This window comes from Perna viridis, chromosome 3 (assembly GCF_037379345.1).
Source record: "Perna viridis isolate PV_CMFRI_1.1 ecotype Kerala chromosome 3, ASM3737934v1, whole genome shotgun sequence".
Taxonomy (NCBI): Eukaryota; Metazoa; Mollusca; class Bivalvia; order Mytilida; family Mytilidae; genus Perna; species Perna viridis.
The window spans coordinates 51885246-52029424 of NC_142447.1; the positions used below are offsets into that span (position 1 = coordinate 51885246).

Below are 144179 nucleotides of genomic sequence, written 5' to 3' on the forward strand. Positions count from 1 at the left end.
ATAATGTGATTCATAATAGGTAAATTTCTAACCTTAAATAGTACTACACTTATTGCAAAGTACGAACAAAATAGGATTGACAATAGCTAATACTTGATATTACTCCCGGAAGTTAATATGCCACTGAATTCTTATCTTAGTTATGGAGGTAAACAGGCTCATTTCCGATGAGTCCAAGTTAAAATTGTGAAGTCTTATCTACGTTTAAGGTGTTTATATTAAAAATAGATTTCGGATGAATTTAAAATATATTTTGTGCTATTACTCATACCTATGAAATTACTCTACTTGTCAATATCAGATGTCAATGCAGAATAATGGAAATTAACTGCACACAAAATCATCACCATACGATTTCCTGGGAGATGTCACCTTGCCTATTGAAAAAGAGTCATTACTGTTTCGAAATGTGTAAAACAATGCATCAAAAACACTTCCTGGTTTGTATTTTATACCTTTTGATGCTAAAAGATCTACATTGTAATTTTTATCTTGATGAAAGACTCCTTCATTTGAACCAGCATGTCCACTTTTAGTCACCTGATGAATTGCTATTGATGAATTCGTTATGTCAATCAAATGCCCAAAATTCAATGCATGAGCTATTGCATAGGAATCGACGTATGGACGTCCAATAACAACATCGGGAAAGTCATAAAGTGGGTAACCCTTTTTGACTATAAAATAATCAATTTTGTACGGTGAGCGTATTGTTCCTCTGGTTTTTGCTGCCATTCGGAGAAGATTCTGATTTTTTCCTTCATTTCTTGTAACGAAACATACATCAGTGCGTTGTCCCATAATGAATATGTCATTGTACTGACTAATAGTAGTTTTTAATATCGCTTGCAATGTTTTGATGATATCATCCGTGAATAAAATATCCCCGTTGGCATACCCGTAGAAATAGGACTCTTCAACACGCATGACATCTTCATACATCGTTCGCAAGACAGGGACACCAGTAGTTCCTGTTTTTCTGATTGGTAGGCTCTTCCATCCTAACATTTCAATTTGTTTAGATAAAAAAGAATCATTTGTAAATAAAACACGTACTACATCCGGTCCAAGTGAATTCCAATTTCTGATCGTATTATTTCTGCAGAGGTACTTATCACTTTCTGGATTCCATGTTGTGAAAATTGTAAATAAATTCACGTGTTTGTTTTTGGAATTTTCTTTGACAAAATAATTCTGAATCAATCCGCTCTTGAAGTATTTATTTTCATACTCTTTAAACATAAATTTGTCATTGAATAGATTTTTAAACAGATAAACGAAAATAAAAATAAGAATGACTACAGAAGTTTTCAACAGACATCGATTTCGATGCATCTTTTAAATTTCTTTCCTCACTTTAGCTGAAAATGAAGTAACGAAATCGTTTGTATTGATAGGATAGTGCAGATTGACCCGTGCACATGATTTAAAAATAACTTGAAAATGTGTGTTTTTTTTAATATTAATTAATGACTTAACACATTGTAGTTACAATGATTTCTTGCAATCCTCGAAACAGTGATACATTATATGTCAATCACACAGGAGTGAAAACGCCACAAGATCTCTGCTTCAAATAAAAAACAATGGTTTCGAAAATTGTGTAAATTGTCTGTTTTATAAGAGAAGACTTACTACTTAAAAGATAATCTTCTCCAAGCTTATTTTATGCTGCTGTCGCAACCTTTTTCGCTTAGCTGAATGACGGCCATGTTCATGAATAAATGGCTAAAACATACAACATACTTACTGATGTGGACTGTACATCTAGCATATTATTAGACTAAATTGTACATTGATATTTATTTTTGTAGTCTCAAATGCGAATTAATATATAAACCGTACCCATCTGTTGCCTCCAAATCACTTGTACCGTGAAAAATAGTTATCATCCCATAAACAGTTTACATTTTAGTATTGTAATATTCAGTATCTTTCACCAAAGTTCTAGTACTTCAAAACATGTGTCCTCCTTAATCAATATGAACATGATAATCAATATTCACAGAAAATAATTATTAAAATACTTATCAAACTTTATTTCAACCTTGGCCTATAGGTGTACCAAAATCTATGAAAAAAAAAGAAATTGTTTCATTTATCATACAAAACAGGCTCAGTATGTATTGGGACTGAATTGTTCATTTATAAAACTTATTTTTCAGGATTTATATATCATTAGTTGTCAGTTTTTATTATTTTCCATGAAGTCTAAATATGTTCTTACATTTTTGAATACTAGAAGTTACAATACAATATCAATATCTCCTTCAATATCAGTAGATTTTCTGAGATATTTTCCTAAGAAGCACAATACAAAGCTGTCAAGATATGAAACCTACGAGAGTTCATTGCTGCGATGTGAAAACATATGTCACAATTCCCGTCCAAAAAATCAATTTTTTTTTGTCATCTGTTACATGAAAAAAAAACACAATTGAAATAGTAATTACTTGAGTGTTGTTTTTTTTCTTTACAAGAAACAAAATGTAAGTCTAACAAAGGTTATTGTTGAGTGAAAATACATACCAATCTTTGGTTTGTTAGGATTTTCTCCATTTCTATTAGAAGCTTAGGCGAAACAGAAGCGATTGAAAAGAAAGAAAAAAGAATAAAAAAGAAAAATGGATCATGTGTATACATTTTCCGTTCGCAAGTTTTTTTTTTTTCTAAGAAAGCATAAACATGTATGAACACGCCCATTAAAGTTTGTGGGATGGGGAGAAATATTAAATCATTATTTAAGTTGGGCTTCTGGAACAGTTATGTTGCCACAAGATTGAAGTCATCACTACAGAAGTTTTATGGTCGTCATCATGATCATGTGGATCGTCACGGTGCATCCATCTGCACAATGAGAACCGATTGTTCAGAGTGTCAGTTTTCCTTTCCCCTTTCATCTACCCCGGACTTGACTTTTTCTGAGCACCTCGGTGGGCGTTTCTAGAAAAGCAGAGGACGCTCACCCTATCGATACACTTGGTCCACGCTCCCAGTTATTAGTGGAGTACGAATTGCGCATTTACTTATGTTGCTTTGTACGTATCATTTTTGTTATTGTGTGTGTCTATTTTCGCTGTCTGGTCTTTGTCCCTGGATTGCTTTCTTTTGATTCCTGCTAGAATCTTGGTACCCAGAATGCAACTACAGAATGACGAAGTTGCAGTGATTCAATACGCATTGCTTCATATGTGTTACATAAGACAGGTCATACATAATTTGTGATATTGGTAATTTTTTTAACAAAATAATTTACTGTTTGTGACTTAACAAGTGCTATAAATGTGATATTGACATTATGAATTAACAAAAGTTAAATGCTGATAATGTTGTATCAGTTGGTCATTACTATTAATCAGGGACTATGTAATACTAACGTATATTAGTAGTATAAACTATCCGTAATCAACAATTAAATAGACAATAATAGTGTCTTGATTTCAAATAAGAAATAAAAAATGAGAAGAAGACACCGGGTAACTGGGAGACTCCCCAGTGGAGTCTTGTAAAGTCAAGTCATCATTATTGTGTTTATACTGCAATAAAAAAAAATATTTTCATGAACGCGGAATGTTATTCCAATACTAATTCTATAATGTCTTCCCTGTGTTGCGCCCATCATATGGGCGGAATAATATAGATGACATAGACAAGTGTAAATTTGTTAATCTGCAGACCCTTTTGTGGTAAGTTGGTGAACATGCATGCTCAATATACAATTCCGCGAGGTAGGGCTTGGGTAGAACAAAATAATTTTCCACGCGGAAGTGTATATTGAGCAGCTCATCAACTACCCCTACGTTAGCACAAAAGGGTGTATTCGCGATCGATTGGAGTGCGACGTATTGTACTACTTATCTACAAATAACTGACTCATTTTGCAACAGAGATATGTATTGTGGTTAACAAATAATAACAAATAACATTATTTTGCTTTAGACTCAAAGCATTGTCCCTTTGTGTCATCGCTTTAACGCTTGGCTGGGTTTATTAAGTGTGTCACATCGAGAATTCAATCACAATCAATGGCGGTCAGACAAGAAAACATTCAAGTAGTGTGCTTAAAGTGATAATATGACATTGGCATATTAAAGCATTGTGAATAAACAGTCGATATGTTTTACTTGCGTAGATAGGAGATTGCATTATAATAAACATAATTATGTTTAGACAACAAAATTAGTCAAAACCATTCATGATTATCCCACTTTCTTCTTGTCTACCTGTAATTTTCAAATGTGAGACAATCAGGAAGACGCCAATTGTCTGTACATAATACAGGGGATATACATGTACCCCTCAGGGCAAGTTCTAAAAGCCGAAAAAAGAAATGATTCCAGTACAAAGGATAGTTTCTACGCTATGATCCCACACGGGTCAAATTCCTGACCACAGCACCAACTACATGACTATATATTTCTATGACAAGCCGCCGTGGACAGAAAGCCGTAGAAGACAATAGACGACGACGAAGATGACGACAGCACGGTCGTAAAAAGTGAGGCAAATGTTTTCAACATAATATTTAATAAGAAATATTAGACGAAAGCAGCAGAAATCAAAAGCACACAATAACAGTAAATATATATATATATATGGAAGGGTCTAAAAATTCCCAACGATGTTAGAACTGTCAAATTTGCGGAGCAAATTTTTTTATCGTTCCCTCCGCGGGACTCGAACTCGTACTGCTGTGACATCTATGGCAACACCAGCGCCCTAGACCACTCGGCCAGCTAGGCTGTATAAAAATACAGCTTTCGCTGTACAATAATAATAATAATAATCTTTTATTCGTAAGCAATACAACTTACAGAATATAAATATTACAAATATTCAATTACATCAGTGAAATATATATAATACATTTAAATAATCAGTCAAATAAGCATATAAGTAATTACACTCATATAACAGTAACAGTACAGCAGAGTATAATAAAATAAAACTCATATTAAGCATTTATAAATGAATTTAATTACCTGCCTTCTCGGCCAGGAATAAATACTTCCTTAAATTGTTAAGTTCATTTACATTATTAACAGATAGCAGTTGTACGAGTTTAAAATTCGAAGGTTTTCTCCAATAATATGGTTTGGTAAATTTCTTTCGAAGCTTATTATACTTTTCACATACTAAAATAAAATGATATATGGCCGTTCAGATGATTCAAATCAGAATTCAATAAACTACACTATCATATGTGTCTGACAGACCGGGTATAGTTCGAAAAAAACCACCTACTTGTCTGTCTTTAAAACCTTAATTGAAATAAAAGCATCAATAAATTTACAACAAAAACACTATCTCTTGAAGTGAAATACATATTTAAAAGTTTTTTAAAAATTTTTATCTATATCCGTTTGTCCATTTTTTCAATCAATAAGTTTTCTTTACTAGCTCTAACAAAATTCCCACTTTATAATCGGTGCCATATTAAGTATCAGTTACATCTGGTTAAGTGCGATTATTTTAGCACGATTAAAAAAATAAAAATCAATTAAAATTTTATCTGATGCAAATAAATTTTATTGTGTTATACCATCAAGTTTGCCCTACTACTATCAAAGCATATGAATTATGACAATTATCCTGAATTTCTGGAGAATGGGGTTAAGTAGGGAATTGCAAACACATTCGAGCTAAGATGAAAACTAAAAACTTCGAAAATTATAAAGACATTACGGTTCTGTTTTTCCACTAGGCGACGAAAGTAAAACTTTAAAAAGAATACTCTTAACAACAGCTCTTTAAACTGCCTATTTCGAAGTTACAAGTTCGTTTTCCTTACAAGAATGGCAACGCCAGAAGATTTTGTCTATTTTAAGCAGATGACAGTTGGGTCAATATTCCCTCGTTTTCTGCTGATGACATACATTTTAGAAGAAAAAAAACATGGAAAATTATATCAATTTTTTTTTTGAAAAACTCGATACAATTTTTGTAAAGTAGAATCATGTTCTAGCCAGATATTAGTAAAATATTTCAGCTTCAGGACAATTTGATCAATCACAATATCCCAAAGCCTTACTTCATATACTTGAATAATATCACCGGGAACCTCGCAAAATGTATACGACAAAAATCAAAACTTTGTAGAAACATGTCATGATGACAAGAATATAGTTTTATAAACAGAATAAGGATTTCGAATAATACTTACCCGTACAGTTGCATATATACATATAACAGACTGATTTAAGACTTAATATAACAGTTATGACTTATTTAAACTATAAATGGATTCACAAGATTATCCCTGAGCGAAGAATACATACCTATATGTTGGAAAAGATTGGGTTGGATCATTACTGCACCCAATTTTGACTTTTTTATGAACTGGTCTATAGCGGTGTCTTTACCGAACTTCGAGTAGCATCTTACTCCTTTTAGATAATTGATTGTCTGTTTCATGCCATGTCGGGTGTAAAGGTTGGCTGGAGTACAACATGAAGGGGCAGGGGTTATCTGATAAAAATATTTTGATATTCGCCTAATTTCATTGATATGCTGCCTTCCTATTGCAGTAAAGACAAGCAAAAAGTAAGTGATAGAGGCTATCCACAACACTAAGTAATTGATTTTGTGGGTTGGTAGGAATTTCTGGTACACTGATACTAGGAGAGCTGCCATCGTAATACTAAGACCAATTAGCTCTGGAATACGCTCTAACTCAAAGCTGATGAAACCAAGAAGTCTGTCGGGATGGTAAAACTTTACATATGTAACATTCAGTTTATCTTTATGGACTGTCAATAAATAATCTAATACTGTGAACAGATCTTTATGTGGAAGAGCGTCGTCCTCTACAAGGAAAACGTACGATACATTTTGGAGTAAAGTTTGTTCACCACAAAATATGTAATCCTCCTTCTCCTTTTCTAACCTTGAACTGATAGTTCTCCTGTGAGAAAAAGAGTAGTTTGGAAAACGGTTAAACGTAGGCACGATGTGAGAGATGTTCAAAGCTTCCTCAAAAGTAGATGGTTCATCATCAACATTACATACAAAAATCTGGTAGTTCAGTTTCAATGAACTTGATTTCTCAAGATAATACATGAAGTGGGCTATTACTTGGGACAAATACTTAGGTTCGTAATTATCAATGCCATGTCGGTTCCGAGAAACCGATATAATAGAAATGCCAACATCAATCGTTTCACCTACTTGAGACATCTGGTAACTTCGGTTCTTCAGAAATCTGTTTGTAAATTTGATACGTTTATCGTTTTCTCTGTTTAAAAGCATCTGTCCTTCAGTTCTGTTATCTTTAAACATTTTAGAATACACGGAAAACCTAAGGTGAAAACAAAGTGTTGGTAGAACAACCAAGAAAGTGAACAAACACAAACAAACCCAGTGTTTAAAAAACTTTGAGTCAACTCTGGTACCAAAGTAGTTGCTGTTCATTCGTCTACCTACAAAAAATACAAAATTTTACTAATTTTGAATCTTTTGTTTTTGTTTGTTTTTATCAGTAGTATCAGATAAAATGTAACACTTAAGCACGATTATTTTTTTTCAACGCAATATCATTTCTTAAAAAATTCCCCGAATGTAAAGGACCATGTACGATAATGACCATATTTGATCCCACAATTTACGAAAACAATGTTGACGTAAATGACAAGAAGAGGCTCCCAAGAGCCTAAATCGCTCAACTGGTTAAATTTTGCCTTTCAATGCAAATAAATTAAACAAGAAGTTGTCTAACAATTTTGAAATTCAAGAAGACATTTGTAGCACTTATCATAAGGATCATCTCAGCAATTGAAAGTTTCTTTCTATTTACTTTCTATCCGTTATGCCCCGTGCAGGTAAGGGTGTTAAAAGAATAGGCCTGCAGCAGCGCTAAGCTTGTCGTATAAGGCGACTAAATAGTGCTCAGAAACCTAGCCGGGGGCTAGGCGCTCTGCCCACAGAGCAACTGGGATGTGTACCCCTGGCATGTTACATGCTGGGGTTGTCAGGCTATAATACGGAAAACCTGACCGCAAACCATAGTGGTGCCCCGTGTTGGGAAAGATGCCACGTTCCTCGCACGTTAAAGAACCCTGCTGTGGTATTCGATAGGAGTAGGAACCTTTGCGCTCCGCCAAAGGAGGCTAAATTGCCCGACCTTACCCATCCCCCCTTTTTCCAGTGGCAATCAAAATTTGTCGACCCTATTATCCTTGTGACCCATCCTTTTTTTTCATTTCATGTTCATTTTATCATCCATTTCATGTTCATTGTCGGAATATAGCTGAAATATTGCTGCTCGGACGTTAAACCCCAACAACAAACAAACATCTATCTGTTATAGTTTTCAAGATATTGGCTGAAAACTGTAATAAAATTAATTAATTATTATTATTTAATTAGTTTAAACATATTTTTTTATTTCAAATAATACATCAATATATGAAATGACGATATTATAATACAACAAAGGGTTCGGAAAAAAGCTGAAGCTTATGCTAATCAAAGACAATAATAGAATGCTCTTGTATAATTATGTATCTTTGATGCAAGTATCTATTGGAGAAGTAAAAGTTGCATAAAGAATATGTATCTAAATTGAAGAGTGATATATAGGAAAGTATACAAAAATGGTATTGAGGAGTTGAAATGCACAGGAAATAACACACAATACAAACAGATATATGTATATACACAATTAAGCACTGACAAATCGTTCAATTTTTAAAATGTAAGTTTGCACATTTAACAATAAATCTGTATTTTGTTCTATAGTTAGAGCATCAGACCCTTTGAGGAGAATGTCAATATCGATATGGAAATTCAAAGTATGTATGGTGTTACGTCAAATCTCAGAGTAATTGTTACATTCAAGTTGAAAGTGGCTGTTTGTTTCTCTTTGAGAGCTGCTGCCCATGCACAATCTGGCGTGCAAGACCTGACCGGATCTACTACCAATATTATAGTACATAGGTTTTTTTACGATCGTTCGAAATATCAATACGCGTTTTGAATATATTCAAGGACCTAGAATCCCGAGGGGTGACTGAAAGGTCGTTCCTCATTTTGACAGTGGACGGCAGAAAATAATTGGAGTATAATGACGTCCTAGTACGTAACTCGGTTAAGTTATGAGATTGGCGGGTAAAGTGGTCATGGATGTTAGCCCGCGCATTTGGCACCAGGATACTCAAATACTCGGGCGTATCACCATTCACCATCCTATACATCATCACAAATTTATGTTTTTTCCTCTTATCGGAGAGTTTTTCCCAACCGGTTTCGCGATATAGCTCGTCCAGCGATGTTAATTGGGTACCACCTGTAACAATTCGCATGGCTTCTATTTGGACTACCCCGATCTTGTTAATTAAAATTTGTAAATCGTTATCCCACACAATGTCTCCGTATTCTAAGATCGGTCTGATAAACGACATATACATTTTTTCTAATGTAAAACTACCAAGAACCAATCGCATAGGTCGTAGAATTTTAATCTTATTCTATGCCTTCTTAATGATATAATCAACATGATCATGCCTGGAACCGTTGTCGGAGATATAGATACCAAGATGCTTGTGACTGATGACTTCTTGAAGAACAGAATTATTCATCTGTAATAGAGGGTGGTTTTGTCGTGCATTTTTACGTGATATCAGCATCGTTTCCGTTTTATGAGAATTAAATGGCATCAACCATCGCGTAGCCCATTTGTGGATTTTTTTCCATATCACTATTCAATGTTTAAGCTGTAATATCTGGCATCTCTACTACGACATAAAGACTAGTGTCGTCGGCGAATAATTTAATACAAGCATCAATGTCGTTGACGATGTCGTTAATAAAAACAAGAAATAATATAGGGCCAAGTTTAAATCCTTGCGGAACTCCAGCTTTCACTGGTTTCCAATTAAAAAAGCAACCGTTTAAAACAACTCGCTGTGTCGGTCCGACATATAACTACTAAACCATCGCAAAAGACGTCCTGTAATACCGTACTGTTGTAACTTGTATAGTAAGCCTTAATGCAAAACACGGTCAAAGGCTTTGGAGATATCGCAAAAAAAACCACGCGAATTTCCTTACCGTTATCCAAAGCATGGCCGAATGAATTTGAAATATCTAGTAGTTGGTTGATAGCTGAGTCACCATGAGTAAACCCAGATTGGTGTTGAGTAATAACCCGATTTTCTGTCGGAAAATTATGTACGTGCTTATAAACGCAATGTTCAATAAATTTCGAAATAATACTCAGTAGCGAAATGGGCCGATAATTTTTCACTTCTCGCGCATTTCCGCTCTTAAAAACTGGCGTCACATTCGCTCTTTTCCACAGATGGAAACAAAGACCTCGAGAGAAAGAGAGATTGAAAAGTCTACATAAGGGACTCTTCAGTTCCGAGTATGCAGCCTTCAGAAGTCTAGGGCTAATAAGGTGGGCCGGAAGCCTTACCCGTGTTAAGGTTTTTCAACACATCTTCGACCTCGGATTCACTGATTACGCAATCGTTAACCTCATTTTCACCTATGATAGGGAGAGGGAGATGAGTGTTAGAGTCGTCTAATTCAGTTTGTAAGACAAAAAATATAGTTAAGTTCACCCGCTTTGACAGTATCATCGGTGATAACATTACCATTTATTTGCAGCGGAGGTATACCAACTTTGCGTTGTTTCATTCCTGAAATTTGGTTACATATCTGCCACCAAGACTTTGTAGACGGGTGGTTATGTTTTCGCTTTTCCGCTAGCTGGGTTTGGTAGCTCTGTTGAGCTATCCGTACATGTAAAGTAACAACGTTTCTTACACGTCTAAACTTGGCCCAGTCACCTTGACTATTCGTACGTCGCGCTTTGGAGTGCATACGCCTCTTTTTACGGATCAGTCTCCGTAGATCATTCGTCAACCATCTGGGGTCCGCCCTCCAAACCGTTACCAATTTATTTGGGATCGATTCGCCGGCCGAATCCAAGATGACTTCAGAAAAATTCGATACAATTCGGTCAATATCACCTGACAAGAATACTCGATGCCAATTGGTATTTGACAATAATTGACGCTAATTATCATAATCGCCTCTGTTGTACAGTATTATTTAATTATGATTATGATTTACAATATTATAAAATAATCAAATTTACTATGTACATCATTAAAATACGCTAATCTCATTGGATAATCAAACTTTAAAAGGTTAGAAATAATCTCAATAACGTGGTGCACACTAAATAACCTGCGTAGCTGTGAACCACTGGCATTGAGGCTGTTTCAAATAGACCAACAAAAAAAAACAGCCATTCCTCATAATTCATTTTAAGTACTAAAATTCAACCAGTAAATCATTTTAAAAAAGTTTGATGACATCACAGTCATTACAAAATTTTTTATCCAATCAGAAACCGTGTTACTTTTTGAAATTAAATTAAGGAATGACTTTTTTTGTCGGTCTATGAGGAAATAACCTCAATCACATGGTGCACACTAATAATCTGCACAACAGGTTATTTTCAAGTGTGCACCACAGGCATTGTAATTATTTCAAACAGACTGAAACTTCTGTCTGACCCCTATGTTCCATTTTTAATTACGGCGACCGTGTTTTTCAACGGATCAAAAATCCCCACTTCAGTTCTGTGCAGAATACCCTAAGGAACAATCATACCAAGTTTAGTTCTGATTGGTCAATTAGTTTCAGAAGAGAAGATTTTTGAATGAAATAACATTAAAAATAGGGAAAAATGTCGAAAAAGGGCAATAACACCAACATGGCTTGACAGATTAAAAAAAAATACCAGAGATTGATCTTATTATGCTGAACATTTTACCTCATGTAGGAATTTGGCTAAACCTAAGAGTATTGGAGATATATGCGAAAAAAAGAACTTCTGTCTGACCCCTATGTTCCATTATTAGTAACGGCGGCCATGTTTTTCCATGGATCAAAAATCCGCAAATCAGTTCTGTGCAGAACACACTAAGGAACATTCATTTGGTTCCAATTGGTTAAGTAGTGTCAGAGAAGAACAGTTTTGAAAACTTGTAAACAACGAAGACAGACGCCAAGTGATGTCAAACGCTCACATGGACTTCGGTCAGGTAAGCTAATAAATTGTTAAAAATATTATAGCATTACAAAATTCTAATTTTTACCACTTTGGCTTGTCGTAGCGTACATTTTATTTAGTGTAACAGGTTGGAATTCCGTTTCTTCGATGGCACCAAGTCAGAAAATTGGAAGTAACGGTAACCCTTAAACAACTTGTGTGGATATACTGATCTTACTCAGACTACAACGTAAGAGATGGGAATTCCGTTCCTCCTAACTCAAAAAAAGCATTGTTAACTGTGTCTCAAAATATTTATAGCTCTGTAATTTCAAATATCTCTTGTGTGTCTGAAATGTTACACAGCCGTTCTCCTGTATGTGCTTACTTCGCCAGTTAAAATATAGTTATACTGTTTTCTTTTCACTTATTGACTTCATTATATGTGAATTATTTAATTGATTTAGCTTCGTTGAAAAATAAAGCACAAATTTTTCGGTTTGTTAAAAGGTCATGGATACAAAAACTGTGTTTGAAATGTTCAAAAATTGAGAAAATCATATGTCGCCAGCAGTAATTCATATAATTTTAGTGTCATATATTCAATTTCCTTCTCTGCCAGAGGAAAAAAAAACTGCTGGATTCCGAAGGAATGGTATTAGTGCTCGGATACTTTAGGTCTAAACTACAGATTTTAGTAAGATAATTCCATACTATCATTCAAAAAGCTCTGATGCATAAACATACTATGTCTCCGTAACCAATTTGATATCAGTACAAAACCCTAGTGTTTCCGTCGCTAAATAAGATCATTTAATGAGTTGTACATCAAATTACTATTTTATATGATTAAGTCGAATGTTGACTCTTCCTCAAGATTTTCCGTTCAGAATAATACTATAACTGTTAAATTTCTGAATGTCATGTTAAAGAACCTATTTCCGTAACGCATAATTAAGTGAAATATAGGTATAACTATATCGTCTGATATATGTTGTCAGTTGCAAGTGATGATTTTGTCCACGCTGAAAAAGATAATTCATCAGGTGCATGTGAAAATGCTTAAAAAAATATGCGTCTAGGTAATTTCTATGCTTCCGTAATTTTCATAATCCGTAACGTAAATATAGATTTAGTGTATGCATTCGATACAACCAAGAAGTTAAAGGTAGTACTATACAGTTAGATCAATTCTAAAAATTTTGTCTCATTTTGTTAAAATAAAGCTGTCAGCTGTGCAGCCCGCACAGAAATTTCAAGTGTTTTGTCATAAAAAGTACACATTTTTCTAATCCTTGGTAAGTGGAGGTTCAAGTAATTAATAATTAATTCAGTTATTATTGTTATAAAATCCAGTAGCCATAGTAACATAATGAAAAAATATTACTGAGTTTTAATATAAATAAGGGGTGCCTTTCCAAAACTAACGGACAAATACTGTTTTATAAAATATCAGGCACTCAGACACTAGCAGTGGATGCTGAGGAGTGTACCAAATACGGCTGGGAACTGAAACGTATATATTTAAAGTTTCATGTTAATAATTTTTTCACGAATGTAATGTATAATGTTTCATTTATGTAATTTATTGAAGTGTGGTAATGGTCTTATAAATGTCCTTTTTATAATATTTGACACTTTACTTGGCTAATAAATTTCGTTACGAAATATAAATTTGTATTTCGTCACGGAACATAGATGTCATATTGTACATTAAACTGTTACAATTAAATGAGAAAACCAAAGTGTATTTATAAACATGGTTGAAACAGCTCCTTCTGCCCGTCCGTACTGCTGCTTATATCGTGTATATGTGTATTGCAAACACACAAAATCAATACTCACAAATACAATAACAGTTTTCCAGGATGGCTTTAACCAATGCAGAGAGATAGAGAAGATGGAGAGAAAAACAAAAAAGAGAAGAATAAGAAATAAGATGAAAAACATGAAAAAAAAACATGCATATTTGTAAAGTCCATCCTTCAATCAAGATAAAATATGGCGACAAGTTCGATCATTTCTTGAACGTGAAGACAATAGCACAATGTTACCAGGGAAACAAGATGTAAAAATCCACAAGAAAATATATGGGGGTGTACAATTTTCATTGACAATTTCATCTGAATACACATTTTTGTATTGATCCTTAAAGGCTAGAGAACTTAAAGAAAAACATATTCGAACCACCTATGGATTGAGCAGTGATCATTTTGTCCAAAATTGTAAATATCAAAATTCCAAGAGCTGAAAAGAACTCAGCGTATTTTTTTCGAATTATATTTTAATACTATTTTACAATCAGAACCCTTATTTGAACCCCATGAAATTGCTAACCCTACCTTTCAAGTATCCCATTGCTCCTGTCTAAAAGGGTCGCTAATAATATTCACAAAAACATGAATATCAAAGTATACGTTGCAGTCTTGAAGGATGTGGACGCTTTCTGTTGTTTTCTAGCTTTACAATATAGACAGAAGTGTTTATGATACGAAGCTGATAGCGGAAATGTAGCAGAAGCATCTTTCGAGTCTGCGCATTTACTTCTATTTGAGGTTCACTTGGGTGAATCAATTAATCACGCCAAATATTTTATGGATCGCCTCGGTATGTTTATTGTGTTTATGACTGATGTACGAATTATGTGCTTGTACTTGAATGCCTTTTGATTTTTTTTACACTACTAACAATAAAAGATATTTTTGTTAACCAAGACTACTTTTTTACGGGAGGTCCGTTTGGGCAAATTTTGCATTCTATTGCGACACAACTTATTTGCACCACCCGCTTTTACATATCAATATGAACTCATTTGCTGCACTTATATAATGAAATATGGTGCATTGTAACATTTCGAACATTTTGAAGAAAAAATTAGTACTTACAAATAACCGGAACTGAAAAATGCACGCGGCATATAAACTAGCTTTATACAGCGGAGTAGGCCATTTTAATGAATAATTTGGGCTACAAATAAATATACAAATCATTTTTCATCTATTTTTTTTTTTAAAAAAGTCAATACCATAGCAAGTAAAACTATAAAACTATATAAGGACAAACCGATACGATACAGTCAAACACCTGAATTGTTCAAGTAAGGGACTGGACCTTTTAATTCATTATAAGCACTTTTTTTCGGCGACTTATTTCACCGTACACGTATACTTGTAACAATTACCAATTGAACATTTTCGTTCATGGAATTATATCTGCTCCCGACTGAAACGGTGTTGGACTTTCGCTTAATAAATATTATATATGTTCACACAGTACATAGTAAGATGTATTCATCTGAACATGTAAAATGGAGCAATTCAAACAATTAGGGGAAAATAAAAAAAATAAAAAATAATAAAAAAAAATAAAAAAGCATGAAATTGACGCAAGAAGCCACTGAACAGGGTATATTTTACAGTGATCTTTATATAAGCGGCGGGTCCAGAAATGTTCAAAAAGGGCGGCGAATTTTTGTCTCCGAAAAAGCATAAGCAAAAAAAAAAAAAAGAATGATAAATAAACTGAACGTTCGTTGTAGCTTTTAAGAGTCTATCCATTTAGAAACCAGACAATTCCTCTGATATTGATGTAACATGGCAAACTTTATCCGACTGTACTTTTTGTTCTAATGTAATGTTTATAACATATATATAATTATACATGTATATGCCCAATAATACAAAGATTTTTTTATCGACAATGGATGGCTCAGAATATTAATTTAGAGTTCCCGATGAAGGCAAGCAAATTTTGCGTGAATGAGTTATCTCCCTTTTCAAGTATGGTCACAGGTGCTTGTAGGTATGGTGTATATGTCAAAGAGACAACAGCCCCATCGGGATAAAAATGTCATCCCAAGGCCGTGTACCCATTAGTCTTCAATGAGCGACGAGGAAATCCACATACCGCTGGGCATGCAAGCTGTAGCTGACCACAAAACATCCTTATACATAGGAACAGCGAAAGGGCAGCCCTCATATACTCAAGTAACATAAGAAAATAAACTATAGGTGAAAACAAAACAAGGCATGCAAAGGCCAGAAATTTCTGACTTGGACAGGCGCAAAAAATACGGCGGGTTAAAGTACTTTGGCGTATAATTTATTTCTCTTTTACTGTTGTAGTTAATCAAAAACCACAATCAACTTTGAGAAAGGATGCATTTGCGATATGAAATAGAAGGAAATTTTTTTAAAACAAAATATGTCATGTGCCACCCACTACCTGTTTTTTTTGTTTCTTTTTTTGCGTGGACGCCCTCTTAATATTTCTCATTTCAATAAGGAACTCAAAGTGGTGTAGAAATGACTCAAAATATGTTTTCTTTTTTTTTTTTTAAATAAACCTACTGCATATATTAGCTGCAGTTTTCAGTTTTCAATATAGATGACATTATTTACTGCAAAACTCCGTACAGTATTCAATAATACGAATTTAAAACTTGATAGCGAAGATAAATTATCTTTCTTATAGTGATTTATGGAAATATATTTTGTGCCTGTCAGAACGAAAAAATTTGCAATCTGGGTAGACCTAGAACCTCTCCGCAGATATATACGTATATATATATTCACCACGTATAACACCTCTCGAGCTTCATATTCAAGTGATATATTACTGCATCAAATTTCAAACTGTCCAGTCTTAAAATACAATCGACAATTAATGAACGGAAAACTGTATTGTCTTCTGGGACACGACATCTACAGTTAACTTTTCAAATAGGACAATATAACACAATGCAACATTCTTTTAGGAGAAAGTTGGACTCACGCTGACCCAGACATTATCTTATCCGCAACTGGTCCATTTCTTGTGAACTGTACTCTCTAAAGGCGTGCCTGTATATACATTTCTATTTTGATTAACATTAATTTTTCCATTTGCATTATGTAATTGTATTTATATGTCATATCTCCTTTTGGAGGAATTAAAGTTACGTATGTAAATTTATGTATGTATGTATGCTCAAAGAAAAATGCACGAAAGCGAATATACCTACTGCGCAGGATATTGGTTGAATGTCAGGTTAGAGCATTAGCTAATCGCAGTATAGGTAATGATTGTTTACATTTTTTCGCAATATTATCGAAGAATTTTTTTATCTGTTTTACCCCTGGCAACCCATGTTTTGCACATTTTAGGGGTGGGGGCCCGTCACGCCCCCGCCTGAATCCGCCCCTGCTTTCTGTGTAAAAATACAGATAAAAATACATGTACCAAATACATATTTCTACATGGAAAGCAATAAATACAAGATTTGCATTGCAATGCAACGTATATATCTGAAAAATTCCCAACCATGTTAGAACCGCCATTGTTGCAAAGCAAATATTCGGTCGTTCCCGCCGCAGGACTCAAACTTGTACCGCTGTGACATCTATGGCAACACAGCCTGCACACGTCCAGCGCCCTAGACCACTCAGTCAGCTAGGCTATATAGAATAGTTTTCGCTGGCTGGGTCATCCCTCCTCAAAATTGCAAAAAAGCCATTTATATGAATTTCGAGTGGAGAGGGGAGGGTCAAAATTGGGAAAGATGGCCAAATTTTCGTCAGAACTTGCTAAATTGGTTAAAAACGATGAATTTCCAATTTTTGGGGGGGAAAATAAAAAATTAAAAAATCCTATCCCTGTGCTTAAAACAAAGTAATTAAAATATATAGGTTAAATAATTACGTTCCAGCAAAACTAATTTCAACTTCTCCGATAGTTTTCGAGTCTTTTCTAATTCTTTTTATTTATTAGAAATAGTACTAGTGCACATGATGTGTTTTTAAAAAGTTCGGGAAAACATGCATGTACGAATGTGTATCGCCGCACTTCAACTGTTTACTGTTGTCAAGAACCTAACCTGCTGGGATCTAAAAAATATATACAAAACTAATGTTCAAAATTGGGAAAAACATTTTTTTAACTCATTCCTTGAATGTTCTTCAACAATGCATATTTTCAAATGAATTCATTGATTTCGCATGCTGTTGAAATATAAATAAAATATTGCGCTTGCGAAAAAAAAAAAATCATCTGACACTAACCACACCCCCCTTTAATTTGTGTCTAAGGGGTTTTAATGTCCTTGTCAACTCTTACGAATCTCGCACAGACGGTACAAGTATGGTAAAGCTCATGGTGCTCGCTGATATAGGCAGTACATACTTACTACAAATTAATATTTATTTTTATAATACCTGTACATTATAATGGTCCAGACACTTTGAAAAGGAGGGGTGCCAGTCCTCGTTCCTCAGAAAAAAAGGGTACTAGCGGTGATATTAAACAAGAGTCCACATACTAGATAGAAATAAGTGCTAAGACATTGTTTGGCATTTTTGTCGATTTTAAACACGAAAATGACGAAATTTCCAGTATAAAGGAGGGTGTGCCAACCCCCTGCACCCCCTTGTTTTTGAACAGGGACTAGATTACACATTCGCCATTTCCCTAACGTCTACTCTGATGGAAACTGGTTTTCGGTTTTATACTAGGCAAAGAATGGATATCGGATTCGAAGGCTACAAGATTGATTGATTGATTGTTGGGGTTTAACGTCCGAAAAGCAATATTTCAGCTATATTCAGACAATGAACATGAAGTGGATGATAAAATGAACATGAAATGATGATGATGAAACGAAAAAGGGATGGGACACAAGGATAATGGGGTCGACAAATTTTGATTGCCAATGGAAATAGGGAGATGGGTAGGTTCGGGCAATTTAGCCTCCTGTGGCGGAGTCCTATGGTTCCTACTCCGGGAGAATACCACAGTAGGGTTGTTAAACGTGCGAGGAACGTGGCATCTTTCCCAACACGGTGCACCACTATGGTTTGCGGTCCGGTTTTCCGTATTATAGCCTGACAACCCCAGCATGTAACACGCCAGGGGTAGCCCATTCCACCACCCGGGGCACACAACCCAGTTGCTCTGTGGGCAGAGCGCCCTAGCCCCCGGCTAGGTTTCTGAGCACTATTTAGTCGCCTTTTACGACAAGCTTAGCGCTGCTGCAGGCCTATTCTTTTGACACCCGGACCTGCACGAAGGCTATAAGAACAGTAATAGTAATGTGGAAATACGTCTCCGAACATTAAAATATCAGAAATGCCTCTGCTATATATGTATGATTTAAAAATTTCTGACAGTAATCGAATTTAGTTTTTGTACCCTTAACTCCCATTGCAATGTCACCCGATCGTACGTCGTCTGCTGCCCCCAGTTGACCTCGATGACAGACAGACTGAAACTTATTTAAACACAAGTTATGTTAGCTTTTTTCCCATAATATGTAATGTAATAAACTCTTTTGTGGTAAGTTAATGAGCATGCTCAATATACACTTCCGCGAGGTAGGGCTTGGGTAGAACTGTGGCATGACGGCCTACGTGTGTTGTAGTAGGTATTGAAATTTTAATGGCCAGTTAATTGACTTGGCTAAAGGATTAATTCTTTAGCCGAGTCGGTTTGTCACTGGCTTGTCACCGAGCGGTCTAGGGTTCGATCCTCGGTGGTGGAGTATACTTTTGGAAGTCAAATCGTGCTCTCCCGTTACAGGACAAAAGAATTTTCGTCGCGGGAATGTGTATTGAGCATGCTCATCGAGTCGTCTACAGTTAGCACAAAATAGTCTATTAAAAAACTTTTCCTATATGAAAGTGAACTTTGAAGTCACCAGACCATGTACTGCAGGTGATAAAAATTGTCTTCTTTCCAGTCACCACAGGTACTTGGGGTCGGGATTTTTATATTTATACAAGAAATATTGCAAAAAGGAAAAAAATCCCCACCCAAAGTGCTAATTCAAATTAGATATTCTTAACAATCAAGTTTGGGATCAATTGATGTATGATTCAAATGTAATTTATGCTATTCAAGTGCAATTAAATTTTCTGATATGGAGCATTGGACGGGCGAGCATCAGGAATTGGTGTCGGAAATTTGTTCAGGGTTCTTGTTTTACCCCGAAACTGGTTGTCGAAAAATATTAAATACACTGTATCTTAAAAGTTCCAGTCGACGTATAGTAAGAACCATATCTATATCTATGAACTCCCCTGCATATACAGCCTACAGGTCCTGTTACTTTAATATTTAATTCAGAATTGATAAAATTAACCCTGCAAAAGTCGGGTCGTTTTGGATATGATTTTAAAATAATAAATTTATATATGCACTGGTTTGTCTTCATGCACTGGGGCAGAGGGACTTCGTGGTCATATTGAGGCCATATTTATCGAAAGGTACAATGTCTTTGCTGTCAAAATTCCAGTCCATCCCCTACCCTTATTCTGAAAAGAATTTTATATAGGATACTTTGTCTTGGAAGCAAAATTTCTGCAAGTCTGCCGCTATTTTTACTACCATTGGCTGGTCAGCTGGTCCCAATTCCAAAGACTGATTAGGTGCATGTAGTGATAAACCTTTATAATATCTAATATAAGGCTATCAGACTATTAGGACAAAAGGACTTTTAGATACTTGGGTAAACAGACCTGATATCCATAGACCTGGACAATATTTTTAAACAAGTGTGATGAATTTTTTTTTGTGCAATAAGGCAGCCAACTCATCATGCAGGGGACACCTCACATAGGGGACACTTCATGCATAGGACATTACTGATTTTTTTTCATAATCCTTTGTTGGTTGCCTCCTTGTTTTCTTTATGAAAATTGAAAGCCTTTAGTGAGAAAATGAGACATGATATTTAAAAAAAAACAAAAAAAAAATACCAAAGCAGTGTTATAAAAAAAGGATTTGTTTGGGAGTTATATAAATACAGTACAACCTTGGCTGTCTCAACCAAAACCTGAAAAGACACAAATCCTGTCTAATCCAATCTTTCATGTAATTATATATGCAATATAACCCTGTGTATTGAAACCTAACACTTGTCTAAACAGAACAATTTCTTCAGTCCCATAGAAATTTGGTTCAGACAGTTTTCACTGTATTGTGTTAGAGAGTGTCCCAATACATGTGCCCAACCAATGCACTCAGGTAAATGTTTATGAATTTAAGGTATCTACAAGGATTTGTGAATTGTTTTTGAAATTTAGGCTGAAAAAATGATGTTGGCTTTTGTCAAATCATTTACAAATGTAACAAAAAATAGATAAGACCTTAACAAAACTACAGAATAATAATGTATATATGATTAACTGGACAAATAAAATCATTGGATTCAAACACTTCAGGTTCCTCAAGCACAAATTGAATGAGTGAAAACTTTTTAAAATCTTTGAACTATACATCACCACTAACAATGTAGATATTGTTAGGAGAAATGTTGATATTTTGTTGTTGACATTTTTTATTTCAGATTTAAAATGTTCAAGATTGGTTCCCGCAACTTGTGTAAAAACTGTCTTAATGCCTTATATCAACAACAAAGAGGTGTGAACTGGACATCAACTGTCGTCAGACAGTCATTTATTGAGTTCTTCTGTCAGAAATATGACCACAGATTTATACCATCATCACCTGTTATTCCAAAAAAGAACCAGGGAACTTATTTCACCAATGCAGGAATGAATCAGGTACTTTTTTGTAAAATATACACGTAGTTTTCATTAAGATTGCTGATGTTTTACTGTCTTGTTGTAGATCATACATGTAGCTATACTGGTATTTCTTCCCAAATATTGAAATTTTCCTAATATTCCTGATAACTGAATAATGTACGAAAATAAGCATGTGCATGCACTATACAGACATAGTTTCTTCCTATTTAAATAGGAATTTCTGAATTTTATTTAAACTTAGTATCAAAAGTTACAGATTTTTGTTGGAACAAGCATACAACATTGTTTGTTTTAGAACTACCTATTAATTTTTAACTTCCTAAATCTTAACAATAAGCAAAATCATGTATGACTACAATATGATCTTCGGCTTTACCCATGAGGGACGGAGCTATTTGTACTCAAATTGTATTTAACTTTATTGATAATACACTGTTGTGTTGTGATATGGCTGATGTTTCAACCAACGGGAATATGTGAAATTTCCTAAAACATGTTGTGTGTTTGTATTAAAAGATCAGACAATCACATCCTAACTGCATCTGTTACTTCCAAAATACATCACTTCTGACAAAGATTGTGAGCCATGATTGATGTTTTGACTGAGGAACTACATACAGTATGTAGGATGTTGCTGATGTTCCATCCCTATGAAGAATATTTGCATAATTGATTTTACTTTTACATATACAATTTCCAATGTATTTTAGTTTAAACCAATATTTTTGGACATGGTAGACGGAAACCATCCTATGACTGAGTATAAGAGAGTTGTCAATAGTCAGAAATGTGTTAGAGTAGGAGGAAAACACAATGACCTGGATGATGTTGGGAAAGACTTGTGCCATCACACTTTCTTTGAGATGTTAGGAAGCTGGTCATTTGGTGATTACTTTAAGGTTGGATTTGTTTTTAATGACTTTATTGGTTCTGTTTTGTGTCGGAAAAAAACAAAATTTACACTCTTGGCTTAAATGTTTGTGTATATTGACAAAATGTGTAAAATTGTTTATAGAACATTTGTAATGATTGAGACAAGGATTTGGTGTTTACAATAAACAGTACATTATTATTATATAATAGACATTAAATTATTGTTATTAACAAGGAAGACCTGTTAAATAGTTATAGATAAGTTTTAATAGTTTTCATATCTGAACAGGAAGAAGCATGTAGAATGGCACTAGAACTGCTGACTAATGTGTATAATATACCAGTCAGCAGGCTGTACTTTACTTATTTTGGAGGAGATATGACTCTTGGACTTAAGCCCGACTTAGAAACCAAAGATATTTGGCAAAACTTAAGGTAAAATTTTATTCTGAAACTTTTAAGGAACTTTTAAGCTTTTTAATCAGTGTACACCAATTTGCTGTCTAAACTAATGTTGTGACATTTAGGTTGTGCCCATATGTAGTGAAAGTTACTGAAAAAATTGGGGGGGGGGGCGGAATTTGAAGATACATTTTAGGTTTTTAATAGTTCAAGAAAAAAATGAGTATGGATTTACAGATGTCTATGCTGGAAAATGCATTTTTTCTATTGGGGTTGGTGCAGATATTTGGATCTATGAAAAAATGGCATAATTAGTGATGTTACTGTTTTTGAGAAAATTATAACGTGTTGTCTTGAAGTAAAAAAAAATGGCCTGCTTGTATCTGAAGAAGCTCTTTAACATAATTGAGATTGTAAACAGAATACATCAATATTATTAAATTACATACACATAAATTTCATAGAAAGCCTTAAAGTGTAAGTTCCCTATTTTTTTTTACAAAATTTGAGTGTGTGTAGATCTCACATTAGTTTTAAAGGAAGACTTATTCATTTATACTAAAAATGCTTAGTTTTGACAAAAAATGCATTTTAATTATGAATGTCTTCGATCTTGAGAAGTCAAATACATTGTACATGCAGTACAGCTCGCAGCATTGCCTGATAAATACCTGGAGTACCTCTAATAACTGGTATGCCAGGTATGAATCCTTTGAAATTGATTCTGTTATTTGTAATATACAACTCATTAATTGATAAATAAATTCTGGTGTTTGAGGAAAAATTTACCTGTCCATCAGGACAGGTGAGAGTAGAAAAAGTAATTTTGCCTGTAATTAAAAAACTGACTTTTAATTAGTGCTTAAAACACATAATTGTGTGTATAAAAATTAATATGATATGTTATTGATATGAAATTAGCAATTAGGCTCTTGAATATTTAATTGAAATACATGGGTTCACGTATTTTCTATTTCAACTTTAAAAGGACTTTATAAATGATAAATTTATTCCTAGTTAAAAGAATACATAAAATGCACTATGTTCTATCCAAACATGCCAATGGAGTGAAAATGGTATTAATTCTAAAATAGGAATCAGATTAAAATTTAGTTTTAAAAGGGAATTTCAGTTAAGCTATGTTGAAATTATATTAAAAAATAAAAAATAAAAATTATTATTTATTTCATAAGGATTACATGTAGGTGTGTTAATAAAAATCAAATGTAGGGAAAAAGTCACAGGAAATATTATGAAGTAACATGTACAGTTTATACATGTACATCATAAATGGGAATGATTTTTGATAAAATTTAATTTTATTAGGTGAACGAAACAAAAAAGAATTAATCAATTATATATGACATCTAAATTTTATATGATTGAAAATGAATGACTTAAATCTCTCACAAACAATAAACATTATTTTGTCTCATTATATTCATATCCTGGAATTTCTAAATTAAACTATTTGCGTATTTAAGCAATTTTTGCTTACTATAATTTGTTACACATTGCTTTGGTCTATCTGGTTTAATTCTTGTATAAAGTCTTAATTAACCTTTAAATATTTGTTGCCTGAAAACTTATCATATGACTTTTTCTGATTTATGCATCATGTGTTACACTAAACTTGTGTATACAGTTATATGATTTACATTACACAGACATGTAAGCTACTTCTTATATACTGTGCTATATACACAGGTAGACCAGCATGCTAACCACATCCTGAAAATTTCGATTAACTACATGTAGATACTCAACGGATGGATATGACTTAATTAAATAATCAAATTGATGACTAAGCTAATACACAAATAAGCTAGTACAATGTTTTAAAAAGTTATTCAAATGATACAGTTTCGAGAATTTAATCAGGAAATCATAGTTTCAAAAAGATGAAAAAAAAGATTGTTATTTTCTCACAATTTCTTTTTATATCCTTTAAGTAGTTTTAATATATTAATTACATGCATATATCTCCAAGTGGTGTTATGCCTCAGACTTGGACTTTAATTTACTAACGGTAGACTGCCTGGGGCTGCGGAGCTCAATATGCAATATGATTTACTATATCATTGTGTAGGTGTCACCAGGTAAATAAATTTCACGATGACTCGATTGACAAACTAAATTCGTGGTCATACTAAGAAATGCCCGTTTGTAAGTCTTCAGTGCTATTGAGATAATATTTTTGTAACAGTGACAAATTTCATTGTCATAAAAAGTAGTTTTATTCTTAAATAGTAAAATAAATTTGTACGATACTGTTAGTTTATGAATGAATCAATAGAACCCCACTTGTAAAAATTGTGAACTTACACTTTAAGTTATTAGAGATGATCATATAACATGTTAACGCTTGAGTAAAGTTTTTTTTCCATTGCTTTAAAAAATATGGCAAGACTGTTATTTAGAGGTGAATATAAGTGCTGACACCACTAACTCTTTTTTGAATCAGTTGATTTTGTAATGCAATAGCAGGATCCATTATTTATCTAAACTTGCAATTATGAATTATCCATGCATTATACCATTTTGAATTGTTGGAAAAGTGAATAATAGCAGAGTATATTATTTATTACAATTTTTGCTCATTGTTTTGGAAATTAAACAATTTTAATTTCAGTATCCCACCAGATAGAATTTTGCCATTTGGAATGAATGATAATTTTTGGGATATGGGTGAGACTGGTCCTTGTGGCCCTTGTACGGAGATACATTATGACCACTTAGAAACTTGTAACAACAGTAGTTTAGTGAACAGGGGATCAGAGAATGTCATAGAGATTTGGAATCTTGTCTTTATGCAATATAATAGGTAAGATACTTGGAAGTTGTATTTGATTTCAAAGAAGAGAAGATCCTTTGTCTGACTGACATTCTCTTAGTTGCTATGGAGATAAAAAACAGTGTTTTGTAATTGTAATAACAGACTTTTGGTTTTTTTGTGTTGTTTAAAAATGTTATCTCATATTCATTTTGTTACTAGAAGGGGTGTCTTTTTCAACCAAAAAGGAATAAAAACAATTTGTTGTCTTAAAGAAATGATAATGTCATGGACAAGCTGTTCAAGAATATTTGTCTACAGGACAAGTCTAGTTTAGTCAACACTAGTTATCCACAGAATTAGTCTAGCACAATTTACACTAGTTAACCACAGAATTAGTCTAGTATTATCTACACTAGATATCCACAAGATTAGTCTAGTACAATCTACACTAGTTAACCACAGGATTAGTCTGGTATTATCTACACTAGATATCCACAAGATTAGTCTTGTACAATCTACACTAGTTAACCACCGGATTAGTCTGGTATTATCTACACTAGATATCCACAAGATTAGTCTAGTACAATCTACACTAGATGTCCACAGGATTAGTCTAGTACAAGAGTAATCAAGTTAAGTGAACCAAGTATTTGCAGAAATCAAAAGCATGTAATCCAGGGAAAAAGACCAGACAAGGAAAACAGACACACACAACAAAGAACATAAAAAAATACGTACAAAGAGACAAAAGTAAATGAGCAACTTAGACTCCAGTAAAAACTGGCAGCATGGACCAGGTGCACTGGTAGGCTAAGCATCCTCTGCTTTTCTAGAATCACCTGTCGAGTTGCTCATAAAAAGTAAATTACTTGTAAGCAAAAGAGGAAGGGAAAACTGGCACATTGATCAATTAAGTTCTCATGGTGCAGATAGATACATGATAACAATCCACAATTTCATTATGACCATAAACTTTCTGTAGTGATGACTTCAATCTTGTAGCCACCTAATTCTGTTCCAAAAGCCTAATTGTAAGAAGTTTAGCATGATCCAAAAAGTCTCTGTAGGTTTTGCAAGCTCTGAGCTGAAAGGATTTTACTCAGATGAAAGGAAAGTTGACATAATTTGGTCAATAGTTTTCCATTTCCATCAATTTCTAAGATACAGGTCAAGATATGAGGCTAACTTCAAAATGTCTTAAGTATCCTTTTTCTTAAGTCAACGAGTAGAGGACTTTTATTTGTTCCAATTGGAATACAGAGCGTGTGTTGAAAAACATGTCTACCACACTGGACAAATATGTTGGTGTTGTCGATAAAAAAAATTCCATCATTTTGGAAATGTATTCAGTATATTAGGAAGATGATTTGGAACAGTTTTTTTTACAAATTATGAGTACTACATATCTGAATCGAGGTGTACCATCTTTTTTGGTGTTACTAACAAAGATGTACATTATATAATGTTTTTGAGCCAGGATTTTAATTGAGTATTGGGAATAGACGTATAAAGGGATGAAAAATCATAGGTTTTAATGCTATTATATTCTGATAATAATCTTGAAAATCTACACTAGATGCCCATAGGGTTATTCAAGCACAATCTTCACTAGTTATCCACAGGATTAGTCAAGTACAATCAACATTATTTATGTACAGGATTATCTAGTCCAATCTACACTTGTTTACCATGGGATTTGTGTAACACAATCTATACTAGATGTCTATAGGATTATCTAGTACCATCTACACTTGTTTACCACAGGATTAGTCTAGACTTGTTTACCACAGGATTAGTCTAGCTCAATCCACATTAGTTATCTGTAGGATTATCTAGTACCATCTACACTTGTTTACCACAGGATTAGTCTAGCACAATCCACACTAGTTATCTGTAGGATTATCTAGTACCATCTACACTTGTTTACCACAGGATTAGTCTAGACTTGTTTACCACAGATTTAGTCTAGCACAATCTTCTCTAGATGTCTAAAGGATTAGTCTAACATAATTTACACAAGTTAACCACTGGATAAGTCTAGCTCAATCTATTGCAGTTGTCCACAGGATGTCTAGTACAATCTATACTTTCAAACATATATATACCAGTGCAACCTACATCAGTTCTCCATTGGGACAGTCACATTAATCAGCAGACTAAGGTTCTAAAATTTTGTAATTGCCAGTGTGTGTAAGAATCAGCCAGAAGAAAAAAAACACTTGTTTTAGCATATAATTCTACATTTAACAATCACCAGTTGATCTTACCATCTGATGCCTGTGAAAATAGGGACAATTTTCAATAAGATATATGCCTTATGGTGGAGTTTTCTGTCTTTGAATTGCTCATGTGCTTTGTTTTTCAATAAAATTTTACCTCATTTTACAAAACCAATGAGGCACAATATGAAACTGTGATGGTGCAAGTAGTTAAATGTGATGGTTTCTTCTTATTGTCTCATCTGATTCTTACAGAGAATGACAATAACAATAGGCTGTTGTCAAGAACCATATTGGTCTAGATTAATCAAACATAATAACATTTATAAGGAGGAGACCCTATAAATGATGACCATTGTCGCCTTTGAATTATAATATTCAGATAGCTCTGTTCAAAGAGATGAGAAAAATAATAATAAAGCTCTTGCAAATTTTGAACAGTTTTTCCAGTCAAACCTTAATTGAAAGAAGAATTTTGTTGTTTTACAGAATGTCAGATGGTAGTCTAGAGCCATTACATAAAGTACATGTAGATACAGGAATGGGGTTAGAGAGAATATTAGCAGTATTGAACCAATCATCATCTACATACAATACTGATCTCTTTCTTCCTTTATTTCACGCCATTCAAAAGGTACGAGAATTTCTGTAGTATTCAAGGACTAAAACATTCCGTTATCAGCACATCAATTGATGATGATATTTGATAAAAATTAAAGGGCAATATGTCTAATTAAGGGCAAATCTGCCCATACATTGTATAATTTGTTGAAAAGTAGTTTACAAGTACAGGCTACAGTGAATAAGATAAGGCAATTCTAAAACTAAGTAATGATTTTTTAAGAGACACAAGTTTTCTCTTAAAATTTCAATTTTTTAAAGAATTCAGAGTAAGGACTGAATTCTTTCGAAACTAATGTTGAAGTCCATGAAATTTTAATTCCAATTTTTAATTGTGCTGATAACAGAATGCTGACCTGTTCCTTCACTCTTATGAGGCTGACTTTATAGCTGATCTGATCCAAAACAAGGAACATCGTTTATCTAGATCCTTTTATCTCAGTTTCCACTGTATAGATGATATATTATCGTTAACCAATCCTAATTTCGGGCATTTGATACATTACATCTACCCAGAAGAACTTGAGATAAAGGATACTACAGATACAGTGAAGTCAGCCTCATATCTTGACCTACACTTATAAAGCATTAAAGGAAAAGGAAACGTATTGGCCAAACTATATGACAAACACAATGTCTTTTCATCCGATATATTCAACTTTCCTTTCATCTGGCAACATCCCTTCAGCACCTGCATATTGAGTTTTCATATTATAACTCAAATGTTATGCCAGAGCTTGCTGTAACTATGCAGGCTTTTTGTATTGCTCTGGACGTCTTACAATTAGGCTTCTGCAACAGGTTTATGTTGCTACAAGATTGAAGTCATCACTACAGAAGTTTTAAGTTTTATGATCGTCATCATGAACTTTTGGATCGTCGGTGTATCCATCTGCACCGTGAAAACTTATTTGTTCAACTTGTCATAGTTTTCCTTTCCTCTTTCATCTACTTTTGGTCTAAGGAGAGGACACTGTTGGTACACATGGTCCATGCTTCCAGTTTTTAGTTGAGTCCGAGTTGCTCATTTACTTTTATTACTTTGTATGGTATGTATGATTTTAGTTACTTTGTGTTCTTTGTTGTGTTTGTCTGTTTGCCATGTCTGGTCTTTGTCCCTGGATAACATTCTTTTGATTTCCGCTACAATCTTGTTTCCCTTGATTACTCTTTAAAATTTCATTGTTTAATCAAAAGTTATGCAGCTTCTTTATTACAAAGCAGTTATATGAAAAACTTCATAACTTTTGCTTCATTGCTTAATAAACACATATGCTTCCTTTGCATGAAGGCTTATCCATTTCCTCATAGCAATCATTACTACCTGGTATGTGATTGAAGTGAATGTCTTCCATCTTTACAGTGCAGTAATACAAGGGCCTACTTAGGTACTACAACTGATGACATTGATATAGCCTATAGAATTGTAGCTGACCATGTAAGAATGGCATCTGTATGTATTGCTGATGGATTGTTACCTGGGAGTAAAAGCCAAGGGTTAGTATGTTTTAATTGAGAACAGACTTGGAGTGGAAGCCAAGGGTTAGTATGTTTTAATTGAGGACAGACTAGGAGTATAATCCAAGGGTTGGTATGATTTAATTGAGAGCAGACTGGGAGTAAAAACCAAGAGTAAGTATGTTTTAATTGAGGTCAGACTATGAGTAAAAGCCAAGGATAGATATGTTTCAATCTAATTTGTATCTCAATAGTTGTTTTCAATTTTCATGTTGTGAAGAGAAGATACTTCTTTGTATTCTAACACATTTTGATAACTAATGTTTACAGTTACTTTTTACAAATATATGTGATATACACATTTATCTTCATGTTATCCAACTTATTTTATAAAAAGTGAAGGATGAAGACAATATATGAAGATATTTGATAAATATCATACACTTTGTATATTCATTGGTGATAACTATACAGCTGATTTTTAAAGTGACAGACTGTTGCATTTACTTTAATTTCTATACATGGTTAGGCACAAGTTACAGTCAGTGATATTTAGATGTCTCCACCAATCAAAGAAGGTGTTACAAATGCCTAATGGATCAGTGCCAAAGCTTGTTGATGTTGTATCACAGACCCTGGTAAATTGTATAAATATAGAGGTCAATTGTCGTTGTTTTATTAATGATTATCTATAAATTATGTCTGTGTCCTTAACTTTTAGGCTAAAAAATCAGCCTTGTATCATTTAGAAAATTTACTTTTAATGTGATGTTATACTTAAAAGAGGTCTTCAGTTGTACATTCATATGGTTGATATTCATACACATCGATACTTCAGAGTTTTGCTTTGTTATAAAAAAGCGAATTTGGTCTTAATTTATAAACCTTTTTCAGAGTGATGCATTCCCTGAGATAGAGAATAATAGAACAAAGGTATTATTGCTACATTAACTTGCTTGTATTATATGAATTAATTTCTTATATGAACATGTTGTATGAATTTATTTTCTTTGGATATATTGACATGGTGATTCCTATATACCCCTCATATTTATTTTTTGAAATTCAATATTGCATTTTAAATTTAAACATTCTCCTATTGCTTACATATTCTGGCTCTGGTCAGAATCTTATGCTATTGGAAACATTTAATCACAATTCAATTAAGAGCTTTATCAACTCTTGAATGTTGTATTCATACTTGCATCAACTGTGAAGGGTTCAATTTCTTTGGTCATTTTCTTTAATAGATTTTAATTGAATATATACAATGAATTTATCAGCTTAATCATGATTCAGATTGGTCCACTATATTTAATTGAAACTGTAGTTCACCCTAGGAATTGAAACAGTCCTTCTATGTTTATATGTTATTATTTACAGATAAAAGATGTATTATTGGAGAGTGAAGATCATTACATCAAGGCTGTAGAATATGGACAGAAAGCTTTTAACAGATATCTAAAGAAAAACCCTAGCATTACTCATCTGACAGGTAAGAAAGTGGGGGTCCACCTGAAATCATATTTGGTGGATAATGATATTAGCATTTTGTCAAGAATTTCTTGTTTGTATTCCTTCTTTGATGGATGAATACTATTGTCTGGTTGACTTTAGGTCCATCTACTTGTTATACAATAACAGTATAATATATACTCTTCTGGCATATAGGTACATAAGGCTGTAATTAGGAATCTCCAAGCATCTCAACCTCTGACGATTTTCAGCATTTCACCCCAGGTCTTTCCCATACTGCACTTATAAGTCAATGTTCTTCATCAGTTTTTTTGGGGTCTTGGCATCAGCCAGTGCCCATTTTGTAGTAACTTGCTTTATGTTTTTTTGGGTCTCTTGTAGTAACATGTCCAAACCATCTTAATCTCTTCTGTTGAATTTGGTTCATGATGCTAGTCTGTGTTGTTTTTTGTAGGCAAATAGACTTAACTTATTATACCCATTGCAAACAAAGTTTCACCTTGTCTGTTCATCAGTCTGTCTGTCTGTCTGTCTACATTTCATGTAAGCTCAACTCCTCCTTAACCACTCAAGGGATTTTGATGAAATTGTATAGAAAGGTTTGCTATCATATGTTGATATGCATAAAGGAATAATATTACCCGCAGAGTACTTAAGGGAGATAATTTAAATTAAGGGTTTTACAGCTTGTAAGCACAACTCTCATAAACTGCTCAAAACATTTGCTGGGAATGGCAAGAAGTGATATACTGTGCTAGTTAGAACAGTCCATTTTATTACTCTAGTCTCTACTTTGGTAGATGAACAATAAGTCCTTAACACCATTCATTTGGTAGTAGTTATAATTCCTGGAAAACAGAATGTGTAGCTTATCTGTAGGTGTCTTTATTTCTTTCTTAAATAATTCACTGTTTAAGTTGACCATGTCGGGAGCTTTATTATTTTCAGGTCATTGATAGCTTTCTTTATCTCTTCTTTTGTTGGTGGTTCAAAGATGTTCATTCTTGGTTCCCCATACTGGTCATCAATATTTGGAATTTCTGGTAGGTCAGGATGATTTAGTACTCACCCATCTTTTGAGTCTTTGGCCCAGATGTCAACATTGATCTAGTTTTTATCTTGCTATTTTAAGTGTGGTGTACTCCTAGATGTTGTTCAGCTCTTTCGGCTATATCTCCCTGAACTTGGAATTAGTTGTTCAGTAAGATAATGAATTTCTTGTTAGAAGTTTAAGTATAGTAAGATACATTGTGTGTTCATGGAAGGATGCTGTCTTCAGATATGATTACCATTATGTTTCTCTTTTTACTATATGTTTACTTTTGATTTCCTCAATCTGCTTTTTTTTGTTGGCTTCTTAAAATTACATCTGTCTTAAGATTTTTTTAGTTGTTTATCAGATTTTTTGTTTGCAAATTCTATTACTGAAGGCACCAAAAACTGTGTATTTGTGTGTGTGTGTAAGGTGGGGTGGGGTAGGGGATAGGTTATGTGTGTCATGTTCTTAAGCTCAGGTGTTTATTCATTTATTTCTTTACTGAATTAGCTCACCTTGCCAAAGGCCTTGTGAGCTATTGCCATTGCTTGGTATCCATCGTCTTCGTCGTCATCATTAACAATTTTTTAAAACTCTACTCCTCTGACACTACTTGACCAATTGGAACCAAACTTGGTATGAATATTCTTTTGGTATCCTGCGTAGAACTGATGTAGGAATTACTAATAATAGAATATAGGGTCAGACAGTAGTTTTTTGAATATATCACCAAAACCGTTAGGTTTAGCCAAATTCTGACAGGATAAAAGTGTTCAGCAGGATGAGATCTATCATTTGTCAAATTCTTGTTTTAATATGTTAAGCCATGTTGGAGTTCTTGCCCTTTTTCGACTTTTTTTGCTATTTTTAGTGTTATTTCTTTCAGAAATTTTCTCCTCTGACACTACTTGACCAATGGAAACTAAACTTGGTATGAATGTTCCTTGGTGTATCTTGCATAGAACTGTTGTTGGGATTCTTGGTCCCATTGAAAAACATTGCCACTATTATTAATAATAGAACTTAGGGGTCAGACAGTAGTTTTTTGCATATATCTTCCAAAGTGTCAGGTTTAGCCTATTCTGACGTAGGTGAAAGTGTTCAGCATGATGAGATCTATCTGAAGTTAAATTTTCGTTTTAATCCGATAAGCCATGTCAGAGTTTTTGCCCTTTTTCTACGTTTTTTTTCTTTTTAATGTTATTTTTTTCAGAAATATTCTCCTCTGACACTATTTGACCAATTGGAACCAAAGTTGGTATGAATGTTCCTTGGGGTATCCTGTATAGAACTGCTGTGGGAATTTCAGTTGGTCAAAAACATGGCCACCATTACTTAAAATAGAACTTACGGGTCAGACAGTAGTTTTTATATGCCCATCAAAGACAGGACGTATGGTATACCGTTGTCCGTCAAAATAACTCAAAAAACACTTTCATCAACTTTAATGAAACTTTGGTGAATTGTTCATATCTATTGATGTAAGCTCCCTTTCCATTTTTTGTTAATTTCAGATTTTTTGTTTTCATGTTATGAATTTTTTTCCTTAAAAAAAAGGGTGATTTTCAAGTTTCAGTGTTATGAATTTTTATACTTAAAAAAAGGGAGATTTTCTAGTTTTTGCACAATCACTCAAAACACTTTCACTAACTCTTATTAAACTTTGATGAATTATTGATATCTATTGAAGTAAGCTTCCTTCCAATTTGTATAAATGTTAAATTTTACGTTTCCATGTTATGAAGTTTTACTCTTTAAAAAAGGCCATAAACCCCCAAGGAAAAATTTTATTCGTTGAAAAATCGTTTAAAACAGACCATTTATTATGATGATCGAGTAATAAATATGAAAGGTACTTGAATACCTTGTCAGAAAGGTGTGTTTTAAACAAGATAGAAATGTATGGTTGAAAAATCAAGACAATGTCAAAATTGAGGTAACCTTGATAGTGCCAATTTTTTTGTGCATTTTTTATTTCCTTGTTTTTTTGAGGGAGGAGGGTATTTCTAGTTGATCACATAAATTCTTTAAAAGCATAAGGACAAGTTAAAAGGGCAATGGGCGTACATCATGCGCTTAAGTTTTAGCATGATGAGATCTATCTGTGGTCAATTTTTTGTTTTAATCTGTTAAGCCATGTTGAGTTTTTGCCCTTTTTCCAAGTGTTTTTTTGCTATTTTTAATGTTATTTCCATCAAAAATCTCTGACACGAACAGATCAATAAGAACCAAACTTGGTATAAATGTTCCTTTGGTTAACCTGCATAGAACTAATGCGGGGATATATGATCCATGGAAAAAGGCTGCCGTTTCTAAAAATAGACCATAGAGGTCAGAATGTATTTTTTCGCATTTTATATCTCTAAAATCAGGTTAGCCAAGTTCTTTCAATTTCTGAAATGATCTTTATTATAAAGCCTACAAAAGTCTCCAGGGATAAAAGTTGTCAGACGACTCCTTGTAAGTGTAATTGTCCTTGAAAGGTGAAAAATGACTTTTTTTTTATTTTTGTTTTTTTTTTACAGTTTTCAGCCAATATCATGAAAACCATGATAGATAGAAAGAAACTTTCAAATGCTGAAATGATTCCTATAATAAGTTCTACCAAAGACTTCTTGAGGCAAAATTGTTGGATAACATTCTGTTAAATTTATTGCTCTTGAAAGACAAAATTTAACAAGGTGAGCTAGTCAGGCTCCTGGGAGCCTCTTGTATTAAAGTCTTTAGATTATTTCTACCAGCTGTCAATTTTTACTTTTAGATAAGGTGTTATTGAACATCATTGATGGTGTTTATAGTGAAGGATACAGTGTACCAGTACAAATGATACCAGACTTAAGTCATATGTATAATGTGAACTCAGATATGGACGGATTAATGAGTTTACTGGAGAAAAGACATAATGATATCAAGCAGGTACAGCCATGTTACTGAATATTGTTTTATCCTTAATTTATTTGGTTAAAAATTGTCTTCAGTTAAGAAGATATGAGTGTCTATAGTTGTCATTATCTATTTTATATTGATTTTTTCCCAAATCTTCTGAATTTGTTTATATTTCATATTGGTTCCTTTCTGTAATAAAGTTCTCATGTTTATTATACTCCCTGCCTTTTTATATTAAATTTTATATTTTACCACTTTTTTTTCTTCTATCACTAACAATGTTTGGGAACATGAAGGTTTCAGTTTATCAGTTTGTGCATCTATCTGTCTTTTCAAATTTTACACTTATCAGCAAATCTTCCTATATTATGGTTGGGCTCTCATGGAACCTTATGTGATGTTAAATCTCTGTTTAGAGATGTGCACATTTTCAGGAATAAAGGTTGAAACAAATGTTTTAAAAGATATGGATATATTTTCAGTTTTCTGCATGACATAATGTTCAAGCTCCTATATTACTTGCTCAATCAGTGTAAGATCATTATATAAAGATTTGGATATTGTTAGGATTTGTTGTGACAGAATTTGGTTAAGGACTTGGGCTTCAGCTGACTGTCTGTTGATTAAAGACTTGGGCTTCAGCTGACTGTCTGTTGGTTATATACTTGGGCTTCAGCTGACAGTCTGAGTTAAAGTATCAGCAACTACTCCTTGATTCCCTTAAAACTTTTTCCGCATGCTTAAAACCTGTGCTGAAGTTGAGTTACATGTAAAACTTCCTTCAAAGTCTGCTGTATTTTTTATTTAACCAATCACTAAAGGTTGTTATATTTTCTAGACAACTACCACTGATGTAATGTCCATTTCACCAGAGACATTAAAAGAAATCATTCATAGAGGAATAAAAACAACAGATGATAGTATGAAGTACCAGTACAATAGAAGTATTACAGGCAGATACAGTAAGTAGTTAGTTATGCTTTAATAACTTGATGGTTCTAAAACTAATTAAACTCATTTAATATTTTAAATGTACATAATTTTATATTGTAATGTCAGTGTGTGTGTGTGTCTTTCTGAAAAAAATTCTCAAAACTTTATTTTTATGTGTATAAAAATGAATTACTTATATACCTTGATTTTTCATTGGACAATTTACCTTGTAAATCTTGCAGCATTTGCTCAGGGAACTGTGTCAACTGTAGCTTGTATCGTAAAGGATGATAACTTGTTTAGTGAAGCCACTGAAGAGGATGAGTTTAGTTTGCTTTTAGACAGAACCATATTCTACAGTGAAGGGGGTGGTCAAATGGCTGATGTAGGGTTGATAAAATCTGAGGTAACTGTACGATCAATTGCTAATAGTGAAACTATGACAGGCCTTAGCAGTTTTTCTGTATTTGACAATATACTCATACTGGTTCATTTTTAGTTTAAGGAGCTCATAATGTATTTTGTTCTTGAGCAAAAACATAGTTTTAATATTTGCAACAAAGAAATAAAATTTTGTGTTGGTGTAATAGTGCCCATAAAATTCTTTGCTTAATCTTAAGAGAATCAAAGCTTACTATTTTAAATGTGAGAAACAATAATTATGTAGATGTAACAATTTTTGTAGTGTATTACTTTTCACAATTTTCCTGTTGACTGAAAAAGATGAAAAATAGTACCGGTTTCTGGGAAATTTATTTTGAGCACTTAAGGATAATCATTTTTTGAAACAATGAAAATTAATACTAACAAATATGTTCACATGATAGAATCTACATTATTTACCACGAAAAACTAACTTCTATCACTAATGATGTAATGTATAAATATATTCAATACATATATTTTACTATTGAGGATTATATGAGTTCAATGTTCTCATTATTACAAATCATTAATTCATGACTTTATTTGGTAAAATTACATTCAAAGTTACCTTTGTAGAAAGGAGTATTTAAAGTAAGAGATGTACAGTTATGCAAGAATTATGTGTTACACATTGGAGAGATGGTTTCAGGCAAGATATCTGTTGGAGATACAGTTACACTCGTCATTGATGAGGTAATGAGTTATAACAAATATAAAACTTACCTATTTACATGTATGTTTGGCTGATGCATGGATATTTATATATTCGTCTTATCTCAGGATAAAGATTCAATCCTTATATTGTTATGAAAATAATCAAATTTTAATTATTTAATACCCAGGGCAATAAGAAGTTAATTCCTTTGTCCATCTCAGCTACAAGTCTGAGCAATCTAAAACAAATCTAAGAGGAACAAATAAGAGACTTTTATGGTACACAGATCAGAAATCATTGATACTTTTTATATTTGTCTTTGTTCACCTACTATCAATGTATGTTCACTGTTCTTATTCGATATAATGGTGCATTAATTTCGTTACTTCTTGTTAAGGCTGAAGGTATAGATGCAATAACCACCATCTCCATTTATTGAATTCCATTATATCAGTATTGCTCCCTATGAGCACATGAATTAAGCTACACTAGTGTACTGCCATTTAAAAGGTTCACTGTAGTATACTGTTTTTAAAAAAAGAAGAACACAAATATGATATTTGAGTTATCAATAATTAATTAAGAAAACTACTATGTCTATTAAACCTGATGTATAAGGATGGTGTTTTATATTTGTAGGACCATCGACTTGGTTGTATGTCAAACCATACAGCCACACATGTACTGAATGGATGTCTTAGAAAAATGTACAGTAATGTCAGACAAGAGGGATCCAGAGTAAAACCTCATAAACTGACCTTTGATTTCTCCACTACGGTACGTACACACATGGTGTCATGCTATAATACAACTACTGTGTAGTATTTATGTTCAATAAGTCATTTATTTTTCCAGTTTTAATGTTACATGAAAAGTCAAAATTAAAAAGTATGAATATTTAGTGGGAATATTAAATTGATTTGAATGTTTCTACATCTGACTTAATTATTGTCTGCATATTTTGTATTAATTTACAGTCCCAAGTAAAACCTGATGATTTAAGTGAACTACAGAACAGAGTACAACAGACTATAGATAAACATTTACCTGTACACAGAGAGTTAATATCTCTGGAAGAAGCCATGGCAATCCCTAACATTGTATCTTTGGTGGATGAGGTGAGAGAGATATGGTGATAAAATCCTAGAAAATCTTTTGTTTTTATTTGTCAGAGTTTAGTCTAGGTCTGTCATTTCATGTTTTAGCATTGCTTTCTGTTTTTACATGCATGAGAGCTAATTCTCTTGGAATAAGTTGGAAACTCTGGATATTTTGCACAACATCCGGGTCTGACTGATTGTCCAACTGAAAGCCAATTTTACTGAGAATTTTTCGTAGTCATCATTTATTACAGTAACTAAGTTATACTAATGATAGTATCTGTTTGGGGTAGTTGATTTTTTTTCTTCACACTGACTTATTAGCTCACTGATACTAAAGATTCAAGTGAGCTTATGCCATGACTTTGCATCTATTGTCTGTCAACTTAAAAAAATTAGCTCAAAATTCCATGAAAATCCATTACTGTAAATGCTTCCATTGGCTGTCTAAAAAAGTAGATCCTCCATAGTATTTGATTCATGGGTATTGCAAACCAATCATAAAATTTTCTTAAACTGGTCAGTTTGCTAACCTCTATATTATCAAAGAATTTTCTGCTGTATCATTGGTCAATAATTCTTAATGAGTTGATAAAAAAAGAAGAATCAACCTCCTAAAAAACTAATTGTTTGGTGTAAAAATTAATGCTTAGTAGGCCATTGTGTAGAAAATGTTTGTGAAATGATTTCATAGAATTTAATTGTCAAAAAATGGCTGTAAATATTCAATGAGATTTGCCATTATAATTTTATATTGTTTTGCACCAGTTTTGTACAAAATATTTTTTCTATTTCTGAAAAATGCTTATTTCTCTACTACAGTACCATTGAAAAAACTGACATAAGTTTTTCTTTAAATTATACGGTTAACAATTCCTTCTATGATTTTTTACAACAGGAATATCCAAGTGAAGTGTACACAGTGGCAATAGGAGAGGATAATCATTTGTTTTCTACTGAGCTGTGTGGAGGCACGTACGTATGTGTTACTATTATTATTCATACTTCCTGTAAACAATAATTTTATCACCCTTTCCGATTTATTATCCATATGTGGACCATCAAGTTGTGAGTTGTACATGATTTTAAGATATATTTCTAGGCAGAAAAAAATTATTTATTATCTGTATAAACAGCACATGTTTCTCATATGTATTGGTAAATAAGTAACCTGTGAAGTTGGGAAGTGGTAAACTGCTTTACCTTCAGAGGAAGAACAGTCATTTTTTTTGTAAAAATGGTTAAAACAAAATTAAATTTGGAAAAGTTTTCATTTTTATTTAACTTTGAATTTCAAGAAAAAATATGTAGTTTTAAAAAACTATTAATATGAAAGTCAATCTTCCTAGTTAGCATTTACATAAATTAGGTTCTGCAATCTTGGTTATATTGTAAACCTCACAAGTTGGGTTATGACTTACATATACTGACTATATTTTTCAGACATGTTAAAGACACACATGACATAGAATGTTTCTGTATAGTATCTGCATCCCTACAATCCCAGGCATCTAAAAGTATCACATGTGTAACTGGTACAGCTGCTGAACAGGTAGTATTAAGTAGCTGTCTTGGTAAGAATCATGCAAAATCTGAAAAATATGATACATACCAAAGAGGCTACATATTTTTATTTTTGTAATTAAGTTGTTTTATGCGTCTTTAATATGAAATGTGTCATAATTCATTCAAATCTGCCTGCTCTTAGGAGATAATCAACAGAGAAAACTCAATAGATTCTTTTGTATTTGAGTATCATTTACAGATTTATCTCCCTTAATTTTGAAATCTACAGTGTATTCTGTATGATTTTTATCTCTTTAGAACATGGGTTATATAAAAACCAAATGTTGATTTCTGTTAACTATAGCAATTTAAACAAAATATCAAAAATATGTTGGCTTTTCAGCCATGAATCACATTTTGTATGATACTTAGCTGGAATACTACTAAGTACAAGTGTCTTGTGTTTAACTTATAGAGCTGCTAAACAGGTAGTATTAAGCGAAAGTGTTACATGTTTAAATAGTAAATCTGGTAAATCTGCCTGATAGCAGGTAGTTTTACTTCTCTGATTTTCTGAAATTTGTATAACAAAAACAGTAGTTAGGCTAAGAAAAAATATGCTAGGTTCTCAGGCCCCGCCGCATCCCTAAAACCTGCATCTACGATTTTTATTATGGTAAAATCCGGAATTATTTTATCCATACCGGAAATTTTCATATCCATTCTGGAATTGACTTTTAATTAGTTAACGGAATCATCTGCAAGCTTGACAGAAAGGTAAAAAGTATGATGCGAATGAGGCTGTTATTTAACATTGATCACTAAAAACTGAAATTTGTCTTGTGGCAGAGAGATGGCTCTTATTTTTTCTCACATCACATATTCCAATAAAGTTTTAATGCCAGTGAGTATTTAATTAAACTTCTCAACATCCTGTATGTTTACAGAATTGTTCAATTCAATGAATTTTCCTTAAAAAAAAAAAAAAAAAAGAAAAAGAAAAGAAAAAGTCTCCCTCCCACATCTATTTTTTTTAAAATGGCCTGAGAATCTAGGAAATTTTTTGTATGGTTTTACCATAACTTAAAAACTTTCTTTGTCACTTAGGATGATGGTAATTTTCTAAGTTCTAGCCTTAGACTGTATTCTCTATTTAGAACTTTGAAATTAAGTAAAATAAAAATCATATAAGAAGAAAGAAAAAGATAGTCCAGAAGGACTACTTCCTCATCATGTAAATCTACTGAATGGCCCCTATGTGTCTCTAAGATTTAGTTGAATTTATATGATATATATATAAAGTATATTTCAAAAATTGTTTTTCTATTTAAGCCTTGTCGTGCTGAGTATTTCTGAAAAAGTCTAGATTTTGTTATTTTGCAAACTTATGCAAATTATATATATAAGGATGGATGATCATTGGTGGGGTTGATGGGGTGAGGAGGTGGTCGGACGGTGGGTTGGTCAATGTGGTAAAATGGGTTTGTCACTCGAAATGGTCATTTTTGTCCATTTATGGCCATTTTTTGCTACATGTGGGGTTCAACAGGAGCAAAACAGGAACCAAAGCACATTCATCCCACCACCTGTACCCTGTGAAGGCAACTAAAGCCAAATAAAGTTCGTTACAGTCATGAATGGGGGTCAGGAGTCCTTCCAAAGGGTCACTTGTGTGAAAAAATGAGGATTTTTTTCCAATTTTTTGCCTCTGTTCGACCTAAAAGTAGTCAATACAAGGGGTGGACATAGAAATGGTGGTGACAGACATCATTCTTATTTAGATTCCATGGGAAATAGAGCACTATAGATTAATTCTGCTCTGGCGAGGGGCCAAGAAATGAATCGTACTCCCTAAAAAAATCACACTTTTTTGGGCAGCGGAAACTCATGACCTCTTCTTTCAGCTCTCAAGTCCTTATTTTTTTAACAAACTCTATATCAGATAGTTTCATTTTAAAGCACAGTAACACTGCTTGCAGATGGAAACAAATTGTGCTTTGCTTAACTAAGATTAACACTGCCAAAACCAATAAAGCAGAACCAGGGCCAATTCTGAACAAGTCCGGGTGCAGCATGTTAAGGGTTAAGATAAAATGAATCTCTTCCATTTATAAAAAATGATGTTAAATTTAAATCCATTATGTTTTAGTTGTTGTATCAATTGATATTTGGTAGGCAATTGAGAAAGGACACAAACTTGAAGAGGATATTACAGAGTTGGAAAATCTAGTAAAATCTAAAACTGAACATGAGACTTGGCTGCCTAAAAGTAAACACATTAATAAGGTTAGTACAAGTTACACATATAGCAGTACCAACACTTTGGTGGTCTGAGGGTCTCACATTGATTGTGGGAGGTCTTCGGCTCGATTCCTGACCCAGTCACACCAAAAACTTTAAAATTGGTATTCAGTGTGTTTCCACCAATCACATGGTATTTAGGGAATTGAATGATTATTGGTTGGCTCAAAGTCAGAATAATATGTCCAAGTGTAGTGACATCCATAACTGCTGTTGCTTCTGTGAACGAGCTCAATAAGGATTCAAGTCTATGTGTCTGACTGGTACAAAGCAGGGTTTACTCAGTTCTCTTCCTGAAATGCACTTTTAACCACAATCAGTAAAATCAATTTCACATGAATGCCTGATGAATATTTACACTACTTAATCAAATATGTACAGAATATAGTTCTTTGTTCCTATCACATCTTGACTTTATATACAGTAGTTTAACACAATTGTGATTTTTGACCAGTTGTCATTTGTAAAAGTAGCTGAAAATCATCATATGAAGTTGAAGAAATGAATCATGGATACTCAACTTTATCATTGTTTTACTATGGGCTGGCCATTTATGTTGTGTTGTTTTACCCCAAGCAATAGCAAGGAGTTAAATTAAGACATAAATGACCAGCTCGTGGTAAAACAATGATAAAATAGAGTTTTCCTGATTTCTTTTGATTCTAACATGACTTCATATTAGAATATAAAAAACAGGTTATGCCTTTTTAGCTCACCTGGCTGAAGGCTATTGACATCACTTGGCATCCGTTGTCGTTAATAATTTTTCAAAACTCTTCTCCTCTGACACTGCTTGAACAGTTGGAACCAAACTTGGTGTGAATGTTCCTTGGGATTTCCTGCATAGAATTTGTTTGGGGATATTTGATCCGTCTAAAAACATGGCCACCATTACTAAAAATAGAACATAGGGGTCAGACAGTAGTTTTACGCATATATCTCCAAAACCATAAGGTTTAGCCAAATTCTGACATAGGTATAAGTGTTCAGCATGATGAGATCTATCTCTGGTCAAATTTTCATTTTAATCTGTTAAGCCATGTTGGAGTTATTACCCTTTTTCGGTGTTTTTTTTTGGCTATTTTTAATATTATTTCTTACAGAAATCTTTTCCTGTTACACTACTTGACCAATTTGAACCAAACTTGGTATGAATGTTCCTTGGGGTATCCTACATAGAACTGATGTGGAGATTTATGATTCATTGAAGAACATGGCCACCATTACTAAAAATAGAACATAGGGATCAGACAGTAGTTTTTTGCTTATATCTCCGAAACCGTTAGGTTTAGCAAAATTATTTCAGTTGTTGAAATGACCCTTATTATAAGGCATTCAAAAATCTTCACGGATCAAAGTTGTCCGACTCCTTGTAAGAGTTATTGCCCTTGAAAGATTGAATAGGACTTTTTTTACAGTTTTTAGCCAATATATTGAAAACTATAATTGATAGAAAGAAACTTTCAATTGCTGAAATGATTCTTATGATAGTCCTACCAAAGTCTTCTTGAGTCAAAATTGTGGGACAAATCTTTGTTAAATTTATTGCCCTTGAAATACAAACTTTAACAAGGTGAGTGATTCAGGCTCCTGGGAGTCTCTTGTTATATATTGATATTTTCTGCCTCACTACTGTTAGTTGTATAAGAATATAAATAAGCCCTACTTAATTTTTGTAGTTAAAGTGATTACTTAATGAACTTGATTATTTGCATGTATTTTTTTCATGCAGGTTCTTGGTAATGAAGTTCTTCCTAAAGCTATGCATGACAATATCAAACTTAGAATAGATATGCTTGGTGATCCTATGAAAAGAGTTCTTAATTCAGTGAAAAAAGAACTATTGAAGCAGGTAAGAATACTATGTTTTTACCTTCCTTCTTAAAACCCTTTTTCCATTTTTAGCTCACCTGGCTGTGAACTTTTTCAAACATCTCCTCTGAAACTACTCAATAGAGGAACCGAAAACAAAAAAGAATTTTCTTATGGTGCATTCCTTTCCTTACAGATATATCTATTACTATGTAATATCCTATTATTTTGGTTTCCTACTGATGTATTGTTTACAAAATCTTAACAGATGATTTATTATAAATACATGTACTAGTGACAATCATGTTTCAAGATATTTTCTTGAACTCTGAGGTACACAAACATCTGGTAGCGAAAATAACTTTCTACAGGTCCTGTGTCTCAAACTTTTCAATTTTAATGAAAAAGTATGATTTTAGTAGAAACATTTGTAACTGAAGATCTCACAAAAAAAACAGAAATAATGGCTGATTTGACAATGTAAATATTATGATTGAACCATTCACATTCTAGGAAGACACTATTTTGTGACTTGATTGAGCAGGGCAAAGTACATACTGTGAAAGTACTTATATTTGTGGGGTACCAGTTTTCATAGAATTCGTGTTTGACTCAAACCATGAAATCGATTTCCTAACTAAATACATATCTGTTTATTTGTACTGTGGAAAATGTCAAACCACAAATTTAAGAATCTACGAACCAACGACTGGTCTTCAATCCATGAAAATTAATATCTAAGAACACACGTGATTTCACGGTTCTACAAAGACCAGTGGATAGCAATAAAAACTTGCAGATTTTTTTGAAAATCTAAGTGTTTTAATATATTAGGCTGGAAATAATTCTATGTACTTTGCAGGAAGTATTCAGGACATTGAAGAATTGTTCATCAAATTTATGTACAGTTAACTCACAGATTAATTTGAGTCATCAAGTAGTAAGTGATTAGATTTAGCGGTGCTTTTCTCCAGTGTTGTACTTTTTAGCTCACCTGGTCGAAGGCCATGTGAGCTATTGCCATCAATTGGTGTCCGTCATCGTCGTCGTTAACAATTATACAAAACTCTTCTCCTCTGATTCTACTGGACAAATTAGAACCAAACTTGGTATGAATGTTCCTTGGAGTATCCTGCATTGAACTGAAGTGGGGATTTTTGATTTGTCGAAAAACAAGGCCACCGTTACTAAAAGTAGAACATGGTTTGGGGGGGGGGGGGGTCAGACAGTAGTTTTTCACATGTCTCCTAAACCATTAGGTTTAGCTAAATTCTGACAGGGGAAAAGTGTTTAGCATGATGAGATATATCTGTGGTCAAATTTTGGTTTTAATCTGTTAATCTATGTTGGAGTTATTGTCCTTTTGCTATTTTTAATGTTATTTCTTTAAAAAATCTTCTCCTCTGACACTACTTGACCAATTGAAACCAAACTTGGTTTGAATGTTCCTTGGGGTATCCTGCATAGAACTGTTGTTGGGATTTTTGATTCATTGGAAATCATCGCCGCCGTTACTAAAAATAGAACATAGGGTCAGACAGTAGTTTTTCGCATATTTTATCTCCAAAACCTTCAGGTTTAGCCAAGTTAGTTCAATTGCTGAAATGATCCTTATTGTAAGGCCTAAAAAAGTCTCAGGGGAAAAGTTGTCTGATGACTCCTTGTAAGAGTTATTGCCCTTGAATGGTGAAAAATTACGAGGTGAGCGGTTCAGGCTCCTGGGGGCCTCTTGTTTACTATTTGAATGATTTAGAAAATCTTGATTCTTGATGAATGTATTGATTTCAAACTTGGTGTGTGGCTTTATATAGGTGGGGCATGTGTTGTATGCAGTATTTAGTGCAATATCAATTTTTTGTACAAGTGGGGATTATACCTAGCATGACAGAGTGCTAACACTTTTTTCGTAGATCCAGTAATCCAGGAAATCTGCTTCATCGACTCATGAAACATCATTAATTAAACCAGTTATCCAATGAAAATAGTATATGTTAATGGTATGCTCAGTACATATACCTATTTATAATTAAAATATATGTGGTCAAAAAAACAAAATGCGAAAGTTTTTAGTAGATCTAAGCATTATAGTTCAGAATACATGACAGATGTTTTGTTATTTTTAGATTAAACAAGTATTGTTAGAAATCAAGTCCAGTAAACCTGTAGCAGTTATATCATCTAATGATTCCACACCTATAGTTATATGTGCTCACCAGGTAAATTCTTGGTCATCTAATGGTCACACACAAATATCAATCCACTTTTCACAAAATTTATATTTTGTGTTGAAAATAGCAATGAATAATGGAGGAAATCTATATAATAAATAGGATAACTATTTAGTTATTGTAAATAAGCAAAATATGATCACATGTGCCAACAACTCATTAAGATTTAAGTCATGCACAGGAAAAGTTCCGCACACTCATTACATCTAGGCATTCTTCGGCACTTGTGATCATATTTTGGTTATTCACTCTTTCCAATTAATTATCCTATTATTACTTATGTTGCTTGTTGACATTATTTTGACTGGATAGTTACTGATAAATATATGGGGGCACAGGACATTTAAGAAGATTCTATATAAGTGTGAATGGACATTTTATCTAAATAAAAATATTTCCCATTTATTTAGAAATCCTCTAGACATTTTTAACATGTTCTTTTTCTCCTGTAACTTCAATTTAAAAAAAACCATAATAATATTTAGTAAAACATATGTAAATGCCAAGATTCCAACTTAAGAGTCAATAAATTTATAGTATGAATATCTAGATTTGCTTTGTTTACATGACAGATGAAGGAGTAATGATAGAGACACCCTATGATTTATAATTTGAATGATGCAGAAAATATTTTAATGTTTCTATGTGGTAGTACACCAAAATTACCATGGATTATATCAGATATTAGGAAGAATTGATTTTTTTGTTTTTTAGGCATATGTCTATTACAAAAAAAATTATGGTGAATTTTCTTGATTTTAAGTTTGGTAGTCATCTTCATCATGATCACATCAAATTGCTTACAAATCATGAACTCTTCATGAGAATGAGTTGATATTGTGTATTAACTTCAGTTTTGGCCATGCATCAACCTCTATTTCACTGAAATCTTTGTGTTATTGGGCTGATGCCTCAAGTGAAATATTCAATGTCAATGTTGATATGTAATAAGCATATAGTAATTTATATTATACTTCTTTTGATTTTAGGGTTGTAATTTAGAAGACAAGATGGAAGAAATAGTGAAGAAATTAGACAACAAAATAAAAGTGAAGGTTGCTCAGAAACAAGGCTATACATTACTTACAATCTCAATGAAACAGATATCACATGGTGACAGTTTAACTTTCTGTGATCAAATACAAAGTGTTTTAAGTTGATAACTTTTTTCTATTGTCCTTTAATTTTGAATGAGTACTTTTTAGATCACCTGGCCAGGAGGCCATATGAGCTATTGTCATCACTTTGTGTCCATTGTTCTTTGTCGTCTGTCATTGTTAGCTTTTTAGCTCACCTGACCAAAGGCCAGTGAGCTTATGTCATCACTTGGGGTCCCTTGTTGTCATTGTGGACAAATTTTTTCGAAAATCTTCTCCTCTTCAACTACTTGATTGACAGGATGTAAACTTGGCATGATTGTTTTTTTAGAGTATTGTGTACAAAATTATAGTTGGGATTTATGATCTGTGAAAAAACATGGCCACTGTTACTAAAATTAGAACATTGGAGTCTGAAGGCATTTTTTGCAAATAACTCAAAAACGGTTGCCTTTAACAAAATTCTGTTGAATTAAGCAAATTTCTGACAGAAAGTAAAATTGTTCACCATCAGAAGACATACCTATGCCAGTATTTTCAAAATGATTTGTCGCCTGATGTAGGAGTTATGGCACTCAAAGCAGATGTTTTTGTTGTTTTTCACTTGTACAATTTTGACAATCTTCTTCTCTGAAACTATTTTGGCAAAACTTAATAAAAGTTGGCATAATTATTCCTTTTGGTATCCTACAAAAAGTGATCATTTAAAAGTTTTCATTGATTGAAAAACATGGCTGTTGTTTCTAAAAGTAGAACATAGGGGTAAAAATCCTTTTTTGCCATTTTTTCCTAAATTATTATAGAAGAATGATGAAGATGAAAGCTACTCAAAAGAAAACATGATATTCTGAGATGATTGGCAGTACATCCTTCCAAGTCAGGATTTTGAGTCCTCCTTTGCTCCATCAAATCCGCTGGACTCAAAACCATGACTTTGGAGGATGCTGGCAGTATTGAAATTTTTTTTAGGCGGCCCTTTTCACCAGTTGCTTGGATTCCAATGATTTTTTGTTTCTGTAGGAATCATGGCAGTCTTATTTGAAGAATGGTGATGATGAAAACTTGTTCTGGAAGGTCATTTTCAAAATGGCTGTCATTATCCTGCTAATTTTAATACTTGCTTTGATTTCAATGATATTTGGTTTATATAGTTAGTATGGTTTTCTGAGTTGAAAGGTGATGATGAAAATGTTGTATAGCCATGATTTAACTTCATTTTATGTTCTTTCACAGCAAATGCATAGTGGTCTTATCCTCCTACTTGACTCAATATGATAACACGGCATAGGGGACCCCTGCCTATATTTTTTTCAGAGATTCTAAAATTTCCAACATTTTACCGTGCTTTAGGTACTTGGTTGAACTTATAGCATTCATCAAAATATGCTCTTTTTCTGCAATTTTTTGGTCTGACATGGTCACAATGCATAATATTTTTCGTTAATAAGGCATAGAAGGACATATTTATTGTGTAATTTAATGCCCTTGCAAGCTCTGGGTTTAATGCTTTACCTCTTCCTTGCAACCTTTTTTTCTGTCCCAGTTTAGGGTATATAGTGTTTTCAGATAATTCTGTCTACAGTTTTTTTATGCTAGATAATTTTTAAATTTTCTGGTTTTAAGTACCTTGACTCAAGATATACATATTAGCAGAGTTTGATTTAATCAATATTTGCTGTTTTGGGGGATGGTTAAACCTAGTCATGATGTGGATATATTGTTGTTCAAGAGGTGAATTTCTTTTCTTGGGAAACCCCTTTTTATTTTCCAATGAGATTTTGAGATACCGGGATACAGATATCGTCTTGACTGTCTATTCATCTGCCCACATTACTTTTAAGTGCAACTCTAGGAATTTTGATTAAAAATTTCATAGGAAAGTTGGGCATCATATAAAGATGTGTATGAAGGGGTGTAATTAGTGTTGGAGAACACCAAAGGGAGATAATCCTATTAAGAGTAGGGGTATTTTCCTGTTTTTAGACTTAGTTTTTCATGAAACTTAAATAATTTTTTTTGTAAGCTTGCTTTTGATTTTTTTATTAATCTCAAATTCTACATTTTCAATATATACAACTTCTTTTTCAGTAGAAATAGGGTGATTTCCTTATTGGTCTTTCTTTTTATGTGTTTTGATAGTTGCATATTGTTGATGCAGGTTTTTTGTGGGGGGATGGTGATGGGTACATCTAATCAAGCAGTGCTGTCAATCAACATTAAATAATGTTACATATTGATATAAGTGTAAAGGCGACCTAAAAGTGGACTGACTTATGATGTGCTGATGGCACAGCTATTTATTGGTTTTAATGGTACTTTTAAATGTTGGGTGCTTGGGATTGAAGATGTGCATACTATCTGGGTTTTGATTTTTCAGTATTGTCTACTTTGTGGACAAGTCCTTATTAAGGTTGTGAAGAAAAAAATAAATTTGCTAATGTTGGCTACAATGCTTTATGAAAATTTCATGCCATTTTTATTCACACTTAATCACCAACAAAAACAATTTCTCTGGTCCTCTTTAGAGTATTTTCCTGGCATGTGAATGTATTTCAGCAACAAACAGAAATATTTTCAGTGTACTATCTCCTGCTTAATTTGTACATAAACCTTTAAAACAACTGTTATGTTTAATTTGCAGAGGCATGATTTGTGTCTCACAGAAACTATGCCATTACAATGATTACTGAAGCAGTCCTTTATCAATGTTCTAATTTAAATTTTGCTTCAGTACTAGATTTCATTATAATTATACTCCATGCACCAAATTCAAGGTTATATTTTTTTTACCTGTTTGACCAACAGTATTCACACAAGTCAGTCAAGTGGGATCACTTTTTTGGGAGTGTGGACTAAGTTAGAAATCATTGACATAGAAGTGTCACCTGGATAGCACTTCCAATTTAGGTAGGGGATTTTGTTTGAACTATGGTGAATGATTAGAGCTCCCCCCAAAGAAAACCTAACACTAAAGAATTATAATAAATATGTTAATGTTTTATTGTTCAGGTGAGGTCAGAAAAGTACTAACTATACTGAGTGTTAAGGCTGATTATTTCCATAGTACATGTATTAATTCATGAAAAGATAGGCATTTTTTTTTCTCTGATGACAAAGTTTTAATTTTTGCTTTTTAAGACAGATTGTATATCTATATAAAACATAGCTGTCAATTATGTTCATATAGTAAAACAAAAGACTTATCACCTTAAGACATAATGAAGTTAAGTGTGCAAAAATTTGACAGTTTTTGGCATGCAGTTTTTTGCCTATATTTTAACAATTACATGTGGCAAAATACAGCCCTTATAAATAGATGACAGCAACAAAGTCAGAATCAATGCTCATTAAAATTTAATATTTTCCCAAGTTTCCTGTAACTTTGTTTAAATAAACATTGATCTAGTGAAACAGACCACTAGATACATCAACTATTCAAGTATGAAATAAGACAACAGTCCCTATCCCTGAAGACCAATTTAATTAATATGTTTTTTTTAAGTGTCAATCCAAACAACTAAAAGTAACATAGAAAATTAATACATGTATATTCTATTGTTGGACTGGTAAGTAATTTTGGATCAAAATGTAATAATTGCCCATACTGTAAAACTGGACCTGATAATTTGCTAGATAAGTCTATTTGATGATTTGGGAAAAAAAAATGTTTTGCCAATTTTGAACATTACTTCGTAATTACTTCATATTTATATAAAACCAATTTTTCATGATTTGACATGATTCCATTACAGGTTTGTTTTTTTTCTTATCAGATCAGTCAGCAAAGCAATTATAATCATTATTTCATTTTGAAAAAAGTGTCGAAGTTAAACAAAAGATGTGCATTATGATCATCATTTTCACTATTAGAACATTGACTGTTACTAGAAATACTACATATACCACTGAAAAGATACTACATGGGCAACATGTAAATATTGTATACACTTTATATATTAAATGTATCATAAAATGACATAAATAATTAAACTTTTTTGGGCTAAACAACACTTATTCAAAACTTGAACTTTCAAGATGTATCAAACTATATGGCAATGGACTACAAATTGTCAATATACAATGATAAGAAGACAATCCCACAATTAAAAAAACCAAAATAACCAGGCAAAAACACCTGTTTTCACAATAAGACAAAAATAATTTTATGTTCTCATTGCTCAGATATGACACCATTTTCTAGATAGTCCACACAACATTTAGAATTGTAGTATAAGTTCAACAGCTTGTGCTAAGTTATCCACATATCCATCAGGTTTGACTGTAGGGTGATTCTCATCTGATGGTCTAAATTATAAAATAATATCAAATTATACACAAAGAAAAAAGCACATACAGCACTTATGAAGTATGGGGTCAAGGGATCTCTTCAACTTTAAAATTGAAGCCTTACAAACCTTAGAGAAATGGGCTCTAGGCTATAACTTGGTCTGACAGGATTTACTGTTTCCTTTAAAAAGTAAGAAATACATGTAAATCTAAAAATTTGATTCCTTGCCCCAGATATATTAAGAAACTGACTTGAAAGGAGTTTTTTTAAGGTTCTTCCAAAGTCAAAATCCAGGACTAGCACAAAATACACATAATACTTCTAAATACATGTATATATTTCTTTTTCATGTGAAATAATTTAATGTTTTGTTTTAGTTGATTTTGGAATGTATTGGGAAGGCAAATACCTTATTCATGTTGAGGTCCTCCAAATGTTAGATTGATGAATAAAAAACATCTTGTTTGTTATACTGGTGTATATTTCTGGCTCTGTGAAATGCACTCACTATACAATAAATCTCCTATTTCACTTTAAATGTATTCCCCCATTAAACCAAGATTTGGAGGATCTTTGTGAGTTGTCAATCAGCATTTAATATTTTTGGACTGACATATTTCCATTGCCTGTGTATTTCTCTTTAAATTCTAAAATTACCAAAAATGTGTGTGTGTGAAAAATTATATTTTCATATATATATTTTTTTTAAAATAAAGAAATGCATTATGAAGTATGATCATATGAAAACTTTCAAGAAAATTTTAGTTCATCATGTAAAGAAATTATGAATGTATTGACACTCTTATTTGTGTTTGTTTGGTGTGTGCATCCTAGGTCCTGACTTGGGGAGAACCTGAACTCCAAAATTTGTAACCAATGTTTTACTGACTTTGTTTTCAGCGTGATATTTTGAGATGGTCCACTGAAATGAACTTTTTCACTATGTGGAACAAAATAACTAAACATTGCTATTTGTCCCCTGCCACTGATTAGAATTGGGTTGATCAGGTCAAAAAACAAGTTGCATCAAAATGGTGGACTGGTATACACATCCACACTTCATTCAACAAAATATGGATGGAAATCACATGACAATTTTTAATGAGATGCATCTGAAAGGCTATTGTTGTGAAATCTTCAGCAAAGTTACAAAAATTTTCAAATGAAAGTGGTGATACATCTACACATGATACAAAACAAATCCTATTCAGAGAAATGTACCAATCTCATCTCCAGAGGTCATAACTTCTAAAGCAGGGTAATGAACTCTGCCTCCTTATGCAATAATCTCAGCACACCATATACAGGTTCACAGGACTATAATGAGTAGTGCTTTTGCCTTGTTAAGTTTTTCAAATCAAGTAAATCAGAGTATATACACTAACTTTGCTAGCAGAGTGTATCAGGAAGCAGTTAAAGGTCTGAAAATTGAGTAAATGTGTCATTTGTGGTGAGAAATATTCAAAAATACTAACAGACCTTGTATAATCACAATAGTGGTAAAATATGCAAATCTACACTTTATAACACCACATACTACCAAATATGGTAGAAAAAGGCCAAGTAGTTTCAAAAGAGTTGTGGTATTCAATGGAGATAATTCAATGAATCATTGAGTAAATTTAATTGTGAGGTTGTTGGGTATGTTCATTTTTTTACCTTACATTAAAGGGGGATGGTTTTGTTGCATTTAACCATATTGGTTTTTTCCCATTATTTCCACAAGGTCTATTATAGAGATCTTTGAAATAGCCAATGTAAACAGGGTCCAATGACTCCTACAAAACTCGGGAAGTTTAAGGAGGTAAAATATGCATATCTTAAGTTCATAATAGGGTCATCTATGACTGAGTAATGGTGGAAATGGTGTAAGTCTCCTGCAAAATCCACATGTTCTAAGTTTTAGCAATCAGTACCTATATTTTCCTGTGCGAACTTGAACCCCTCTCATACCACAGGCCTGAGCACCACCTACATCATTGACAATGTCATCTCCAAACATAACTACCTAAAATGTATATGAAATGAAAAATGTATTAATGTGTACTATTAATTCTAATGACTATACCCCAGTGGTTCTATTCTGCAGGAATCATATGTATGTGTATGTATAATGTGAATATATTAATGCTAGAAAAATGACCATTCTGAACAAACACAGAAACTAATTCAGAAAATCTTATAAAAATTGGGCATTAATGGAACATTAAGTGATAGCCCACTATGTAATGTTGATGGCAAAACGTTCAAAATGGCCTCACTTGAAAACTACATTTTGGATTTTGCAGAAAATTAAACATTATCTGTATTTTATGGTACTTAACAATTGTGCATAGTTTTTTAAAAAAATATTCATCTGTTCTCAAGTTATCATCTGGAAACTGTCCAGGGATGGACAAAGAAATTTACGAAGGGTATCTCATAAAACCTAGCCTCTTTAGACATGGTATAAAAGTCAACACTTTCTTTTTTTAAGTTAAAAAAATAACTAGCAACAAGAAACTGAAGAAAAGTGTATGTACATGTTCTACTGATTGCCCTAAATCCTGTAGAGCTGCATTGAAGAATGTTTTGGAAGGTTTACCTACAATTTCTGCTTCAACATCACAAGCATACTGAAAAATAAGAAAATATATCACTAGTCAAAACATCCAGGCAGAAGGTGAATAGAAAATTGGATCACTATTAACATCCATGCAGAAGATGAATAAGAAAATAGATCGCTAGTCATAACATCTAGGCAGAAGATGAATAAGAAAATAGATCACTAGTCATATCATCCAGGCAGAAGGTGACTAAGAAAATACATCACTAGTCATATAACATCCAGGCAGAAGGTGAATAAGAAAATAGATCACTAGTCATAACATCTAGGCAGAAGGTGACTAAGAAAATAGATCACTAGTCATAACATTCAGGCAGAAGGTGAATAAGAAAATAGATCACTAGTCATAACATCCAGGCAGAAGGTAAATAAGAATCATTTCAATTAATAGATTGGAATAACAATTTAAATGCATTTAGTTATTAGTGATCAATCCAGTGGTATATTCCTTGGTAGAGAATGTTCTATAGGAATATGCTTGTTTCACATTTATAATTATTTTAGCTAGATTTTTATCGTCATGCTTACCAGTAAATTATAGAAATTGATGTAGCCATGATATCACAGTTATTCTTATTCATTTCTATCAATTGAAGATTTAATGCAAGAAATCTGTACAAGGAGAAATACTGTAATGGCATATACACTATGAACATATGAACAGACATTTCAACATATGAGTAACTACCTCTAGTGCCTTTGTAAATGGAGCTACATCCAGTATAAGATTGGTACCTTCTCTGTAATATTTCCTGAAATCAATATCAAATAAAAAGCATAAAGTTTGATTGAAACAGTGGTACTGCATTATCTATTAGCATTATACATCATTTACAAATTCGAGTTGTTTCTTGATGAATGATAGTGTGGACAGCTAAATTTGTTTCTTAGTAAAGAAAAGTAACTTCTTACACAAAAAAATCTTATGACCAAAACTTCATTCTTCCTTCACTTTCCTATAAATATAAGTCACTTATCATTTTATTAGAGAGGGGCAATTAAAAAAAAAAAAAAAATCATATTCCAAATTTTTGCAATACGTGGACAGAAAAAAAATTACGATTCAATATACCCATCCCCACCCCAATTACTTTTAATGTACATTTTCAAATAAACATTTGAAATCTGGTTGCTACTGCAAAGAAAAAGATCACGCAAGTTTTACTCAAGTTATCATAAATAAACTATAAATTAACACACACCAATAATGATGACAACAGGGTGATATACCATTAAACAATTGAAAATATTTTTTGCGGTCATAAAGATAAATTATTTTTGCCCTTGCGCAAAAAAAATTTCCTAACTCACCTAAAAATCAGATTAATCCCAGGCCATACCCTCCCTCTGCATTCTGAATGAATGGAGGCAGAGGAATGGAAAAGATGTTCAATACAAATTTAGTGTAGAAGGACCGCATCACAGTAGACAGTAAATATAATATATCTTTATTGAATACACGTAAATGCTATTTAAGTCGCTACTTCTTTATGAATTCGATAGAAATTACTACATATATTTAGACCCGTGATCATCTTAGAAATGAGCAATTATAGTATACAATCGGTTCGCTTTTTATTAATGAATTAGATGAATGTTATAGTCTTGTCTTGTATTTTAACATTCATAGGTTTATGTAAAGAAATTATCTATATCACAGAGTTGATTATGATATCAAACAAACTATTTAGATTTACAGTACATGTTTTAATCGATGGGATTGTGTATGATGAAGGTTCTGGTACCAAACGAAAAGATGCCGAAAAAACCGCGGTGGAGTCGGCATTAAAAAGAATGAAGATCAATATGGGAGTATATATATATATATCTGTCAGTAAAAATCCAACACGATCAGATTTTCATGATATATTTATGTATTCACATCACTATAGCGCTTTCATGGCTGCTGCCAATCTTCAGGTGACATTACATAAGTCATGTTAGAGATCGGTCAACCAGAACATTTTGTGAAATGGAAAATTTATATTTTTGTCCGAGCAGCTTTTGCATGAGCCAGTGTGCCGTGTAATGATCGTAATTTCTACTTATGAGTTAAAAGACAAAGGCTTCAACAAAGGAGCAGCTGGAATGTTACTTAGAATTGAATAGTTGAGAGTAGGATTAACAAAGTGAAATCATTTATCATACAGTTTTACAAATGCGTCGAAATTCAAGGTCAAGAAAAAGAGGTAGACTTCTGTGTGAAATTAAAGACGGTGTAAACTTGCTTTTTTTTTTTTTGTGAGTAAGTTTTGGATGGATTTTTCCGCGTTTGTCTACGCCGGACTTGACTTTTTATGAGCAACTCGGTGGGTGTTTGTAGAAAAGCAGAGGACGCTTACCCTACCGGTGCACCTGGTCCATGCTCCCGGTTTTTAGTGGAGTCCGAGTTGCTCATTTGCTTTTGTTACTTTATATGTATGATTTTAGTTACTGTATGTTCTTTGTTCTGTATGTCTGTTTTCCATGTCAGGTCTTTGTCCCTGGATTACATTCTTTTGATTACCGCTATAACCTTGGTTCCCTTGATTACTCTTAAACTATTTTGAGTGGGGGATTTTGTGTGATGAACTTTTTTGCACTAAAATTATAATTTATTTAAAAAAAATATGTAACAAAAGAGTGGAAACTGTAAAAATAATTTTATACATTTTTTATGAAAGGATGTTCAGTTTAGGAAGTGTATGTGCGCTTGTTTATATTCAAATAGCTATTTGATGGTGATTTTTTTTTCAAAGCCAGCTATGCAATAAGTGATAAATCTTTCAAAGTGGCAGTTTGTAGGAGAAACACTTTTTGTGGGAGACAGGGCTCAAATGTGGGAGGGTGAACAGTTATGATTAAGAAATTATTAAAAAACTGTGTTTCAGCTGACATATTCCGAAGTTTTGTTGACTGAACAAAAGAAGAAAAAGGGACAATTTTTCCAAAAATGCTATGTTCCTTGATTAATCAATTTAAAATATATTTACATTTAAAAGAAAACAATCAGAAAATATCTACATGTGTATTTTCATTGCAATATGTTTTTGATCTTAACTACTGAAATACTGTTTTAACATGTACAATTTATCAACTTAAAAAGGGTTTTATTCAACTGCTTTTCATTTTAAGCAAGTAAGATATCAGTCAATTTTTGTGCACTGTTTCATGCTTAAGATACAAGAAAAAATACAGACAAAATATTACTTTACTCAACTCATCTTACATAACTTTGCCCAGTGAAATGCAAATTTGACAGAACATTTCGAGATAGATTCAGTCGTAAACATTTTATTGTTTGTTAGATTCTACATTTATGTGGAGACAGAGTCAGGCTAAAGTACTTACCCACCACCTAAAGCAAACAGAATTGGTTTTTCCAGGGACATCAAGGTCTGAAAAGCTTTGTTGAGATTCTGATATGAGAAGTTTTCTGTAGCATCTCCTAAAACCACACAGTTTGGATTCTCTTGGTTTACTTCACTGAAGTCTGGTAATGCATCTGTTCTCAAGAGAAGGAAAATAATAGTACTAAGTTGAAAGTAATAATGTGCTGCCTTGAGGGTAAGATCCAATATTAATTAAAAAATAAAGGCACTGTTAATGTAGAGAAAGACTAGTAATATTTACTGTATTATTCTATACAAAGCATGGAAAGCTTGATACTCACCAAAAAGTTAACTATACCATCAAATAGGCTCATTCCTAAGGGATATAGTTATGATATTGTTGTCAAATTGTTATGGATAGCATTTTTTGGGTAATAACATGGATTCACTGATAGGGTCTTTAAATAGTCATAGAAATTGAAACACTATCATATTTTAAAGCTGTTTTTTTTTGGTGTGACATAGGTTGTTTCTTTATTGAATGACTTATGATGTTCCATGATTCTCAACCCTGCATGGGAAGAAATGGGATTGATTTTAAATATGATGAGGATATAACTTTTTGTAGGTTTAAACTAGACTGGAGCTGGCATGTCAGTTAACTGCCAGTAGTCCTTAGTTTGTACATTTGTGTAATTTTTATTCAGTTTTTTATTTCTGATGTAACAAGGGACCTTTTTGAACTGATTTTTTTTGGTGGGTTTAACTGTGTAATATTTTTTCCACAATGGCCAGATTTTAAAGTGGGGAGTTGTGATCATGCCAAAGTACTTTAACCCTGCTGCAATTTTGCACCTGTACCAAGTCAGGAATTTCTGTATGTTTTGTTTCTTTTTTAACTCCATTTTATTTATCATGTTACCTTAGTATATCGGGGCAACTCTTTCACTGTACCTGTGTATTATGATGTTTTGGGGCCAGCTGCAGCCTAACCTGTGGTATGAGGATTCCAGTCATTCACTGAAGACCAATGGGTGGCCTTGGGCTGACATTTTCATCCAAATGGAGTTGTTGTCTCTGACATGTACACAATACCTATTCTCAACTATTCTAGTACTGAACTTGAGAACTTTTGGAAGAAAAAAATGTTTAGTATATATTTTAATCTATGGCACTATAAATGGGATTACCAGTGAGTACAAATTGATGGTTTAGGGAAAACAAACCTGGGTTTACTATTAAGTGAGGTCTAAGACTTCTTGCCTTGAGAATCTGGCAAACAGCTGGTATTGGTGGGAAAACATCACTTTCTGCCATAGAAAACCCAAAACTATGCAACTTCTCCACAAGATTCTTTCTGGTCTTTGTGGTTTCATTGGTACAAAATCTCACAGGAATACCCTTTTCTTTCAATCTGTTGAAATGAAAATAGGAACATTATTATTAGCCTGTAAAGGTCATTCTTGAGCATACCGGTATATACAATTATGACTGACATAAATTAATACATTGTATATACAAATCATGACAATTTAACTAGGTTTAAATGACTTAAAAGAGAAAGATATTTTGAGTTATCTCCCTTTCATTGCTTTGTGAATGTTTTGATGTGGTACTGCCCATTTATTTGGAAAAATAAAATATTTTTTATCCTGTTCTGTTCTATTTGAAATATATTCTTTATTCAGGTTAAACAATAAGAAATTTAATCAACACTGAACTGAAATACATTGTCACCTAATCATTTTAAATTCCTTTGGGAAGAAATCATATTCCAAACTTGATTGACTGACTGTTGGGGTTTAATGCCGAAGCAGCAATATTTCAGCTATATTCAGGCGATGAACATGAAATGGGTGTTAAATGAACATGAAATGATGATGAAATAATAAATGGGATGGGACACAAGGATAATGGGGTCAACAAATTTTTATTGCAACTGGAAATAGGGAGAGGTGGGAATGGTCAGCCAATTTAGCCTCCTGTGGCAGATCCCATTAGTTCCTACTCAGGGAGAATACCACAGAAGGGTTCTTTTACCTGCAAGGAACGTGGCATCTTTCCCAACATGTTACACCACTATGGTTTGCGGTCAGGTTGGTCAGGTTTGTTGTATTATTGCCTGATGATCTCAGCATGAAGCATGCCAAGGGTACCCATTCCATCACCTGGGGCACACAACCCAGTTGTTCTGTGGGCAGAGCACCATAGCCCCTGGCCAGGGTTCTGAGCTCTACTTAGTCTCCTTTAATGACAAGCATAGCTGTGATGCGGGACTATTCTTTTGACACCCGGACCCGCACGGGGCAATTCCAAACTTGGTAAATCCACTTTTTCTCTATGACAAATTGAAGCTGAGCAAAAACAGTTTTGATCCTAAAAATTTGGTTTTCTATCCAAGATAGAAGTAATGCAATCCCCAAAATAATGTTAAATAAATTATATACACATGATACATGTACTGTGACTTTATTACTTTTTCGTGGGATATCAGTTTTTCTTTTTTGGTTGTGGCACCACAAAATTAGGAATCCACTTACAATCACTATGGATGAACAGTAACTAAGATTTCAGTATTTCTTGGTAGCCATATCAAGGACATTCTATCACACCTTAATTATTTATTTCTACAGCAAATCAATTGTTTATTAGCCCTGAATAGTTTTGAGGGTACCTTAGTTACTTGAAGTCAGTGTCAACCATGAGTAAATTGTAATACATTGGGTGCATTCACAGTATCGCCATTGGTATTTATAGCTTACCATTGGTAATTAATTTTACTATTTGCAAGACATTGGCACCAACGTTGACCATTGAAAACTGCCATTGGTCAACATTTTTGCAGGCAGACTAGAGTCGAGTAAGCATTGGCAGGTCACGTGGTTTCATTTTTTAAGATGGCGTCCACTTTCCCTACACCAACTATGCAAGATTTAAGCATCCATCTTTTCCCAATACAACTACCAATTAATGGAGAAAACTTTAAATTTTTAGTCAAAAGTGAAACAATAAAGGCTATTGCAGATAGTATGTATAGATATATCAACGTAATAAAAATATATTAGTATGCCAGGAATAAACTTACAATTACAGAAATTTATTAAATGTTCACATTAACTGACTTTAATGAATTCGAGAATGCGATATTCTAGAGTTTCATAATAATCCAAAATGTTTTTCAATAAATGTGTGTATTCGATTACATATTTTGCTGATGTTTGACATCAAGTCCCATTGCACATTCATTGCCCTCTTTATAAACGCCTAACAGGAATAATTGGTATTAAATATTCAATAAATTTTCTAAAAGTAGGCATGGTTTGGGGTATTTTTCACACTGTGTATTCATAAAAATTAAGATATTTCTCACGTATTTATATATATTAATTGTGAGTTACAGACCACTAAATGTGAAATTCTACTCTTGTTAAGGCTTGTAGAAACCATTTACATTACTGTTTATGCATGCCCGAATTGCACTGAAGTCAGGCTTCTTCATATGTATCTGTATTTTTTTCTATTCTGTATGTTAGATAAATGAGTCATGATGTGGTTTTATTAGTTTAATTTTTTTCTGCAGATCTACAACATGTCAAAGATGAACTTGCCAAAAAACTGCCCCCAACGCCACCAAATAATCCGATTTTCTTTGAATTGGATAATGGAAATGTGCTATTGCCAGAAGTGATATTTAGAAACGAAGAGTCGGAGCCAGAAGATAACCTAAGCAATGATTTAAATCATATCGATGAAGATGAAGAAGATTTGAATATTTCTAAAACACGGTATGACTGGAGAGCCACCACCACTAGGTCTCTTCTAAATATCCTCTCTGACAAGAAGGCTGCCATAAATGATTTTGTCATCAGTAGAAAACTGTGGAGTGAAGTAAGCAGAGAAATTGCCAAAACATCAAATAACACACCAACTTCAGTCCAGTGCAGGGAAAAATTTTATTCCTTGAAGAGAGGGTACAGAAAATACCTGTGATAAAATAGGAAATAAACGCCCAAAACCATTTTACTTTGAAACAGAAATGGAATACATTCTGAGGGATGACCCTTCTTTCAAACCCAGTGTTCTACGAAGTTCCTTCGGCACAAAAGAAATAAATAACAATGCTGAAAGTGTTTCCGATCATGATGTAGATGAAGATGACGACAATGAAACAGATCATGGAAGTTTAGAAAGCTTTGCCTCAACTTCTGGTTCATCGAAAAAATCATTGAAGATTAAGAAACGTAAAACTTCCACAGACGAACTTAAAGACTATTTAGCAGAGAGGGATGAAAAATTTATGGCAGCCATGAAAGAGATGACGGAAAAGCAAAACAAATTTTGGAAAAATTGATTGAGAAACTTTGAAGACTTTGACCAAAACAGAGAATTGTTGACTTTTATGCCATATAATGTTGTTATTTCTTTTATGATATGTTTTTTCTCAATTTTTACATACAGTGTTTGCTTTTTCACTATGTTACGTTTTAATAATCATGAAAGAGTTGTTAGTGATACATTCAATTTCAGAATTTTATTTGATACACAATATAACAAGATGTGATCATGTGAATTTAATTTTTTGTTTGTTTTCATTAACGTTATAATTTCATAGAAACATCTTTATTAATACAATCAGTCAATAAAGTATCAAAATTACAGAATTTGGTTCATTAATTGCTGTCTGAGGTGAATTCCTTGCAGCGGGTGTCCTTCTCTTGCATATCCATTGTCAACATTGGACATATAATTGTCTTCAGTATCTGGTAAGTCAAATACATCATTCTCATAAAGACATAAATTGTGCAAAACACATGCAGCCATTACAGAGTCAACCAGTAATGTAATGTCTGATATGTCAAACCTCGGCAATCTCTTAAATCTACATTTCAGCACTCCAAATGCTCTCTCAATTACTTGCCGAGATTGGCTGTGTATTTTATTAAAACGTTTCTGCTGTTGTGTAAGGTTACCCAAATTAAGGAATGGAGTTATCAGCCATTCCAAAATTGGAAAGGCAGAATCACCAAGTAGATAGTATCCAGGTAGAATTTTGTCATGACTGTTTTGGAACAAATCTGAACTCCTCAATACTGTAGCGTCATGAGTACTGCCTGGATTACCTGTCCAGACATAATTGAATTCCATTTTGGCATTGCAACATCCAAGCAGAACAATAGAATAAAAATGTTTGTATATGACAACCATCAATTGTACCAATAACGTTCTGTAGCTGTGATTTTTCACTGAATTGTCTGCTAGTTTCAACGAATTCCGCTTGGGTATTGGGTAGTCGTATTACCTCGGGCATTACTCCTGCCAATGCAGATGTCATTCACTTGATGACTGCGTGATAACTACCTTTAGATGTTCCAAATCTATCTGCCATTGATCTGAAACATTCTACGTTTCCAATGTACCATAGAAACATCAACAGATCTTTCTCCACATCTGGAGCAGGCCCTTTTGGTTTATTATATTCCTCGGTGCGAGATAAACGCATGCATGTTCTGTGAAATGTCTCTCTTGTAAGATGGAAATGTGACTTAAAATAATCTGGCGAGTAACTTGGAATAGTTAGTTCATAGTAATTCTCTATCCTTGAAATTTTTTGTCGCTGTTTGAATACAAACGGTAGTAAACTGTCAGCAGCTGTTTGGTGGTGAAAAGCCTAATGCATAAGTGATGTTTTCTCCTGTTGTTGGAGAAATAAAGCTGTTAAAATTCTAGTGACCATTTTCACTCTTAACCTTATTGTTTACATTAAGTAGACAAAAGATACCTAATATTACCGTTGATAAGCTACTTGTGACAATGAAACACCACTGGTACATCTGGTAAGTAATTGGTACAATATGTAAACCATTGTTACAGTTGGAAAGAAATTGGTACAAAAATCACACCATAGGTACATTTGGTATGTCATTGGTAGTCAGCGTACCATTGGTATTATTGGAAATAGGACAGCCTTTGGTACCAATGGTGCCCATTGGCGCAATTATTACCACTGGCATAATTGGTATCATTGGTAATATGATAGCCTACGGTACCGATGCTGCACAATGGTGCAAGAGGTACCACTGGTACAATTGGTTCCTGATGTTATCATTGGTAATTAATTTGAGTTCAGAGTTTAATGTTCAACTTTGGTACCTATGCTAGACAATGGTACCAGTGGCACAAGCAGAAAATTACCAACAGCAATACTCTGAACGCACCCAATGTAGTGACTTTTGGTGTTCTCAGATTTTGAGCATCTTTCCACTGCTAATTATTGTTGTAAAAGTGATTAAAAAAATCTTGTTTTATACCTAGATTAAACAATGGAACATGTATTTTCATTTACAATAAATCACATTGTAGGCTTGTAACGGCAACTTTAATCCTTTCAAAACAAGTTAACATCTGGTCTGTTTAATTAAAAAAAATGACACAGAAATATTCATCAGACATGTAGTCCAGAAGATACAAAATCTATACCGAATAGACTCAATTTTTTATGGGCGTCCAGTGGTCAAACAGACCTTAGGGATGACGGAGTTACTGATCATTCAGTATTTTTCATCCTAAAATTTTTAAGATACACTTGTAACAGGTTTCGCTCCAAGATTTTTTTGTTGTATACCAGTATACAGCTTTTTCAGTTTAATTTCCTATTTTGTCTTTGATGTCATTAACTGTTTTGCTTAGTATTTGCTTCAGAAATGTAGAAATGTCCCGGAAGAAGTATGGTAAACAAAACAGGTACTTATATTGTGTAAAATAACTGAAACTTCAATAAACAAGAGGCTCTCAAAGAGCCTGAATTGCTCACCTGGCAAACTATGCCCTATTAACTAAGTAAAGGTATCCTGCTTTGTTACCATGTTTGACAAAAAAATGCTGAAAAAGAGCATATGCTGCAAGTTAAAATGAGTACATAAGGCACTGTAAAATATTGGAAATGCCTTCAAAGTGTTTTTCGAACCTGTGGGAAAAAAATTGGGCAGAAGTCCCCAATGCCTTTTTGACCCATCGGGTGTGAGGGGGCATTAGCTCACTATACATTTGCTGAAAATAAACATAAAATGAAATTAAATTATGGCTATACAATATTTTCATCATCACTTCAACTCAGAAGACCATTACTATAAAAAGGAAATATCATTGAAACTAAAGCAAGTGTACAAATTAGCAAGAAAATAGCAGCCATTTTGAAAATTGGCAATTTCTATACTGACAGTCCACTCAGAAAATCATGTTTATCTTATCAGCTTTCATTCTTCTATAGTTGAAGAAAAAAATAGTAAAAAAAAAACATTTTGACCCATATGTCCTATTTTTAGTAATGATAGCCATGTTTTTCAACCAATGAAAAATTTTAAACAATCAGTTTGTGCAGGATACCCTAAGGAATATTTTTGCCGACTTTAATTATATTTTGCAATATGGTTTCAGAGAAAAAGATGTTCAAAGTTGTACATGTGAAAAACAACCAAAAAATCTGTTTCAGGGGCCAAAACTTCATATTGGGTGACAAATCATTTAAAAAATTTTGGCATAGGTCTGTCTAGTGGTGGTGAACATTATCAACCTATGTCAGAACTTAATTTAATTCAACTGTTTTTGAGTTATTTCCAAAAACTGTATTTTAACCCCCATGTTCTATTTTCAATAACAGCAGCCATGTTTTTAAACATTTCAAAAATTTTGAACAATCAGTTTGTGAAGGATACCCTAAGGAACAATTACGCCAACTTCAATTATATTTTGTTGTATGGTTTCAGAGAAAAAGACGTTCAAAGTTGTACATGAGAAAAACAACAACAAAAATATGTTTCAGAGGCAATTGGTGTGACGAATCATTTTGAAAATAACAGAATAGGTCTGTCTTCTGATGATGAAAAATATTACCCAATGTCAAATTTTGCTAAATTCAAGTTTTTGATTATTTACAAAAAACTGTATTTTGACCCCTACTTTCTATTTTTAGTAACAGTGGCCATTTTTTTAACATTTCAAAAATGTTAAACAATTGCTTTGTACAGGATACCCTTGGGAACAACCATGCCAAGTTTCATTCCAATAGTCAAGCAGTTTCAGTGGACAAGATGTTTGAAAAAAGCTAATGACGATAGATGACGACGGATGACCCACACAAAGTGATGACAATAGCTTGTTTGTTTGTTGGGGTTTAACACCCAAGCAGCAATATTTCAGATATATTCAGGCGATGAACATGAAGTGGATGATAAAATGAACATGAAATGATGATGAAATGGAAAATGGGATGGGACACAAGAACAATGAGGTAGAGAAATTTTGATTGCCACTGGAAATAGGGAGAGGTGGGTAGGGTCGGGCAATTTAGCCTCCTGTGACGGAGCCCTATGGTTCCTACACTGGGAGAATATCACAGTACGGTTTTATAAGGTGCGGGGAACACGGCATCTTTCCCAACATGGTGCACCACTATGGTTTGTGGTCAGCTTTTCTGTATTATAGCCTGACAACCCAAGCATGTAACACGCCAGGGGTACCTCAATCCACCACCTGGGGCACACAACCCAGTTGCTGTGTGGGCAGATCGCCCTAGCCCCCTGCTAGGGTTCTGAGCACTATTTAGTCACCTTTTACGACAAGCTTAGCACTGCTGCAGGCCAATTCTTTTGACCCCCAGACCTGCATGGGTCGACAATAGCTCATATGGTCTTTAGGCCGGGTGAGCTAAAACTGAAATCTTTGCAAAAAATTTTGTATCGGCATACATGACACTGAACCCAAAATATAACTACATGTAGGTAGGTACACTAACACTGAAACACTATGTACAACCGTATATGAAGTGGTCCTCCGGGACCTGGAGGAGTTACTATATAACTGGAAGGTAGTGTGGAATGCAGGACCTGGCTGAAAAGTCGTAAGTGGTAAGCCTTGAACCACATAACATTAAACTTTTTGTATGACTTATTTTTCTGACTGTGTCAATCCAAATGAACAAGAGGAGGGTTGCATGGTTGGAGAAAATTCAGACTTGAATTGCAATGAATACAGTATGGTATATTTTTTTCTCTGCTAGTGAAGTTTTATCGAGTGACTTAAACATTAAAGCTGTGGACATTTTTTATCTGCCAAAGTTTTTATATTAATATGTACAACGAAATTTTAGAAGTTTATGTAACTGCTCAATCCAAAATTATACTTTTTACTTTTTAAATTTTCGAATATTTTTTGTTTGAAGAAAACAATGTGCATAGGCATTGAATTACTTTTCAACAGCATCGACTGAGCCTTTGATAGCTTCACAAGCTCCACTTTCGTATAAAACGCCTGTTATATCTAGTAATACACCTTTTATGTTGTGTGACCAACTCATTTCTTCGTACGAGTTTCACTTTCACTTTCTATTGTGAAGTGGAGATTTTAATTTTATCGATTCAGATAAAGTGTTCATATCATCTATACCACAGTTGACGCAGAGATAGTCCGATATTGCTCTGACGTCCAACCGTTGAGCTTGTCCGTTGACGCAATAGCTTGTCCCCTATCAAATAAATTATAATAGTGACCTATGGTGTTCTCAGATTTTTTAGCATCTTTCTACTGCTAATTGTACCACATAGGATTTTTCGTACCAATTTTTATGAGATTAATTGATGGATTGTTGGGGTATAACGCCCGAGCAGGTTTTTGAGCACTATTTAGTCGCCTTTTACGACAAGCTTAGCGCTGCTGCAGGCCTATTCTTTTGACACCCGGACCTGCACGGGTCGATTGTTTGTTGGGGTTTAACGCCCGAGCAGCAATATTTCAGTTATATTCTGGCGATGAACATGAAGTGGATGATAAAATAAACATGAAATGATGATGAAATGAAAAATGGGATGGAGCACAAGGGTAATGGGAACGACAAATTTTGATTGCCACTGGTAATAGGGAGAGGTGGGTAGGGTCGGGCAATTTAGCCTCCCGTGGCGGAGCCCATGGTTCCTACTCCAGGAGAATACCACAGTAGGTTCTTTAACGTACGAGGAACATGGCATCTTTCCAACACGATGCAACACTATGGTTTGCGGTCAGCTTTTCCGTATCATAGCCGTATAACCCCAGCATGTAACATGCCAGGGGTACCCCATTCCACCACCTGGGGCACACAAGCCAGTTGCTCTGTTTTTTGTTTGTTTTTGGGGTTTAACGTCCGAGCAGCAATATTTCAGCTATATTCAGACGATGAACATGAAATTGATGATAAAATGAACATGAAATGATGATGAAATGAAAAAGGGATGGGACACAAGGACAATGGGGTCGACAAATTTTGATTGCCACTGGAAATAGGGAAAGGTGGGTAGGATCGGGCAATTTAGCCTCCTGTGGCGGAGCCCTATGGTTCCTACTCCGGGAGAATACCACAGTAGGGTTCTTTAACGTGCGTGGAACGTGGCATCTTTCCCTACACGGTGCACCACTATGGTTTGCGGTCAGCTTTTCCGTATTATAGCCTGACAACCCCAGCATGTAACACGCCAGGGGTACCCCATTCCACCACATGGGGCACACATCCCAGTTGCTCTGTGAGCAGAGCGCCCTAGCCCTCGACAGGGGTTCTTAGCACTATTTAGTCGCCTCTTATGACAAGCTTAGCGCTGCTGCAGGCCTATTCTTTTGACACCCGGACCTGCACGGCGCCATACAGGATGAAAAGTCAAAGATGGAAAAAGTCAAAAGATCATTAACAAGACATGAAATAAAATACACGAAAATCCTTTCCCAACCCATCTATGTGAAATGCAGATCTGGCGTTCATTTCTTTTGAAGTGTCAGTTATTCTAGGTATAAATTATAAGAAATGCAATTCCATCATCAAAGGGAGATAACTCACGTACCCTTACCCATTCTCGCTTTTCTGCATCTTCTGGCGCTTCATAGACGAGAAAACTACTGTCAATTCTTTAACAGACCATAAATGTGACCACATTGTCAAATTCTTTTTTTTCTCAGCATGCACAATTCATTGTTTTTACAATATTCCATGATTCTAAACAGTTTCCAATACTTAATATAAGAGAAACAGTTTGATTAAATCATCAATTATACACGCAAATATAAATCCTTGAAAACAACTCCCCTTTTTCTCTTGACTTTAATCAAGTATGCCATCAAATAACTCCAATCCACAATTCAATTCTTTTAGATTGCAATCCAAACTCGGATCACAAATTTGAGAAAACACTTAAAATGTACATGAATACCATGTAATATTTTTCGCGGAAAATGCAAGGAACAAGTTGGATATACACAAAAAACGCCCCGTACATTTGTAAATAAGTGAAAGCAAAAAAAAACAAAAAAACAAAAAAACAAAAAAAAACAAAAAAATAAAAACAAAAAAAAAAAACCAAAAAAAAAACACAAAAAAACACAAACTTAAAAAAAAACCAAAAACAAACAAACAAACAAAAAATCACTTTGTACGAAAATCTAGTTGACAAGTTCAAATAAACTGAGAAAAATTGAAAGAACTAATTTCTCATACACTGTATACATTATATACATTTTTATTTTGCATCGAACAGTTGACCGAGGAAACAGAAATAAGGTTTGACATACATCGATATGTAAGTTAATGTTGCGTGATGTTATTTCTCTGTTAGTTTTTGAATAAATTGTACAACTTCTTCCTACTCCAAAAGTGGTATTATTGGCGTCGTTTAACTTGATTTTAATAATCATTCATGGCATTTCGAAAATATATGATTACTTAAAATCTGAAAATACACGGAAGCGTCTTATTAAATACGGACGGAAATCACTTAAGAAAATGAATAAATCAAAACAATAACAATGCTTCCAAAAAACTACAACAAATGAATGAGATACAGAACAATTATCATGTACTACAATGTTGTGAATACTGTTCTCTCATCTTCTTGTCAGATTCCTCTCCACTAAGACATTTCACTTTTTATCTCTGATTATGACAACCGAGGTAAAAATTAGAAACAAATTTTATATGCTTTCAAAATAAATCGGAAGCTGTATGATTAAAATAAAAATTTTAAATAATATAATGTTGTAATGTCACTTATGCTTTATCACAAATATTTCGTATCCATGATTGTCTTCTCACATCATTTTTCCACCACCTTCAGTGTTTTGACATTTAAAATTGTCGTTTTGTCTGTATATTGAGAAGCAACTAAAAAAACAAGAGGCTACTAGGAGCCTGAATCGCTCACCTTGTTGAATTTTGCCTTGCAAAGGCAATAAATTAAACAAGAAGTTGTCCAACAATTTTGACTCAAGAAGTCTTTGGTAGGACTTATCACAAGATCTTTTCAACAATTGAAAGTTTCTTTTAATCTATCATAGTTTTCAAGATATTGACGGAAAATAATTTTAAAAGTCATTTTTTCCCTTTCAAGAGCAATAACTCTTACAAGGAGTCTGAAGACTTTTGTAGTCCTAATAATATGGATCATTTTAACTATTGAAAGACTTTGGATAAATCTAACGGTTTAGGAGATATATGTGAAAAACTACTGTCTGCCTCTATGTTCTATTTTTAGTAACAGCGGCCATGTTTTTTGAAAAATCAAAAATCCTCACATCAGTTCTATGCAGGATACCCCAAGGAACATTCATACCAAGTTTGGTTCTAATTAGTCAAGTAGTTTCAGAGAAGAGTTTTGTATAATTGTTAAGACGACGACGAACGCCAAATGACGGCAATAGCTCACATGGCCTTTGGACAGGTGAGCTAAAAATACAAGTGGTGCCTATTTCTTCTTTCATAGTTTCCTTTCCCATTTATCTATTGACAGAAAACCTTATCTATATCATTGAATGAATCAGCTGTTTTTTAAACGGATAGTGAATGCCAGTTTTCCTTACAGTGCAATAGTGGCTTCAAAATACCACCGTTTCAAATCTAGAAAATAATAATCATTAGATATTAGTTCTTACATAAATAAGTAGATTTAAGATTGAAAATATTCGTAACTGTATTTACTGTTGATTTTTTCAGTAAATTATAGCGCCATGTAGATGCATAGGATTCGACATGGAACATAAAACAATTAAACAGCCTACTATCCTGCTGTTAGATAATTTTAAACTAAACAATTAGCTTGAAATATCAAATTTTGTAAAAAAAAATCGTTCCAGAAAGAAAATGCAGAGTAGCCTGACAAAATTATTGTTAATTCATTCCATTTGCCAACTATTTCTGAAAATGATTATTAGATTATCTACAGATTAAATCCAAATAAAATGAAATATCTAACGCAAAGTACATTTTGATTGTATATAAGCATATAAAACATATTATTTCATTTAGTAAACAACAGAACTTAAGAGAGTTGTGGCGGTACAGAATCAAAAGATAGACGTTTGTTTGTTTGTTGGGGTTTAACGTCCGAGCAGCAATATTTCAGCTATATTCAGACAATGAACATGAAATGGATGATAAAATGAACATGAAATGAAAAAAAAGGATGGGTCACAAGGATAATAGGGTCGACAAATTTTGATTGCCACTGGAAAAAGGGGGGATGGGTAAGGTCGGGCAATTTAGCCTCCTGTGGCGGAGCCCTATGGTTCCTACTCCGGAGGAATACCACAGTTGGGTTCTTTAACGTGCGAGGAACGTGGCATCTTCCCCAACACGGTGCACCACTATGGTTTGCGGTCAGGTTTTCCGTATTATAGCCTGACAACCCCAGCATGTAACACGCCAGGGGAACCCCATTCCACCACCTGGGGCACACATCCCAGTTGCTCTGTGGGCAGAGCGCCTAGCCCCTGGCTAGGGTTCTGAGCACTATTTTATCGCCTTTTACGACAAGCTTAGCGCTGCTGCAGATCTATTCTTTTAACACCCGGACATGCACGGGGAGGTTCCTATTCCGGGAGAATACCACAGTAAGGTTCTTTAACGTGCGAGGAACGTGGCATCTTTCCCAACACGGTGCACAACTATGGTTTGCGGTCAGGTTTTCCGTATTATAGCCTGACAACCCCAGCATGTAACACGCCAGGGGTACCCCATTCAACCACATGGGGCACACATTCCAGTTGCTCTGTAGGCAAAGCGCCCTAGTCCCCGGCTAGGGTTCTGAGCACTATTTAGTCGCCTTTTACGACAAGCTTAGCACTGCTGCAGGCCTATTCTTTTAACACCCGGACCTGCACGGGACTGAAACGATAATGAAATGAAAAATGGGATGGGACACAAAAATACGAATTTCCTGTACAATCTATATAATTTTTCTCTCTAAAGTGCAACAAACAAATGAAAAACTAAGAATGGTTACGTGATCAGTAACTGTTTTTGAACAAAAAATAAGACTGAATTCGGTGGGTTTTTGACATGAATGAATCACCTTCTGTCTGATTTACATTTAAAAATTTAAAAAAGACTGATACTTAAGACAATAGTACCCAACATGTTCGCCCCGTGCAGGTTCGGGTGTTAAAAGAATAGCCCTGCAGTAGCGCTAAGCTTGTCGTATAAGGCGACTTAATAGTGCTCAGGAACATAGCCGGGGGCTAGGCGCTCTGCCCACAGAGCAACTGGGATGTATGCCCCAGGTGGTGGAATGGGGTACCCCTGGCGTGTTGCATGCTGGGGTTGTCATGCTATAATACGGAAAACCTGACTGCAAACCATAGTGGTGCACCGTGTTGGGAAAGATGCCACGTCCCTCGCACGTCAAGGAACCCTGCTGTGGTATTCGATAGGAGTAGGAACCTTTGCGCTCCGCCACAGGAGGCTAAATTGCCCGACCTTACCCACCCCCTTTTTTCCAGTGGCAATCAAAATGTTTCGACCCTATTATCCTTGTGTCCCGTCCCTTTTTCATTTGATCATTTCATGTTCATTTTATCATCCATTTCATGTTCATCGTCTGAATATAGCTGAAATATTGCTGCTCGGACGTTAAACCCCAAAAAACAAACAAACAAACCCAACATGTTCATTGTACACCGTATATATGCTTAATATTAACATTTTAGTTCATGTTGAGGTATTTTTTTTCATGGGCAAGAGGGGCAAATTTTCACCTGACTTGACTTGGAAAAGTTTTGTTTTTTGTTTGTTTGTTGGGGTTTAACGTCCGAGCAGCAATATTTCAGCTATATTCAGACAATGAACATGAAATGGATGATAAAATGAACATGAAATGGAAAAAAAGGATAGGACACAAGGATAATAGGGTCGACAAATTTTGATTGCCACTGGAAAAAGGGGGGATGGGTAAGGTCGGGCAATTTAGCCTCCTGTGGCGGAGCGCAAAGGTTCCTACTCCTATCGAATACCACAGCAGGGTTCTTTAACGTGCGAGGAACGTGGCATCTTTCCCAACACGGTGCACCACTATGGTTTGCGGTCAGGTTTTCCGTATTATAGCCTGACAACCCCAGCATGTAACACGCCAGGGGTACCCCATTCCACCACCTGGGGCACACATCCCAGTTGCTCTGTGGGCAGAGCGCCTAGCCCCCGGCTAGGTTTCTGAGCACTATTTAGTCGCCTTATACGACAAGCTTAGCGCTGCTGCAGGCCTATTCTTTTAACACCCGGACCTGCACGGGGCACTTGGAAAAGTTAAAATATTTATTACTTGGGCTCATTTGGAAGTTAAGGCACAATTTTAATGTACTGTATCACACAAAATCTTGTTTCAGCTACGGTGTTCTGGAAAAAAATGATGGTAACGGGTGATATAGAAGAAATTCTGAAATTTCCTAGTTTTTCGATTTTATAGTAATTGTTATCCTAAAAATAAAATGTTAGCGCCTGAATTGATCAAATATGTTGTGTACATTATTATCTTAAGAATGAATGCCTAAAATATAAAATTTACAGTGTCAGTATGCTGCGAATATGGGAGTTCTATTTAATACCGAGACCAATTTTCTAGGGGTTGTGGGAAGTTCCTTCTTGAAAATTAGTTTTTCGTAGTAAATTGAATTATCTATCTAATGATACCAAATTTGAGACGTTTAGATGGGTAATAACTTGTCGAGTCGAATTTATGTGACTTTATACGGCAAAATAAAAAATGCATGTTTTGATAAATTCTGACTACGAAAATCGCCAAAAATCATCAAAAGATTCCCAGAAGTATTAATTATGCTAAACTAAACAGAAAGTAACAAAATAAGTCATTTTTTACTGAAGCATAAACACTCGGTTTATTTAAACATGGGGTCATAGGAAGACTTAGACGTTCAAACAATTCAGTCACAAAAATCTTGGCTTTTTGACCAAGTGTGGTACAAATATAGGCTTATACGGATCAAGAATCCCAGAATATTCTTTGCGGGACTTGATTGATTGATTGATTGTTGGGGTTTAACGCCCGAGCAGCAATATTTCACCTATATTCAGGCGATGAACATGAAATGGATGATATAATGAACATGATGAAATGAACAAATTGATTCAGTCATGGGAGGTATAAAGGTAGTTGATGAGTGGGGATGGGGTTCCCGGTGAACTATTGGGATTTCGAGAGGTGGACTGAACTTTTCCTTTCGGGTTCTGTGACAGCTGTAGACATATACCTCTTTAAGCCATTAAGTCTTGTAACAAAACGGTTTAATTTAATTTTTTCACCAATAATAAATCTTTTCAACTATTTTTAAAATCAATTCAAAATGATCAATCCTAAGTAGGTTAATGCACGTAAACCTTATCAAATCATGAAGAATCTGGTCCCAAAAAATAGACAGATAATTGATTGACATATTTAGCCAGTCGAAATTCCCACAGATAACTACGATAACTAACTTCCTTTTATTAAAAGAAAGAAACTGTTTAAGGGCTTCGGGCTTAAACTGACACTAATACATTTTTATTACATTTAGAAATATTGCTGCTCGGGCGTTAAATCCCAACAAACAAAAGCTATATTCAGGCGATGAACATGAAATGGATGATAGAATGAACATGAAATGATGATGAAATGAAAAATGTTTGTTTGTTTGTTTGGGACACAAGGATAATAGGGTCGATAAATTTTGAATGCCACTGGAAAAAGGGGAGATGGGTACGATCGGGCAATTTAGCCTCCTGTGGCGGAGCGCAAAGGTATTTGATAAAAGTAGAAACCTTTGAGCTCCGCCACAGGTTCATTGATTGATTGTTGGGGTTTAACGTCCGAGCAACAATTTTTTTAGCTATATTCAGACGATGAACATGAAATGGAGGATGATAAAATGAACATAAAATGAAGATGAAATAACTGAGATGTGTGCCCCAGGTAGTGGAATGGGGTACTCCCTGGCATGTTACATGCTGGAGTTGTCAGGCTACAATACGGAAAACCTGTCCGCAAATCATAATGGGGCATCGTGAGGGGGAAGATGCCACGTTCCTCGCACGTTGAAGAACCCTGCTGTGGTATTCGATAGGAGTAGTAACCTTTGCGCTCCGCCACAGGAAGCTAAATGCCCAACGTTACCCCCCTTTTTCCTAGTGGCAATCAAAATTTGTCGACCATGTTGTCCTTGTGTCCCATCCTTTTTTTTGCATTTCCTCATCATTTCATGTTCATTTTATCCTCCATTTCATGTTCATCGTCTGAATATAGCTGAAATATTGCTGCTCGGACGTTCAATCCCAACAAACAAAACATAATAGCTAAAAGTACAAGTCTGTAATGGTTTGTATTGTCTATTACATTGTTTTGAAAAATCCCCAAAATCGAAAAACAAATAGTATAAAAGTTTCGTTCCTGAGCTGATTACACATAAATGAAAGTATCTGGATTGTTTACTGTAGTTTACGATATGAGATTTGTTTTCCAAGTGACTAACTCCACGTACACTTATGAAGTTTCTCAAAATTACCTGAAGTATGTCAAACCAATAATTTCACATGTACGTACAATTTTAAGTTTTTTAAGGTTACCTTTAAGTGTGTCAAACCAATATTTTTACACCAGAATGATATTGTTACTTTCCTACTTTTAATTGTTTTAAAGCTTCCCACAACTCACGCATGACGAACTCAATTGAATAACAAGATTGTAAAAGTGTTTTGTAAACCAGACAATGGGTTTATACATTTACGTAATTAGATTTTGAGAAGACAAAAGGGTCATTAAGATATAGAACGTCTGACTACCGGATCGGCAGGTTATAAATCACCACACGGAAGTTGTACTAATTTTTCACACGCAGAAGCGTTAAACTGTTACCCTGGTCTCTTATTAGATCATAGAAACCATATTTTTTTTCGAAATTGGAAAATTTAGTACAATTTAAAGCAGAAAATTTTCTGTCTGTGTTTAATATATTGAAAAAAGTCGAAACATTTCTAGTTTTAATTATTCAGTTGTTTGAGGCCGATATTCAATTTTCTGTGTTTATGAACGAGGAAAATGGCAAAAATTCAAAAATTCAGTTTGTTTGTTTGTTGGGGTTTAACGTCCGAGCAGCAATATTTCAGCTATATTCAGACGATGAACATGAAATTGATGATAAAATGAACATGAAATGACGATGAAATGAAAAAGGGATGGGACACAAGGACAATGGGGTCGACAAATTTTGATTGCCACTGGAAATAGGGAGAGGTGGGTAGGGTCGGGCAATTTCGCCTCCTGTGGCGAAGCCCTATGGTTCCTACTACGGGAGAATACCACAGTAGGGTTCTTTAACGTGCGAGGAACGTGGCATCTTTCCCAACACGGTGCACCACTATGGTTTGCGGTCAGTTTTTCCGTATTATAGCCTGACAACCCCAGCATGTAACACGCCAGGGGCACACATCCCATTTTCTCTGTGGGCCTAGCGCCGGCTAAGGTTCTGAGCACTATTTAGTCGCCTTTTACTACAAGCTTAGCGCTGCTGCAGGCCTATTCTTTTAACATCCGGACCTGTACCGGGCCACAAATTCAGAGATAAATATACCAAAACGATTTTTGATTATACATTAGCAGGTTTCTATACACCATCTCTTGTTCTTGCTTCTTTTGATTTGAACAAAATTCAGCCAGTTAAAAAGGGTGCTTTACAAAAAAATAAATAAATAAATAAATAAATAATAAAAAAAATAAATAATAAAAATAATAATAAAACAATACAATCAAAGATTGACATATTCAAAATTGTTTCAACACAATTGGTCCGGGTGTTAAAAGAATAGGCCTGCAGCAGTGCTAAGCTTGTCGTAAGAGGCGACTAAATAGTGATCAGAAACCTAGCCTGGGGTTAGGCGCTCTGCCCACAGAGCAACTGTGATGTGTACCCCTGGCGTGTTACATGCTGGGGTTGTCAGGCTATAATACGGAAAACCTGACCGTAAACCATAGAGGTGCCCTGTTTTGGGAAAGATGCCACGTTCCACGCATGTTAAAGAACCCTGCTGTGATATTCCATAGGAGTAGGAACCTTTGCGCTCCGCCATAGGAGGCTAAATTGCCCGACCCTACCCATCCATCCCTCCCTTTTTCTTGTGGCAAACAAAATTTGTCGACCCTATTGTCTTTGTGTCCGTTTCATGTTCATTTTATCACCGCCCCGTGCAGGTCCGGGTGTTAAAAGAATAGGCCTGCAGCAGCGCTAAGCTTGTCGTATAAGGCGACTAAATAGTGCTCAGAAACCTAACCGGGGGCTAGGCGCTCTGCCCACAGAGCAACTGGGATGTGTGCCCCAGGTGGTGGAATGGGGTACCCCTGACGTGTTGCATGCTGGGGTTGTCAGGCTGTAACACGGAAAACCTGACCGCAAACCATAGTGGTGCACGGTGTTGGGACAGATGCCATACCTCGCACGTTAAAGAACCCTGCTGTGGTATTCGATAGGAGTAGGAACCTTTGCGCTCCGCCACAGGAGGCTAAATTGCCCGACCTTACCCACCCCCCTTTTTCCAGTGGCAATCAAAATTTGTCGACCCTATTATCCTTGTGACCCATCCTTTTTTTTCATTTCATGTTCATTTTATCATCCATTTCATGTTCATTGTCTGAATATAGCTGAAATATTGCTGCTCGGACGTTAAACCCCAACAAACAAACATTTTATCACCCCTTCATGTTCGTCGCCTGAATATAGCTGAAATATTGCTGCTCGTGCGTTATAACCCCAACAATGAATCCATGAATTTTTACATGTTATGTTAAATATTGTTATTGCTTTTGAACAAAATAATTGAACACTGCCTTTTTAACATTAATCATCTAGTTTGACTGGTGCTGATCTAATAACAACGATACCAACCACAGCTAGACAAATAGACCTTTTAACTATATTTGACACATAATTATTTCTCGCTAAATTAAGTTAGAGCACTTTCAAAATCCATTTTAAATGTCAATACAAAAAAATTCTTGTAATTAACTTCGGTAAATATGTTAAAAAAAACATTACATATTTGAAAATGATCAAATCACAACGCAATTTTAAAGTCGTACTGATGAAAACATGTTTAAAATAATGTACTGCATAGACGTATGAGGAACATGGTCGCATATCACATTCTAGTATGTAAGAAAAAGGAAAGAAAATAACAGTTTTAGACACTGACCTGAGGCATAAAAATCAGGAACTATATAAATAATGTGAGGCAGGTTTAACCTGTAAAAAGACCGGTTGAATAAGAATAATCAAGGGAACCAAGGTTATCAAAAGAATGTAACAAAGACCAGACGTGGAAAACAGACATACACTACGATGACTGATTGATTGATTGTTGGGGTTTAACGTTTATATTCAGACGATGAACATGAAAAAGGATGATAAAATGAACATGAAACGATGATGAAATAAAAAAGGGATGGGACACAAGAGCAACAGGGTCGACAAATTTAGATTGCCACTAGAAAGGGGAGGGATGGGCAATATATCCTCCTATGGCGGAGCGCAAAGGTTCCTACTCCTATCGAATACCACAGTAGGGTTCTGAGCTCTATTTAGTTGCCTTTTACGACAAGCTTAGCACTGCTGTAGGCCTATTCTTTTAACACCCAAACCTGCACGGGGCGGAGAGCAAAGGTTCCTACTCTATCGACTACCCCAGCATGAACATGCGAGGAACGTGGCATCTTTCCCAGCACGGTGCACCACTATGGTTTGTGGTCAGGTTCTCCGTATAATAGCCTGACAACCCCAGCATGTAAAACACTAGGGGTACCCATTCCACCACCTGGGGCACACAACCCAATTGCTCTGTGGGCAAAGCGCCCTAGCCCCGGCTAAGGTTCTGAGCACTATTTAATCGCCTTTTACGACAAGCTTAGCGCTACTGCAGGCCCATTCTTTTGACACCCTGACCTGCACGGGTCACGCAATAATACATACCTTATAGGTTCAGATAATATAAGCTTCATGATGGTCATGAAGCTACGTCTTAACTTCTAGTGAGCTCCAAGTGAACAACATTAGGAAATAGATCACAGATAGTTATACTTAAAAGTGCATTTACCTTGTAGAAAAACTTAAGTTTTTAAAACAAATAATTAATTATACCACATAAGATTCCGTATTGTCTGCCAAATGAAGTAGTGTACTATATTTGCAATAACAACTACATCACAAATACAGACATCGAGTAGTTTATATCAACTCAGTCACAATTTTGAAATTGACAAAATGTTTCATTTACAGATACCGACCTGATAATCCAATTAAGTAGTTATACCACAGCTGATTGCAAATAGTCTGCCATACGAAGGAGTGTACTATATAAAGTAATTAATTGTTTATCCTGTTATCTGATAGACATCACGGGAGGTATGTAGGAGTCCATACCAGACAATACCAGGAAGTCAACTCATTATCAATTTTAAAAATAGTAAGTTTTCGCTCTTTCGGTACATTATTAGTAAATGTATTAGTTGGACACAAATTTATATTTGATTGATTGATTGTTGGGGTTTAACACCCGAGCAGCAATATTTCAGCTACATTCAGGCGATGAAATGAACGTGAATTGATGATGATGATGAAATAAAAAAAGGTATGGGACACAAGGATAATAGGGTCGACAAATTTTGATTGCCACAAGATAAAAGGGAGGAATGGGTAGGGTCGGGCAATTAAGTCTCCTGTGGCGGAGCGCAAAGGTTCCTACTCCTATCGCCCCGTGCAGGTCCGGGTGTTAAAAGAATAGGCCTGCAGCAGCGCTAAGCTTGTCGTAAAAGGCGACTAAATAGTGCTCAGAAACCTAGCCGGGGGCTAGGCGCTCTGCCCATAGAGCAACTGGGATGTGTGCCCCAGGTGGTGGAATGGGGTACCCCTGGCGTGTTACATGCTGGGGTTGCCAGGCTATAATACGGAAAACCTGACCGCAAACCATAGTGGTGCACCGTGTTGGGAAAGATGCCACGTTCCTCGCACGTTAAAGAACCCTGCTGTGGTATTCGATAGGAGTAGGAACCTTTGCGCTCCGCCACAGGAGGCTAAATTGCCCGACCTTACCCATCCCCCTTTTTCCAGTGGCAATCAAAATTTGTCGACCTTATTATCCTTGTGACCCATCCTTTTTTTTCATTTCATGTTCATTATATCCATTTCATGTTCATTGTCTGAATATAGCTGAAATATTGCTGCTCGGACGTTAAACCCCAACAAACAAACAAACAAACCTACTCCTATCGAATACCACAGTAGGGTTCTTTAACGTGCGAGGAACGTGGCATTTATCCCAACACGGTGCACCACTATGGTTTGCGGTCAGGTTTTCCGCATTATAGCTTGACAATTCCAGCATGTAACACGCCACCTGGGGCACACATCCCAGTTGCTCTGTGGGCAGAGCGTCTAGCCCCCGACTAGGTTTCTGAGCACTATTTAGTCGCCTTTTACGACAAGCTTAGCGCTGCCGCAGACCTATTCTTTTGACACCGGACCTGCACGGGGCCAAATTTATATTTTCAACATAGTACTGTCTTTCTATTAACTTTTCTTTTTACGACCGTGATAAATGAGTAATGCTGTAACAACCAAGCGAGCATCCAAAGGCCCTAAGCCCGGTATCATAAACTTTTTCAAATTGAGATTTTCCTCAAATTCTTCCTCAACTCATCAAATTATTTTAAATTGAAGATCTGAAGAAAATTGATTTGAGATTTTTTTTAAACCGGCACTGCTTAAATTTGGTCTTTTAGACAATGTCCTCGGTTGAATCCGACAATTTTCAACCTTTCGTACAACAGCAACAAATTGTCATTTAAGAATGTGTCTCATAGAAAACCATGCAATATTTAAAAAAATGGGGCAGACGATGGGTCAGAATTTTTTTTTAAATGTTGGTGAATATTACATTCTTAGTATTGCTCCTCGGGCGTTAAACCGCAACAAACAAACAGTCAAAGGTGTCTTACGAATCCTCGTAAGAGTTATTGCCTTTTTTTTTTCTTTTATAGTTTTTAGCTAATATTTTGATTGTTTGTTAAGGTTTAACGCCCGAGCAGCAATATTTCAGCTATATTCAGGCGATGAACATGAAATTGATGATAAAATGAACATAAAATGATGAAATGAAAAAAAAGGGATGTGACACAAGGATAATAGGGTCGACAAATTTAGATTGCCACTAGAAAAAGGGGGGATGGGTAAGTTCGAGCAATTTAGCCTCCTGTGGCGGAGCGCAAAGGTTCCTACTCCTATCGAATACCACAGCAGGGTTCTTTAACGTGCAAGGAACGTGGCATCTTTCCCAACACGGTGCACCACTATGGTTTGCGGTCAGGTTTTCCGTATTATAGCCTGACAACCCCAGCATATAACACGCCAGGGGTTCCCTTATTCCACCACTTGGGGCACACATCCCAGTTGCTCTGTGGGCAGAGCACCTAGCTCCCAGCTAGGTTTCTGAGCACTATTTAGTCGCCTTTTACGACAAGCTTAGCGCTGCTGCAGGCCTATTCTTTTAACACCCGGACCTGCACAGGGCCGGGCAATTTAGCCTCCTGTGGTGGATCCCTATGGTTCCTACTCCGGGAGAATACCACAGTAGGGTTCTTTAATGTGCGAGGAACGTGGCATCTTTCCCAACACGGTGCACCACTATGGTTTGCGGTCAGGTTTTCCGTATTATAGCCTGACAACCCCAGCATGTAACACGCCAGGGGTACCCCATTCCACCACCTGGGGCACACATCCCAGTTGCTCTGTGGGCAGAGCGCCCTAGCCCCCGGCTAAGGTTCTGAGCACTATTTAGTCGCCTTTTACGACAAGCTTAGCGCTGCTGCAGGCCTATTCTTTTAACACCCGGAACTGCACGGGTACATAAATATCTGCGTACACGAACTCCTCAATCAGGGGTATGAGGAAATGCATCTTAAAAGGTTACCAAATTCTTTTTTAGATATCAGTCATTGGTTGAGAATTACTGAGTTTGTTTTAAATGACCAATGATTGTTTTATTGTAAATTGTTCTTTGAGCTGATGTGACCGCTGATTTACCGATTCTGACAATAGAATGCAAATGCTTTTTAATCACCACAGGTATAGTCAAGCCGCATTGGAAAAGGGAGGTTTAGTGCGCTGTAAAACCTAGATTTAACCAACCATTTCGTTTGAAGTGCCTGTACCAAGTCAGGACCATTGCGGTACGAGCTGCTCCGGTGGCCTAATATCTATTTTGCCAGATTTTGGACTTGACTTGATTGATTAATTATTGGGGTTTAACAGGGAGTATATTTGTTTGTCAGTTGATTTAAAAAATGATTAGGGCTGTAAAATGGCATACCAGTATCTTCCTTGGTTGGGGGTTGGCTTTTGCTTAACAAGGCCAATTTTCTAAAGGCGGGGTAGTGTTTGCTACTTATGCCATAAAGTTATGCAAGAAAGGAGCAGTGTAACTTGACAATGTGGCGTTACATTTTACCAGTAATATGGATTTACAATTAAACATTTGTCACTAGCCATTACATGCTTTTTGATGTTCTGTAATGCTGCTGATAATTCTTCAGATAGAAATCAAATATAAAGACAATTTTAGGCCTGTTTTAGGTCCATTTAAGATATTGTCATAACTTCGCGTCCGTCGCCTGTTGTTAACGATTCTTTAAAATCATATCTCTGAAACCGTTCACGCCCCGTGCAGGTCCGGGTGTTAAAAGAATAGGCCTGCAGCAGCACTAAGCTTGTCGTATAAGGCGACTAAATAGTGCTCAGAAACCTAGTCGGGGGCTAGGCGCTCTGCCCACAGAGCAACTGGGATGTGTGCCCCAGGTGGTGGAATGGGGTACCCCTGGCGTGTTACATGCTGGGTTTGTCAGGCTATAATACGGAAAACCTGACCGCAAACCATAGTAGTGCACCGTGTTGGGAAAGATGCCACGTTCCTCGCACGTAAAAAAACCCTGCTGAGGTATTCGATAGGAGTAGGAACCTTTGCGCTCCGCCACAGGAGGCTAAATTGCCCGACCTTACCCATCCCCCCTTTTTCCAGTGGCAATCAAAATTTGTCGACCCTATTGTCCTTGTGTCCCATCCTTTTTTTTTCATTTCATGTTCATTTTATCATCCATTTCATGTTCATCGTCTGAATATAGCTGAAATATTGCTGCTCGGACGTTAAAGCCCAACAAACAAACAAACAAAAACTGACACCGTTCACTAAATTAATACAAAGTTTTGTCATTATAAACCTTGTTGGAATTCTTGCCTGTGGAAGGTAAAAATTGGCCATTTCAGTGGTTTTTAGGATATAACTTGAAAACAGTTACAGAAAGAATGAAACATTCATTTGTTAAATAAATACAGACACCAATCATAATAACATTGTATCTGTGTGATAATATCCTGGTTTTGGAATACGGACAACTGAAGCTGTTTTCAAATCATCTTCCAAATATACAGTTGAAGATGTTTACAAAATGCTGGAATTTTTAATCGACAACATATTTGTCCAGTGTGGTGGACGTGTTTTTCAACAAACGGTCGGCATTCCAGTGGGAAGAAATTGTGCTCCTTTACTTGCTGACCTATTCCTTCACTCCTATGATTTGTTTGTTTGTTTGTTGGGGTTTAAGGTCCGAGCAGCAATATTTCAGCTATATTTAGACAATGAACATGAAATGGATGATAAAATGAACATGAAATGAAAAAAAGGATGGGTCACAAGGATAATAGGGTCGACAAATTTTGATTGCCACTGGAAAAAGTGGGGGGGTGTGGGTGAGGTCGGGCAATTTAGCCTCCTGTGGCGGAGCCCTATGGTTCCTACTCAGGGAGAATACCACAACAGGGTTCTTTAACGTGCGATGAACGTGACATCTTTCCCAACACAGTGCACCACTATGGTTTGCGGTCAGGTTTTCCGTATTATAGCCTGACAACCCCAGCATGTAATACGCCAGGGGTACCCTATTCCACCACCTGGGGCACACATCCCAGTTGCTCTGTGGGCAGAGCGCCTAGCCCTGGCTAGGTTCCTGAGCACTATTTAGTCCCCTTTTACGACAAGCTTAGCGCTGCTGCAGGCTTATTCTTTTGACACCCGAACCTGCACGCCGCACCACGACAAGGATAGCGATCCACAGGGGGGAGGGTAAACCTCAAAACTACATGAATCAGCAAGTTCTACAGACGTTTGGAGACAGCTTCGTGTGTTCTTAACAACGAAGCGGCTTAAGCACATGTTTCGTAATCCCTCATAAGTGCATGTAGATTTGCGAAGAATCAAAACGTTACAATTTGGAAGGGGTGATCATGTTCTTAAGCGCAGCTGATTTTTTTTCCCGGGGATGATAATGTAGTGTAAAGAGAAATGTTTGTGACAGATATACACTGTTGTGTCAATCTAGATACTAGATTGGTGTCAGCTGCAGGAAATCATCATGTCTGTGCAAACGGAAATTGTTTTCTTAGTGTCGCGAGATAGATGCAATATTTATGAAAGATGAATAATACAAATCTTTTGACATGATTGTCTCTCGCAGGCATTGTTAAGCTCCAGTCGATGAACTATAATGACATTGCTATAGAAAGCGATTTACAGAAATTTAAATACGGCGAAATACACATTCGAATTTAAGAGTGAACAATATTGTTTGTTTGTTTGTTTGTTTGTTGGGGTTTAACCTCCGAGCAGCAATATTTCAGCTATATTCAGACGATGAACATGAAATGGATGATAAAATGAACATGAAATTATGATGAAATGAAAAAAGGAAGGGATACAAGGACAAACGGGTCGACAAATTTTGATTGCCACTGGAAAAAGAGAGAGATGGGAAGGGTCGGGCAATTTAGCCTCCTGTGGCGGAGCCCTATGGTTCCTACTCCGGGAGAATACCACAGTAGGGTTCTTTAACGTGCGAGGAACGTGGCATCTTTCCCAACACGGTGCACCACAATGGTTTGCGGTCAGGTTTTCCGTATTATAGCCTGACAACCCAAGCATGTAACACGCCAGGGGTACCCCATTCCACCACCTGGGGCACACATCCCAGTTGCACTGTGGGCAGAGCGCCCTAGCCCTTGGCTAGGGTTCTGAGCACTATTTAGTCGCCTTTTACGACAAGCTTACCGCTGCAGCTTGTTTGTTGTTTGTTGGGGTTTAACCTCCGAGCAGCAATATTTCAGCTATATTCAGACAATGAACATGAAATGGATGATAAAATGAACATGAAATGATAAAAAGAAGGATGGGTCACAAGGACAACAGGGTCGACAAATTTTGATTGCCACTGGAAAAAAGGGGGATGGGTAAGGTCGGGCAATTTAGCCTCCTGTGGCGGAGCGCAAAGGTTCCTACTCCTATCGAATTCCACAGCAGGGTTCTTTAATGTGCGAGGAACGTGGCATCTTTCCCAACACGGTGCACCACTATGGTTTGCGGTCAGGTTTTCCGTATTATAGCCTGACAACCCCAGCATGTAACATGCCAGGGGTACCCCATTCCACCACCTGGGGCACACATCCCAGTTCCTCTGTGGGCAGAGCGCCTAGCCCCTGGCTAGGTTTCTGAGCACTATTTAGTCGCCTTTTACGACAAGCTTAGCGCTGCTGCAGGCCTATTCTTTTAAACACCCGGACCTGCACGGGGAATACCGCTGGAGCAGGCCTATTCTTTTGACACCCGGACCTGCACGGGCAAATTGTGGACAAGAAGATAACCGTGAACAAAAATTGAATGTATTGATACATTTGTGTTAAATGTTTAGATTTTGTATGTATTATGATTATTACAGGAAAGAGTAATCAAGGAACCCTAGATTCGAGCGGAAATCAAAAGCATATGCACGAATGATAATGACTAAAGCAGGAAAACAGACACACACACACACACAAAATAATGTTTGTTTGTTTGTTGGGGTTTAACGTCCGAGCAGCAATATTTCAGCTATATTCAGACAATGAACATGAAATGGATGATAAAATGAACATGAAATGAAAAAAAGAAAGGATGGGTCACAAGGATAATAGGGTCGACAAATTTTGATTGCCACTAGAGAAAGGGACGATGGGTAAGGTCGGGCAATTTAGCCTCCTGTGGCGGAGCGCAAAGGTTCCTACTCCTATCGAATACCACAGCAGGGTTTTTTAACGTGCGAGGAACGTGGCATCTTTCCCAACACAGTGCACCACTATGGTTTGCGGTCAGGTTTTCCGTATTATAGCCTGACAACCCTAGCATGTAACACGCCAGGGGTACCCCATTCCACCACCTGGGGCACACATCCCAGTTGCTCTGTGGGCAGAGCGCCTAGCCACACATAAAATAATAATAACCAAAGTAATACGTAAAAAGAAAGAAAATGAGAAGCTCGGAAATCTCGAACTTAAATCACAAAAATAGTCACGGTTACTATTAAAACTGTAATTTGTTTCTAAAGTGAATAGCCCCGTGCAGGTCCGGGTGTTAAAAGAATAGGCCTGCAGCAGCGCTAAGCTTGTCGTATAAGGCGACTAAATAGTGCTCAGAAACCTAGCCGGGGGCTAGGCGCTCTGCCCACAGAGCAACTGGGATGTGTGCCCCAGGTGGTGGAATGGGGTACCCCTGGCGTGTTACATGCTGGGGTTGTCAGGCTATAATACGGAAAACCTGACCGCAAACCATAGTGGTGCACCGTGTTGGGAAAGATGCCACGTTCCTCGCACGTTAAAGAACCCTGCTGAGGTATTCGATAGGAGTAGGAACCTTTGCGCTCCGCCACAGGAGGCTAAATTGCCCGACCTTACCCATCCCCCCTTTTTCCAGTGGCAATCAAAATTTGTCGACCCTATTGTCCTTGTGTCCCATCCTTTTTTTTCATTTCATGTTCATTTTATCATCCATTTCATGTTCATCGTCTGAATATAGCTGAAATATTGCTGCTCGGACGTTAAACCCCAACAAACAACAAATATAGTGAATACGAAAAACCAAAAATGTTCCTTTCGGGATTTAATAGATTCTCATATATTGCGTTTAAGTGCAGACATTTGACAAGCAAACGGAATTCAATTGGCAAAAATGACAGTTATTGTACGAAACAAAAATCAACATAAGCCATATGATATTCAGGCACTGATAATTATCTGAAATCATTTGGTGCAGGTAATTTACTTAAACACGGAAGTGTGGATTACTGCTTTCTGTAGAGATTTTATAAGGAGATAAATAATTCTCCCGAGGTGGGGTCTACAAGTGTCTTTTTATGTTCCAACAACACGTTTTATGACAACGAAGACTAAGTGTTTATCAGGGTAAAGTATTTGTGGGTGGAATCCAATGATTGTAAATGTGTTATATCGCCATTTATGGCATAAATTTACCCTATTCTAAAAACAGGGTAAGATAAGTCACCTCTTGACATTAGAAAAGTAGAGGATATATATTTTTCTACTTTACACAATGCGGAACAGTTGTCTTGGGGTTATTTGGTAGCGTTAGTCAGTCCATGTCAGGAATAATAGGTCTATTCTTTTGACGCCCCGTGCAGGTCCGGGTGTTAAAAGAATAGGCCTGCAACAGCGCTAAGGTTGTCGTAAAAGGCGACTAAAGAGTGCTCAGAAAGCTAGCCGGGGAAGGGAGGGGGGCTAGGGAGCTCTGCCCATACGGCCACTGGGATGTGTGCCACAGGTGGTGGAATGGAGTACCCCTTGGGTGTTATATGCTGGGGTTGTCAGGATAGCCCCGTGCAGGTCCGGGTGTCAAAAGAATAGGCCTGCAGCAGCGCTAAACTTGTCGTAAAAGGCGACTAAAGAGTGCTCAGAAAGCTAGCCGGGGAAGGGATGGGGGCTAGGGCGCTCTGCCCATAGGGCCACTGGGATGTGTGTCCCAGGTGGTGGAATTGAGTACCCCTGGTGTGTTACATGCTGGTGTTGTCAGGCTATAATACGGAAAACCTGACCGCAAACCATAGTGGTGCACCGTGATGGGAAAGATGCCACGTTCCTCGCACGTTAAAGAAACCTGCTGTGGTATTCGATAGGAGTAGGAACCATAGGGCTTCGCCACAGGAGGCTAAATTGCCCGACCCTACCCACCCCTCCTTATTTCCAGTGGCAATCAAAATTTGTCGACCCCATTGTCCTTGTGTCCCGTCCCTTTTTAATTTCATCATCATTCATGTTCATTTTATCATCCATTTCATGTTCATCGTCTGAATATAGCTGAAATATTGCTGCTCGGACGTTAAACCCCAACAATCAATCAATCAATCATTCATCGTCTGAATATCGCTGCTCGGACGTTAAACCCCAACAAACATTGTCAGGCTATAATATGGAAAACCTGACCGCAAACCATTGTGGTGCACCGTGTTGGGAAAGATGCCACGTGCGTCGCACGTTAAAAAAACCTACTGTGGTATTCTCCCGGAGTAGGAACCATAGGGCTCCGCCACAGGAGGCTAAATTGCCCGACCCTACCCACCTCTCCCTGGTATCTCAGTGGCGATCAAAATTTATTGACCCCATTATCTTATGTCCCATCCCATTTTTCATATCATAATCATTTCATGTTCACTTTATCATCAACTTCATGTTCATCGCCTGAATATAGCTGAAATATTGCTACTACTTTATCATCAACTTCATGTTCGTCGCCGGAATATAGGTGAAATATTGCTACTCGGGCGTTAAAAACCAACAAACAAAGAGAACATCGGTGAGTGGTATAATTTGTTAGTAACTTGTAGTGAATTCTGGTAATTGATCAATCAAAATATATGCTTTCAAATAAAAAAGCCACGTGCAGGACCGGGTGTCAAAAGAATAGGCCTGCAGCAGCGCTAAGCTTATCGTAAAAGGCGACTAAATAGTGCCGGGGCCCACAGAGCAACTGGATTGGGATACCCCTAGTGTGTTACATGTTGGGGTTTTCAGGCTATAATACGGAAAACCTAACCGCAAACCATAGTGGTGGATCGTGTTGGGAAAGATGCCACGCTCCTCGTACGTTAAAGAACCCTACTGTGGTATTCTCCCGGAGTAGGAACCATAGGGCTCCGCCACAGGAGGCTAAATTGCCCGACCCTACCCACGTCTCCCTATTTCAATTGGCAATCAAAATTTATCGATCCCATTGTCCTTGTGTCCCATCCCATCATCATTTCATGTTCATTTAATCATCCATTTCATGTTCATCGTCTGAATATAGCTGAAATATTGCTGCTCGGACGTTAAACCCCAACAAACAAAAAACAAAGGACACGTTGAATAAATCTTGTTTGTTGGGGTTTAACGTCCGAGCAGCAATATTTCAGCTATATTCAGACGATGAGCATGAAATTGATGATAAAATGAACATGAAATGAGAGAGAAAAAAAGGATGGGACACAAGGACAATAGGGTCGACAAATTTTGATTGCCACTGGAAAAAGGGGGGATGGGTAAGGTCGGGCAATTTAGCCTCCTGTGGCGGAGCGCAAAGGTTCCTACTCCTATCGAATACCACAGCAGGGTTCTTTAACGTGCGAGGAACGTGGCATCTTTCCCAACACGGTGCACCACTATGGTTTGCGGTCAGCGTTTCCGTATTATAGCCTGACAACCCCAGCATGTAACACGCCTGGGGTACCCCATTCCACCACCTGGGGCACACATCCCAGTTGCTCTGTGGGCAGAGCGCCTAGCCCCCGGCTAGGTTTCTGAGCACTATTTAGTCGCCTTATACGACAAGTTTAGCGCTGCTGCAGGCCTATTCTTTTAACACTCGGACCTGCACGGGGCTTTTTTCAAAAGAAAATGTATTATTTTAATGGGGAAACTAATAAAAAGTTTCAGATTTATTATTTTGTAAATCTGAATGCATTATCCAGCTACAGTTGTGCATGTCTGCCGGCCATAGAAGATGTTTGTCGTGTAACAATAATTAAATATAATATAAATTTGTGTTGGTTATACCAGGAAACTAATCCAAGTAAAAGCTCATCAACTGTTAGAGTGTCTGGTTGTTGAATACAGACAAAGTATTAACACAATTATTTTGCCCGGAAAGAGGAATGTCATTGCTCTATGTTTGCAATAAGGTTTCTAATCTATTTCTCCTCTTTATCCAACTTGTGGAAAGTAAGTTCATTCAGCATTTCATTGTTTTCGTTTTGATGGTATGAGCCACCGGATGGCTTTGCAATCTACCACAGTTTCATAATCTAATACATATGATCATCAATCGTATTATTTGGTCTCAGGTTGTTGTAAATTGGACCCAAAGTACATGGACGACTAAGAAAATGAGCAGCTCTGAAGACAGATATAGACATGATTTACGGGTTAAATCAGGGAGTCATTAATTTTACTGAACTGATTAAAATGACTTGATATTTGATTATAACATAGGTATTGTATAGCATTTTTGTGTTTTAAGGTCACCCATTAGATGAAATATTTTCAAACTTCACTATTGAATGAATAAATGGATATATATAACTTGATGCCTGAAAGTAGAAAAAGGGTATCTGAACTTGAGTATATCAAGAAAAACTTTCAAAATAGTAGTTCTACTATTATTCATGTTAAATTTTGCTTTAGTCAGACAAAAAATTTTGTTTTAACTTTCATTATCATAACTATCAATATAAGTTTAATTTTAAGGGGCATAACGTCTGAGATCTTTTGTGCATTACATGAAAATTATACAAAGTAGTCATTAAAGAAAAATGAAAACACCTTATGATTACATATGTAATGTCAAATTCAAGGTACAAACAATTACAGATAAAAAAGGTTTCTTGGGCATAACTTCATGGAGCTTATTCCAGATTTTAATTATTTAGAGATATGGAAGACTTCTTTTGACTTTTTGGTCAGTAGGTCTCAGTGCAATGTGACATGCACTATAAGAAATGATTTTAGGGGAAATATAAAAATAGGAGATATTGTATGATTGCCAACAAATAATACATCCTTTGTACGTGTTAACCTGTTTATTACATATTTTTGTTATATGCGACTATTTTCCCTGTTTGGTCGTTATCATTGGATTGCCGTTTGAATCCTGGTTCCCTAGGTTTTACTTCCAATTGATAATCACAGTAAGATACAATTCATTTATTCCCGGTCAAAATATCTTGCTATAACACAAACCATCTTCTAACATTGCCCCGTGCAGGTCCGGGTGTTCAAAGAATAGGCCTGCAGCAGCGCTAAGCTTGCCGTAAAAGGCGGCTAAATAGTGCTCAGAAACCTAGCCGGGGGCTAGGCGCTCTGCCCACTGAGCAAATGGGATGTGTGCCCCAGGTGGTTGAATGGGGTACCCCTGGCATGTTACATGCTGCGGTTGTCAGGCTATAATACAGAAAACCTGACCGCAAACCATAGTGGTGCACCGTGTTGGGAAAGATGCCACGTTCCTCGCACGTTAAAGAACCCTGCTGTGGTATTCGATAGGAGTAGGAACCTTTGCGCTCCGCCACAGGAGGCTAAATTGCCCGACCTTACCCATCCCTCCCTTTTTCTAGTGGCAATCAAAATTTGTCGACCCTACTGTCCTTATGTCCCATCCCGTTTTTCATTTCATCATCATTTCATGTTCATTTTATCATCCGTTTCATGTTCATCGTCTGAATATAGCTGAAATATTGCTCCTCGGACGTTTAACCCCAACAATCATTCAATCAATCATTGACTTTTTGGTCAGTAGGTCTCAGTGCAATGTGACATGCACTGTATGTTTTTGTTTGTTTGTTGGGGTTTAACGTCCGAGCAGCAATATTTCAGCTATATTCAGACGATGAACATGAAATGGATGATTAAATGAACATGAAATGAAAAAAAGGATGGGACACAAGGATAATAGGGTCGACAAATTTTGATTGCCACTGGTAAAAGGGGAGATGGGTAAGGTCGGGCAATTTAGCCTCCTGTGGCGGAGCGCAAAGGTTCCTACTCCTATCGAATACCACAGCTGGGTTTCTTAACGTGCGAGGAACGTGGCATCTTTCCCAACACGGTGCACCACTATGGTTTGCGGTCAGGTTTTCCGTATTATAGCCTGACAACCCCAGCATGTAACACGCCAGGGGTACCCCATTCCACCACCTGGGGCACACATACTAGTTGCTCTGTGGGCAGAGCGCCTAGCCCCCGGCTAGGTTTCTGAGCACTATTTAGTCGCCTTTTACGACAAGTTTAGCGCTGCTGCAGGCCTATTCTTTTAACACCCGGACCTGCACGGGCGGACATGCACTGTAAGAAATGATTTTAGGGGAAATATAAAAATAAGAGAAATGGTATGATTGCCAACAAATAATACATCCTTTGTACGTGTTAACCTGTTTATTACATATTTTTGTTATATGCGACTATTTTCCCTGTTTGGTCGTTATCATTGGATTGCCGTTTGAATTCTGGTTCTCTAGGTTTTACTTCCAATTGATAATCACATTAAAATACAATTCATTTATTCCCGGTCAAAGTATATTGGTATAACACAAACAATCTTCTAACCTTGCCCCGTGCAGGTCCGGGTGTTCAAGGAATAGGCCTGCAGCAGCGCTAAGCTTGTCGTAAAAGGCGGCTAAATAGTGCTCATAAACCAGCCGGCGGCTAGGCGCTTTGCCCACAGAGCAAATGGGATGTGTGCCCCAGGCGGTTGAATGGGGTAGCTTTGTTTGTTTGTTTGTTGGGGTTTAACGTCCGAGCAGCAATATTTCAGCTATATGCAGACAATGAACATGAAATGGATGATAAAGTGAACATGAAATGAAAAAAAAGGATGGGTCACAAGGACAATAGGTTCGACAAATTTTGATCGCCACTGGAAAAAGGGGGATGGGTAAGGTCGGGCAATTTAGCCTCCTGTGGCCGAGCGCAAAGGTTCCTACTCCTATCGAATACCACAGCAGGGGTCTTTAACGTGCGAGGAACGTGACATCTTTCCAAAACGGAACACCACTATTTTTTGCGGTCTGGTTTTCCGTATTATAGCCTGACAACCCCAGCATGTAACACGTCAGGGGTACCCCATTCCACCACCTGGGGCACACAACCGAGTTGCTCTGTGGGCAGAGCGTCTAGCCCCGGCTAGGTTTCTGAGCACTATTTAGTCGACTTTTACGACAAGCTTAGCGCTGCTGCAGGCCTATTCTTTTAACACCCGGATCTGCACGGGGCTCTTAAAGAAAGTTGAGCCTGAATGTATTCGATAGGAGTAGGAACCTTTGCGCTCCGCCACAGGAGGCTAAATTGCCCGACCTTACCCATCCCCCCTTTTTCTAGTGGCAAACTATATTTCAGGGAGAATCCAAAGGGTTGTTTTAAACGGTTGACGCCCCATGTAGGTCCGGGTGTTAAAATAACAGGCCTGCAGCAGCGCTAAGCTTGTCGTAAAAGGCGACTAAATAGTGCTCAGAAACCTAGCCGGGGGCTAGGGCGCTCTGCCCATAAAGAAATTGGGATGTGTGCCCCAGGTGGTGGAATGGGGTACCGCTGGCGTGTTACATGCTGGGGGTGTCAGGTTATAATACGGAAAACCTGACCGCAAACCATAGTGGTGCACCGTGTTGGGAAAGATGCCATGTTACTCGCACGTAAAAGAACCCTACTGTGGTATTCTTCCGGAGTAGGAACCATAGGTCTCCGCCACAGGAGGCTAAATTACCCGACCCTACCCACCTCTCCCTATTTCCAGTGGCAATCAAAATTTGTCGACCCCATTGTCCTTGTGTTCCATGTAATTTTTGTTTCATCATCATTTCATGTTCATTTTAAAGAACCCTGCTGTGGTATTCGATAGGAGTAAGAACCTTTGCGCTCCGCCACAGGAGGCTAAATTGCCCGATCTTACCCATCTCCCCTTTTTCCAGTGGCAATCAAAATTAGTCGACCCTATCATCCTTGTGACCCATCCTTTTTTTCATTTCATGTTCATTGTCTGAATATAGCTAAAATATTGCTGCTCGGACGTTAAACCCCAACAAACAAACAGAAACGGTTCACACTCAGAGTGGCAACCAATAGAAGCTGGGATTCCTCGGTGATCTATACTTGGACCCTTGTTATTTCTTATTTTCATTAATGATATTATTACAGAAATTAAATCTGTCATAAAGGTTTTCGCGGATGATACTACCTGATATATGGTGGTTGACAACCCAAATGAATCCGCTACTATTCTGAATGGGGATATTGAGAAAATAAACAAATGGGCATCTACATGGTTGGTTACATTTAACTCACATAAAACAGAATAACTTGTTGTATCTACAAAACTGAACTGAATAAACCTGATCATCCTCCACTCGTTATGACTAATCAACAGATAAAATATGTTTCTAGTCACAAACACCTGGGTGTCATTTTCTCCAGTGATGGTCTATGGCACAGATTATGTCGTTGCTAAAGCCTATAAGAGATTGAATATTTTGAAAAAGTTAAAGTTTATGCTTAATCGGTTTACACTAGAAAAAATTTATATCTCTTTCATACGCCCCAGCCTAGCGTATGCGGATGCAATTTGGGATACACAAAATTAGGTCAGATAGATAATTTGTTTGTTTGTTTGTTGGGGTTTACCGTCCGAGCAGCAATATTTCAGCTATATTCAGACGATGCACATGAAATTGATGATAAAATGAGCCCCGTGCAGGTCCGGGTGTTCAAAGAATAGGCCTGCAGCAGCGCTAAGCTTGTTGTATAAGGCGACTAAATAGTGCTCAGTAACCTAGCCGGGGGCTAGGCGCTCTGCCCACAGAGCAACTGGGATGTGTGCCCCAGGTGGTGGAATGGGGTACCCCTGGCGTGTTACATGCTGGGGTTGTCAGGCTATAATACGGAAAACCTGACCGCAAACCATAGTGGTGCACCGTGTTGGGAAAGATGCCACGTTCCTCGCACGTTAAAGAACCCTGCTGTGGTATTCGATAGGAGTAGGAACCTTTGCGCTCCGCCACAGGAGGCTAAATTGCCCGACCTTACCCTTCCTCCTTTTTCCAGTGGCAATCAAAATTTGTCGACCCTGTTATCCTTGTGACCCATCCTTTTTTTTCATTTCATGTTCACTTTATCATCCATTTCATGTTCATTGTCTGAATATAGCTGAAATATTGCTGCTCGGACGTTAAACCCCAACAAACATGATAAAATGAACATGAAATGTTGAATGAAAAAGTTTGTTTGTTCGTTGGGGTTTAACGTCCGAGCAGCAATATTTCAGACGATGAACATGAAATTGATGATAAAATGAACATGAAATGATGATGAAATGAAAACGGGATGGGGCACAAGGATAATGGGGTCGACAAATTTTGATTGCCACTGGAAATAGGGAGATATGGGTACGGTCGGGCAATTTAGCCTCCTGTGGCGGAGCCCTATGGTTTCTACTCCAGGAGAATACTACAGTAGGGTTTTTTAACGTGCGAGGAACGTGGCATCTTTCCCAACACGGTGCACCACTATGGTTTGCGGTCAGGTTTTCCGTATTATAGACTGACAACCCCAGCATGTAACATGCCAGGGGTACCCCATTCCACCACCTGGGGCACACATCCCAGTTGCTCTATGGGCAGAGCGCCCTGGCCCCCGGCAAGGGTTCTGAGAACTCTTTAGTCGCCTTGTACGACAAGCTTAGCGCTGCTGCAGGCCTATCGTTTTAACACCCGGACCTGCACGGGGCGGTGAGATAAAGTTGAAAATATATAACTCGAAGTAGCCAGGATAGTTACAGGTGGGACCAAATTGATCTCACACCAAAATCTGTACTCCGAAACTCACTGGGAAAAACTGACGGACAGACAAAAAACCCACAGACTGTTGTTATTCCATAAGATGTTCAATGGGAAAACACCGCAATATCTGACAGATCTAATACCAGATACTGTTGGAGTTCTACACAACCACAACACTCGTCAGACAGACAATATTCAGGAAGTGAGAAGAAAAAAATGTTATTCAGATTATTTTCTTCCGTCTACAGTAAAAGAGTGGAATACTTTGTCTTCCGAGTTAAGAAATACTGAATCTGTTGCCTCCTAAACCTGATCATCCTCCACTCGTTATGGCTAATCAACAGATAAAAATGTTTCTAGTCACAAACACCTCGGTGTCATTTTCTCCAGTGATGGTCTATGGCACAGTCATATAGATTATGTCGTTCCTAAAGCCTATAAGAGATTGAATATTTTGAAAAAATTAAAGTTTTTGCTTTATCGGTTTATACTAGAAAAAAAATTATATCTCTTTTATACGCCCCATCCTAGAGTATGCGGATGTAATTTGGGATACAAAACATTTAGGTCAGATAGATAAAGTTGAAAATATACAACTCGAAGCAGCCAGGATAGTTACAGGTGGGACCAAATTGATCTCACACCAAAATCTGTACTCCGAAACTCACTGGTAAAAACTGACGGACAGACGGAAAAACCACAGACTTTTGTTTTGTTTGTTTATTTGTTGGGGTTTAACGTCCGAGCAGCAATATTTCAGCTATATTCAGACAATGAACATGAAATGGATGATAAAATGAACATGAAATGAAAAAAAAGGATGGGTCACAAGGATAATAGGGTCGACAAATTTTGATTGCCACTGGAAAAAAGAGGGAAGGGTAAGGTCGGGCAATTTAGCCTCCTGTGGCGGAGCGCAAAGGTTCCTACTCCTATCGAATACCACAGCAGGGTTCTTTAACGTGCGAGGAACGTGGCATCTTTCCCAACACGGTGCACCACTATGGTTTGCGGTCAGATTTTCCGTATTATAGCCTGACAACCCCAGCATGCAACACGCCAGGGGTACCCCATTCCACCACCTGGGGCACACATCTCAGTTGTTCTGGGCAGAGCGCCTAGCCCCCGGCTAGGTTTCTGAGCACTATTTAGTCGCCTTATACGACCAGCTTAGCGCTGCTGCAGGCCTATTCTTTTAACACCCGGACCTGCACGGGGTCACAGACTGTTGTTATTCCATAAGATGTTCAATGGGAAAACACCGCAATATCTGACAGATCTAATACCAGATACTGTTGAAGTTCTACACAACCACAACACGCGTTTGACAAACAATATTCAGGAAGTGAGAACAAGAACAAATTTGTATTCAAATTATTTTCTTCCGTCTACAGTAAAAGAGTGGAATACTTTGTCTTCCGAGTTAAGAAATACTGAATCTGTTGCCTCCTTTAAACGTAGTTGTCAAATCAAAATAGAAAGATCCCATCTTACTATTACTCTGGTTGTAGACTTGGTCAGATCCGACATGCATGTCTCAGAATGCATTGCAGTTCCCCAAATGAGCATCTTTTCCTAAAACATTTATATGACTGACCAAGATGTATTTCTGGGCAAATAGAAACAGTTGAAGATTTCAACTTACACTGTCAAAGATATGCTATTATAAGACGAGATATATTTAATGCTATGACGGATTGTAATATCAATGTTAGGATTGATACGAGCTTATTTATCTTTTGATCTATTCAGCTATCAGATGAACAAAACTCTAAGGTTTTTAAGCTTTTCCAGAAATTCATTCTGAAAAGTAAAAGGTTTAAAACATAACTTAATTGTTATTGATACTCATACATTCATACATGTATTTACTTATTTGAAAAAAATTCTAATATTTTTTTTCTCTCTTCTCTTGGAAATTTACTGATTATTTCAATATATACATTTCTTTTTGTAATTGTTTTCCTTCACTTTATTTTTTTCAACTGAATTCTTTACAAGTTCTTAAACTGCTATATTTTATTCAATGTATTTGTCATTGAGCATGCAAAGAAGTGTCAATTATATCATGCTGGTTCTTATGGAGACAGATTCATAAAAGCATAACTATGCTTGTTTCTGGATCCTATATCTATTATATCTGCATGTATGTTATCACATTTACGAATACATGAAATAAAATATGATCAAACTAAACTAAATAATTTAATATTAAACCTAGTTAGCGACTTGCATGTGAAAATGTTAACGATAAATCAAAATGTTATACCCTTAACGATAAATCAAAATGATTAGCGCGTGGTAGAAATATATATTTGGTATAGTTCTTTGATAAGTTACAGTGTTAAATTAAAAATGTTAAAAATACAATACATTTATTATAAGTAAGTATGCCAGTCTATATTTTTCATCAATGGCTTGAAATAAATATTACATTTGCAATCAATATGAACTTGCTAACATCCCGTTTCAGACCAAAATACGGAAAACATGACCGCAAACCACAGTGGTGCAAAGTGTTGGGGGAAAATGCCACGTTCTTCACACGTTAAAGAAACCTGCTGTGGTATTCGACTGTAGTAGGAACCTTTGCTCCGTCGCAGGAGGCTTAATTGCCCGTCCCTCCTACCTCCCCCTTTATCCAGTGGCAAAGAAAATTTATTGATCCTAGTCTCTTTGTATCCAATCCCATTTTTCATTTCATCTTCATCGCCCGGATATAGCTGAAATATTGCTGCTTCGTTATTATCCACCAATCAATCTAAATACTTTTCAATGTCTTTTGTATTTGTGAAGGGGCAAAAAGAAATTTCACAATCTTTCTATTTTTAATTTACTTTAAAAAACAAATTCCTGTCAGATATATAAAACTGTTCAAAAATGTATATGTGCGATAACGCATTTTGCAAAGAGAGCAAATTTGTCCAAAACTGTTCCTAGACTGTGGTTAACAAAGTTCATTGCTCTCTTGCCGATAGATATTATCTTTTGTTCATATATAAAATATACATGCTTTCCTCGATATGTGTAAATTGAGAGTGTTAACAATGCTTCATAGCCCTTTTCAAGTAAAAGTTGTATAGATTCTTTGCAATGACTTTCCTGGTTTTCTTGTTTGTTTGTTGGGGTTTAACGTCCGAGCAGCAATATTTCAGCTATATTCAGACAATGAACATGAAATGGATGATAAAATGAACATGAAATGAAAAAAAAAGATGGGTCACAAGGATAATAGGGTCGACAAATTTTGATTGCCACTGGAAAAAGGGGGAAGGGCAATTTAGCCTCCTGTGCCGGAGCGCAAAGGTTCCTACTCCTATCGAATACCACAGGAGGGTTCTTTAACGTGCGAGAAACGTGGCATCTTTCCCAACACGGTGCACCACTATGGTTTGCAGTCAGGTTTTCCATATTATACCCTGATAACCTCAGCATGTAACACGCCCGGGGTACCCCTTTCCACCACCTGGGGCACACATCCCAGTCGCTCTGTGGGCAGAGCGCCCTAGCCCTCGCCTAGGGTTCTGAGCACCATTTAGTCGCTTTTACGAAAAGCTTAGCGCTGCTGGAGGCCTATTCTTTTGACACGTGGTTGATTTATTGTTTGTTGGGGTTTAACGTCCGAGCAGCAATATTTCAGCTATATTCAGACGATGAACATGAAACGGATGATAAAATGAACATGAAATGATGATGAAATGAAAAACGGGATGGGACACAAGGACAGTAGGTTCGACAAATTTTGATTGCCACTAGCAAAAGGGAGGGATGGGTAAGGTCGGGCAATTTAGCCTCCTGTGCCGGAGCGCAAAGGTTCCTACTCCTATCGAATACCACAGCAGGGTTCTTTAACGTGCGAGGAACGTGGCATCTTTCCCAACACGGTGCACCACTATGGTTTGCGGTCAGGTTTTCCGTATTATAGCCTGACAACCCCAGCATGTAACACGCCAGGGGTACCCCATTCCACCACCTGGGGCACACATTCCACTTTCTCTGTGGGCAGAGCGCCTAGCCCCCGGCTAGGTTTCTGAGCACTATTTAGTCGCCTTTTACGACAAGCTTAGCGCTGCTGCAGGCCTATTCTTTTAACACCCGGACCTGCACGGGCTCTTTAAGAAGAATGTTGAGCCTGAAATGCATACTAGTTTTCAACAATAGTTATTTTTCCAGAACTTTTTCTTTTCACCTACTACATTTTGTTCTCGTATTTATTTTCATCACAGAAATATTTATCATAGAAATCATGTCAACGACTTATCGTGCAAAATTCATTGAATGTCCTGCACCGTATTGAGGGTTGAATGCAACATTGATTTCAAGGTTGTAGTACAATGTATTTTGCAACCACTGTAATGTCATCAATGGAGACAACATAAAGGATTGATACACTCTTAATAATTCAAATTCACGTCAAAAGTGACAGCTTTAACTTCTCAAATACCGGCAGAAATATACCAATATTTCTAATATGACAATCTAAATGTCTCCAACACCACTGAAAATTTGTGTTGATTTAGTAGATAAAGACAATAATCATAATAACATAATACAAGGAACTTTATACTTACTACTACCACCCCACAGCCGCGTGCAGGTCCGGGTGTCAAAAGAATAGACCTGCAGCAGCGCTAAGCTTGTCGTAAAAGGCGACAAAATAGTGCTCAGGCCCCGTGTAGGTCCGGGTGTTAAAAGAATAGGCATGCAGCATCGCTAAGCTTGTCGAATAAGGCGACTAAATAGTGCTCAGAAACCTAGCCGGGGGCTAGGCGCTCTGCCCACAGAGCAACTGGGATGCGTGCCCCAGGTGGTGGAATGGGGTACCCCTGGCGTGTTACATGCTGGGGTTGTCAGGCTATAATACGGAAAACCTGACTGCAAACCATAGTGGTGCACCGTGTTGGGAAAGATGACACGTTCCTCGCACGATAAAGAACCCTGCTGTGGTAATCAATAGGAGTATGTTTGTTTGTTGGGGTTTAACGTCCGAGCAGCTATTCAGACGATGAACATGAAACGGAGCAACTGGGATGCATGCCCCAGGTGGTGGAATGGGGTACCCCTGGCGTGTTACATGCTGGGGTTGTCAGGCTATAATAAGGAAAACCTGACCGCAAACAATAGTGGTGCACCGTGTTGGGAAAGTTTGTTTGTTTGTTTGTTGGGGTTTAACGTCCGAGCAGCAATATTTCAGCTATATTCAGACGATGAACATGAAATGGATGATAAAATGAACATGAAATGAAAAAAAAAAGGATGGGACACAAGGACAATAGGGTCGACAAATTTTGATTGCCACTGGAAAAAGGGGGGATGGGTCAGATCGGGCAATTTAGCCTCCTGTGGCGGAGCGCAAAGGTTCCTACTCCTATCGAATACCACAGCTGGGTTCTTTAACGTGCGAGGAACGTGGCATCTTTCCCAACACGGTGCACCACTATGGTTTGCGGTCAGGTTTTCCGTATTATAGCCTGACAACCCCAGCATGTAACACGCCAGGGGTACCCCATTCCACCACCTGGGGCACACATCCCAGTTGCTCTGTGGGCAGAGCGCCTAGCCCCCGGCTAGGTTTCTGAGCACTATTTAGTCGCCTTATACGACAAGCTTAGCGCTGCTGCAGGCCTATTCTTTTAACACCCGGACCTGCACGGGGCTGGGAAAGATGCCACGTTTCTCGCACGCTAAAGAACCCTGCTGTGGTAATCGATAGGAGTATGTTTGTTTGTTTGTTTGTTGGGGTTTAACGTCCGAGCAGCAATATTTCAGCTATATTCAGACGATGAACATGAAATGGATGATTAAATGAACTTGAAATGATGATGAAATGAAAAAGGGATGGGACACAAGGACAATGGGGTCGACAAATTTTGATTGCCACTGGAAATAGGGAGAGATGGGTAGGGTCGGGCTATTTAGCCTCCTTTGGCGGAGCCCTATGGTTCCTACTCCTATCGAATACCACAGCAGGGTTCTGTAACGTGCGAGGAACGTGGCATCTTTCCCAACACGGTGCAGCGCTATGGTTTGCGGTCAGATTTTCCGTATTATAGCCTGACAACCCCAGCATGTAACACACCAGGGGTACCCCATTCCGCCACCTGGGGCACACATCCCAGTTGCTCTGTTGGCAGAGCACCCTAACCCCCAGCTAAGATTCTGAGCACTATTTAGTCGCTTTTTACGACCAGCTTAGCGCTGCTGCAGGCCTATTCTTTTAACACCCGGACCTGCACGGGGCTCGATATGAGTAGGAACCTTGCGCTCCGCCACAGGAGGCTAAATTGCCCGACCTTACCCGTCCCCCCTTTTTACACTGGCAATCAAAATTTGTCGACCCTATTATCCTCGTGTCCCATCCTTTTTGTTTTCATTTCATGTTCATTTAATCATCCATTTCCTATTCATCGTCTGAATATAGCTGTAATATTGCTGCTCGGACGTTAAACCCCAACAAACAAAGAAACGTTTCATCATCATTTCATGTTCATTTTGTCGTCAATTTCATGTTCATCGTCTGAATATAGCTGAAATATTGCTGTTCGGACGTTAAACCCAACAAACAAACAAACAAATAACAGGTTTTCCGTATTATAGCCTGACAACCCCAGCATGTAACACACCAGGGGTACCCCATTCAACCACCTGGGGCACACATCCCAATTGCTTTGTGGGCAGAGCGCCCGAGCCCTCGGCTAGGGTTCTGAGCACTATTTAGTTGTCTTTTACGACAGGCTTAGCGCTGCTGCAGGCCTATTCTTTTAACACCCTGACCTGCACGGGGTTTCACAAAAGGGCAGGAAACGTATATTTATATATCACATTCGTGTCTAATCTGGGGAATAGATATCTCGATGGGAACCTATTGTACATCTCAACTTTCGAATCATTTTCAACACTCTTTATACAATACTTACTCCTGGAGGAAAACAAGTTCTTTAATTTAAAATAAAATGACGATATGCTTTTGAACAGTTGTCCTGTTGTGATATTGTAAAGATTTTGACCGACTTGTGTAAGGTTTTTGGCAATGACATGAAATTTAAATAAAGTCATATCAAATCATTCAGATGAAATATTGTTTACCGATTTCGCGGTAAGATTTTGAATATGCGATGGCGACCAGTCAAAGTAGCGCCAACAGCTCCGTAAGGGAACATCTACCTTGTTATTGTTTTTTTTTTTGTTTGTTTTGAATTTATAAAACGATGTCAGACTGCATAATGTTGAAGATACTTTCTTCTCTGTACGAATATTTACAGAGAGAAAAGAGAGGACGTTGCTCTTGATTTCAAAACTGATTCTGATGAAACGGAGGACGATGATCTTCATATTGATTTCATTACGGTTGAAGTCTAACCCTCGGACGAGGATATTAAGTATATGAAAGGAATCGGAAATTTCCAAAGCACTGGATGTGGATTTCCTGATATCATAATGGTAAGAAACTTTCTCATACACTAAAAACAGATATTGATATTTTACACTGCAACACCTGAAGAACTGAGTATGTGATGCTGTATTTGTTACCGACCATTTGTTTTTGATAGAGGTTACCATGGATGTTATGGTGACATTTTTTTGGAAGCGCGGAAATGATTCATTTATTCTTTTCAAAAGTGTTCGGAGTAAGAAATCTAGAACGTTAGGAAATAAGGGTATATTGAATTATTATTTATTACATGATATGTAAAATTTGCCTTCATATGTTAAAACCGGCATTATGTTCCACGTTGCCGTATTCCATATTTATATGAATTATTGTGCATTTTAAACCTGGTTATTAACCTTTAACATTTCGATCCGGTCGTTTTGGTCTATTTTGTATCCCCTCCCCTTATATTGACCAAAGGGCCAATATGGACGTCCATACAAATCAGGATAAATGTACAGTGTTTTGATTTTTTAATAAAAGTATTACGAGCTGGCTGATTCTGTATTGGCTCCATATTAATTCTCGGCCGGTCGTACTAGCCTTCAGCTCTAATGGCCTCGGGACCAATGCGGCCAAATCGAATCAGTACAATGACCAATAGAGAATAATTCAGTAACATTATAGTTCTGGATATGATTGGTATATATAAGGCCCCGCGCAGGTCCGGGTGTCAAAAGAATAAGCCTGCAGCAGCGCTAAGCTTGTCGTAAAAGGCGATTAAATAGTGCTCAGAAACCTAGCCGGGGGCTAGGCGCTCTGCCCATAGAGCAACTGGATTGTGTGCCCCAGGTGGTGGAATGGGGTACCCCTGGCGTGTTGCATGCTGGAATTGTCAGGCTATAATACGGAAAACCTGACCGCAAGCCATAGTGGTGCACCGTGTTGGGAAAGATGCCACGTTCCTCGCACGTTAAAGAACCGGCTGTGGTATTCGATAGGAGTAGGAACCTTTGCGCTCCGCCACAGGAGGCTTAATTGCCCGACCTTACCCATCCCTCCCTTTTGCTAGTGGCTTGTTTGTTTGTTTGTTTGTTAGGGTTTAACGTCCGAGCAGCAATATTTCAGCTATATTCAGACAATGAACATGAAATGGATGATAAAATGAACATGAAATGAAAAAAAAAAAGGATGGGTTACAAGGATAATAGGGTCGACAAATTTTGATTGCCACTGGAAAAAGGGGGGGGTGGGTAACGTGGAACAATTTAGCCTCCTGAGGCGGAGCACAAAGGTTCCTTCTCCTATCGAATACCACAGCAGGGTTCTTTAACGTGCGAGGAACGTGGCATCTTTCCCAACACGGTGCACCTCTATGGTTTGCGGTCAGGTTTTCCGTATTATAGCCTGACAACCCCAGCATGTAACACGCGAGGGGTACCCCATTCCACCACCTGGGGCACACATCCCAGTTGCCCTGTGGGCAGAGCGCCTAACCCCCGGCTAGGTTTCTGAGCACTATTTAGTCGCCTTTTACGACAAGCTTAGCGCTGCTGCAGGCCTATTCTTTTAACACCCGGACCTGCACGGGGCAATCAAAATTTGTCGACCCTACTGTCCTTGTGTCCCATCCCGTTTTTCATTTCATCATCATTTCATGTTCATTTTACCATCCGTTTCATGTTCATCGTCTGAATATAGCTGAAATATTGCTGCTCGGACGTTAAACCCCAACAAACAATCAATCAACCAGGTGTCAAAAGAATAGGCCTGCAGCAGCGCTAAGCTTGTCGGAAAAGCGACTAAATGGTTCTCAGAACCCTAGTCGGGATCTAGGGTGCTCTGCCCACAGAGCAATTGGGTTGTGTGCCCCAGGTGCTCCCGGCATGTTACATAATGGGGGTTATCAAGCTACAACACGGAAAACCTGACCGCAAACCATAGTGGTGCCACGTTCCTTGCACGTTAAAGAACCTTGCTGTGGTATTCGATAGGAGTAGGAACCTTTGGGCTCCACCACAGGAGGCTAAATTGCCGGACCCTACCCATCTCCCCCTTTTCTAGTGGCAATCCCAATTTGTCGACCCTATTATCCTTGTTTCCCATCCATTTTTTCATTTCATGTTCATATTATCATCCGTTTCTTCGAGTTGCTCATTTACTTTTGTTACTTTGTATGTATGATTTTAGTTACTTTATGTTCTTTGTTGGGTATGTCTGTTTTCCAGGTCTGGTCTTTGTCCCCGAATTACATTCTTTTGATTACCGCTATAACCTTGGTTCCCTTGATTACTCTTTCGCCTGAATATAGCTGAAATATTGCTGCTCGGGCGTTAAACCCTAATAGTCAATCGATATATATAATAATTATGATTTTTACAGTAAAATATTGAATTAAAATTCCTCGAAATATCAAATCGTGTTCTATGTAGAATTAGCATACGACTTCATATTTTCGTAAAACCTGGTTAAATATACAAAGATTATTTTTACATTCCCGCTCAAACTAAAGGAGAGAATTGTATCACTTGCACTCTGACCGTCCGTCTTTTCATTAATATTTAAAAAGATTTACAAGAATTGTATTCCTATATGTAATAAACAAGTAAAATATACATACATGCTTAAAAAACTATTTATATTTTCCAGGGAAACCTTGCTCGTTTATTCTTGGTATAGATCTTGTTTAAGCTATCCGCCTCCATATGAGCGAAATCCGGCGACAAGATCTTGATTTGATAATTATTAGTAATTTGCAACGGAAAAGGGTGAATACAGACCCTACTAAGAAAGCACAGCCCAATTCAAAAACGGCGAAAAGGGAACGGGCTTCAACAAACTACTTTGTGAATGGTCACCAAGTTTGCAAGAAAATCTACTAATTCACATACAGTATTGAAAACATTTGTAAACATTTTGATCGGTTTGGATTTACATCTAGGAAACACGGAAATACATGAAAATGTCCCTTCAACACTGTTTCTTTATAACGAGAATAAAGTGTTGAAACGGACATTAAAAATATCAGGTCTAAAACGCAATGCTTTTCCCCAACATAATGCCACCTATGACCGATTACCTAGTTATGATGCTTCAAGTAATACGACCAAATCCGAAATCTGTAATTCTGGTTCTGATAGTCTGATTGATTTGATAACTTTCAAAAGAATTTGGAATAGGTATTACCAATTGTTTGTTGGGGTTTAACGTCCGAGCAGCAATATTTCAGCTATATTCAGACGATGAACATGAAATTGATGATAAAATGAACATGAAATGATGATGAAATGAAAAAGGGATGGGACACAAGGACAATGGGGTCGACAAATTTTGATTGCCATTGGAAATAGGGACATGTGGGTATGGCTGGGCAATTTAGCCTCCCATGGTGGAGCCGTATGGTTCCTACTCCGAGAGAATACCACAGTAGGGTTCTTTAACGTGCGAGGAACGTGGCATCTTTCCCAACACGGTGCACCACTATGGTTTGCGGTCAGGTTTTCCGTATTATAGCCAACCCCAGCATGTAACACACCAGGGGTACCCCATTCCCTCTGTGGACAGAACGCCCTAGCCTCCGGCTAAGGTTCTGAGCACTATTTAGTCACCTTGTACGACAAGCTTAGCGCTGCTGCAGGCCTATTCTTTTAACACCCGGACCTGCACGGGGCCTGATTTATGTGCAACATGCCAAATAATAACAGCTTCATTATGAAGTCGGTTAACTGTACCGAAGAGGAGAAAAGTAAATTTAAAAACACTCGTCTGGCAAAAGAATGAAGTGATTACTACCTTCAGGTGTTTCAGGGAGCCAAGAACTATTGGTCTAATTTGTCAAAAATTACAAAAGGTGTGGTATTGTGGCAGATCCTCTTTATTACTACATTGATTATACTCAATACTTCTTTATTACCCATAGCACAGTATATCTCTTTCAAAAAGCTATATTATCAAAGTATTGTGTGTTGTTCAGGAAATATAGTTTGAATACGTAGTATTTTGCTTCAAATATTTATAAATATCTATTTTGCATTTTCTGGCTATTCAATTTGCATATATATCAAATTAGAAAGAAACGGCTCACTTCAATAGTTATTAAACAAGTAACATTTCTTCAGAATGTTTAGATTCGATGTTTGAGGAGTCTATATATCTGATTAGTTTTACTTTAACTTATTTTCCAGGAAATGACCTACAAGACGCATTTCATATTTGGTTGGTTAGTTTTCACATCAACTTATTGTGTTTTGCGTCATCTTCAGTCGTAATTGAGATATTTTGATAGCTAGATGTCTGGTCAGATCGTAATTAAATATATATATATATATTTATCTCTCTCAACAGCTTACTTAATTAGGAAACTCATCAAAGACCTATTGAACATGTCTTGTTATACTGAAAAATTTTTTACAGACTTACTACTTAGAAGTCCCATTTTTAGTAAACGAAGTCACGTTTTTTTTCAGTGTATTTAAGTATTCTTCTTTATTTTTTGACTTTATAAGATATATGCGGCTTTTTGGCAGTTTGTGCTTCATTAGCCGCAAAGCAGATAATGACCACGCATACCTTGTCCCGGAGTTGGGTTTACAAGCATTACTTGGTCAAACATTTAAACCAATCTTTATAATTCAATTGTCCTTGGATTCCAGTCCAAGTTAATATTTGATCTTTAATCAAAACGTTATTTAATTTGTCGTTATTAGAATCACGCATAGTCGACTTCCTTACAGTACCAAGGTAGTATATACAAAAATCTATGTTGCTCATTTATATCGAACAAATCATGAAGCTTTTTACCACTCAAATAAAATAATAAAAGAATAATAACTGTTGACCAGTAGCTATGCACATGCTATTTAGTCACAACCGGTATATTCACACCGCAATGGAAGAGGGGGTTTGGCGCGATGTAAAACCTATATTTAAATCATTCCGTTTAAAATGCCTGTAACAAGTCAGGACCATTGCAGTACCAGCTCCTCCGGTAAAATAATAACTGTTTTGTCAGTTGTGTTATGGTTTTTGAATTGATCATGGATCGGATCAATTTCCGTTTGTTTGTTGGGGTTTAACGTCCGAGCAGCTGTATTCAGACGACGAACATGAAATTGATGATAAAATGAACATGAAATGATGATAAAATGAAAAAGGGATGGGACCAAAGAATAATCGGGGGTCGACAAATTTTGATTGCCACTGGAAATAGGGAAAGGTGGGTAGGGTCGGGCAGTTTAGCCTCCTGTGGGGGAGCCCTATGGTTGCTACTCCGGGAGAATACCACAGTGGGGTTCTTTAACGTGCGAGGAATGTGGCATCTTTCGCAACACGGTGCATCACTATGGTTTGCGGTCAGGTTTTCCGTATTATAGCCTGACAACCCTAGCATGTAACACGCCAGTGGTACCCCATTCCACCATCTGGGGCAAACAACCCAGTTCCTCTGTGGGCAGAGCGCCCTAGCCCCCCCCCCCCGGCTAGGGTTCTGAGCACTATTTAGTCGCCTTTTACGATGAGCTTAGTGCTGCTGCAGGCCTATTCTTTTAAAACCCGGACCTGCACGGGGCGTGGTGGAATGGGGTTGTCAGGCTATAATACAGAAATTAAACCTGACCGCAAACCATAGTGGTGCACCGTGTTGGGAAAGTTGCCACGTTCCTCCCACGTTACAGAACCCTGCTGTAGTATTCGATAGGAGGAACCTTTTAACTTGTGGCAATCAAAATTTGTCGACCCTATTATTGCCACTAGAAAAAGGGGGGGGTGAGTAAGGTCGGTCAATTTAGCCTCCTGTGGCGGAGCGCGAAGGTTCCTACTCCTATCGAATACGAAAGCAGGGTTCTTTAACGTGCAAGGAACGTGGCATCTTTACCAACACGGTGCACCACTATGGTTTGCGGTCAGGTTTTCCGTATTATAGCCTGACAACCCCAGTATGTAACACACCAGGGGTACCCCATTCAACCACCTGGGGCACACATCCCAGTTGCTCTATGGGCAGAGCGCCTAGCCCCCGGCTAGGTTTCTGAGCACCATTTAGTCGCCTTATACGTCAAGCTTAGCGCTGCTGCAGGCCTACAATGAAATGGGTGATAAAATGAACATGAAATGAAAAAAAAAGGATGGGTCACAAGGATAATAGGGTCGACAAATTTTGATTGTCACTGGAAAAAAGGGGATGGGTAAGGTCGTGCAATTTAGCCTCCTGTGGTCAGGTTTTCCGTATTATAGCCTGACAACCCCAACATGTAACACGCCAGAGGTAACCCATTCCACCAACTTGGGCACACATCCCAGTTGCTCTGTGGGCAGAGCGCCTAGCCCCCGGCTAGGTTTCTGAGCACTATTTAGTCGCCTTATACGACAAGCTTAGCGCTGCTGCAGGCCTATTCTTTTAACACCTGGACCTGCTCGGGGCCAATCGAATAGGACTAGCTTGCTCCAAATGATATGTTGTCACCTGACTTAGTGGTGTCAAAACTATGGAACACAAGAGATTAACTATTAAATTAAAGTATTCGACTTAAACAGATCTATGAGTGGATTGTAAAGTAAATAAACACTTTTCACATGTATTTAGAAAAACACGCGTTTCTTATCATTTAATACACGAACGTACATATTTGACGTTGCGTACGTTGTTGGTGTCACATTCGATTGAAACGGGGCTGGTTACGAAAACCGAAATATTGCTATTAGAATGTGGAGTTGTCAAAGGCAATATAGATATTACAATGTTCGAAGATGGTTGCTGTTTTAGAATTACAATCATAAATCTTCGAAAAAAGCCGTTAATTGTAGAGGGAATGCATTATTTGATCACAAGAACGTCCATTTTCATATGTGGACGGATAACATTAAGAAATGCTTGCTTCCCATTTCACCAATATATCTAAGTTGTTTCTTGGTGTATTTCAATAAAACCAACTTTTTAGGAAAGAGCAGTTTGTGCTGCAGACGATGTCATACTTTTCATGACGTAATGATAAGATTAAAGCGTATTACAATGTCACAAATGTCTCCCCTTTGATGTGGACATTGTAAAAATGGAAAGAAACTGATTTGAAGACAAAATGTTAGCCATTTTTTTAAGTTATGCGAACAGCTTTCTTTTAATCGGGACTTTTATTAACTATATTGAAAGAGTAATCAAGGGAACCAAGGTTATAGCGGTAATCAAAAGAATAATCCAGGGACAAAGACCAGACATGGAAAACAGACATACACAACAAAGAACATAAAGTAACTAAAATCATACATACAAAGTAACAAAAGTAAATGAGCAACTCGGACTCCACTAAAAACTGGGAGCATGGACCAGGTAAGCGTCGTCTGCTTTTCTAGAAACACCCGCCGAGTTGCTCATAAAAAGTCAAGTCCGGGGTAGACAAACGAGGAAAGGAAAACTATGACCCGTTGAATAAATCAGTTTTCATGGTGCTGATGGATACACCATAACGATCCACGAGTTCATGATGACGACCATAAAACTTCTGTAGTGAAGACTCCAATCTTGTAGCAACATAACCCTGTTCCAGAAGCCTATCTGTTAGAGTTCTAACGCGATACAATAAGTCTGCGTAGTTTCGGCAAGCTCTGGTATAACGTATGAGTTGTGATATGAACACTCCATACGCAGAAGCCGAAGGGATGTTGCCACAGATGAAAGGAAAGTTGACAATTCTGAATGAAAAGTCATCACGTTTGTCGTAAAGTTTGGTCAACAGTTTTCCTTTACCATCAATTTCTAAGTGTAGGTCAAGTTATTGACAATTTATTACATAACTCCTATGAAAAAATATATAAAATGTTCAATCAGTCTTTTTGTTAAAAGTCTTTTAGTCCGTATTTCAATTATATCACAAATCTTCAATTTTTTCGACGTTGGCCATTGGATATTTTATTGCTTACGGTTGTAAAATGTAACAACGAATAGTATTTTTACCAAAGTATATTCACGCTTAAAGGACTGTATAAATATTCTGAATATCATGTTTATTCTAAAAAATAGTTAGTTTTATTGTCTAATACCAGATAAATATGCACGTATGTTGTGATGTCACGTTGTCTTTTCCCCGACGATTTCTACATGTTGGGTGCTACCCAGTCTTTATCAAAAGCTTTTTTTCGTTAGCTTTGAGTAAACTAATAACTATGAAATTTTGAATTTTACATGTATATATGCAGCAGAGAGTATATTCGAAAAATAATGGTACTTGGTTGAACATGTATCTAAGCACTGCATTTTGTCTGTGTCTAACCAAAATGTCACATCTAAAATTTGTACATTTTATTTACTCACGCGTACACCATGCGAAATTCGAACGAATTTGTTCAAAAAGGCAAATGGTGTTCGGTCGATTTCTTCATATACGTAAAAATATATTCATCCTCCTTTATGGTTTTATCATTTCATTTTGCCCCGTACAGGTCCGGGTGTTAAAAGAATAGGCCTGCAGCAGCGCTAAGCTTGTCGTACAAGGCGACTAAATAGAGCTCAGAACCTTAGCCGGGGGCTAGAGCGCTCTGCCCACAGAGCAACTGGAATGTGTGCCCCAGGTAGTGGTTGATTGATTAATTGTTAGGGTTTAACGTCCGAGCAGCAATATTTCAGCTATATTCAGACGATGAACATGAAACGGATGATAAAATGTACATGAAATGATCATGAAATGAAAAACGGGATGGGACACAAGGACAGTAGGGTCGACAAATTTTGATTGCCACTAGAAAAAGGGATATATAAGGTCGGGCAATTAAGCCTCCTGTGGCGGAGCCCTATGGTTCCTACTCCTATCGAATACCACAGGCCCCGTGCAGGTCTGGGTGTTAAAAGAATAGGCCTGCAGCAGCGCTATGCTTGTCGTAAAAGGCGACTAAATAGTGCTCAGAAACATAGCCAGGGGTACCCCCATCCCAGTTGCTCTGTGGGCAGAGCGCCTAGCTTTTTTTGTTTGTTGGGGTTTAACGTCCGAGCAGCAATATTTCAGCTATATTCAGACGATGAACATGAAATGGATGATAAAATGAACATGAAATGAAAAAAAGGATGGGACACAAGGATAATATGGTCGACAAATTTTGATTGCCACTGGAAAAAGGGGGTATGGGTAAGGTCGGGCAATTTAGCCTCCTGTGGCGGAGCGCAAAGGTTCCTACTCCTATCGAAAACCACAGCGCCCCGTGCAGGTCCGGGTGTTAAAAGAATAGGCCTGCAGCAGCGCTAAGCTTGTCGTAAAAGGCGACTAAATAGTGCTCAGAACCCTAGCCGGGGGCTAGGGCGCTCTGCCCACAGAGCAACTGGGATGTGTGCCCCAGGTGGTTGAATGGGGTACCCCTGGCGTGTTACATGCTGGGGTTGTCAGGCTATAATACGGAAAACCTGACCGCAAACCATAGTGGTGCACCGTGTTGGGAAAGATGCCACGTTCCTCGCACGTGAAAGAACCCTACTGTGATATTCTCCCGGAGTAGGAACCATAGGGCTCCGCCACAGGAGGCTAAATTGCCCGACCCTACCCACCTCTCCCTATTTCCAGTGGCAATCAAAATTTGTCGACCCTACTGTCCTTGTGTCCCATCCCTTTTTCATTTCATCATATTTCATGTTCATTTTATCATCAATTTCATGTTCATCGTCTGAATATAGCTGAAATTTTGCTGCTCGGACGTTAAACCCCAACAAACAAACAAACGAAAACCACAGCAGGGTTCTTCAACGTGCAAGGAACGTTGGCATCTTTCCCAACACGGTGCACCACTATGGTTTGCGGTCAGGTTTTCCGTATTATAGCCTGACAACCCCAGCATGTAACATGCCAGGGGTACCCCATTCCACCACCTGGGGCACACATCCCAGTTCCTCTGTGGGCAGAGCGCCCTAGCCCCCGGCTAGGGTTCTGAGCACTATTTAGTCGCCTTTTACGACAAGCTTAGCGCTGCTGCAGGCCTATTCTTTTAACACCCGGACCTGCACGGGGCCAGAGCGCCTAGCCCCCAGGTTTCTGAGCACTATTTAGTCGCCTTATATGACAAGCTTAGCGCTGCTGCAGGCCTATTCCTTTAACACCCGGACCTGCACGGGGCGAAAATTGTTGGAAAGGGACCACTTCTGGCGAGCTTCACTATACGGAATTTTGTTTTCAGTTTTTATCTTTAAAATATCTTTTTCTTTCTTATAAAGAGGGCAATCTTTAGATGATGACATGTGAGCTTCCTCACAGTTTCTGCATTTCAGATCTTTTTTGCAGTCGATTCCCTCGTGTCCTTCTTCAGAGCATCGGAAACAAAACAGTTTTCCTCTACACTGGCCCTTTGCATGCCAAAACTTCTGGCATTTAAAACACCGAAGTGGGTTAGGAATATACAGACTGACAGCTGTCCTGTATGGACCAATGTAGACATGAGATGGCACTGAAGTGGAACTAAATGTTAACAGGATTGTTCTCATTGGTGTGGTTGCATCTGCACGTCGAGAAGTAAACCTTTTCACTGACTTAACGCCTTGTGATTTCAGTTCCTCACAGATCTCTTCATCAGTCAAGGCGTCGAGGTCTCGACCTCGGTATTTAAGGACACCCTGTGACTGATTTAGTGACTTGTGTGCAGATGAAACCACATCAAGGTCACCAATCCTGGTTAATTTTAACAAATTTGATGATTGGCTAGGTCTGAGGCATTCAATTAAAATTCCTGATCTTATATTCTTTGTATCTTTAACATCACCAGCTACACCCTTGATAGTTTTCTGTATTAAAAAAAGGAGAAAGGTCATTAACATTTTTGTCTTTATCTTTTGCAGAAATTACAATAAATCTTGGCCGGTTTTTATCACTTTCGTCAGAAGAATTGCAGACATCACTTTTGCGTTTTTTTGAATAAGAAACATTGGACTCCCCGTTGTTTTTTGTCGCCATGTTAAGTTTTTATAGGTTTCATCGTCTCTGTTACCCACCCGCAACCGAGTGCCAACACGGGCGATGCTAGGACTCTACGGATTTCCAGCAGATAGCATCAGGGATTCCAGAGACGACATACTCGAACAGAGCGTATCTATCAATGGCGCATAGACAGCGTACTACTCGATTGACCCATGAGCCACCGCCTTCTTCATTTGCCATTTGTAAGCTTTTGAAAATCTTAGAAACATTGGATTAAACAAAATGCCATCAGTAAAGCAGGTGGACAAATGAAGGGCATGGCGTGACCAGCCGATTGATCGAACCGGGTCCATCCGATCTCCCGTTTAGATGACCTAAGAGCCAAGTGGCATATACAGCCGTATCCTCGATCATCCAGCCATCGATGACATTATCCTTGTGTCATCCTATTTTATGGTCATCGCATGAATGTAGCTGAAATATTGCTGCTCGGGCAATAAACCCCAAAAACCACTTAATCAAAAATATAACGTTTAAGCGTTCCTGGTGCAATGTAGCAAATAATTGCTTTTGTGTTACTTATGTAGATTCACAAAATATGAGCCCCGTGCAGGTCCGGGTGTTGAAAGAATAGGCCTGCAGCAGCGCTAAGCTTGTAGTAAAAGGCGACTAAATAGTGCTCAGTAACCTAGCCGGGGGCTACGCGCTCTGTCCACAGAGCAACTGGGACGTGTGCCCTAGGTGGTGGAATGGGGTACCCCTGGCGTGTTACATGCTGGGGTTGTCAGGCTATAATACGGAAAACCTGACCGCAAACCATAGTGGTGCACCGTGTTGGGAAAGATGCCACGTTCCTCGCACGTTAAAGAACCCTGCTGTGGTATTCGATAGGAGTAGGAACCTTTGCGCTCCGCCACAGGAGGCTAAATTGCCCGACCTTACCTACCCCACTTTTTCCAGTGGCAATCAAAATTTGTCGACCCTATTATCCTTGTGACCCATCCTTTTTTTCATTTCATGTTCATTTTATCATCCATTTCATGTTCATTGTCTGAATATAGCTGAAATATTGCTGCTCGGACGTTAGAGCCCAACAAACAAACACAAAATATGAAGAACTATCACGAATACCGGACATTAAGTTTGTTGAACGTCAACAACGCTTCGTAAGGCAAGTGTTCGTGTGTATGAAAATTGCGCTTTGTCACAAATAAAACAAATATTTTTTTATCCCGAAAACAACGAAATCAGAATCATAAATTTATGTAACGAATTAATTTGGATATTTATTCTCTATAATGCAGTTTAAGCCATAAGACTTACAATTTTGAAAACCACTGAATGGAAGCCTTTGTTGATAATACGAAGAAACATTTAAACTTTGACAACATAGCCAATATATCTTTTATTAGATATACGTTTTCGTTTTGTAGTATTTTGATACTACATATTTTTATTTGTATTCTGAATATGATTTTTTTATTTGACTTTTTTTCCCCATCAATAAAGTATCAATGTTTTAGCAAACCAATTCATTTTTTCTTTTGCCATGGTACCGTAAAGTATAGAAGTTATGTACAGAAGTCAATCTAAAATACTTTGAAAATGAATAAAAATATAACTTGTCTGAGTAAAAGTTATCACTCGCGAATCATAACATACATTAAATTAAACATAAACTACAGTTTCGTATTCTGAGTTGTTCAGGTGTTCCTCAATTTAGCATTAGAAACAATGCATTTTTCTCTTATGATATGCTTACGGGTTTTCTTTTTGTACGAGAAACACCTAACTAATTCTAGTAATAAGGCATGTAAGGAATGTGCATTTTCCCTGGTATGTCAACAAATGTGGATAAGATTTTAATTAGAAACATAATTATATGACAATATCGACACATGAGATTTCTCGAAGGCATAAGTACTGTGGAGATGTAGCTAAACACTGCTTTCTAGACACCTTAGTTGCAGATAATAACTAGTCACTGTTCTCTTTATTTTAGTTTGATATCAGATGTGACAGATGATTGTCGCTATGGAGATGTCAAGAATTCTTATTCTAATATTGCACAAATTGTATCCTTTAACAAGCAGATTTTTTTTATTTCTTTTTAAGTAATTATCTATAACGAAAAGAGGTACCAACCAGAGAAGGTATCAGTGACGTCGTCTATTTCGCTGTCTGTCTGTAGTCGTTATCGAAAAAAAGAAAGATTACATTAACACTAGATATAAACCACAACTTTTTCATCATATGGTGGTCTTGCTATGGCGTGTTCGTCTCGATTTCGAGGTTTAGATCCCAAGGCAGAACCCAACCAAAGACTTTAAAACTGGCAGCCACTGCTCCACCACCAAACATGCGGTATTAAGGTATAGTATTAACTGGTTGAAATAACGTGTCCATATTACACGACACCAGAGGGCTGTTGCTTCTGTAAATAAAGGTCCGGTTCTGCGTGTCAGAATAGTACAGAGTAGGATCCGTTCGATGGATTTTTGTTTGTTTGTTTGTTGGGGTTTAACGTCCGAGAAGCAATATTTCAACTATATTCAGACGATGAACATGAAATTGGTGATAAAATGAACATGAAATGGTGACGAAATGAAAAAGGGATGGGACACAAGGACAATGGGGTCGACAAACCTTGATTGCCACTGGAAATAGGGAGAGATGGGCAGGGTCGGGCAATTTAGCCTCCCGTGGCGGAGCTCTATGGTTCTTTAACGTGCGAGGAACGTGGCATCTTTCCCAACACGGTGCACCACTATGGTTTGCGGTCAGGTTTTCCATATTATAGCCTGACAACCCAACCCCAGCATGTAACACGCCAGGGGTACCCCATTCCACCACCTGGGGCACACATCCCAGTTGCTCTGTGGGCAGAGCGCCTAGCCCCCGGCTAGGTTTCTGAGCACTATTTAGTCGCCTTATACGACAAGCTTAGCGCTGCTGCAGGCCTATTCTTTTAACACCCGGACCTGCACGGGGCTGGGAAAGATGCCACGTTTCTCGCACGCTAAAGAACCCTGCTGTGGTAATCGATAGGAGTATGTTTGTTTGTTTGTTTGTTGGGGTTTAACGTCCGAGCAGCAATATTTCAGCTATATTCAGACGATGAACATGAAATGGATGATTAAATGAACTTGAAATGATGATGAAATGAAAAAGGGATGGGACACAAGGACAATGGGGTCGACAAATTTTGATTGCCACTGGAAATAGGGAGAGATGGGTAGGGTCGGGCTATTTAGCCTCCTTTGGCGGAGCCCTATGGTTCCTACTCCTATCGAATACCACAGCAGGGTTCTTTAACGTGCGAGGAACGTGGCATCTTTCCCAACACGGTGCAGCGCTATGGTTTGCGGTCAGATTTTCCGTATTATAGCCTGACAACCCCAGCATGTAACACACCAGGGGTACCCCATTCCGCCACCTGGGGCACACATCCCAGTTGCTCTGTTGGCAGAGCACCCTAACCCCCAGCTAAGATTCTGAGCACTATTTAGTCGCTTTTTACGACCAGCTTAGCGCTGCTGCAGGCCTATTCTTTTAACACCCGGACCTGCACGGGGCTCGATATGAGTAGGAACCTTGCGCTCCGCCACAGGAGGCTAAATTGCCCGACCTTACCCGTCCCCCCTTTTTACACTGGCAATCAAAATTTGTCGACCCTATTATCCTCGTGTCCCATCCTTTTTGTTTTCATTTCATGTTCATTTTATCATCCATTTCCTATTCATCGTCTGAATATAGCTGTAATATTGCTGCTCGGACGTTAAACCCCAACAAAGAAACGTTTCATCATCATTTCATGTTCATTTTGTCATCAATTTCATGTTCATCGTCTGAATATAGCTGAAGTATTGCTGTTCGGACGTTAAACCCAACAAACAAACAAACAAACAAACAAATAACAGGTTTTCCGTATTATAGCCTGACAACCCCAGCATGTAACACACCAGGGGTACCCCATTCAACCACCTGGGGCACACATCCCAATTGCTTTGTGGGCAGAGCGCCCGAGCCCTCGGCTAGGGTTCTGAGCACTATTTAGTTGTCTTTTACGACAGGCTTAGCGCTGCTGCAGGCCTATTCTTTTAACACCCTGACCTGCACGGGGTTTCACAAAAGGGCAGGAAACGTATATTTATATATCACATTCGTGTCTAATCTGGGGAATAGATATCTCGATGGGAACCTATTGTACATCTCAACTTTCGAATCATTTTCAACACTCTTTATACAATACTTACTCCTGGAGGAAAACAAGTTCTTTAATTTAAAATAAAATGACGATATGCTTTTGAACAGTTGTCCTGTTGTGATATTGTAAAGATTTTGACCGACTTGTGTAAGGTTTTTGGCAATGACATGAAATTTAAATAAAGTCATATCAAATCATTCAGATGAAATATTGTTTACCGATTTCGCGGTAAGATTTTGAATATGCGATGGCGACCAGTCAAAGTAGCGCCAACAGCTCCGTAAGGGAACATCTACCTTGTTATTGTTTTTTTTTTTGTTTGTTTTGAATTTATAAAACGATGTCAGACTGCATAATGTTGAAGATACTTTCTTCTCTGTACGAATATTTACAGAGAGAAAAGAGAGGACGTTGCTCTTGATTTCAAAACTGATTCTGATGAAACGGAGGACGATGATCTTCATATTGATTTCATTACGGTTGAAGTCTAACCCTCGGACGAGGATATTAAGTATATGAAAGGAATCGGAAATTTCCAAAGCACTGGATGTGGATTTCCTGATATCATAATGGTAAGAAACTTTCTCATACACTAAAAACAGATATTGATATTTTACACTGCAACACCTGAAGAACTGAGTATGTGATGCTGTATTTGTTACCGACCATTTGTTTTTGATAGAGGTTACCATGGATGTTATGGTGACATTTTTTTGGAAGCGCGGAAATGATTCATTTATTCTTTTCAAAAGTGTTCGGAGTAAGAAATCTAGAACGTTAGGAAATAAGGGTATATTGAATTATTATTTATTACATGATATGTAAAATTTGCCTTCATATGTTAAAACCGGCATTATGTTCCACGTTGCCGTATTCCATATTTATATGAATTATTGTGCATTTTAAACCTGGTTATTAACCTTTAACATTTCGATCCGGTCGTTTTGGTCTATTTTGTATCCCCTCCCCTTATATTGACCAAAGGGCCAATATGGACGTCCATACAAATCAGGATAAATGTACAGTGTTTTGATTTTTTAATAAAAGTATTACGAGCTGGCTGATTCTGTATTGGCTCCATATTAATTCTCGGCCGGTCGTACTAGCCTTCAGCTCTAATGGCCTCGGGACCAATGCGGCCAAATCGAATCAGTACAATGACCAATAGAGAATAATTCAGTAACATTATAGTTCTGGATATGATTGGTATATATAAGGCCCCGCGCAGGTCCGGGTGTCAAAAGAATAAGCCTGCAGCAGCGCTAAGCTTGTCGTAAAAGGCGATTAAATAGTGCTCAGAAACCTAGCCGGGGGCTAGGCGCTCTGCCCATAGAGCAACTGGATTGTGTGCCCCAGGTGGTGGAATGGGGTACCCCTGGCGTGTTGCATGCTGGAATTGTCAGGCTATAATACGGAAAACCTGACCGCAAGCCATAGTGGTGCACCGTGTTGGGAAAGATGCCACGTTCCTCGCACGTTAAAGAACCGGCTGTGGTATTCGATAGGAGTAGGAACCTTTGCGCTCCGCCACAGGAGGCTTAATTGCCCGACCTTACCCATCCCTCCCTTTTGCTAGTGGCTTGTTTGTTTGTTTGTTTGTTAGGGTTTAACGTCCGAGCAGCAATATTTCAGCTATATTCAGACAATGAACATGAAATGGATGATAAAATGAACATGAAATGAAAAAAAAAAAGGATGGGTTACAAGGATAATAGGGTCGACAAATTTTGATTGCCACTGGAAAAAGGGGGGGGGGGTGGGTAACGTGGAACAATTTAGCCTCCTGAGGCGGAGCACAAAGGTTCCTTCTCCTATCGAATACCACAGCAGGGTTCTTTAACGTGCGAGGAACGTGGCATCTTTCCCAACACGGTGCACCTCTATGGTTTGCGGTCAGGTTTTCCGTATTATAGCCTGACAACCCCAGCATGTAACACGCGAGGGGTACCCCATTCCACCACCTGGGGCACACATCCCAGTTGCCCTGTGGGCAGAGCGCCTAACCCCCGGCTAGGTTTCTGAGCACTATTTAGTCGCCTTTTACGACAAGCTTAGCGCTGCTGCAGGCCTATTCTTTTAACACCCGGACCTGCACGGGGCAATCAAAATTTGTCGACCCTACTGTCCTTGTGTCCCATCCCGTTTTTCATTTCATCATCATTTCATGTTCATTTTACCATCCGTTTCATGTTCATCGTCTGAATATAGCTGAAATATTGCTGCTCGGACGTTAAACCCCAACAAACAATCAATCAACCAGGTGTCAAAAGAATAGGCCTGCAGCAGCGCTAAGCTTGTCGGAAAAGCGACTAAATGGTTCTCAGAACCCTAGTCGGGATCTAGGGTGCTCTGCCCACAGAGCAATTGGGTTGTGTGCCCCAGGTGCTCCCGGCATGTTACATAATGGGGGTTATCAAGCTACAACACGGAAAACCTGACCGCAAACCATAGTGGTGCCACGTTCCTTGCACGTTAAAAAACCTTGCTGTGGTATTCGATAGGAGTAGGAACCTTTGGGCTCCACCACAGGAGGCTAAATTGCCGGACCCTACCCATCTCCCCCTTTTCTAGTGGCAATCCCAATTTGTCGACCCTATTATCCTTGTTTCCCATCCATTTTTTCATTTCATGTTCATATTATCATCCGTTTCTTCGAGTTGCTCATTTACTTTTGTTACTTTGTATGTATGATTTTAGTTACTTTATGTTCTTTGTTGGGTATGTCTGTTTTCCAGGTCTGGTCTTTGTCCCCGAATTACATTCTTTTGATTACCGCTATAACCTTGGTTCCCTTGATTACTCTTTCGCCTGAATATAGCTGAAATATTGCTGCTCGGGCGTTAAACCCTAATAGTCAATCGATATATATAATAATTATGATTTTTACAGTAAAATATTGAATTAAAATTCCTCGAAATATCAAATCGTGTTCTATGTAGAATTAGCATACGACTTCATATTTTCGTAAAACCTGGTTAAATATACAAAGATTATTTTTACATTCCCGCTCAAACTAAAGGAGAGAATTGTATCACTTGCACTCTGACCGTCCGTCTTTTCATTAATATTTAAAAAGATTTACAAGAATTGTATTCCTATATGTAATAAACAAGTAAAATATACATACATGCTTAAAAAACTATTTATATTTTCCAGGGAAACCTTGCTCGTTTATTCTTGGTATAGATCTTGTTTAAGCTATCCGCCTCCATATGAGCGAAATCCGGCGACAAGATCTTGATTTGATAATTATTAGTAATTTGCAACGGAAAAGGGTGAATACAGACCCTACTAAGAAAGCACAGCCCAATTCAAAAACGGCGAAAAGGGAACGGGCTTCAACAAACTACTTTGTGAATGGTCACCAAGTTTGCAAGAAAATCTACTAATTCACATACAGTATTGAAAACATTTGTAAACATTTTGATCGGTTTGGATTTACATCTAGGAAACACGGAAATACATGAAAATGTCCCTTCAACACTGTTTCTTTATAACGAGAATAAAGTGTTGAAACGGACATTAAAAATATCAGGTCTAAAACGCAATGCTTTTCCCCAACATAATGCCACCTATGACCGATTACCTAGTTATGATGCTTCAAGTAATACGACCAAATCCGAAATCTGTAATTCTGGTTCTGATAGTCTGATTGATTTGATAACTTTCAAAAGAATTTGGAATAGGTATTACCAATTGTTTGTTGGGGTTTAACGTCCGAGCAGCAATATTTCAGCTATATTCAGACGATGAACATGAAATTGATGATAAAATGAACATGAAATGATGATGAAATGAAAAAGGGATGGGACACAAGGACAATGGGGTCGACAAATTTTGATTGCCATTGGAAATAGGGACATGTGGGTATGGCTGGGCAATTTAGCCTCCCATGGTGGAGCCGTATGGTTCCTACTCCGAGAGAATACCACAGTAGGGTTCTTTAACGTGCGAGGAACGTGGCATCTTTCCCAACACGGTGCACCACTATGGTTTGCGGTCAGGTTTTCCGTATTATAGCCAACCCCAGCATGTAACACACCAGGGGTACCCCATTCCCTCTGTGGACAGAACGCCCTAGCCTCCGGCTAAGGTTCTGAGCACTATTTAGTCACCTTGTACGACAAGCTTAGCGCTGCTGCAGGCCTATTCTTTTAACACCCGGACCTGCACGGGGCCTGATTTATGTGCAACATGCCAAATAATAACAGCTTCATTATGAAGTCGGTTAACTGTACCGAAGAGGAGAAAAGTAAATTTAAAAACACTCGTCTGGCAAAAGAATGAAGTGATTACTACCTTCAGGTGTTTCAGGGAGCCAAGAACTATTGGTCTAATTTGTCAAAAATTACAAAAGGTGTGGTATTGTGGCAGATCCTCTTTATTACTACATTGATTATACTCAATACTTCTTTATTACCCATAGCACAGTATATCTCTTTCAAAAAGCTATATTATCAAAGTATTGTGTGTTGTTCAGGAAATATAGTTTGAATACGTAGTATTTTGCTTCAAATATTTATAAATATCTATTTTGCATTTTCTGGCTATTCAATTTGCATATATATCAAATTAGAAAGAAACGGCTCACTTCAATAGTTATTAAACAAGTAACATTTCTTCAGAATGTTTAGATTCGATGTTTGAGGAGTCTATATATCTAATTAGTTTTACTTTAACTTATTTTCCAGGAAATGACCCACAAGACGCATTTCATATTTAGTTGGTTAGTTTTCACATCAACTTATTGTGTTTTGCGTCATCTTCAGTCGTAATTGAGATATTTTGATAGCTAGATGTCTGGTCAGATCGTAATTAAATATATATATATATATATTTATCTCTCTCAACAGCTTACTTAATTAGGAAACTCATCAAAGACCTATTGAACATGTCTTGTTATACTGAAAATTTTTTTACAGACTTACTACTTAGAAGTCCCATTTTTAGTAAACGAAGTCACGTTTTTTTTCAGTGTATTTAAGTATTGTTCTTTATTTTTTGACTTTATAAGATATATGCGGCTTTTTGGCAGTTTGTGCTTCATTAGCCGCAAAGCAGATAATGACCACGCATACCTTGTCCCGGAGTTGGGTTTACAAGCATTACTTGGTCAAACATTTAAACCAATCTTTATAATTCAATTGTCCTTGGATTCCAGTCCAAGTTAATATTTGATCTTTAATCAAAACGTTATTTAATTTGTCGTTATTAGAATCACGCATAGTCGACTTCCTTACAGTACCAAGGTAGTATATACAAAAATCTATGTTGCTCATTTATATCGAACAAATCATGAAGCTTTTTACCACTCAAATAAAATAATAAAAGAATAATAACTGTTGACCAGTAGCTATGCACATGCTATTTAGTCACAACCGGTATATTCACACCGCAATGGAAGAGGGGGTTTGGCGCGATGTAAAACCTATATTTAAATCATTCCGTTTAAAATGCCTGTAACAAGTCAGGACCATTGCAGTACCAGCTCCTCCGGTAAAATAATAACTGTTTTGTCAGTTGTGTTATGGTTTTTGAATTGATCATGGATCGGATCAATTTCCGTTTGTTTGTTGGGGTTTAACGTCCGAGCAGCTGTATTCAGACGACGAACATGAAATTGATGATAAAATGAACATGAAATGATGATAAAATGAAAAAGGGATGGGACCAAAGAATAATCGGGGGTCGACAAATTTTGATTGCCACTGGAAATAGGGAAAGGTGGGTAGGGTCGGGCAGTTTAGCCTCCTGTGGGGGAGCCCTATGGTTGCTACTCCGGGAGAATACCACAGTGGGGTTCTTTAACGTGCGAGGAATGTGGCATCTTTCGCAACACGGTGCATCACTATGGTTTGCGGTCAGGTTTTCCGTATTATAGCCTGACAACCCTAGCATGTAACACGCCAGTGGTACCCCATTCCACCATCTGGGGCAAACAACCCAGTTCCTCTGTGGGCAGAGCGCCCTAGCCCCCCCCCCGGCTAGGGTTCTGAGCACTATTTAGTCGCCTTTTACGATGAGCTTAGTGCTGCTGCAGGCCTATTCTTTTAAAACCCGGACCTGCACGGGGCGTGGTGGAATGGGGTTGTCAGGCTATAATACAGAAATTAAACCTGACCGCAAACCATAGTGGTGCACCGTGTTGGGAAAGTTGCCACGTTCCTCCCACGTTACAGAACCCTGCTGTAGTATTCGATAGGAGGAACCTTTTAACTTGTGGCAATCAAAATTTGTCGACCCTATTATTGCCACTGGAAAAAGGGGGGGGGTGAGTAAGGTCGGTCAATTTAGCCTCCTGTGGCGGAGCACGAAGGTTCCTACTCCTATCGAATACGAAAGCAGGGTTCTTTAACGTGCAAGGAACGTGGCATCTTTCCCAACACGGTGCACCACTATGGTTTGCGGTCAGGTTTTCCGTATTATAGCCTGACAACCCCAGTATGTAACACGCCAGGGGTACCCCATTCAACCACCTGGGGCACACATCCCAGTTGCTCTATGGGCAGAGCGCCTAGCCCCCGGCTAGGTTTCTGAGCACCATTTAGTCGCCTTATACGACAAGCTTAGCGCTGCTGCAGGCCTACAATGAAATGGGTGATAAAATGAACATGAAATGAAAAAAAAGGATGGGTCACAAGGATAATAGGGTCGACAAATTTTGATTGTCACTGGAAAAAAGGGGATGGGTAAGGTCGTGCAATTTAGCCTCCTGTGGTCAGGTTTTCCGTATTATAGCCTGACAACCCCAGCATGTAACACGCCAGAGGTAACTCATTCCACCAACTTGGGCACACATCCCAGTTGCTCTGTGGGCAGAGCGCCTAGCCCCCGGCTAGGTTTCTGAGCACTATTTAGTCGCCTTATACGACAAGCTTAGCGCTGCTGCAGGCCTATTCTTTTAACACCTGGACCTGCTCGGGGCCAATCGAATAGGACTAGCTTGCTCCAAATGATATGTTGTCACCTGACTTAGTGGTGTCAAAACTATGGAACACAAGAGATTAACTATTAAATTAAAGTATTCGACTTAAACAGATCTATGAGTGGATTGTAAAGTAAATAAACACTTTTCACATGTATTTAGAAAAACACGCGTTTCTTATCATTTAATACACGAACGTACATATTTGACGTTGCGTACGTTGTTGGTGTCACATTCGATTGAAACGGGGCTGGTTACGAAAACCGAAATATTGCTATTAGAATGTGGAGTTGTCAAAGGCAATATAGATATTACAATGTTCGAAGATGGTTGCTGTTTTAGAATTACAATCATAAATCTTCGAAAAAAGCCGTTAATTGTAGAGGGAATGCATTATTTGATCACAAGAACGTCCATTTTCATATGTGGACGGATAACATTAAGAAATGCTTGCTTCCCATTTCACCAATATATCTAAGTTGTTTCTTGGTGTATTTCAATAAAACCAACTTTTTAGGAAAGAGCAGTTTGTGCTGCAGACGATGTCATACTTTTCATGACGTAATGATAAGATTAAAGCGTATTACAATGTCACAAATGTCTCCCCTTTGATGTGGACATTGTAAAAATGGAAAGAAACTGATTTGAAGACAAAATGTTAGCCATTTTTTTTAAGTTATGCGAACAGCTTTCTTTTAATCGGTACTTTTATTAACTATATTGAAAGAGTAATCAAGGGAACCAAGGTTATAGCGGTAATCAAAAGAATAATCCAGGGACAAAGACCAGACATGGAAAACAGACATACACAACAAAGAACATAAAGTAACTAAAATCATACATACAAAGTAACAAAAGTAAATGAGCAACTCGGACTCCACTAAAAACTGGGAGGATGGACCAGGTAAGCGTCGTCTGCTTTTCTAGAAACACCCGCCGAGTTGCTCATAAAAAGTCAAGTCCGGGGTAGACAAACGAGGAAAGGAAAACTATGACCCGTTGAATAAATCAGTTTTCATGGTGCTGATGGATACACCATAACGATCCACGAGTTCATGATGACGACCATAAAACTTCTGTAGTGAAGACTCCAATCTTGTAGCAACATAACCCTGTTCCAGAAGCCTATCTGTTAGAGTTCTAACGCGATACAATAAGTCTGCGTAGTTTCGGCAAGCTCTGGTATAACGTATGAGTTGTGATATGAACACTCCATACGCAGAAGCCGAAGGGATGTTGCCACAGATGAAAGGAAAGTTGACAATTCTGAATGAAAAGTCATCACGTTTGTCGTAAAGTTTGGTCAACAGTTTTCCTTTACCATCAATTTCTAAGTGTAGGTCAAGTTATTGACAATTTATTACATAACTCCTATGAAAAAATATATAAAATGTTCAATCAGTCTTTTTGTTAAAAGTCTTTTAGTCCGTATTTCAATTATATCACAAATCTTCAATTTTTTCGACGTTGGCCATTGGATATTTTATTGCTTACGGTTGTAAAATGTAACAACGAATAGTATTTTTACCAAAGTATATTCACGCTTAAAGGACTGTATAAATATTCTGAATATCATGTTTATTCTAAAAAATAGTTAGTTTTATTGTCTAATACCAGATAAATATGCACGTATGTTGTGATGTCACGTTGTCTTTTCCCCGACGATTTCTACATGTTGGGTGCTACCCAGTCTTTATCAAAAGCTTTTTTTCGTTAGCTTTGAGTAAACTAATAACTATGAAATTTTGAATTTTACATGTATATATGCAGCAGAGAGTATATTCGAAAAATAATGGTACTTGGTTGAACATGTATCTAAGCACTGCATTTTGTCTGTGTCTAACCAAAATGTCACATCTAAAATTTGTACATTTTATTTACTCACGCGTACACCATGCGAAATTCGAACGAATTTGTTCAAAAAGGCAAATGGTGTTCGGTCGATTTCTTCATATACGTAAAAATATATTCATCCTCCTTTATGGTTTTATCATTTCATTTTGCCCCGTACAGGTCCGGGTGTTAAAAGAATAGGCCTGCAGCAGCGCTAAGCTTGTCGTACAAGGCGACTAAATAGAGCTCAGAACCTTAGCCGGGGGCTAGAGCGCTCTGCCCACAGAGCAACTGGAATGTGTGCCCCAGGTAGTGGTTGATTGATTAATTGTTAGGGTTTAACGTCCGAGCAGCAATATTTCAGCTATATTCAGACGATGAACATGAAACGGATGATAAAATGTACATGAAATGATCATGAAATGAAAAACGGGATGGGACACAAGGACAGTAGGGTCGACAAATTTTGATTGCCACTAGAAAAAGGGATATATAAGGTCGGGCAATTAAGCCTCCTGTGGCGGAGCCCTATGGTTCCTACTCCTATCGAATACCACAGGCCCCGTGCAGGTCTGGGTGTTAAAAGAATAGGCCTGCAGCAGCGCTATGCTTGTCGTAAAAGGCGACTAAATAGTGCTCAGAAACATAGCCAGGGGTACCCCCATCCCAGTTGCTCTGTGGGCAGAGCGCCTAGCTTTTTTTGTTTGTTGGGGTTTAACGTCCGAGCAGCAATATTTCAGCTATATTCAGACGATGAACATGAAATGGATGATAAAATGAACATGAAATGAAAAAAAGGATGGGACACAAGGATAATATGGTCGACAAATTTTGATTGCCACTGGAAAAAGGGGGTATGGGTAAGGTCGGGCAATTTAGCCTCCTGTGGCGGAGCGCAAAGGTTCCTACTCCTATCGAAAACCACAGCGCCCCGTGCAGGTCCGGGTGTTAAAAGAATAGGCCTGCAGCAGCGCTAAGCTTGTCGTAAAAGGCGACTAAATAGTGCTCAGAACCCTAGCTGGGGGCTAGGGCGCTCTGCCCACAGAGCAACTGGGATGTGTGCCCCAGGTGGTTGAATGGGGTACCCCTGGCGTGTTACATGCTGGGGTTGTCAGGCTATAATACGGAAAACCTGACCGCAAACCATAGTGGTGCACCGTGTTGGGAAAGATGCCACGTTCCTCGCACGTGAAAGAACCCTACTGTGATATTCTCCCGGAGTAGGAACCATAGGGCTCCGCCACAGGAGGCTAAATTGCCCGACCCTACCCACCTCTCCCTATTTCCAGTGGCAATCAAAATTTGTCGACCCTACTGTCCTTGTGTCCCATCCCTTTTTCATTTCATCATATTTCATGTTCATTTTATCATCAATTTCATGTTCATCGTCTGAATATAGCTGAAATTTTGCTGCTCGGACGTTAAACCCCAACAAACAAACAAACAAACAAACGAAAACCACAGCAGGGTTCTTCAACGTGCAAGGAACGTTGGCATCTTTCCCAACACGGTGCACCACTATGGTTTGCGGTCAGGTTTTCCGTATTATAGCCTGACAACCCCAGCATGTAACATGCCAGGGGTACCCCATTCCACCACCTGGGGCACACATCCCAGTTCCTCTGTGGGCAGAGCGCCCTAGCCCCCGGCTAGGGTTCTGAGCACTATTTAGTCGCCTTTTACGACAAGCTTAGCGCTGCTGCAGGCCTATTCTTTTAACACCCGGACCTGCACGGGGCCAGAGCGCCTAGCCCCCAGGTTTCTGAGCACTATTTAGTCGCCTTATATGACAAGCTTAGCGCTGCTGCAGGCCTATTCCTTTAACACCCGGACCTGCACGGGGCGAAAATTGTTGGAAAGGGACCACTTCTGGCGAGCTTCACTATACGGAATTTTGTTTTCAGTTTTTATCTTTAAAATATCTTTTTCTTTCTTATAAAGAGGGCAATCTTTAGATGATGACATGTGAGCTTCCTCACAGTTTCTGCATTTCAGATCTTTTTTGCAGTCGATTCCCTCGTGTCCTTCTTCAGAGCATCGGAAACAAAACAGTTTTCCTCTACACTGGCCCTTTGCATGCCAAAACTTCTGGCATTTAAAACACCGAAGTGGGTTAGGAATATACAGACTGACAGCTGTCCTGTATGGACCAATGTAGACATGAGATGGCACTGAAGTGGAACTAAATGTTAACAGGATTGTTCTCATTGGTGTGGTTGCATCTGCACGTCGAGAAGTAAACCTTTTCACTGACTTAACGCCTTGTGATTTCAGTTCCTCACAGATCTCTTCATCAGTCAAGGCGTCGAGGTCTCGACCTCGGTATTTAAGGACACCCTGTGACTGATTTAGTGACTTGTGTGCAGATGAAACCACATCAAGGTCACCAATCCTGGTTAATTTTAACAAATTTGATGATTGGCTAGGTCTGAGGCATTCAATTAAAATTCCTGATCTTATATTCTTTGTATCTTTAACATCACCAGCTACACCCTTGATAGTTTTCTGTATTAAAAAAAGGAGAAAGGTCATTAACATTTTTGTCTTTATCTTTTGCAGAAATTACAATAAATCTTGGCCGGTTTTTATCACTTTCGTCAGAAGAATTGCAGACATCACTTTTGCGTTTTTTTGAATAAGAAACATTGGACTCCCCGTTGTTTTTTGTCGCCATGTTAAGTTTTTATAGGTTTCATCGTCTCTGTTACCCACCCGCAACCGAGTGCCAACACGGGCGATGCTAGGACTCTACGGATTTCCAGCAGATAGCATCAGGGATTCCAGAGACGACATACTCGAACAGAGCGTATCTATCAATGGCGCATAGACAGCGTACTACTCGATTGACCCATGAGCCACCGCCTTCTTCATTTGCCATTTGTAAGCTTTTGAAAATCTTAGAAACATTGGATTAAACAAAATGCCATCAGTAAAGCAGGTGGACAAATGAAGGGCATGGCGTGACCAGCCGATTGATCGAACCGGGTCCATCCGATCTCCCGTTTAGATGACCTAAGAGCCAAGTGGCATATACAGCCGTATCCTCGATCATCCAGCCATCGATGACATTATCCTTGTGTCATCCTATTTTATGGTCATCGCATGAATGTAGCTGAAATATTGCTGCTCGGGCAATAAACCCCAAAAACCACTTAATCAAAAATATAACGTTTAAGCGTTCCTGGTGCAATGTAGCAAATAATTGCTTTTGTGTTACTTATGCAGATTCACAAAATATGAGCCCCGTGCAGGTCCGGGTGTCGAAAGAATAGGCCTGCAGCAGCGCTAAGGTTGTCGTAAAAGGCGACTAAATAGTGCTCAGAAACCTAGCCGGGGGCTAGGCGCTCTGCCCACAGAGCAACTGGGACGTGTGCCCTAGGTGGTGGAATGGGGTACCCCTGGCGTGTTACATGCTGGGGTTGTCAGGCTATAATACGGAAAACCTGACCGCAAACCATAGTGGTGCACCGTGTTGGGAAAGATGCCACGTTCCTCGCACGTTAAAGAACCCTGCTGTGGTATTCGATAGGAGTAGGAACCTTTGCGCTCCGCCACAGGAGGCTAAATTGCCCGACCTTACCTACCCCACTTTTTCCAGTGGCAATCAAAATTTGTCGACCCTATTATCCTTGTGACCCATCCTTTTTTTCATTTCATGTTCATTTTATCATCCATTTCATGTTCATTGTCTGAATATAGCTGAAATATTGCTGCTCGGACGTTAAAACCCAACAAACACAAAATATGAAGAACTATCACGAATACCGGACATTAAGTTTGTTGAACGTCAACAAAGCTTCGTAAGGCAAGTGTTCGTGTGTATGAAAATTGCGCTTTGTCACAAATAAAACAAATATTTTTTTATCTCGAAAACAACAAAATCAGAATCATAAATTTATGTAACGAATTAATTTGGATATTTATTCTCTATAATGCATTTTAAGCCATAAGACTTACAATTTTGAAAACCACTGAATGGAAGCCTTTGTTGATAATACGAATTAACATTTAAACTTTGACAACATAGCCAATATATCTTTTATTAGATATACGTTTTCGTTTTGTAGTATTTTGATACTACATATTTTTATTTGTATTCTGAATATGATTTTTTTATTTGACTTTTTTTTTCCCATCAATAAAGTATCAATGTTTTAGCAAACCAATTCATTTTTTCTTTTGCCATGGTACCGTAAAGTATAGAAGTTATGTATATAAGTCAATCTAAAATACTTTGAAAATGAATAAAAATATAACTTGTCTGAGTAAAAGTTATCACTCGCGAATCATAACATACATTAAATTAAACATAAACTACAGTTTCGTATTCTGAGTTGTTCAGGTGTTCCTCAATTTAGCATTAGAAACAATGCATTTTTCTCTTATGATATGCTTACGGGTTTTCTTTTTGTACGAGAAACACCTAACTAATTCTAGTAATAAGGCATGTAAGGAATGTGCATTTTCCCTGGTATGTCAACAAATGTGGATAAGATTTTAATTAGAAACATAATTATATGACAATATCGACACATGAGATTTCTCGAAGGCATAAGTACTGTGGAGATGTAGCTAAACACTGCTTTCTAGACACCTTAGTTGCAGATAATAACTAGTCACTGTTCTCTTTATTTTAGTTTGATATCAGATGTGACAGATGATTGTCGCTATGGAGATGTCAAGAATTCTTATTCTAATATTGCACAAATTGTATCCTTTAACAAGCAGATTTTTTTTATTTCTTTTTAAGTAATTATCTATAACGAAAAGAGGTACCAACCAGAGAAGGTATCAGTGACGTCGTCTATTTCGCTGTCTGTCTGTAGTCGTTATCGAAAAAAAGAAAGATTACATTAACACTAGATATAAACCACAACTTTTTCATCATATGGTGGTCTTGCTATGGCGTGTTCGTCTCGATTTCGAGGTTTAGATCCCAAGGCAGAACCCAACCAAAGACTTTAAAACTGGCAGCCACTGCTCCACCACCAAACATGCGGTATTAAGGTATAGTATTAACTGGTTGAAATAACGTGTCCATATTACACGACACCAGAGGGCTGTTGCTTCTGTAAATAAAGGTCCGGTTCTGCGTGTCAGAATAGTACAGAGTAGGATCCGTTCGATGGATTTTTGTTTGTTTGTTTGTTGGGGTTTAACGTCCGAGAAGCAATATTTCAACTATATTCAGACGATGAACATGAAATTGGTGATAAAATGAACATGAAATGGTGACGAAATGAAAAAGGGATGGGACACAAGGACAATGGGGTCGACAAACCTTGATTGCCACTGGAAATAGGGAGAGATGGGCAGGGTCGGGCAATTTAGCCTCCCGTGGCGGAGCTCTATGGTTCTTTAACGTGCGAGGAACGTGGCATCTTTCCCAACACGGTGCACCACTATGGTTTGCGGTCAGGTTTTCCATATTATAGCCTGACAACCCAACCCCAGCATGTAACACGCCAGGGATACACATCCCAGTTGCTCTGTGGGCAGAGCGCCATAGTCCCCGGCTAGGGATCTAAGCACTATTTAGTCGCCTTTTACGACAAGCTTAGCGCTGCTGCAGGCCTATTCTTTGAACTCCCGGACCTGCACGGGATTCCGTTCGATGGATAAAAGAATTTTGTCCTGAATTGCATGAAATACATGTATCTGCCATAGGATTTTGAACCACAATCAAACATCAGATTTGTTTGTTTTTGGGGTTTAACGCCCGAGCAGCAATATTTCAGCTATATTCAGGCGATGAACATGAAATGAAAAATGGGATGCGACACAAGGATAATGGGGGTCGAGAAATGTTTTATTCCAGCTCGAAATAGGAAGAGATGGGTAGGGTCGTGCAATTGAGCCTCCTGTGGCGGAGCCCTATGGTTCCTACTCCGGGAGATTGTTTTGTTTGTTTCTTGGGGTTTAACGTCCGAGCGTGTAAGGAACGGGGCATCTTTCCCAACACGGTGCACCACTATGGTTTGCGGTAAGGTTTTCCGTATTACAGCCTCACAACCCCAGCATGTAACACACCAGGGGTACACATCCCAGTTGCTCTGTATGCAGAGCGCCGTAGCCCCCGGCTAGGGAACTGAGCACTATTTAGTCGCCTTTTACGACAAGCTAAGTGCTGCTGCAGGCCTATTCTCTTAACACCCGGACCTGCACGGGGCTCAAGTTGCAATCTAAATTAGTCGACCCTATTATACTTGTGTCTCAAGTTTTCATTTAATCATCATCATTTGATGTTCATCGCCTGAATATAGCTGAAATATTGCTGCTCGAGCGTTAAACCCCAACAATCATTCAATCAATCATATTATCGTTATTATTTCAGTTACTGTAATGTACAAGCCGAATTGTTCCGTACAGGCCCGGGTGTTAAAAGAAAAGGCCTGCAGCAGCGCAAAGCTTGTCGTAAAAGGCTACTAAATAGTGCTCAGAACCCTAGCCGGGGGCTAGGGCGCTTTGCCCACATAGCAACTGGGATGTGTGCCCCAGGTGGTTGAATGGGGGTACCCCTGGCGTGTTACATGCTGGGGTTGTCAGGCTATAATACGGAAAACCTGACCGCAAACCAGTGATGAAACGTGTTGGGAAAGATGTCACGTTCCTCGCACGTTAAAGAACTCTACGGCTCCGTCACAGGAGGCTAAATTGCACGACCCTACCCACCTATCCCTATTTCCAGTGGCAATCAAAATTTGTCGACCCCATTGTTCTTGTGTCCCATCCCTTTTTCATTTCATCATTATTTCATGTTCATCGTCTGAATATAGCTGAAATATTGCTGCTCGGACGTTAAACCCCAACAATCAAGCCGAATTAGTTGTTATATCGTCAGTCTATTAATTTTATTGTTCAGTACAACTATTTTTTTGAAACTTACATAGGAATGTGTTGAAAACATTACGAGTACAGTTTCAATGAGAAAGGCATAAGCCGCAGGTGCATTTTCTGTATATTGAAATTACTTTTTTTTATTATGTTCTTCTATTGTTCATGATTTATGTTCTTCCGCGATCTCAGGTGTCTTCTTAACAGAAGGATTATTGTTTTCTTCTAAATTTAAACTGTAAAAACTCGTCAAATTACAGCCGTTTTGTTTATCTACAACTTTATAGACTGAAATGTATGAATAAATGGGATGTCTGTTTACTGTTTTCCTGAATAGTATGGAATATCGCAATAAACATTACGCTAAATACGAAAATAGTCTAGATATACAGAGGAAGATGTTTACAAAATGCTGGAATTTTTAATTGACAACATATTTGTCTAGTGTGGTGGACGTGTTTTTCAACAAACGGTCGGCATTCCAATGGGAACAAATTGTGCTCCTTTACTTGCTGACCTATTCCTTCACTCTTATGAGGCTGACTTTATAGCTGACCTGATCAGAAAGGAAGAATATTGTTTGGCTAGATCCTTAAATCTCAGTTTCCGCTATATAGATGACGTATTATCTTTAAACAATCCTAATTTCGGGGATTTGATACATCGCATCTACCGAAAAGTTTGTTTGTTGGGGTTTAACGTCCGAGCAGCAATATTTCAGCTATATTCAGACGATTGATTGATTGATTGATTGTTACCTTTTAATGCCGTTTCGGCGACTAGGGCCATATCACGGCAAGAACATTGAATGAAATGGAAATATTAAAAGCAAGATCAAAGTCTCTTAATAAAAAAATGAAATTAAAACAAGCAGCTATTTACATATAAAAAGGTACATAAAAGGTGAACCTAAGACATAAAATACATATAGAAACATAAATTCGATAAAACATTTAAAATATTGAAAAACTAAGGAAGGTATCCAATTTAGATTTTATTAAATAAACCGATGTCCCGCAAGAAATCGATAATGTTTTTAGATGAAACGGTCTTGAACAAATCAAACATATTGGCGCAGTCAAAATAATTTTGCCTGGTGTTGGCAAAATCCACACAATCTAGAAGAACATGTTTGATAGAGAAAGGGCAATCACATGGGATACACTCAGGTGGAAGATCACCAACAAGCAAATGGCCATGTGTAAATCTAGAATGTCCAATGCGGCATCTAGTCATGACCACTTGCTCTTTGCGATTGCCCGACCCGGATTGATGAACGCCTAGATCGGGTTTTATGGAATTGAGTTTGTTGTGTTCAAGACCGTCCCATCGGTCCTGCCACATCTTTAAAATATATTTCCTTATTAAAGGTTTAAAATCGGTGTAGCAAACTAACGTCCTTTATTATTTCATTGAATGCCTTTTTGGCAACCCTGTCTACAACTGAATTCCCCTGAATACCAACATGACTGGGTACCCAGAGAAAAACAATCTCTTAATCAAATTCCCGAAGTCGATGAATAAAATACAAAATTTGAAAAATAATTGTGTTTTTCAGTTTGTGATTCTTAATTGCCGAAAGACAGCTCAAAGAGTCATAACAAATAATAAACTGTGACAGATTAGATTGAGTAATCAATTTAAGTGCTAACAATATGGCTCGAGCTTCAGCTGTGAATATGGAAGCGCTCGATGGCAACCGTTCAGTTACAGTTCTGTCACCATGGACAGCAGCACATGCAACGCTATCAACATCTTTTGAGCCATCTGTATACACCGTCGAAAAATCCGGATAATTTGCTTTAATTTCAGAAAATTTTTGTTGTAAAAATAAAGGATTGGTATCGGACTTTTTATATTCACGCAGATCAAAAATGAAAGAAGGATGTGGAAGCTCCAATGGAGGGCATTTCGAAGTAACAACAGGTGTCACTGCATTGGTCTTCAGATGAATTGCTTCCAAATGAGGTTTTATTCGAATTCCAAAAGGAGGGGTTTTGCTTTCATGTTTTCGATAAATGTCGACATAAATAGGATTAATGACACAGTCGTAGGCAGGGCTATCTGGGTAGGCCATAAGTTTACTTACATATTGAAGACCTAATTTCAAACGTCTGTCTCCAAGGGATGGTTCATTTGCCTCAGCATAAAGGCTCTCAATAGGAGAGGTTCTGAAGGCACCAAGGCAAAGTCGCAACCCCTGGTGGTGAACAGCGTCTAAAATTTTAAGGTAAGATTTTTTGGCGGAACCATAAACAATAGATCCATAATCAAGTTTAGACCTAACCAAAGATCTATATAAATTTAATAAAATTGAGGTATCAGCACCCCAATCGGTACTGGACACCATTTTTAAAATATCTAGTGCCTTAAGACACCTAGATTTAAGTAATTTGATATGGGGAAGAAAAGATAGTTTACTATCAAAAAGTAATCCAAGGAATTTTGTTTCTTCTACTATTTTGATTTTATTACCATAAAGAAAGAGATCTGGGTCCGGATGCAGCTTTCGCTTTCGACAAAAGTGCATACCAACAGTTTTAGATGTAGAAAACTTAAACCCATTCTCCAAAGCCCATTTCTCAATTCTTTTGAGGCAAAGTTGTAACTGCCTTTCAATATTACTCATATTTTGTCCCCTGTAGCAGATCAAAAAGTCGTCTACATACAAGGAACCGTCAATATTGTCCTTCAAAACTTGGGCTAAACTATTAATTTTAATACTGAAGAGAGTGACAGAAAGAATACTTCCCTGAGGAACACCCATTTCCTGTTCCTTCTCCTCAGAAAAAGTCGAATTTACCCTCACATTAAAATGACGATCTGACAAAAAATTAGACAAGAACAGAGGAAGTCTTCCTTTCAACCCCATATCAAATATATCTTTTAAAATACCATATTTCCACGTCGTGTCATAGGCTTTTTCTAAATCGAAAAAGACCGACACAACATGTTCTTTTTTAGCAAATGCATTTCTGATGAGCGTTTCAAACCGGACTAAATGGTCAAGAGTACTTCTGCCTTGCCTAAAACCACACTGAATATTAGTAAGTTGTGCTTCTCAAGGAACCACACAAGGCGATCATTGACCATTCGTTCCATTGTCTTGCAGACGCAGCTTGTCAATGCGATCGGGCGATAATTTGAAGGATCCGTATGATCCTTTCCTGGTTTTGGAATAGGGACAACTGAAGCCGTTTTCCAGATGGACGGAACGTTACCAGAAGTCCATATCTCGTTCATTAACGCAAGAAGTGTATGTAGAGATGGATCAGGAAGATGTTTCAAAAGTTGATAGTGAATATTATCTAGCCCAATAGCTGTATCGTGGGCTTTAGCCAGTGACGATTTTAGTTCCTCTATAGAAAATTTAGAGTTGTAGGATTCAGCATTACTTGACTTGAAGTTTAATTTTGTCTTTTCTGCAGATGATTTAATTTTTTGAAAATCCGGTTTGTAGTTAGTTGAGGATGAATGTTTAGCGAATGTTTCAGCTAGCTTATTGGCGATATCTTTTTCGGTGGTTAGAGTGGTATTACCAACTTTAAGGTGTTTCACTGAAGAATTTGAATTTTTTCCTTTTACTTTTCTAATAAAATTCCATACTTTATTGAGGGGAGTGTGAGATTTAATACTAGAAACAAAATTTTTCTAAGAGGTTCGTCTGGCTTGTTTACATGTACGTCGAGCTTTTGCTCGAAATATTCGGAAGTTTGATAGATTTGCTGGTGTAGGATTTTCGTCAAACCGGCGATGGGCCTTGTTGCGTTCTTCGATCGCTTTGTCGCACTCATCAGTAAACCATGGTTTACTAGGCCTTTTTGGATTTGTCGAGGTTTTAGGTATTGTTTTATTAGCAATTGATGTCAGTCTTTCATTAAATAATAAAATGGGATCTTCAACATCCTTCATCGTTTCTAATCGTAATTCTTCAAGACAGTGGGCTTCAAATGAAGGCCAATCTGCTTTCTCAAGTTTAAAACGAGGTTGACGTTCCTCCGTTTTGGAGGATAAATGCTCCAAAATAATTGGAAAATGACCACTCCCGCACAAGTCATCATGAACTCGCCATGTAAACTCTAAGTACGAGAGGATCACAAATGCTTAAATTAATAGAAGAATACGATCCATTGCCTGAATGAAGGAACGTTGAAGATCCGTCATTAAATATGCACAAATCTTCTTGCTGAAGGAGCTCCTCAACTTTTTTACCTTTATCATTCGTATGATTACTTCCGCATAAAGGATTATGAGCATTAAAGTCACCCAAAATAATAAATGGTTTGGGCAACTGTTTAACGGTTATGGTTTTATCAAGGGATAACCGAACGGCCACTGCTTGTAGATCGGTAGTTAAAGGAACTGAACTATGTATTACTCTGTCCCTAATAAAAATAGTAGATCCACCCGCAGCTCGTTCATTTGCCTCAGCAAATCTACTATACATTGTATATCCCTTTACGGAAATTTTATCCGTTTCTTTTAAATGAGTCTCCTGGAGACATAATGCAACTGGTAAAATAGACTGAACAAGAAGAGTTAATTCAAAAATATTAGCCTTTAAACCTCGACAATTCCATTGAAGTAATTTGGCCATTTTTTATGGGTGACGAATGGGGAATATTTTCTCTGACTTGGATCCGCGACCACGACTCGATGACCTTTTAGTACGAGTGCCACCAGTAACGTCAATTCGAATTAACTGAGCACGCTGCTCCTTGTATTTTTTCGTGTCAACAGGATCTGTTTGGTCAATCTGATCAAGCTCGGGACCTAGCCAGTTTTCACCTAGACAAAGTCCATGATCTGTTGTTTCCATGTCAGACTCGGAATTCGAGTCCGACACAACAGGCGACACAATCTGTCGCCTAGACTTAGATTTCTCCAAAAAACTTTTTTGGGCGTTGGACATTCTTCTGTTGAGAAGATTTGGAAGACGAAGATGACGACTGTTGTGATAATGGAGATGATTTTGAAGATGATCCGGAATTTTGGGATGACTGAGTCTGGGAACATTGGTGAGATTTCTTAGCTCTGGCCTTTTTAATTTCCTCTAAACATTTTTTTTGGATGTTTCATTATTTTGGTGGATACCTCAGTGGGCAGTTTGGCAAGACCATTGATATCCTCTTTCCAACTCGTGATCGTCTGTACCTCATCAGTCGCCCCGTGCAGGTCCGGGTGTTAAAAGAATAGGCCTGCAGCAGCACTAAGCTTGTCGTATAAGGCGACTAAATAGTGCTCGGAACCCTAGCCAGGGGCTAGGCGCTCTGCCCACAGAGCAACTGGGATGTGTGCCCCAGGTGGTTGAATGGGGTACCCCTGGCGTGTTACATGCTGGGGTTGTCAGGCTATAATACGGAAAACCTGACCGCAAACCATAGTGGTGCACCGTGTTGGGAAGGATGCCACGTTCCTCGCACGTTAAAGAACCCTGCTGTGGTATTCGATAGGAGTAGGAACCTTTGCGCTCCGCCACGGGAGGCTAAATTGCCCGACCTTACCCATCCCTCTTTTTCCAGTGGCAATCAAAATTTGTCGACCCTATTATCCTTGTGACCCATCCTTTTTTTCATTTCATGTTCATTTTATCATCCATTTCATGTTCATTGTCTGAATATAGCTGAAATATTGCTGCTCGGACGTTAAACCCCAACAAACAAACAAACATACAAACAAGCACCTCATCAGTCGAGGACAGACAAGCACGCTTTGCAACACTAGCATATGATGTTTAGTCTGATGTTGGAAAGAGACCACTTCTGGCGAGCTTCACTATATGAAATTTTTTGTTTCAGTTTTTAGCTTTTTAAATATAAGTTAACAGGATTATTCTCATTGGTGTGGTTGCATCTGCACGTCGAGAAGTAAACCTTTTCACTGACTTGACGCCTTGTGATTTCAGTTCCTCACAGATCTCTTCATCAGGAGAAAGGTCATTAACATTTTTGTCTTTATCTTTTGCAGAAATTACAATAAATCTTGGCCAGTTTTTATCACTTTCGTCAGAAGAATTGCAGACATCACTTTTTCGTTTTTTTGAATAAGAAACATTGGACTCCCCGTTGTTTTTTGTCGCCATGTTAAGTTTTTATAAGTTTCATCGTCTCTGTTACCCACCCTCCTCGCCCACCAATAACTCACGGCAAACAAGTAGGTGAACCCACTTTTTATTTTCAACACCGGGCCCACGGTCGATGTTCGGATCGCTTTAGTCTGGCCTCTAACCTTTGACCTTTCCAGCATGGGTAACCCTACCAGGAGAAAGAACTCCAACTGGCATAGCTCTTGGGATCACTGAGGCACGCAAGCACCCCTACCACGACAAGGATAGCTATCCACAGGGGGGATGAACATGAAACGATGAGGATGAAATGAAAGTACCTCCGTGTAGGTCCGGGTGTGAAAATAGGCCTGCAGCAGCGCTAAGCTTGTCGTAAAAGGCGACTAAATAGTGCTCAGAACCCTAGCCGGGGGCTAGGACGCCCCAGGTGGTGGAATGGGGTATCCCTGGCGTGTTACATGCTGGGGTTGTTAGGCTATAATACGGAAAACCTGATCGCAAACCATGGTGGTGCACCGTGTTGGGAAAGATGTCACGTTCCTCGCACGTTAAAGAATCCTACTGTGGTATTCTCCCGGAGTAAGAACCATAGGGGTCCGCCACAGGAGGCTAAATTGCCCGACACTACCCACCTCTCCCTATTTCAAGCAGTGGCAATCAAAATTTGTCGACCCCATTGTCTTTGTGTCCCATCCCTTTTTCATTTCATCATCCAATTCATGTTCATCGTCTGAATATAGCTGAAATGTTGCTGCTCGGACGTTAAACCCCAACAAACATGAAATGAAAATTGGATGGGACACAAGGATAATGGGGTCAACAAATTTTGATTGCCACTGGAAATAGGGAAAGGTAAGTAGGGTCGGGTAATTTAGCCCCCTGTGACGGAGCCCTATCGTTCCTACTCAGGGAGAATACCACAGTAGGATTCTTTAACGTGCGTAGAACGTGGCATCTTTCCCAACACGGCGCACGACTATGGTTTGTGGTAAGGTTTTCCGTATTATAGCCTGACAACCCCAGCATGTAACACACCAGGGGTACCCCATTCCACCATCTGGGGCACACAACCCAGTTGCTCTATGGGCAGTGTGCCCTAGTCCCAGACTAAGGTGTCAGCACTATTTAGTCCCTTTTTACGACAGGCCTGGCGCTGCTGCAGGCCTATTCTTTTGACACCTGTATAATACGGAAACCCTGATCATAAATATTCAATATTTAAATGTCTACAAATGCATCCATTTGTTTGGTAAATTGGAATTTCAATGGTTTGCGGTCAGGTTTTCCGTATTGTACCCTGACAACCCCCGCATGTAACACACCAGGGGTACCCCATTCCACCATCTGGGGCACACATCCCAGTTGCTCTGTGGGCGAAGCGCCCTAGCCCCCGGCTTAGGTTCTGAGCACTATTTAGTCGCCTTTTACGACAAGCTTTGCGCTGCTGCAGGCCTATCCTTTTAACACCCGGACCTGCACGGGGCCGGACAATTCAGCCTCCTTTGGTGGTTTGTTTTGTGTCTTGGGGTTTAACGTCCGAACAGCAATATTTCAGCTATATGGAGACGATGAACATGAAATTTATGATAAAATGAACATGAAATGATGATGGGATGGGACACAAGGATAATGAGATGGGATGGGACACAAGGATAATGGGATAGACAAATTTTCATTGCCACTGGAAATAGGGAGGGTGGGTAAGATCGGGCAATTTAGCCTCCTGTGTGGAAGCCCTATGTTTCCTACTCTAGGACAATACCACAGTGGGCATCTTTCCCAACACGCCAGGGGCACACATCCCAGTTGCTTTGTGGGCAGAGCGCCCTAGCCCCCAGCTACGGTTCTGAGCACTATTTAGTCGCCTTTTACGACAAACAGCGCTGCTGTAGACCTATTCTTTTAATACCCGGACCTGCCCGGGGCGCCTACTGTGGCGGAGCGCAAAGGTTCCTATTCCTATCGAATACCACAACAGGGTTCTTCAACGTTCGAGGAACGTGGCATCTTTCCCAACACGGTGCATCACTATGGTTGGCGCGTCAGGTTTCCGTATTATAGCCTGACAACCCCAGCATGTAACATGCCAGGGGTACACATCCCAGTTGCTCTGTGGGCAGAGCGCCTAACCCCCGGCTAGGTTTCTGAGCACTATTTAGTCGTCTTGTACGACAAGCTTAGCGCTGCCGCAGGCCTATTCTTTTAACACCCGGACCTGCACGGGGCCTCTTATTTAGTTCATGACATTGAAAGTAAAATGCGGAAACTCGCTTTCCAACTTGTTTATTTATTGTACTCTCTTAAAGTATTGTACTAAACGATTTTCAAGTGCTTAAATAATTACTTCAGATTATAAAGGGGTAAAAACACGTTAAACACTTCACACTTTATTTATTGATAACATGTATAAATTATGAAGACTTTATAATGTTTCTAAATACGTTGATATGGCTGCAGTATATTTATGAGCTCGTTTTATTTAGTGTTTAAAAAGAAACTAAAAGACAATGAGTTTCTTTGCAATATTGACTTATGCAAACTACTCCAGTTTGATTAATTCAAAACTTCATTTATCATGGAGCATTATTTTCGAAATAATGTAATCCATACGTAGATATGTTTGTTTTCACAGTTTGTTACATAGTCACTTCAATGATTATTTTAAAGCACTTGAATTCTATAACAACCAAGAAACGACAAAAACGGACGGAAAAAAGCTAGAAACTAATCTGGTATTTACAATAAATAATTGAAGTGTATGACAGTTCTATCAGAAAGAATTACATCAGATTTCTCCAATGTCTGTTGCCTCTTTTTACACCATTTAGAAGACTACAAAGGTTCCTGTGGTTAATAATTTTCTCTCCATCTTTTCTTGTCTTGAACAGACACATTTAGGACACAATGATGTCGTGCATTTGAACCGTTTGCTTCGTAAATCTTTTTATCGTAATACTTCTTATAACCCTAGGTATTATTCATATGAATTATATTTGTAAAAAAAAATAACTGTTCAGTATTTTCAGAATCTTAAAGCGCTGGTGGAAAATGAATCAGTTGATAGAAAACATTTTTGTAGTTTGTTCCATTGAGCATATATTTTAAATACGGAAAATGCCAATCCGAAAAATAATTGAATACAAGAAATACTCTAAACCGCCCGACCCTTCCCATCTCTCCCTGTTTCCAGTGGCAATCAAAATTTGTTGATCCCATTGTCCTTGTGTCCCATCCCATTTTTCATTTCATCGTCCACTTCATGTGCATTGCCTGAATATAGCTGCTCGGACGTTAACAACAAACAATTTATTTCTATAAGTTTTTTTTCTAATCTATTTTTTTCTGTTAACAAGCTTGTAATATATGTCAAGAACGTATTATAATTTTTAAAAAATGTATGGCAAAAAGAATATGTTGTATTGTCTTGCACAAAACGTATTATTTAAGTACCTTTGGTAGATTTAATACCCCTTTTCTATCTTAAATCTAAATGTGTTTGAATATTCTATACATTAAGTTGCTTTTTCTTCAATTCATCATTGTAGTAACTTCTTGATTAATAAATGAACAAGAAACTAATTATATACTAAAAGATACAAGCATATAATGAACATTTTACTTGATTGTCAAATGACATTAATAGAAAAGCATTAAGAGTCACAAGTGTAATTAGTCTATGATTCATATATTGAGTTCTTTTTGTTTTGAGAAGGAAGTTCTTTTAACTTGGTGGTCTAATGTTACGCAAGATATGAAAATATGCCCCCAGCCTTATCACTGCCAAGTAATAAACTCGTAGACCAGTCGCTTAATAAGTGCTTGTTACTCGTCAAGACTTCCTCGTCAGATAAAATCTGTCTTCATCATAGTAAAGAGACAGACAAAAGGTACCAAGGTTTGACAAATGATGATAGGATTTTTTCTTACGTGAATGATTGAATTTTCCATCAGTTATATTAGGTTACTTGGTGCATCAATGGTAAAGAAAAACAACCAGTGTAAAGGAAATCATTTCTGCAGATCTCTTTTTAAGAATATGTTAACAGGTTTGCTTATATTATGTTTTTTTAATATAGAACGATAACTGACCACAAAAGATGTTCTGACAAGTTTACGCCCCGTGCAGGTCCGGGTATTAAAAGAATAGGCCTGCAGCAGCGCTAAGCTTGTAAAAGGCGACTAAATAGTGCTCAGAACCCTAACCGGGGGCTAGGGCACTCTGCCCATAGAGCAATTGGGATGTGTGCCCCAGGTGGTGGAATGGGATTTCTTTTGTTTGTTGGGGTTTAACATCCGGGCAGCAATATTTCAGCTATATTCAGACGATGAACATGAAATGAAAAAGGGATGGGATACATGGACAACGGGGTCAACAAATTTTGATTGCCACTGGAAATAGGGAGAGATGGATAGGGTCGGGCAATTTAGCCTCCTGTGGCGGAGGCCTATGGTTCCTAATCCGGGAGAATACCACAGTAGGATTCTTTCACG

At 37.5% G+C, this 144179-nt stretch overlaps 6 protein-coding genes across 14 annotated transcripts; 2 read left to right on the plus strand and 4 right to left on the minus strand.

The window, feature by feature from the left end:
- Positions 1–236: 236 nt before the first annotated feature.
- LOC148622833 (uncharacterized) lies at positions 237–1355 on the minus strand. Its single transcript, XM_088573072.1, has one exon. The coding sequence runs from the start codon at positions 1333–1335 to the stop codon at positions 325–327; it is 1011 nt and encodes a 336-aa protein (XP_088429198.1). The 5' UTR covers positions 1336–1355; the 3' UTR covers positions 237–324.
- Positions 1356–4510: 3155 nt separating this feature from the next.
- On the minus strand, positions 4511–14536 carry LOC148622834 (GPI-N-acetylgalactosamine transferase PGAP4-like). The gene is made up of 2 exons (XM_088573073.1): positions 14347–14536; positions 4511–7418 (listed from the first exon to the last, which is right to left on the minus strand). Exons 1-2 carry the CDS (start codon positions 14360–14362, stop codon positions 6229–6231), a joined length of 1206 nt encoding a protein of 401 aa, XP_088429199.1. The 5' UTR covers positions 14363–14536; the 3' UTR covers positions 4511–6228.
- A 4814-nt stretch (positions 14537–19350) lies between these two features.
- On the plus strand, positions 19351–47396 carry LOC148622835 (alanine--tRNA ligase, cytoplasmic-like). 7 transcript variants are annotated; one of them, XM_088573079.1, is made up of 23 exons: positions 19351–19396; positions 21324–21540; positions 22236–22424; positions 22688–22833; positions 25433–25624; positions 28285–28429; positions 29780–29913; positions 30404–30512; positions 30769–30807; positions 31258–31369; positions 35148–35302; positions 36111–36234; positions 36448–36611; positions 37208–37324; positions 37926–38063; positions 38264–38404; positions 39285–39361; positions 39830–39938; positions 42068–42178; positions 43926–44045; positions 44868–44945; positions 46129–46221; positions 47223–47396. In XM_088573079.1, the coding sequence occupies exons 2-23, from the start codon at positions 21331–21333 to the stop codon at positions 47391–47393; spliced, it is 2874 nt and encodes a 957-aa protein (XP_088429205.1). In that variant the 5' UTR covers positions 19351–19396; positions 21324–21330; the 3' UTR covers positions 47394–47396. The 7 variants fall into 7 exon arrangements, with proteins under 7 accessions (XP_088429205.1, XP_088429203.1, XP_088429207.1 ...); XM_088573077.1 differs by having other exon boundaries at positions 19381–19400; XM_088573075.1 differs by lacking the exon at positions 19351–19396 and adding an exon at positions 19416–19724.
- A 2505-nt stretch (positions 47397–49901) lies between these two features.
- Positions 49902–66937, minus strand: LOC148622836 (phospholysine phosphohistidine inorganic pyrophosphate phosphatase-like). 3 transcript variants are annotated; one of them, XR_015920706.1, is made up of 9 exons: positions 66780–66930; positions 59575–59779; positions 58761–58948; positions 57554–57707; positions 54912–54975; positions 54141–54233; positions 53535–53626; positions 52028–52265; positions 49902–51635 (listed from the first exon to the last, which is right to left on the minus strand). XR_015920706.1 is itself a non-coding variant. In XM_088573082.1 (8 exons), the coding sequence occupies exons 2-8, from the start codon at positions 59697–59699 to the stop codon at positions 51548–51550; spliced, it is 804 nt and encodes a 267-aa protein (XP_088429208.1). In that variant the 5' UTR covers positions 59700–59779; positions 66780–66930; the 3' UTR covers positions 49902–51547. The 3 variants fall into 3 exon arrangements, 2 of the variants coding, with proteins under 2 accessions (XP_088429208.1, XP_088429209.1); XM_088573082.1 differs by lacking the exon at positions 52028–52265; XM_088573083.1 differs by lacking the exons at positions 52028–52265; positions 59575–59779 and having other exon boundaries at positions 50313–51635; positions 66780–66937.
- Positions 57648–61524, plus strand: LOC148622837 (uncharacterized). Its single transcript, XM_088573085.1, has 2 exons — positions 57648–57769; positions 61115–61524. The coding sequence occupies exons 1-2, from the start codon at positions 57754–57756 to the stop codon at positions 61522–61524; spliced, it is 426 nt and encodes a 141-aa protein (XP_088429211.1). The 5' UTR covers positions 57648–57753.
- Positions 62091–63521, minus strand: LOC148622838 (uncharacterized). Its single transcript, XM_088573856.1, has 3 exons — positions 63435–63521; positions 62871–63202; positions 62091–62824 (listed from the first exon to the last, which is right to left on the minus strand). Exons 1-3 carry the CDS (start codon positions 63519–63521, stop codon positions 62188–62190), a joined length of 1056 nt encoding a protein of 351 aa, XP_088429982.1. The 3' UTR covers positions 62091–62187.
- Positions 66938–144179: the final 77242 nt, after the last annotated feature.

Excerpts from the sequence above, each read along its gene's own strand:
- LOC148622833 (XM_088573072.1), bottom strand. The coding sequence starts at position 1,335 with ATGCATCGAAATCGATGTCTGTTGAAAACTTCTGTAGTCATTCTTATT.
- LOC148622835 (XM_088573075.1), top strand. The coding sequence starts at position 19,651 with ATGAAAGTGAACTTTGAAGTCACCAGACCATGTACTGCAGGTGATAAA. Across the intron at positions 22,834-25,432 it reads GATATTTGGCAAAACTTAAG|TATCCCACCAGATAGAATTT; the intron begins GTAAAATTTTAT and ends TTTTAATTTCAG. Across the intron at positions 36,235-36,447 it reads AAGTATTACAGGCAGATACA|CATTTGCTCAGGGAACTGTG; the intron begins GTAAGTAGTTAG and ends TAAATCTTGCAG.
- LOC148622836 (XM_088573082.1), bottom strand. The coding sequence starts at position 59,699 with ATGGAATGGGTACCCTTGGCATGCTTCATGCTGAGATCATCAGGCAAT. Across the intron at positions 54,976-57,553 it reads CTGTTTGCTTTAGGTGGTGG|GAAATATTACAGAGAAGGTA; the intron begins GTAAGTACTTTA and ends TATTGATTTCAG. Across the intron at positions 54,234-54,911 it reads CATTTACAAAGGCACTAGAG|TATGCTTGTGATGTTGAAGC; the intron begins GTAGTTACTCAT and ends CTTATTTTTCAG.
- LOC148622838 (XM_088573856.1), bottom strand. The coding sequence starts at position 63,521 with ATGGGCACCATTGGTACCAAAGGCTGTCCTATTTCCAATAATACCAAT. Across the intron at positions 63,203-63,434 it reads ACATACCAAATGTACCTATG|GCTTTTCACCACCAAACAGC; the intron begins GTGTGATTTTTG and ends CTTATGCATTAG. Across the intron at positions 62,825-62,870 it reads AGTTATCACGCAGTCATCAA|CTACCCAATACCCAAGCGGA; the intron begins GTGAATGACATC and ends GAGGTAATACGA.